Source organism: Martes martes (genome assembly GCF_963455335.1).
Source record: "Martes martes genome assembly, chromosome: 12".
In the NCBI taxonomy this organism is placed as follows: Eukaryota; Metazoa; Chordata; class Mammalia; order Carnivora; family Mustelidae; genus Martes; species Martes martes.
Genome location: NC_137900.1, coordinates 53,195,545 through 53,339,723, shown reverse-complemented (window position 1 = coordinate 53,339,723; position 144,179 = coordinate 53,195,545). Strand labels below are relative to the sequence as shown.

General features: G+C 38.0%; 2 protein-coding genes across 6 annotated transcripts in view; both read left to right on the top strand.

Annotated features, from left to right (window-relative positions):
- Positions 1-20,496, top strand: part of PLAA (phospholipase A2 activating protein) — a 24,466-nt gene extending 3,970 nt beyond the window's left edge. The window contains exons 5-12 of one of the 4 annotated variants that reach the window (XM_080819740.1): positions 751-920; positions 4,433-4,590; positions 5,235-5,454; positions 8,064-8,135; positions 11,721-11,789; positions 15,054-15,155; positions 16,533-16,697; positions 17,961-20,496. In XM_080819740.1, the coding sequence (XP_080675866.1) occupies positions 751-920; positions 4,433-4,590; positions 5,235-5,454; positions 8,064-8,135; positions 11,721-11,789; positions 15,054-15,155; positions 16,533-16,697; positions 17,961-18,526 (1,522 nt within the window). In that variant the 3' untranslated portion in view covers positions 18,527-20,496. Of the gene's footprint in view, positions 1-750; positions 921-4,432; positions 4,591-5,234; positions 5,455-8,063; positions 8,136-11,720; positions 11,790-15,053; positions 15,156-16,514; positions 16,698-17,960 lie in introns of all 4 variants that reach the window. The other 3 variants (XM_080819739.1, XM_080819742.1, XM_080819741.1) reach the window with 3 other exon arrangements.
- A 10,048-nt stretch (positions 20,497-30,544) lies between these two features.
- CAAP1 (caspase activity and apoptosis inhibitor 1) lies at positions 30,545-115,062 on the top strand. 2 transcript variants are annotated; one of them, XR_013967701.1, is made up of 8 exons: positions 30,545-30,960; positions 35,658-35,858; positions 36,828-36,912; positions 38,601-38,676; positions 57,333-57,406; positions 90,235-90,307; positions 114,042-114,158; positions 114,980-115,062. XR_013967701.1 is itself a non-coding variant. In XM_080819446.1 (6 exons), exons 1-6 carry the CDS (start codon positions 30,655-30,657, stop codon positions 76,111-76,113), a joined length of 1,089 nt encoding a protein of 362 aa, XP_080675572.1. In that variant the 5' UTR covers positions 30,545-30,654; the 3' UTR covers positions 76,114-78,299. The 2 variants fall into 2 exon arrangements, 1 of the variants encoding a protein (XP_080675572.1); XM_080819446.1 differs by lacking the exons at positions 90,235-90,307; positions 114,042-114,158; positions 114,980-115,062 and adding an exon at positions 75,767-78,299.
- Positions 115,063-144,179: the final 29,117 nt, after the last annotated feature.

The following is a 144,179-nucleotide window of genomic DNA, read 5'->3' as shown; positions in this document are numbered from 1 at the left end:
CCTAATAAAGGAGGTGATTTACTTTTTGTCTGGGTCAAGTGTAGATTTGTTGGTTTCTTTATTTTCCGCCCTAAGCATATTTAAAGTTGAAGTAAACAAACTGAAAGGGTGAAGTTCCTGTTGGTGGAAGGTTAAGTAAGAAACCAAGTTCTCTCTAGAATTGGGCAGGATTAGTGCAGTTGAAAGTAGCTAACTTGCCTTTCCTACCCAAAACTAGAGGTTGGGGTTGCCATCTAGTCCAATGCAAGACTGGTTTTTTTCTTCCTTGGGATTACATTGCTAGTTAATCAGAATAAAGACAGACTCCATGTTTCCTGAATGGACAGATAATGAGCATCTGCTATTTTTAAGCTTTATGTTGTATATTTGAGTCCTTTGTAAAGTAAACCGACCTACTGCCCTTCTTTATACTCTCCTATGTAATAATGACTTGAAGTCTATGTTATGCCTCTAGATTTTTATGATGGTAAATACTTACTTGGAATTCAAAATTGTGTCAAATATATATTTCTCTGTCCTTTGCCAGTGACTTTTCCCTTAAATTATCTTTTTCCTACCCTAAACATGGCTTTAGAAAGCAACAGAGGATAGTGTATAAAATCAGCATAGTGCTCTCCTCAGCCATAAATACATAGTAACGTTTCTCATATTCACAAATACAGATTATTTTTGCTTTGAAACATTCAGGTGTGATAGTGTTCATGCACTATAGCATAAGTGACTTCAAATCGGTTTGTTTTTTCTTTATAGTGATGGTATTATTAGAGTGTTTACAGAATCAGAGGATCGGACAGCAAGTGCTGAGGAAATCAAGGCTTTTGAAAAAGAACTCTCTCAGGCAACCATTGATTCCAAAACTGGTGATTTAGGGGACATTAATGCTGAGCAGCTTCCTGGGAGGGAACATCTGAATGAACCTGGTAAATATTTCAGTGTATATATGTTTGCCATTTGGAATAATTAGAATGAGAAGGAAAAAGAGGTTGATTTGCTGGTAATTAAGTGTTATTCCCATTGCCAGACAGGGATTTTTTTAGAATTTGTACTGTTATACTTAACCACTGTGAGAAACCATGTTCTTGCCTCTGTCTCACAGTTTTAAAGACTTTGAGCTAAACTACTCATAAACAGGAGTCTTGTTTTTGTTTTAAATAAATCTCCTAATACTTAGCTGATATACAGTAGGTACTCAAAAGTCACTCATTTAATACCTTTTGGTTGATTGGATTCTCTGAGAGAGGTTGTATAGACTAAAAATAAAAATGAGTTCAAATAAAGCCATGTTTGCTTAACAAGTTGGGGGCAATTTGAGCTTAAATCAGAGCATAGTGGTTATTTCAAATGAAATCTAGATATATGCCTGATCATGATAGCAGTTCTCAGAACTTCATCCTCGGACCCTTAGGAATTCTGAGACTCTTTCAGGATGTCCACAAAGTCAAACTAATTTTATAACACTAAGGTATTATTTGACTTTTCTACTGTGTTAACTTTTGCACTTAAGGTTCAAAAGCAATGGTGGATTTAAAAAAAAAAAGCCATTTGCCCATAATAATGTTCTTAAAGAAGCATTAAAAATTAATTTTACTACAACCCATTAGTCATGTCTTTGTTAATATTCTAGTTGACAAAATGAAAAGTACAGATAAAGTACAGATAAAGTACTCTAAAGTACCATGGTGTTTCAAGGATAAGTATTTGTGCATTTCTTTGAGTTGCAGACTGAACTTTTTCATAGAATGCCATATTTATTTCAAAGAACAACTAACCAAGCTTAAGTTTGGGGCATTTTTTTTTTTTTAAAAGAACAAAGTGATCACGTCACTTTAAGGAAAATACTGACAGTATTTATTGCTAAAGATACAATTTAAAACTCTCAAGTGAAAATTGAAATTTTGGAAAAAGTATCTGATACCAGGAGTTGTTAAGATAGACCAGTGGATTTTAGTGTTTGGTAGAGCATAAAAAAATGCATTGATATGGTTTCAGATTCTAATGTATAACCTTTAAAGACCTACTACTTGTAGAATATTCACATTTTTCTGAAAAGGCTTTTAAACTAGTCATTTCTCTTTCAATTACATTATCTGCATGAGGTTGGATTTTCTTTTTTTACTTCAACAAAATGACAGATTACAACAGATTGAATGGAAAGGCAGGTATGATAATCCAGCTGTCTACTATTAAGACAGTAAAAAGGTTTATAAATATATAAAACCATGCCAGTCTTCTCAGTAAACTTCTAAAACTATTCTTATTTTTCATTAAAATATTAAAATACTATTTATTCAATATGTAATATATCTACTGTTTTCCATTAAGTAAACATATTTTACTTTTTATTTTTAATTTCAAATCCAGTAAGCCAGTTGATATAACCCACATTAATAAAAGTTCTTTGGGCTTCTGAGTAACTTTTATGACTATAAAGAGATCTTGAAATCCAGAGTTTGAGAACTGACCCATTATGCTGTCATGTTTTTAATATTCTTACAATTCTTCACAAAGTGTAGTCTCTTTGTCATTACACACACACACACACACACACACACACACACACAGAGTAAATATTTACTAAATACCGTAATGTGTTCCAGGCATTGTTCTAAACTCTGGGAAGTAGGAATAAAAATCTCTGTTCTCATAAATTTATGTTCTGCAAGAGACAGATAATTAAAAAGTAAATAAGTAATGATAGAAGTATGTCAGATAGGGATAAGTACCCTGGGAAACAAAGCAGGAGTTGGGGTGTTTCATAATTTTGAATACAATGCTCAGGAAATATATATTATTTAGGATAACATTAGTTGCTGTAACAGATAAACTCTTAAACTCTCAGAGACTTAATACAAGAGAAGTTTCTTTGTTGCACAGTAAAAGCTCAGTTGATGGCAAGGTATGCTGAGCATGTTTGTGGAGCAGTTTTGCTCCTTGTGGCCATTCAGGGACCCAGGCTGATAGAAACCACTATCTTCAACATGTAGCTCCCAAGGTCCTCTTGTGTAGAGACTTCCAGCCATCAGACAAAATAAAAGGGGAGGGTAGAGGATGATGGAGTAGGCCTAGAACTGACTCACATCTCACCCACTCAGATTCCCCTGACTGCTTCTCATGTGTGGCATCTAGGAAGTATACCTTGCTAAAGCTACAGTTCTACTATGGAATACAAATGTGAATCTCTGGAGGACAAATGGCTGTCTCTGCCACTGAATGTTTTGCTGAGAATGTGACATTCAAGTCCTTAAGGAGGCAAGGGAGCAAATCTTGCCAGCACTGTGTGAAGAGTGTCATGGGCAGAATTAAAAGCCAGCGTAAAGACTCCATGGCTGAAGTGGGGAGATAGGTGGAGGGGAGGAGTAGTGGAAGGTGAAGTCAGAGAGGATGATATATTTGGCCTTGTACCTCATTCCAAGGACTTAGGCCTTAACTGAGAGAGATGGGAAGCCATTGAAGGGCCTCCAGCAGAAGAGTGACAGAAGTGCTTTCAACTTTTGAAAAAATTTTTGTAGTTGCTGGGTTGAATATAGACTTCAGGGAGCCCCAGGGCAAGAGTAAGAGGCCATTAAAGCAGTCCAAGTGAGAAATGCTGGTGGCTTGTACCATTGGGTAGCAATGCAGATGGTGAGAAGAGAGAGTTTTCTAGATCTTTTTTTTTTTTTTAATTTTTAAAAATTTTTTTAAAGATTTTATTGACAGAGAGAGATAGTGAGAGAGGAAACACAAACAGGGGTAGTGGGAGAGGGAGAAGCAGGCTCTTCTTCTCTGAGCCACCCAGGTGCTCCTAGATCTTTTTTTTTTTTTTTTTTTTATTTTAAATTTTATTTATTTATTTATTTGACAGAGATCACAAGTAGGCAGAGAGACAGGCGGGGGGGGGGGGGTTGTGGGCAGGTTCCTTGCTGAATAGAGAGCCCAATGTGGGGCTCAATCCCAGGACCCTGGGATCATGACCTGAGCCGAAGGCAGAGGCTTTAACCCACTGAGCCACCCAGGCGCCCCTTCCTAGATCTTTTTTAAAGATAGAACTAACAGAATTTGCTGAAAGATTGGCCGTGGAGTTCAGAGAAAGAGGAATCAGACTCTTTTGTACTTTTTGGCCTGAACAACTAGAAGAATGGAGAGTCATTTACTAAAGTCAGAGTGTTGTCAGAAGATACTCAGTAATAAAACTTGTTTTATTTTAGTAGGCTTCTTTCTAGTAGAGACATACTTTTTAACCTTCCTCTGTTTAAACAGGTTCCTTTTAACCATTATTTTCTTTTGGGCTGCTTTCCAGTAGAGTAACATTTTAAAATCTTTTAATAAAAATTTCATTAAATCAAATACATATTCTGTTTTATGTATAAATTTTTAAGTTAAAATTTTTTTATCTAAATGGCTTTGAATTTTACTCTGCTATTCTACCTTTGATTCTTAAATGTTTTATTTTAAGGTACTAGAGAAGGACAGACTCGTCTAATCAGAGATGGGGAGAAAGTTGAAGCCTATCAGTGGAGTGTTAGTGAAGGGAGGTGGCTAAAAATCGGTGATGTTGTTGGCTCATCTGGTGCTAATCAGCAAACATCTGGAAAAGTCTTATATGAAGGGAAAGTATGTCAAATTCTACTTTCTAATAACCATTATCTTAAAGCGTTAGACAAACATCTTCTGTTCCCTTTTCCCCATGCTGATAAAATTTTCTTTGGTGTTTGAGATTTAAAAATTCATTTCTATGGAGAAGATTTCCTATTTTCCCTGCCTTGAAATTGACTTTTTAAAAAGCTCTTTCCATGTAGGGAAGCTGCATTTGATAGATTAGTCAGTGTTTGTCTTTGGGTGCTTACCATGCATAAACTGTTCCCTGCCATTTTGAATTAGGAGCTTTTGTGCCTTCTTTCACCTAATGCTTTGTGCCTCACTATATTTAACTTGACAAGATATGAAGGACCCTGCGGGGCAGTGCTTTTAATGCCAGCATGTTTTGTGCCTGGAGCATGGTAACAGCTAATACTTTTGGCCTTCAAATCAACCAGTTAGAAACCCTCCTTTGGCCTTAGAGTTAATGTGTATTTGTAATACGTCCCCTGCCCCACCCCTACTGAAATGCTAATCTTGTAGCCCATTGCACTCTGGTGAAAGTATAAGTGTTATAATAGTTATTTTTAAAAGGATATATAATGTCTGTGATATATATGTCATTTAAGTGAACAGATATGTTAGTAATCATTTATCTCCTTTTTGTATTCCTATTGAAGGAATTTGATTATGTTTTCTCAATTGATGTCAATGAAGGTGGACCATCATATAAACTTCCATATAACATCAGTGATGATCCCTGGTTAACTGCATACAACTTCTTACAGAAGAATGATTTGAATCCCATGTTTTTGGATCAAGTGGCTAAATTTATTATTGATAACACAAAAGGTCAAATGTTAGGACTTGGGAATACCAGTTTTTCAGATCCTTTTACAGGTAAGTTAGGAAAGTCTTCTGTACATTCATCAACATTGGTTGATTTTTTTTTTTTTCTTTTCGCTTTTGATGTGTTTAAACATCCATTATGATTACCTGTTTAAATAAAAACCGAGATCCAAGATCTGTAGCAGGTTTTTACTTTAAATTCATATTTTTAAACCTCAAATTATATAGTAATTCTATATTTATAGAAACAATTGTATGTTGTATGTTGTTCCTTTTTTTTTTTTAAGATTTTATTTATATATTTGACACAGAGAGAGATCACAAGTAGGCAGAGAGGCAGGCAGAGAAAGAGGGGGAAGCAGGCTCCCTGCTGAGCAGGGAGCTCAATGTGGGGCTCAATCCCAGGGCCCTGAGTTCATGACCTGAGCCGAAGGCAGAGGCTTTATTTAACCCACTGAGCCACCCAGGCACCCCATGTTGTTCCTTTTCAAGATTTTGTTTATTCATTCATTTTAGAGACAGAGACCATGCAGATGAGGTGGAGGTGGGTGGTGGAGGGGCAAAGAGAGATGAAGAGAATCTCTTTTTTTTTCTTTTTGAGAGGAAAAGAATCTCAAGCAGACTCCATGCTGAGCATGGAGCCAGACATGGGGCTCAGTCTCATAACCCTGAGAGCATGACCCGAGCTGAAATCAAGAGTTGAACGTGTAACTGACTCAACCACCCAGGTGCCACTTTTCCCTTTCAAAAATACAGACACACTGTAAACTAAATAAAACTATGAAAATTTATTTTAGTCATATGAAATGAAAAGAAACTCAGAAGTTCCTTTATATAGCTACTCCTTTTAAAAATACATGTTTTGGTGAATTTTAGTAAGTAAATTCTTTTCACATGAGGCTATATTGGTTAGTTGGTCATAAATCTAGGATTGAACTATGGGAAGTTTTAGTTTTCATGTGATTTGTGTTCCACATAATGACTTTTAAGTCAATTTATAACATAGTGTACAGTGTCTAAAATGTTATAAATGGGGACTTGAGGGGAGGCAGGGAAGGGCAAAAAAAACAAATGTTGTAAATGGCATTAGGCTCTTATACCAGTCTGTAGATTATAATCCTAGTAGTATTAGTCTGAGTCTTTTTTCCCAGGAATTGGATTATAATACTCCTTTTTCTAAGGAAAAAGGACCCTGAGTTTTCGGTCCTGGAAACTGAGGCTATGGTACAGGAGGAAATAAAATGCTTCCTTTTTTCTTAGGTACAGGGCCAGCTCTCAATAAAATTCTGAAATTAGTACTTTATTGTTAGTATTTTCCTCTTGTCATTTCTCATGTGCTAGTGCTCCTTGTTTTACAAGGCTTCCATATCCCTTCCTGTCTTCTTCCCTCACGGATACTTCACATCCTAAGTTATCTCTTCTTTCTCTATTTCAAAATTCCATTGCCCATTCACCTAATAAAGGTAATGTCACCTGCATGTTGACTTAAACAGAATTATCAGACTGACTCACTACTGAATATAAATGATGTAACCCCTCCTAATAGTTGCATTTGACAAAAAAAAAAAAAAACAACAAACTGTTCATGGGGCGCCTGGGTGGCTCAGTGGGTGTAAAACCTCTGCCTTCGGCTCAGGTCATGATCTCAGGGTCCTGGGATTGAGCCCCACATTGGGAATCTCTGCTCCCTGCTCCCGCTGCCCCCTCCCTGCCCCCCCCACCGCCGCCACCTGCCTTACTGCCTACTTGTGATCTCTGTCTGACAAATAAATAAAATCTTAAAAAAAAACAAAAAACAAAACTGTGTTTATTATCTGGGTATTCTATTAGTGGAATTTCAGGCCACAGCACAAAAGAGTGAACACATGATTATAGTCTTGTGTCAGCTATTTTGTGGAGTGGAAGACAGAAACTAGAGCAGCTGGCTCCGTCTAGAAATCTTAACTCTGGCTTTCTTTGCTCTTCCGAATCTCTAACTTTACAAGCGTCCTTTTATATATATCTTTTACATATATCCTATTGTAGACACTTCTGATTATTTCCCCAGAGGTACTAACAAAACATAGTCACACACACCGCACATTTGTGTAAGTATAAACGGAAATCTCTTTCCTTTGTGGCACTCATCGCCTTCGTGTAATTCTCTTCTCCAGTGGGTTGTAAGCTTCGATGGATACAAGCAATCTTGTTCCCTGCTGGATCCCCAGCACTATTTGACACATGAGTTAATGAACTCAGGGGTTCTCTAAAAGATTAACATTTGATGCCTGTGGTTTTGATAGCAACAGCAACAGCAGGAATTCTAGTGAATTTGTATTGGAACAGGAACTGATTATATGTGTATATTATCTAGGTCAGAGACCACCTGTGACTTCTCCTTTTAAATTTGAATTTTTAGTTATTTAAATATTTAAAGGCAGTGGCTAACATCTAATAAAATAGTAAAGTTGAGAAACCAAACTTGGAGAATCACTGAAATTTTAGTTTCTTAGTAGTCTTTCCTACTATAAGAACTGCTGACTAATTTCTGTTATTATATCATGTGACAGCTTTGCTCTTCTGTTTTTCCTCCAAGCTTAGTCTTCTAATGTAAGCATTGTGCTGTTTATGAAATTCAAAATTTTGGCATACTTCAGCTTTTCCTTTGTTTGCATGCATAGGTGGTGGTCGGTATGTTCCGGGGTCTTCATCAGGATCTTCTAACACACTGCCTGCAGCAGATCCTTTTACAGGTGGGATGCAGTTTTGATAAATGTATCTTTCTTCATTTAATGTATAGCATTTTGCATTATATGGATTTACATTTTGGAGACATCATCTAATAATAATTCCCTTATCTATATTCCAATTTTGATGGATCTCCTTTTCTTTAACTTCTAATTTTTGCTTTTTCCTGGAGTATTTTGTAGTTTTTCTCATGACTTTTAAATAGCGTATTATTAGAACTCATCGTTTTCTCCAGTGGTCCTTCTTGCAAGGAGAGCAAGAGTCATGAAGGGCATAGTTTTTAGAGTCAGATAGACCTTGGTTCAAAATCTGGCTCTACCACTTACTTGCTATGAGAAGTTGGCAAGTTGCTTAACCTGTCTGAGCCTATTTTTTTTATCTGTGAAATTAGATAATAGGGGAACCCACCAACCAAGACACAGCATGAGTGGTATTACTGGCGAAGTTCTACTGATCACAAGCAAAGAAGGAGCCACGTGAGTCCCTGATACTGGATGAAGCCGTGCAGTCAAGAAGTCTGTTCAGGCATATTGTGCCTTAGCATGGAAAGACACAGTCCACCCAGGATTATTTCTTCTAGTCTATGTTATTAATGGCCTTCATGAAGCCCTGGAAGTGTTGGTGTTATCACTTCACAATGACTTTATTTACCAAGGTATGCATGCCACGGCATCAACACTACTGGGAAAAAATTGCCAAGCTGGGACTTGAATGCAGCTGAAGAAGTCTCTGTTTTCAGAGGTCTCTGTTTTCAGAGTAGCTTTTGTCATATTTTATGATGCTGTTGTTGGATCATCAGCCAGAGTTCCTCGACAACATACCCAGTTTGGGAAGAGATTCTTGGCACTTAGAGTATCCACTGGCCTTACCAACATAGATTCCTCTCTAAACCATAAATTGGACCAACACACAACCTTTGGTCACTATCATGAAGTTGTGAATCGCTCTCAGTGAGCTTCTTCTCTCCTGTGAATGAATTGGTGGCCCGGATGCCCTTAGCTGCACCCTGTGCATTGGTAACCAGTATGCTATAATCACCGTCTATCAAGATCAAGCTAAATGTTGTGATGGCACAATGGCTATTAAGGAAACCCTTGATGACATAATGCAATTCAAAAAGGTATTAAGGATCTGAAGAGTAGATAAGGTGATGACTTAATCAAGACATAGTGACGCCCTGAAACATAGAACAACGTAGTTCTCAGACCTCATTAGCAGCTTTTTCTTGGAACAGAAAGAAGCTTCAAGCAATAGCAACCAAATCAAGAGAACTCCTGAGCCATCATCACTGGACCATGTCTCACTATTGCACAATGTCAGTAACTCAGAAGATTCAGTGATTATGGAGCTATGCAAGATAGCATACTAAACATCCAAGAGAATTGAGTTACTAGGATAACTGAACCACACTATTATAAAAAATAGATAATAGTACCTACCATATTGAGATATTATGAAAATTAAATGGTACAGTACATGTGAAGTTTTTAGCAAAATGCCCGGACTATAATTAAGCCTTCAGTATTTTTAGTATATATTCCCCCAATTTTACCAGTAGCACTGGGACAAAGAGTTTTTCTCATTCAGCTTACAGTTTAAGGTCAGTCTTTTTTTTTTTTTTTTAAGATTTTATTTATTTATTTGACAGAGAGAGAGATCACAAGTAGGCAGAGAGAGAGATCACAAGTAGGCGGGGGTGGGGGGTTGGGTGGGAAGCAGGCTCCCTGGTGAGCAGAGAGCCTGATGCGGAGCTCGATCCCAGGACCCTGAGACCATGACCTGAGCCAAAGACAGAGGCTTAACCCACTGAGCCACCAAGGCACCCCAAGGTCAATCTTAATTCTCTTTTCTCTTCCTTATTTATGTGCTTCTCAAACTTCCAATGTTAGTTAGAATCACCTGGGATGCTTGTTTAACTCATCATAAAGTCCTTCCCACAGAGATAATTCTGATACACTAGGTTGGTGAGGAGGTAAAAATTACTCATGCCCTGATCTCTCACCCATGGATGCTGATTAAATGTTCTTTGTTGTTTGGTTTGCCGTTAGTAATTTTAAAAACACCTTATACGTTTTTATGTGAAGCCAATTCAGAGAACCAATAGGCTGTTATGGGTGGGCTCTAGGAATCTGCATATTGAACAGGTGACTCTCACATGGATGAAGAACCACATTTAGAAAAGTGTAGGATCATACTTTGCCTCATAATTAATGCCTTGGACAAGTTCTTCAGCTTTCTTCTAAAATACTGCTAATAATAATGGTATCTAATTGATATTTAAATGAGTATATAAATATAAGATGCTTAGCATGAGGGGCACCTGGGTGGTACAGTCAGTTAAATAACCAGTTCTTGGTTTCAGCTCAGGTGGAGCTCTCAAGGTCATGAGATCAAGCCCTGCCTCGGGCTCCATTTTGCTTGGTTTTCTCTCTCCCTCTGCCCTTCCCCCTGCATGCGCCCGCGCTCACACACTCTCTTTTTCTCTCTCCTACAAATAATAAATCTTTTTTAAAAAGATGCTTAGCATGCTACCTAGTATGTTAGTAAAAACAAAAAAGCCTCTTACTCCGTGTTCTTCATTATTTTAATCTATTTACATCTGCAGTTTTGGGGTTTTTTTTTTCTTTTGTATTGTTTGCTTTCTATATGTGTTACACCAGTTATACTAACTCCTAGATATTAAATTCAGAGGAGCTGGAAAAGTAGTTCATCTTCTTCCCACGAGGGCTGATCCAGGACTCTGAACATCTCCTAATCCTGCTGATTCTTTCTCTACACTGTTTTTTCATGTTCCTTTCTTTCCATTTTCAATGAGAATCCACAAGTAGGATCCCAGATATGAGACAGTGCTATTATCATAGCATCCCTAAATCTTATCTAGTCTCTTTTTTGCTTATGTATTAGCTAATCCTATTTCAGTAGAATAATGTTCACATTTATTTTCTTATTGTTTTTAATTTTTTAAGGTTTTCTTTTTAAGTAATCTCTGTACCCAGTGTGGGACTTGAACTTAAAATTCTAAGATCAAGGGGCACCTGGGTGGCTCAGTGGGTTGAAGCCTCTGCCTTCAGCTCGGGTCATGATCCGGGGTCCTGGGATCGAGCCCCGCATCAGGCTCTCTGCTCAGCAGGGAGCCTGCTTCCTCCTCTGTCTCTGCCTGCTCCTTTGCCTACAGGTGATCTCTGTCTGTCAAATAAATAAATAAAATCTTTAAAAAAAAAAAAAAAACCTCTAAGATCAAGACTCTAATGCCAGCCAGGCACCCCATGTTTACATTTCATTATGGAAACCTTTTAATTTCTTCTGTCCAATCCACTGATGCTTTTTCAATTCATTACTGTCTATAATTACAATGTATAAGGCACCTAATGTTTATTTTGTAATTTGAGAATTACTTTTAAGACTAACATTTATCACCAACTATATGCCAGGTACTATTCTAAACAAATTCGTAGCCCATATATTATGTGTATAAAATGCCATTCTGAACTGTGACTCACATTGAAAATAAGTTACTCTTTGTAGAGAGGAACCTTTTGAACTTTAATTTGCAGTTACCTTTGCTTACTAGATGTGTCACTGCATTTCAGGTGGTGGTCGTTATGTGCCAGGGTCTGCCAATATGGGAACTACCATGGCTGGAGTTGATCCATTTACAGGTACACACTTGTCTACTTTTCATTTCTTTTTCTTCTTCTTCTTCTTCTTCTTCTTCTTTTTTCCTTTTTAGATTTTTAAAATTTACTGGAACTTTTATTTAATGAAAGATTGAGAAATCTGGTATCTTTTTCTTGCTAGAGAACTTTTCATATAGTAGATCAAGACCAAATTTCTTGAGTTGGCTTTTAGAGTATTCTCAGAATTGTGTCATACTGCACATTAGACTCATGTAGGAAGCTTAAAAAACCTCATCTCCAGAGATGCTCACTGAGTCTATTGCTGCCCTGGTTTGGGGCCTTGGCAAGTATAGTTTTCATAATCTTCCAGTGTGATTCTAATGTGTAGCCAGGATTAAAATCTGCTTTTCTGTCATAGGTCTGGTCTTCTCACCACCCTTACAAAACCTGAGGGTGGTTTTTTTTTTTTTTTTGCGTCTCTCCTTTGTTCATTCTTAATGTATTGAGAATGTTATTCAGGGGCGCCTGGGTGCCACAGTTGGTTAAGCATCTGTGTTAGGCTCAGGTCATGATCCCGGGGTCCTGGGATTGAGTCCTACATCAGGCTTCCTGCTCAGCCGGGAGCCTGCTTCTCCCTCAGCCTGCCACTCTCCCTGCTTGTGCTTCCTCTCTCTCTTTCTCTCTGTCAAAATAAATAAATATTTAAAAGAAAGAGAATGTTATTTACTGTGCTCCATGTTGTTCTGCTTAAGAGGACCCAGAAAAAAATTTGCTGTTGTGATTTAGGCCTGTGCTATCTGGCCTTCTCCTGAGCAATTAACTTTTCTTTTTTATTCTTAATATCTTGCCACATCTTACTTGACACATCTTACTTGTTCATCATGGTTAAATATAGGCAGACATGCTTCCCTCTTTTTGACTGTTAATAAAATGCAGGACTAAATTTGTGGTTCACTTCTTGAAAGTTTGACACCTATCTTGTCTTGTGTTTTCCCTACTTTTTATTTTCTACAAGAGACTAATATATGTGGAGCATATATGTTCTTGACCATAATAAAATACATACTTGCAAACCAGCCCTCTAAGAACCAACTTGGCATGTGATGATTTTTGTAAGCTCTTTTTTCATTGCCAAACTAACACTGAGTGGCGGTATTGAAGTATAACATAATGATTAAGATTGAGGACTCTGGAGTGAGAATGCTTAGATTCAAATCTCTGTTCCACTAATTTTTACCTATTTTGTCTTGAGCCAGTTATTCTGTTCCTGTGCCTCTGTTTTTCCCATTTGTAAAGTTGAAGTAATATCTACCTCATGGAGTTGTTAAGAGTTTACTAAAATTACAAAATGTATATAAAGCACTTTATGCAGAATAAATGCTTAGTAATTGTTAGCTATACTTGTTGTATTAGAAAAGAGTCTGAAGTTAACCGTGCTTGCTGGCATTTTTCAGAAGTTAGAGTTTTTAACAGTTGGGTACATATGCTGGACTTTATATACCTTCGTCCACCTTATTGTCATCTCTTACTTAGACAGATGGAAGTAATATCCTCCAGATTGCTCTCTACATGAGCCGTACTGCAGCCAGCGATCATTTTACAGTCAAACTTCGTTTATACTCTCCTTGATTAAAATCCTTTAATGGTTTCCCATTGAATATTTTTTCTTGGCTTCCTCTCTGCCTTTTTTCTACCCAGGCATACTGGCCTGTGTCAGGTTCTTGACTATCCCATGCTATTTTCTCAGGAGTTTGGTAGATGCTGTGCTATTTTAGAATACTTGAGCCCTTTGCTTTGTTATTTAGACCACAAATTATTGTTTGGCTTTTTCCTCCGTTTTCTTTTTTTAATTTAATTTTGGAATATAGTATTTATTAAATTTATTAAATTCACATATGCCCTTTGCTGGATCACGTACGCTATCATCATGAGCTGTCATTGCACCCTGTACTTTTCCTTCTTGTTTTATCTAATGGTTTGGATGGTATTTGATTTGCATTCTCCTTACCACAACGAGATTCTAATGACTAGGACTTCAGGCAATGTCTTTTAGCTCGTCTTTGATCACACCAATAAATATTTTATGCTTTTTAAGCAATTAAAATTAATTTTGTTTATTTCTCATAACTTAATCTTTACCTATCTTATTCCTGTTTCTAATATATTCAGAAAATTTAAATGTTTTATACATATTTTTGCAAAATATCTTAATTTTTGCATTGGGACAAAAATAAGATTTGGAATGCAGATAAAATAAAAATTAGGTTTAAATTATGCTTTAATTGACTTTAGTCACTATGTATTGTACTAAATTTTCATCCTGTGCCAGTTGTTTGTCAGACACTGCATTTTGGCCACTATAATAGGAACTTAGGAAGTAAAAATGCATAAAAGACTAGGACACTTTCCCTTTAGGAACCTACATCTTAGGGAGATTTATTAAAATGATCATATGGTCTTAGTCTTTCTGTGACTGACTGACTTCACATAGCATGATATGTTCTCTAACTCCATCCGTGCCATTGGAAATGGCAAGATTTCATTCTTTTATTTATGGCTGACTAATATTCCTTTGTGTATATATATACATATATATATATACCACATGTTCCATATGATTTCACTCCTAATGTGGAATTTAAGAAATTCCACAAATGAGCGAAGGGGAAAAAGAGAGTCAAACCAAGAAACAGACTCTTAACCATAGAGAACCAACTGATGGTTACCAGAGTGGAGGTGGGTGTGGGTATGGGATAAACAGGTGATGGGGATTAAGGAATGTACTTGTGATGAGCACCAGATGATGTATGGAAGTGATGGATCACTGTATTGTACACCTGAAAACAATATTACACTTTATGTTAACTAACTGGAATTTGAATAAAAATAAATAAATGATGGAGAAAATGACAATACTTACTATATCATTTGGAATAAGCAGTAAAACACATGAGAGGAAAGAGATCAATATGCCTTAAGATGGGAATGGAAGGTTTCATAATTGTGTATTCTTTGATCTTTTAAAACTGTTACTTAGATTAAATCTTAGAAGTATGAGGGATGTAGAGAATATGAAATGGAAAGGCTTTTGTCTTACATTTAAGCTCCCAGTACAAAAACTTAAATTTATTATATCCACAAATATAATCCATTTATAAAATCTTACGATTTTCTTTTTCTGTGGTTGTTTTATTGAATGCACTGAGTAGTTACATATCTCAATAATTGTGAAAACAAAGTCTTACAATTAGAAGAATCTCAGTTTTGTCTAGTCCTTACGATTTTAATCTTCTGTTCTGTAAATAGGGAATAGTGCCTACCGGTCAGCTGCATCTAGAACAGTGAATATTTATTTCCCTAAAAAAGAGGCTGTCACTTTTGACCAGGCAAACCCTACACAAATATTAGGTAAGTGCATTTTAATTAAATAGTTTTCTCACATATCCATAGACTCTTTGCAGTGCACTCAAGACTGTTTCTCCTCCTCACATGAGCTAGGAACTGGGTGCTTACATGATAGAGACTTCTGTTGTGGGATTACAAAACTGCGTCGACTGCAAATACACAGTCTGATAATGGACCCTTAATACTTGCAAGAAGCCTTATACAAATATAAGGTAAATGCTTTATGATGATTTTAATGAAAAAAAAACTGAAAGGAAAAAATATAAATCCCATTCCCTGAGATCTTAATGTTTTCAGGAAAAAAAAATAATGAAGACAAATGAGTAAAGCGTTTAAACAATAAAAATTTTCTCTTAAAAAAATTAGTTGCCCTTAGAAATAATAATAAAAGGCTGTTCAAATTGTCCATTAAAATGAAACTGCTTAGTTGACTTTAAATGCTTTTTCTCTTAACTTGTTTCTCTCAAAACAAAATGGCAGGTGTTTTTTGGACTGAGAATACTAGCTCTGTTTACCACTACTACTTCATGAGAATTGAGATAAGATAACATATACATCTCAATATAAAATAGGGGGTTTTTGGTCAGAATGAACCTTTATACTGTCTTTATAAAAATCATTCATAAGGGGTGCCTGGGTGGCTCAGTCCATTAAGCTTCTGACTCTTGATTTTGGCTTAGGCTGTGATCTCGGGGTTAGAAGATTGAGCCTCATGTTGGGCTCCACACACAGCAAGGAGTTTTCTTGAGGTTCTCTCTCTCCCCGGCCCCTGGTCTCTCACACTCACTCTAAAATAAATAAATAAATCCTTTAAAAAATTGTTTCATGGAATGTGAATATGGTAACAGAAGACAGTATTTCCATCAAATATGTTTTTAAAGTAATGTGATGTCAAAAGCACATATGGAACTAAGTGAATAAATTAAATATTATAAATAGACATTTAACTCTTCAGTTAATTCATTAACAGTCATAGACGTTGACATAAATTGGCTAAAAGCCATTATAAATTTTTTCTTTGAAAAAATAGAGGATTGACTTGACTTAGACTTGGGTATAATGACATGATGTTGCTTTGAAAACCAAAAAATTACAAATTCAATCTACTTTAAAACTTACTTAAAGCAGAAAGATTCATAAGATCCTAGAAAATAAAGGTAAAATAAAAATCATCACAGTAACCTTTCTTTTATTTACTGGGCTCAACGAATAACACTCATAGGCCTTATCCTTATTTTATGGTATTTGATAATTGCCCTGAAAAGTCTTACCTTCCCCATGGTATATGGTGGAATACTCTTACTGAAAATTTTGACATTTTTATATTACATTTGGTTAATTATAGTTAGAGAATTTTAAAAGTTTGGGTTTGGGTTCTAGGTAAACTGAAGGAACTTAATGGAACTGCACCTGAAGAGAAAAAGTTAACTGAGGATGACTTGATACTTCTTGAAAAGATACTGTCTCTCATATGTAATAGTTCTTCAGAAAAACCCACAGCCCAGCAACTTCAGATTTTGTGGAAAGCTATTAACTGGCCTGAAGGTATGGAAACAGTCTTTAAAATGTAATTAAAAAGCAGTAAGTATATCTTTTCATTTCTGTCAGTATTACTGGTGTTTCCAGATTGAGTAAAAGTAACCCTGGGTAGTTGTAATTCATAGTCTTGATTTGGTCTCATGCCTTATGAGAATCTGAATGGAACGTAATGAACCCCATCCATGTACCATTTCATCCATTTCAGAGCATTTGTGGATCCCCTGCAAACCACCCAAGAACGTTTTGTAACCTATTAACCCAGGCTATGAATGTCTGCTATAATTATTTTTTTGACTCACTTAATTCTTTTTAAATTCCAAAAGTGTCCTCTCCCTTATTACTTTTTCATGCTATTGATTAGAGAAGAAAAATCATATGTCCTGCTTAATATCCCATATTGTGAATTTGGCAGATCACTTAATGTGTTCCACTGTCTCTATAGTTCCTGCTAGACATAAGTAGATTCTGGTTCAATAGATTTTGTTTAGGTGAATATCCTTTATAAATGATGCTGCATACTACCTTTACATCACAGGGCACATAATTTCTGGATTCCTTACTTTTAGTATGCTAAGATTATAGAGTGCATTCATTCAGATGGTGTCTACCCAATCCTTGGAATGTAAAGCCCTCCACCAACCTCTAAACATCCTATTAGCATTTGTCCACTGGAATTCTATTTAAAAAAAACTTCCCCTCTAGGGACACCTGGGTGGCTCAGTTGGTTAAGTATCTGACTCTTAATTTCAGCTCAGGTCATGATCTCGGGGTTGTGAGATCTAGCCCTGAGCTGGGTTCTGCACTAGCCTCTAATTGGACTCTGCAATAGGTGTAGAGCCTGCTTAAGATTTTTCCTTCTCCCTCCCTGCACCTCCCAACTAACTTCCAGTCATGTGTGCACTTTCTTTCTCCAAAAAAAAAAAAAAAGCTTCCCCTCTTCAACTCTTTGGTCTTTTTAAAAGCAAGGTCCCCATCCCATTCATTCCACAAGGATTTAGTGAATACTCAGTATGTTATCAGGCTAGATAATAACCCATTTAAATTATCTTTAAAGCATGTATGATCTTGTAGCAATAAATCCAGTCTCTATAAATAAGAAAAATTAATTAACAAAAGTTTAGGAATACATGTATTTTGTAAAGCAGGCACATGGTTTTTAACATTTTCTGAAATGGTCGTGTTTAATGAAATAAGATTCTTAAAACTGAGTAACAGTCATAGGAATTTTTTGGGTTTTTATAAACATTAATGAATTTTTCTTTTTAACAGATATTGTCTTTCCTGCACTTGACATTCTTCGGTTATCAATTAAACATCCCAGTGTGAATGAGAACTTCTGCAATGAAAAGGAAGGGGCTCAGTTCAGCAGTCATCTTATCAGTCTTCTGAACCCTAAAGGAAAGCCAGCAAACCAGCTGCTTGCTCTGAGGACTTTTTGCAACTGTTTTGTTGGCCAGGCAGGACAAAAGCTCATGATGTCCCAGAGGGAATCACTTATGTCTCATGCAATAGAACTGAAATCAGGGAGCAATAAGAACATTCACATTGCTCTGGCTACATTGACCCTGAACTATTCTGTTTGTTTTCATAAAGACCATAACATTGAAGGGAAAGCTCAATGCTTGTCAGTAATTAGCACAGTCTTGGAAGTTGTACAAGACCTAGAAGCCACTTTTAGACTCCTTGTGGCTCTTGGGACACTTATCAGTGATGATTTAAATGCTGTACAGTTAGCCAAGTCTTTAGGTGTTGATTCTCAAATAAAAAAATATGCCTCAGTATCAGAACCAGCTAAAGTAAGTGAATGCTGTAGACTTATCCTAAATTTACTGTAACAGTGGAGATGTGGCTGAGATTTTAAATTGATTAGTGTTTTTTCTCACATTTTACATGACTGATTACAGATGGTTAAAAAAAAAAAAAGGCTGTGGATTAAGTAAAATTTCAGATCTTGTAAAGTGGGGGGTAAGAGGAGACAAAGAAGAAATAAAATTTTTGCACTGATGAACTGTGAGATTTTCCTGTGTGATGTGGGTAAGTTTTCGGGAGTTTATAAACAAATTAAGAATGAGCTAAAATCAGCAAGAACACAACTGCTACAGTGGCATAATGGCCATACCTTTGCCACATAAGAACTTTTATTTATATAATCTGCTTTTACTACTTATATACCCCAAAATGTTGCTTGTCCGTGGTTGACTTTTATTTAACTACTGCTGTACTCATTTTTATTGCTGATTCTTTTAACAGCATCTATGTATTTCAAGGTCTTATTTTGATAAGTACTTTGGAATTTTCAAAAATTAAGTTTTGTTATAAATTATTCCATATATTGAAAATATATAAAATAATTTCTGCATTTAAGTTACTTGTAAATAGAAATTATATTTGTTTGATGGTTCATTTGTAGATGAAGGAAAAGCAACTGACTAAGCTGTATTAGGTTGTATATCAATTCAGACAGATGAGACCCCAAGTTAACTCCAGGTTTATGATCCAGTTTCTTTCACCTCTCCCTATTTGAGGCAACTTCATTATTCATTCTAGTTTTGATACTAGTTTATTTTTGTTCATTTCCATTGGTCTCAAAGGGAATTTGGAATGTGTTGAATTTTATCAAGCAACCGTGCAAGCAATAAAATGTTACCGGCAAGTCCAGATCCTATCATGTAAAACTAGTATTTTTGAGCTCCTAACATGGTCTGGGCACGGGGCTAACCACTTTGATATTTAATTTCCAAAACCCCTTAGATGAAGGGTGATGGTGTCTCTGTTTTCAGGAGTAAATATAATGGGAGGAATCATGATGGGAGAAAAAAAAGTGCATACCATACTACTAGAGAGAGGCATCACAAATTTATCTCTGAACATCCCAGCAATTAACACAAAGGAGGAACCAGCACTTTAATTATGTAATTTAATGTGTTTACGAGAACTTGAGTTTCTTAAGAGAAGCATAACTATTCCTATTTTTTAAAGTGGGAAATATCTTTTCACAAAGAGGACTTTGCATAAAATAGTGAGCAGCGTTCTCAACATTTATAGTATACAGAACCATCAGTTTACTGGCTTAATGACAAATTGCAAAGAACAGTTCTTCCCTAATAAGAGAGGAAAGATTTTTGACCATTGTATTGATTCAAGGAAAAACTTGGACTATCAAAAAAGAATGGGTTAAATAGAGGGAATGTGTATTTTGCTGAGTATTAAATTGCAACTTTGTGATGTGTACTCAGATTTTTAAAATTCTGTTGGCTGGCTCCATTAGGAACCTTTGCTTTACTTTTTGTTGAATTGGGATTTAGATGGTTAAGTCAAAATTAAATGGAAAAGTTAAGAGTTTAACCCAGGTCAGCCTGGTTCCATTGCAATATACTGCTTTCTTGTGAACATGTCCAGTCTAGAATGCAGTTTTAAGTACAGACAATTTATCTACATATTTTGAAATACTAGGTAGAACCTTTGAATGATGGGAGGACATTAAGAACATGAGTTCATTCTTCAAACTGTGAGGCGTGGCAAATTGTAAACACTGTTTGCTTCTTATAGTGTACAAGTCTTTACAACAACTTTATAATATCAGTATTTCATGTTTATTAAAAAATTATAAAATACAATTTATCTAAAGAAAAAAGATAATCCCACTTGAGAAATAAGTGTTATATGATGGTTTTGTGATATTTTAAAGCCTTTTTAGTTAAACTTTTTTCCATAGTTCCCTTAATATTTTTTGTGAATATAAAAACATATATTCATCAAATAAAACACACATCAAATAAAAATTGCCTGTAATCCCACCACCCAGAGAGAACCATTCTTAATGTCTTGTGGCATATTAGTAGGTATGTAAACATGCTTTTTTTCTTAAGAGACTGTGTGATACACATTGTTCAATAACCTGATTTCTAAACTTGACATACAGTATGCATACCTCCACCTTAATAAATACAGTACATTATATGGATATATCCATTTCCTATTATCCAATATTGTTTTCAATTTTCAGCTATCAAGCAGACTCAAACAAATATCCTAAGTGTCTTACTAGTTCCTTAGGCTACATTTTACACATGGAATTGGTGGGCCAAATTAATGCATATTCTTTAGACTTGATACATGCTGTCAAGTCCCCTACAGTGGTAAAAGTATTGGAGTTAATGTCCATATTGCATTTGAAAGACAGTTGCCTGCAAAAGACATACTATTGTCTTGATTTCAGAACTATTATCCTCCATCCGGCATCACATTTTTTAAATGAGCATGCTTCTGTTGTGATCCCCCCACTCCCTTGCTCTGATTCTGCTATTGCCAGCCCATGGGAGTTGCAGTTTATGACTAAATAGCAATGCAGTGATATTTTAACCTACCTCATGTTCCTTTTAAATGATGGAAGAAGCATAGCAAAAAACAGATTTTTCACAAATTCTGGGGATGAGACTGGGACATAGCTTCCTTAGCAGTTATCACTGTGTATCTATGGTTATTTTGTTAAGAAATGATAAAATGTATAGAGGATCATTTGTGATGTATCCTACTTCCTAAAGGTCTTGAGATATAAATTACTTGAGATTAAAAAATGTTATTCTGTTTTTTAAGAAGTAATTTAAAAAAATAATTCATGGGGCGCCTGGGTGGCTCAGTGGGTTAAACCTCTGCCTTCAGTTCAGGTCATGATCTCAGGGTCCTGGGATTGAGCCCCGCATCGGGCTCTCCGCTCAGCGGGGAGCCTGCTTCCCCCTCTCTCTCTGCCTGCCTCTCTGCCTACTTATGATCTCTGTCAAATAACTAAATTAAAAAAAAATAATTCATAATCTAATTTCTAGTATATTTTTCTGAGAAAATTATACACAGGGTGTTAGTTTATTTGGGCTGCTACAATGAAAATACCATAGATTGGATGGTTTAAAAACGAACATTTATTCCTCACCATTCTGGAGGCCAGAAAATCCAAAGTGAAGGTGCTGGCACATTCACTGTTTGATGAGGGCTCTTACATGGCAGAAGGAGGAAGCTCTCTGGGGTCTCCCCAGAGAGGATTCTACCCTTATGACTGAATTATCTCCCAAAGGCCCCATCACGTTGGGGGTTACGTTTCAAAGTACTGAATTGGGGGGGGGGGTGACACATTCAGTCTATAGTACACAGTGTAGTTGTGATTAAAGATAGAATTTGAAGATTTTTTCATTTAACATCATTCCATGTGGTTTTCTTCAGTTTTTTAATGAAAATGTTCATACGTACAGAACAGTTCAAAGAGTACAGTGAATGCTCATCGACTTGCCAACTAAGTTCTACAGTTGTTAACATTCTGCCATATTGGCTTTATCTCTACTATTGAAATTGCAGATATCACACTTATCAACTAAATAGTTCAATGTGTATCTTCTAAGACATTTGAAAGAATATTCATATAACTATCACTGTATTTAAGAGAATCAGTAATTTCATAATATCTAATATCTAGTCTATCTCAAATTTCCTTATTGTCTCATAATACCTTTTATCACTTTTTAAAAAGGATCTAATATGAATAATCAGATTTATGTATTGTATTTGTTTGGTTATATGTCTCTTTGGTCTCAACCTAGAACAGTTTCTCCATTTTTATTTTCAATATCATTGACTTTGAAGTGTCTAGGCATTCCAGAATGCAAGGTACCCCAATTTTATATTTGTAAAACATTTCTGTAACTTTTCTGTATTAATTACCTATGGCTGCTTAATAAATTACCCCAAAAGTAAAGTGGCTTAGAACAACACACATATACTATCTGAAATAGTCTGGGAGTGAAGAGTCCTGCCCCAGCTCAGCAGGATCCTCTGTTTCTTTGTTTCACATGAGGCTACTATGAATGGTATCAGCCAGGGCTGAGGGCTGGCTCATTTGAGGGCTTGACTGGGGAAGGATGCATTTTCGAGCTCACTTACATGGTTAGTGTTCAGTTCTTTTCCAGTTGTTAGATTAAGGACTTAAAATCCTAGTTGGCTAATGGCTGGAGGCTGCCCTCAGTTTTTTTGTTTGTTTTGTTTTGTTTTGTTTTAAGAATACTTTCCAGGGGCACCTGCGTGGCTCAGTCTGCCTTTGGCTCAGGTCATGATCCCAGGGTCCTGGGATCAGGCCCTGCATTGGGCTCTCCGCTCAGCGAGCCTGCATTGGGCTCTCCGCTCAGTGAGGAGCCTGCTTCTCCCTTTGCCCCTCGCCCCCCACCCCTGCTTGTATTATTTCTCTGAAACACAAAATATTTTTTAAAAAATTCAAAAAGTGTTTTCCCTCATTTATTATTTTATTTTTATTATTTATTTTTTAGAGTCGGGAGGGACAGAAAGAGGGAAAGAGAAAATCTTAAGCAGGCTCCATGCCCAGTGTGGAGCCCTACGTGAGGCTTGATCTCACGACCCTGGGATCATGACTGGAGCCTAAAGCAAGAGTCAGACACTTAACTAACTGAGCCACCCAGGCTCCCCTGCCCTCAGTTTTTTGTTTTATCAGCTTTTCATCATGGCAAGTAGTTTCATCAAAGCCAGCAAGGGAGAGTCTGCTAGCAGAATCAAAGTCAGAATTTTTATAGTCTAACCACAAACATGCCACCCCCTCAACATCAAGGTGTTCTATTGATTGGAAGCAAGTTACTCAAGGAGGGTAGATTACACAGGCTGTGAATATCAGGAAATGATCACTGGGAGCCGCCTTAGAATCTGCCTGCCATACCTATTTCCTATAAACTAAAAGCTAAATCCAAAGATTTGGTTAGATTAAGATTAAAATATTGTCGCAAGAATACTTAATAGGTATGTGTACTTTTTTTTTTACTTGATTGTATCTTATTTGTGCTTCCTTAAAGTTTATGTTCCACTTACAATAATTAAAGGAGGTTAGGAAGACAGAACGGTGTAATTGGCCTACTGACCATCTTCACAGAGACAGGTGAATATTTTTTAAAAAGTTTTTTCATTCTATGTTTTATTTTTCTAAGTGATAATCAGGTTTTGGTTGTTTAATGTTTGCATTTAGGGTGCTTGTTTTCTGGAGGTACTAAGATCCAAGTCAGATGTGGAGGATTTTGACTTGGAGGGCAACAAGTAAACCACTTTGATGCTTCTCATGGAGGAAAAGAGTCTTTAGAATACAGTGAGTAATGAAAGCTTTAAAGAGGAGAATGCCAACTAATGTCCTTCTGTAAAGTTGGTGGGCTGATACTGGTCCTAGGCCTAATATGAGGTTCTGGGACTTAAAACTTGAATCTTGGGACTCCTGAGCACACTGTAATAAATCAGAAAAGTAAAACATCCAAATGGCAATGATAACTTCAGTCAGATATAAAGGCATATGATATAGCAATGCTTACACAATTGTTTGTAACTGAATTTAAACCAAACCAGTTAAGTAACATTGCAAAAAACAAACATTTAAGTAAATTATAGCATGCATTAAAGAATTACTTTATGCTAGTTTCAGGTTTATCCTCATCCCTATGGGGTAAGTACTATTAGTAATTTTATAAGTTGAAGAAACTGAAAGAGGTCAAGTAACAAATCACTAGTAACAAAACAATGGAGAATAGTATTTAATAAATGATGTTGGCAAAGCTGGTTATCAACATGAAAAATAGCAATTTGCGGTAGGCACTTCACTTCATTATAACAGCAACTATGGCTAGTAGTGGCATGTATGCTTCATACATAGAACAGAAGGTTGCCTGAAATAAGCTCTCAAACAAATTTCATTCTTGTGTCTCCAAAGGAACCAAAAAATTCAATAAATGTTTACATATTTGTACATCATTTAAAATTTTCAATAGTAAGAGAACCCGTGAAAGAGTACTTGCTTTGAGGTTAAAAAGGCATACATCTCAATGGCATTTCCACCACTTGTTATTGAATTAAGTCAAGATGCTTGATCTCAGCTCAGTTTAATCAAAGGTACATTAGGATTTTATAAAGTGGAAGATTAAAATATGTGAAATGTCTGCCACATAATGAGTACTTACCAAGCATTGCTTTCACAGATAATACAAGGCTACCATCTTCTTTAACAATAAAAAGTCACTGCTTTATACAAAGGACATTTAGAAGAGAAAAAAGGTATTTCATTTTATTGCTACTGGGGAAAAAATGCCCATGGGTGGGGGCATCAATATCCTGATGCTATTTTGCAAAATTGGTTGTTTGGAACTTTGAACACAAATATCCTTACACTTCATTTAAACTTTCTATAATGCCACAGAACCTCACTATGAAATATTAAGGTGTTTCTGTTGGAATTTAAGAATTATATCTGCCCATACTACTGCCCATGACACTGAATAGTGACTCGGGCAACATGAAGCTAGTTTTGAAGACCCTTCTCATGGCTGGCAGAGAAATACAAAAAAGGAAAAGTGCATATCAGTTAACTATAGCCACCATAATACTGTTCAACAACTAACAACAAGAACAATGCCATTAATTTACCTAAGAAGTTACAAGTTTAGGGGTTGCTGATCCTGATTGGGCTCATTCATGTCTGTAGGTTGGAGGAGGACTCTGCTCTAGGCTTGGCTTGACTGTTTGCTTTAGCTGGGCAGCTGAGCTCTATTTGTCTCTCATCTCTCTCCTGGGACCAGTTTGCCAACCTGATTATATCATTTTCCTGGTAATGGTGGAAGCACAAGAGTAAACCATCACAATTACAAGTTTGTTTGTTTTTTGTTGTTCTGTTTATTTTTTAAGTAGGATCCAAGCCCAAAGTGGGGCTTGAACTCATGACCCTGAGATCAAGAGCTGTATGCTCTACAGCCAGGTACCTGTTTTTGTTTTTTAAAGATTTTATTTATTTTTTTGAGACAGAGAGAGAGAGCAAACACAAGCAGGGAGGAGGGTCAGAGGGAGAAGCAGACTCTCCACCAAGCAAGGAGCCTGATGTGGGGGTTGATCCCAGAACCCTGAGATCATAACCTGAGCTGAAGGCAGATGCTTAACCAACTGAGCCAACCAGGAGCCCCTGTTTTTGTTTTTTTGGGGGGGTTATTTTTGTTTTTGTTTTTGACACTGTGCTTGCTACACATCTGCTAACATCCCGTTGGCCAAATTAAGTCATATGGTCAACTCCAAAAGCAGAGAATTATGTGTCTTGCCTCAAGTGGAAGGACACTGCCAAATTACATGGCAAAGAGCATGAATACAGGGAGAGGTGAAGAAATGGGGCCGTTAATGCAATTTACCAGAGGTGATTTGAAAAGAAGCTCTGCATGAATCCTGAACTTCTCAGTTCGGAATTTAACACTGCATCTCTAGCACGTGCCAGGCACTGTATTAGGTGGTGACACTACAAGGATATATAACACACAGCCTCTTTTCATGAGAACTAACAGTATATTGGAGAAGATACTGAACAAATACCTGCAGTCAAGAGTTCTGGATGCTCTGTAGGTAAGACAATGTCTTACAAAGGAAAAAGCATTTCATTTTAACAAGATTAAGAAAGGAAATAATTTGGGAAGGTCTTAAATAAGTGATACCTAAGTATGGAGGTACCTCAAAAAGTTGAAAATAGAGCTACCCTATGACCCAGCAATTACACTACTGGTTATTTATCCCAAAGATACAATTGTGATCTGAAGGGGCACATGCACCCAATGTTTATAGCAGCAATGTCCACAACAGCCAAACTATGGAAAGAGCCAAGTTGTCCGTCAACAGATGAATAGATGAAGAAGATGTGGTATGTGTGTGTGTGTATATATATATATGTGTGTGTGTGTGTGTGTGTGTGTGTATACATATACATATATATATATACTTTGTATATATATATACACACACATATATACATATATATACACACAATGGAATACTATGCACCCATCAAAAGAAATGAAATCTTGCCATTTGCAACAGCATGGATAGAACTCAAGTATATTATGCTACAATCAGAGATATACTCAATAAGTCAATCAGAGAAAGACTATTATATGATCTCACTGATATGTGGAATTTGAGAAACAAGGAAGAGGATCATAGGGGAAGAGAGGAAAAAATGAAATAAGAGGAAACCACAGAGAGACAAACCACAAGAGACTCTTAATCTCAGGAAACAAACTGAGGGTTGCTGGAGGGGAGGAGGGTGAGAGGGATGTGGTGGCTGGGTGAAGGACACTGGGGAGGGTATGTGTTGTGGTGGGCACTGCGTATTGTGTAAGACTGATGAATCACAGGCCTGTACCCTGAAACAAAAAATACATTATATGAAAAAAAAAGAAGTGATAGTTAAAAAGAATTTTATTATTTTTTTAAAAAAATTTTTAGATTATTTATTTATTTGACAGAGAAAGAGAGATCACAAGTAGGCAGAGAGGCAGACAGAGAGAAAGGGGGAAGCAGGCTCCCCGCTAAGCATAGAGCCTGATGCGGGGCTCGATCCCAGGACCCTGGGATCATGACCTGAGCCGACGGCTGAGGCTTAACCCACTGAGCCACCCAGGCGCCCCTAAAAAGAATTTTAGATTTAACAAGATGAGTGCAGGTAGGATTGTTGAATAGGCCCAGAAGGCAAGATATGGGGCTACAGAGAAAAATGCTGTTCAGATCCTACCAGGTCTTACATGTTGTATTCATCAGGAATCTAGTTGCACATGACAGAAACCAGATCAACTTAATGAAAAAGGAGAGAATTGTTGGTTCATTGATATGAAAATGATAGTATTAGGACTTTGTGTCTTGTTTCAGTAAGTATCTTTTGTTGACCTTCACAAGAGAGAGTATATGACAACTAGAGGTAATTTCCTTAGGTTCATTTAAGTGGAAGGCTGAATTGCTCACCTAGTGTCTCTTTATAAATTCCAAAGACGTACTGATTGGCCCTAGCGTTAGTACATACATATTCCAGGCTGATCTTTGTGATCAATGTTGAGTGAGTTGCTGAAGAGCAGTTACAAAAAGGGCATGTAAATTCCAATCTCCGTCCACCCTCCCATGTATTTGTTCCAGGACAGAAAAGCAGTCCTGCATTCATTTGCTGAGCTTTAAATATGTAAGTGTTCAATGCTGGGTCTCTTCAGCTCTATAATATTATGTTGAACATATGAAACTGTCAACATTCAATCAGTTTTGACCTCCAAAAAAGGTAATTTCACATGGTTTAACCTAAATAGACAATGGCATCTCTCTGAATTTAAGCCAACCCCTCTCGTGATACCTCTATGACATGTTCACACCATGAGTCAAAGTCCTGTCCCTGTTCTTTGCATGGCAGAGCTCCATGTAGAACTATCTAGTTTCTGTTAGAAAGCTATTTGCAACTATAGCTCCAAAGCCCATGTGGCTGGCAGTGTTACAGCAGCAACTGAGTCCCTGTAGCTAAATCTCTCTGCCATGTGATGAAGGAACACTGAACTATTCCCAGAAAAGCTCCTACTGACCTCCTTTAATTAAGGAATTTCTGGCCATTAATTTCACTGGGTACTTTTACTCTCATAATTTACTGAGTTCATATAATCCTGCATAAGTCTGGTTCTCCATCTGAAACTATGTTTCACTCACTCATTTATGCAACAAATTTTTTATTAAGAACCAACTATGAGAAATATTTTATTAAGGGCACTTGGGTAGTAGGAATAGAGAAGTAAACAACACAAAGTCATTCCTTTCATGGTGCTTATATTCAAGTGAAAGGACACAAACAGATGTGTGTGCAGTGGTGTTAAGAGCAGCACTGAAGAAAAATAAAGCAGAGTAAGGAGAATGCTGAATGCCAGAGTGAGGATGGAAGCACTATCTATTGTGGGGTTTTTTGTGGTGGTTTTTTGTTTGTCTGTTTGTTTGCTTCTCCCTACTAGAATATAAGCTAATGAAGGCGTGGGTTTTGTCTATTTTGTACTCATCATCAGTGGTCAAACAATGCCTTTGTATTCTAGAACAAAATATGGAAGAGTGGACAAAGACTGGGATTCATCTGCCAAATGGGTAAATTCTTCAGCTTTCTAGTTGGCAGTTCTTGGCTTCTGTTCCAGCCAAAGAAGTATCAGAACTATTGGTCAGGTTGCTATAGAATGAGGTAGAAACCAAGAAGCTTCTCAACTGATTTTATAAGAGAAAAATTTGCACCCAGTAATTAATATGCAACTAGTTTTATCCAGGCTAATACATACCATCTTAGGTTTATATCAGTCATCACAAGCTGCCATAACAAAATGCCACAGACTGGGTGGCTTAAGCTGCAGAAATGTATTTTCTCACAGTTCTTGAGACTAGGAGTCCCAAGATCAAGGTGCAGTCAACGTTGATCTCTGATGAGTTCTCTCTTTCTAGTTTGTAGACAGCTGGTTCGGTTCCTTTTTCACACTAACCTTTCCTCTGTGTGCTCGAGCGGAGGGAGGGTGGGGCTGGAGGAAAGGAGGGAAGGGTGGAAGGAGGCCAGGGACAGGGGGAAAGAGATCTTTAGGATCTCTTCAAGGACACCAGTTTTACCTAATTAGGGCCCCAACCCTCGTGACTTCATTTAACTTTAATTATGTTCTTAAAGGCCCTATCTCCAAGTATAGACATATTTGGCATTAGGACTTTAATATATAAATGGGGGGGCACAATTCACCCCATAATAAGGTTACAAACATTATATGTTATTAATTTTATGTGCTTATTCTGTCTATGAACATAATACTTTCAATCCTTTCAGGTGTGATACTTAATGAGGCCAATACAAAACATCCAAGAGCATAATATGCTCAGTCTAAGCATTTACCTTAGAAGGCAATACTAAGGGTGGAGCCAGGGGGTAGAAACAGAGGTTTTCACAGGGCTGTAATGACCCATGCATCTGGTTTGTTTTACACATTTATTAAATAGTTGTTGAACAGCTGAGATATGTAGGAAATGTGGAGATTGATGGATCATTACATTATACAGCTGAAACTAATATGACACTGTACATTAATTATACTTGAATTAAAATAAAGTTAAAACAAGTTAAAACTCTATTATACACTAGAAAAAAATTTTAAGGTTTCAGTGTACGGGTGACATTTTATATTAGCTTCATCTTTCTTCAAAGAAATCTGGTTAACTAGGACAAGAAAAATAATGTGCAGTGCACCTGGATGACTCAGTCAGTTAAGCATCTGCTCCTGCCTCAGGCCATGATCCCAGGGTCCTGATATGAGCCCCTGTGTCGGGGAGCTTCTCCCTCTCACTCTGCCCCTGCTCTTGTGCTCGCTCACTCACTTTCTCAAAGAAATAAATGAAATCTTAGGCAAAAAGAAAAAGAGCTCATAAATTTGTTTCGGAGGGACAAAATGCCATAAGGAAAATAATTTTTTTAAAGCTGTTTATAGCTCCATTATTGTGAAATGTAACAGATTGGTAACAGCCTAATGCCAGCATTCAAGTATTAAATTGAGAAAGAATATGGTGAAATACTAGACCCAAATGCCTTTAGAAGTGAAATGGAAACATGCGTAAAAACTAGTGTTAATGGGGAAAAACAAGGAAGCACAAAACTCTACTTCTGTGTCATTCCCTAAAATACACTTCAAAAAATGTGCCGCGGTGATGATGTTAATGAGAGTCTCCCCCAGTTCTTCTTATTGTTACATTTTAGTGTCACGAATAAACACTGGAAGACAAAACAAAAACTACACCATATCTTACTGTTTATGTGTATTGGACAAAATCTGAAAAGAGGTATCAATAAGCCAAAGTGCTACGGTAAAGCTCCACCTTCCGTCCTTTGCAGAAAGACACAGAAACCCTAACGCTCAAGACAACCTGTTAGCTCTCCAACAAATTCAAGCCAACCTCCACTCCTCGTTGGGAAGAGCAGTTGCCGCCAGGCACGCCCTCCAGGAACCCCTCCTGGCCTCTGCGACGAGGCCGGAAGTGACGCACAAGCTGCGACGCCAGTGCTCGCCGCCCGTAGTCGCCGCCACTGCGGGGTTTAGGTAGCTTCAGAGACGGCGGGCTTTCGCCCAATGGTTGCAGCAGGGGGATCATGACGGGGAAGAAGTCTTCCCGGGAGAAGCGGCGCAAACGAAGCGGTCAGGACGCGGCCGCGGCGCTCCCGGCGCCGGACTTGGTGCCCGCCCTAGCCAGTAGCGGCAGTGGAAGCACCAGCGGCTGTGGGAGTACCAGCGGCTGCGGGAGCGTCACCTGCTGTGGGAACACCAGCTTCAGTGGAAGTGTCACTGGCGGTGGGAGTGGAGGCAGCTGCTGGGGCGGGAGCAGCGTGGAGCGCAGCGAGCGCCGGAAGCGGAGGAGCACTGACTCATCCTCCAGCGTCTCCGGGTCCCTGCAGCAGGTGCGTGCGCGCCCTTCTCGGGGCTCTCGGAGCAGCTGCGTTCTCAGAGGAAGACGGGCGGGGAGAGGAATTTGGTGACGGGTGGGCTCTTAACTGTAGCTCACTTAGCGCTACGATCCCAGGGTTCCACCCCTCCTTGAGGTTCATGTCCCTAAGCACCGGTGAACCGCGCACTCCCATGCCTTTAACTTAAACTTTTTGGGTTTGCTGATCATCTAGCTCATCTAGTTTTTGGCCCCTTCCACTCCAGTAGCAGTCGACCTGAAAAGTATGGGTCGGGAGCTAGCCTTCAGTGCCCTTGAGAGCCGCCGTTTACTTCTTTCTTTATCTTCACCCCTTAGTAGATTATGATTAACTCCGCCTTACAGGATGAGAAAATTGAGGTTCAGAGAAATTAATGAAGTTTACCCACAGTCAGTTTGTTAGTAACACCTACATTTTGAAACCAATATCTGATATAAAAGCCATGTTTTTTACACTCCGTCGATCTACCAAAATACCACCGCTTAAAAAAAAGCTGTTTGCTTATATTATAAAAAGAAAGCGTGAATACATAAAAGTTATACAACACAGAAATAAAAGAGAAAGCATGAGAGTCTCTGTTTAAGCCTCCCCTTTATTTGCTAGGCAGCCTCTTCATTAACTCTTGTTAAGTTTGTGTATTTAAGGTCTTACATATAAGCTTTATTTTGATATTACCCCCATTGAATTAGATAATTGTCTTATTTTTTAGTGACTGCAGTATATTCCATTTTATCTTTATTGGTGAATATTTAGATTTTTAGTTTTCTTGCTGTTACAGAGATAATGTGAAAAATGAACCCTTGTACGTATATATTGGCAACAAATACTTTAGGATAGAATTTTAGAAGTGAAATTGCTGGGTCAAAGTTTATGCATTTAAAAAGATTTGGTAGGTACCACCGAATACTTTCCAAAACAGATTTTACTGATGTATAGTCTAAACATTACAAAAGAATACCAGTTTCTGCAAATACTCACTATGTCCATTTTTGAAAAATTTGTCGGCTTAATGGGTGAAATTAATATTTCATTTGTTTTGATTTATATATTCCTGATTAATAGTGAGATTGAACATTTTACTGTTTTTATTTGCTATTTGATTCCTCCACATGTAAGTTGCAAAAATATATTCTCTGGCCATTTTTCTTTTTGGTTATTTGAGCTTTTTACTAGTAAGTTCTGAATCTATTTAAGGTCTGGGTTCTTACCCTCTGTGTAAGGTATATTGCAAATGTTACTGTAACTTTGTCTATGGTGTACTAAAGTTTTAAATTTCTCTGTGGTCAAGATTAATAATATTATCCTTTGCTTTCTGGATTTTGTTTGATTAGAAAGATCTTTCCATACTCCCAACCTATTCTAAAACTACTTGTTGTTTTCTTCTAATATTTTTAAAGATTACACCTTTAAATTGGGAGCTATGGAAGCACAGAAAACCATTTATTATTTTTTTTAGAAAACCATTTATTTTTATGTATTTTCTTGTATTTAGCCACACTATTAATTAGTAGTTTAAAATTGGCTCAGAAATTTGTACAAATGGGATTTTGTCTCTTTTTTTCAGTGCGAATACTTCTTGTTTTTTGTACTTTTACATTAATGAAGACTTTTAGTGTAGTGTTGAAAAGAGGCAGTGATAGGCATTTTTTTCTCATTTGTTTTTTTAATTCGGAACACTTCTCATGTTCCATTCTGAAGTACATTTGTCAAAGATCGTGAAAGATTCTTTTGATCAAGTTAAGGACATTTTCTTCAATTCCTAGTTCACTGAGGGTTGTAGAGTTTTATCGGATACTTTTATGGCATTCTGTTGAGATGATCACATAATTTTCCTCCTTTAATCTGAAAATGTAATTTTTAATAACTTTGTAAATTAACTCATGTTGAACTGTTTTGCAGTCTTGGGATAGACCCTGTTTGGTTTATTGGTTTGGTTACTGTACTCAGCTGGAATTCAGTATTCTTACTTTGTGTCTATGTTCCTAAATTAAATCAACTTACAGTTTTTATTTTTGTAGTTATTCTGTCTGGTTTTGGTATCAAGATTATGGATTGATTTGGAAAGTTTTGCATTTTGGGGATGTGTTCCAGAATAGTTTTCATCTTTTTCCTAAAGATTTATTAGAACTGGAGTATTGGAGTTTATCGCTCAGTGGGTCTGGTAGGGTTTTTAAATTTTTTTTTAAAGATTTTTTATTTATTTATTTGACACAGAGAGAGATCACAAGTAAGCAGAGCAGCAGGCAGAGAGAGAGGGGGAAGCAGGCTCCCTGCCGAGCAGAGAGCCCTACGCGGGGCTCGATCCCAGGACCCTGAGATCATGACCTGAGCCGAAGGCAGAGGCTTAACCCACTGAGCCACCCAGGCGCCCCGGGTTTTTAAATTTTTTAAAATTAATTAATAATATTAGTATTTCCATGCAGAACTAAACCCTAGTTCTAATTTGTGAAGAAAAAAAAGACATCATTGTATTAGACATATAGATAACAACTCAAAATTCTTTTTTTTAAAAAGATATAATTTACTTGTTTGACAGAGAGAGAGAGATCACAAATAGGCAGAGAGGCAGGCAGAGAGGAGGAAAGCAGGCTCCCCGCTGAGCAGAGAGCCTGATGTGGGGCTCGATCCCAGGACCCTAAGATCATGACCTGAGCCGAAGGCAGGGGCTTAACCCACTGAGCCACCCGGCTCCCCAACATCTCAGAATTCTGAGAGTGCCATTACATCTGGTGTATATTGTGTTTCCTCTTATTATTGTTGCTGTTTTTGGTAACAGCTTTGTAGAGTTGTAATTCATATACCATACAATTCACTTGTTTCAAATATACAGTTCACTGGTTTTGAGCATATTAATGGAGTTGTTCAGCAATCACTATAGTTAGTTTTATTTCCATCACCCCCAAAAGAAACCCAGTGTGTACCTTTCAGTTATCATCTGCAGTACTCACTCCTTTGGCAGTCACTACTTCCTGTCTGTATAGATTTATGGATTCCCCTGCTCAGGACATTTTATATGAATAGAATAATATTTCAATGTATGGCTATACCATAATTGGTTTTTCCATTTGTCACTTGATGGACATTTGGATTGTTGCCATCTTTTATCTATTATGAATAACACTATGAATATTTGTGTACAGGTTTTTGTGCAGGTGTGTGGTTACATTTCTCTTGGATGCATATCTAGGAATGGAATTCCTGGGTCATATAACTTTTTAAGGAACTGTCAAACTTTTTTCAAAGCAGCGGTACCGCTTTCTATTCCTACTATATTCTATTCCTACTAGTGGTGTGTGAGATGTCCAGTTTCTCTGTATTCTCACTACTTACTTTGTGAACCATTAAAATGAGATCTAACCTTTACTTTTTCAGCCTAATTGTCGTAGTATTCTTTAAAATTGGTGTGTTTTTAAGCCACTTTTTTTTTTAAGATTTTATTTATTTATTTGTCAGAGAGAGTGAGCACAGGCAGACAGAGAGGCAGGCAGAGGCAGAGGGAGAAGCAGGCTCCCTGCTGAGCAAGGAGCCCGATGTGGGACTCGATCCCAGGACGCTGGGATCATGACCTGAGCCGAAGGCAGCCGCTTAACCAACTGAGCTACCCAGGTGTCCCTTAAGCCACTTTTAAAACACTTCTATTAGAAAATATAATAAAGAAACCTACTTGAACTATATAGTCAGGGAAGATTTTCTTGAAGAGATGACTTTTGAATTGATATCTGAATTTGTTAATTTTAGGAGTATAGCGTTAGGGGATGTGGGGAGGAAAGGCCGTCTTAGGCAGAGTGATATGTACAAAAGCCCTGCCTGAATGAGGTGAAGGAAGAACAGGTTATATTTGAGTAATTCAAAGAAGGTTGTTGTGTTTGTAGCACAAACAATGAACATTGGCTCAGATAGGCTTTATTACCCTAAGATCAGTGCAGAGTCATCGAGAAGTTATAAATAAAGAGGATGGGTATATGTATATTTTATAGAATCTATTCTAGGAACAGTATGCGAAACAGATTGGAGAGACCTCAGATTAGATGCAAGACATCCAGTTAAGTAGCTGTTGAGGTAATCCAGGCAAAAGATGATGGCACCTTGGACCAGGATTATAGCAGTAGATTTAGAGAGACTGGATATATTTGGGAGATAGGAGGTCAAATTGACAGAAATGTCTTAAATGACTTGGCTACTTTGAATATGATTAAATTACATAGCAGTTTTAACAATGTGTGTAGTTCCTGGTAAGCAGTAATATTTCATAATTGTGGTTTTCAGCATTTTTGCTGCCATCCTATTTCTTTTTATGAATTTCAGAAGCAAACAATGCATGCATAAAGTTTTGGGTTGAGTGACATGCTAGAGGAATACCCTGATTGTTCAGCAGTCTAAAATTGTAGGCAGTCACTCAATACTGAGTATATTTCCTTTTTTTTTTTTTAATATTTAGTATATTTTCACTTGCATGTCCTGAGATAATCTCTTCACTTTGTATCAGTTGATCGGATTAATTGTAGTAGGGACAGTAAGATCAAAAAATACTGAACAATTAAATATACTTTACTGGCTTTATTTATGCAAACAAAGAATTTGGAAATGTTTAATGTAGTAGTTACTAAATGTAAATGTATGACATCATATACACACTCCTTTATTTAATGGTTCTTTGTCTCTTTTAATTTTAGGATACCAAATACCTTTTGCCAACTTTGGAAAAAGAATTATTCTTGGCAGAGCACAGTGACCTTGAAGAAGGTGGACTGGACTTGACTGTGTCATTAAAGCCAGTTAGTTTCTATATATCAGACAAAAAAGAAATGCTTCAGCAGTGTTTCTGTATCATAGGCGAGAAAAAGTTACAGAAGATGCTTCCTGATGTGTTAAAGGTACTTCATTACATATATTATTGGATTATACACATATATAGAAATATACAAACACCTTTTTTTAAAAAAATGATTATTTATTTATTTATTTATTTGACAGACAGAGATCACAAGCAGGCAGAGAGGCAGGCAGAGAGAGGGGGGGAAGAAGGCTCCCTGCTGAGCAGAGAGCCCAATGTGGGGCTCGATCCCAGGACCCTGGGATCATGACCTGAGCTGAAGGCAGAGGCTTTAACCCACTGAGCCACCCAGGCGCCCTACAAACATCTTTTTTATAGTAATCATTTTACTTCATGTGAATCATAATTGGATGTTTTCAACTCAAGCTACTTCAAAATATGAAAAAATGGGATCTTGGAGAAGTATAAAAGCCCTTGTGTATTTAAGTTTGCCAAGAAAAAATGGAGCAGTAGACTGTGTTTAAGTAAGGAACTTATTAGCCTTTTAGCAATAATTCTATTAAATGCAGGACATTTTAATAACAAAATTAGAGATATAATGACTCTGGTGTCTTAAGAAATAATATTCTGCTATGTAACAATACACAATATTGGTTGGTAGAAGCTTACATTTCACTAAATTCACAAATGTTTTCTTTAATTATTTATGGTATTCTAATGGAAATAGGGTATGGAAGATCTAAGATGTATAAAGCCAGCACTTGAGTATTTAAATCTTTAGAGGAATTACCTAACAAATAGGCTGCTGTTAAGAATATCTGGACACCTCACTTCTCTTTAGTTGTTTCATAATAAATATGATACTTTATTCTCATCAAATATCTATAAATTACAACAATTACATGTTATTGACAGTTTTTCAGATACTATCTCATGGAAAGATTTATGTGGCTTTTAATTTGTCTTATTTTAAGAGTTTGCTAACCAGACTTTTTTTAGGATTGCTGTTTTCTAGTTTACTTTGGCACTATATTACATAAGTGTAATTTTTTAATGTCATTTTCTTTAGAACTGTTCATTAGAAGAAATTAAAAAACTCTGCCAAGAACAGTTAGAGCTCCTATCTGAAAAAAAAATCTTGAAGATTCTCGAGGGTAAGAATACGTATTTCTAAACTCTGGTAACTTATTATTTAACATATATCTAGCATAAGTCCTAAGTTACTCTTTCTTTTCTTGATTATTAGTTTAATTTCATTACTGGTAGTCATTGAGTAATTTTACTTCTCTTCGTGCTTTGAAATAAAGCTTACTTAGCTGAATAACATTTCAAGAATAGACTTTTTGATGTGTATTTCGTTTTCTCAAACTAAATATAATCAAAGGTAAGAGCATTAAGTTTGTATACAATAAAAATGAAATAAAAATTTTTACCCAAATGCTGTAAAAAAGCATTAATTATTGAGATGGCTTTTCTAAAAATAATTTTCTTTCTTTTTTTTTCTAAGATTTATTTATTTATTTATTTATTTGACAGACAAAGATTACCAGTAGGCAGAGAGAGAGAGAGATAGGAGGAAGCAGGCTCCCTGCTGAGCAGAGAGCCCAATGCAGGGGCTCGATCCCAGGACCCTGGGATCATGACCTGAGCCGAAGGCAGAGGCTTTAACCCACTGAGCCACCCAGGCACCCCTCTGAAAATAATTTTCTATTTTCTGCTTTACATTAATATTGCTTGTAATTGCCCATTGCATACTGCTTTTGCTCTAATAAGTCCTGGCTGCGGAGTTGGAAGAATTTTTGCAATTTGCCTACATTAATCTCTGCCTAAAGTATAACTCTTCTTAGTGATGCTACTACCTGTAGAATTTTAGATTTTCTTTTTTTAAGTTATGTTTTTTTATTCATTTGATAAGAGACGAAAGCATGAGCAGGGGGAGAGGTGGAGGGAGAGGGAGATGCATACTCCCTGCTGAGCCAGGAGCCTGATGTGGGACTTGATCCCAGGACCCGGAGATCATGACCTAAGCCAAAGGCAGATGCTTAACTGTCTGAGCCACTGAGGCACCCCAGATTTTAGATTTTCAGACTTTTTTTTTTCTTTTGGAACTGTACAAGGATTATAGCATTAGCATTACAAGAGAAGAAGCAAAAAAAATGGAGACTTTAGATTTCCAGAGATATCTTTTTTAAATGCAAAATGTTTTAATGTGCACACTTGGCTGGTTCACTTGGTAGAGCATGACTCTTGATCTCAGGGCTGTGAATTTGAGCCCCACATGGGTGTAGAAATTACTTAAAATCTTTTTAAAAAAATAAAATGGTTTAATGGAATTTATAACTTTGCTAATAATTGTACACATTTGGTTGTAGCCCGTAAGTACATATACACACACATGTTTTTGTGTGTGTGTGTGTATGTATATATTTCTGACATAGCTAACGGGAAGGCAGTGAGAAATACCTAATAAGGCATTGAAAGAACCAATTTTTTTTTTTTAAGATTTTATTTATTTCACAGAGAGAGACACAGCAAATGAGGGAACACAAGCAGGGGGAGTGGGAGAGGGAGAAACATGCTCCCCACTGAGTAGGGAGCCCGATGTGGGGCTTGATCCCAGGACCCTGGAGCCATGACCTGAGCTGAAGGCAGACACTTAAGGCCTGAGCCGCCCAGGCACCCTGAAAGAACTCATTTTAAATATAAGCAGTTAAAAATGTCATCTTTCAACAACTATTAAGTTCTTGAATCTGCATCACTTTTATAGATGGCAATTTGTGTAGTTATTAAATTGTTCTGACATTTTATAAGCCTGCTTTCAATAGTTTATTTTATTTATAAGGTGACAATGGTATGGACTCTGATATGGAAGAGGAAGCAGATGATGGCGCTAAGATGGGATCTGATTTAGTCAGTCAGTAAGTTAAAAACTTTCATTTCCATTTCAGAATTTCTTTGTTGTTCCTTCCATGATTTCTTACCCCAAGAATGTGATTGTTTTTCTGTGTTGTATTTATATAAAATGATTTAACAGAATTTGTTTACTTGTAATGATTGGTCCTTTTGGAATATATGAGAATACAGTTAATTGCTTTCAGGATTAAGGTGATTTTCTTAAACTACTACTCATACATGCATGACAACAGTGATGCCAGCCTGAAGCAGAATCACATCTCCTATTTGGAATTTGAATTTACTACTAGTGATACTCATTATTTATTAAGTACTTACTCTGCCAGGTATTATGTTAGTGGTTTAGAACACTTGAAATTCTTCTAGTATCTGTTAATGTCAGGTTGATAATTGTCTCATTTCACAAATGAGATAGTAAGGTGGTTCATTTTATATAGGTACATAAAATTTGACTATTGTGATGATAAAAAAATGCCCAGAGTTTTGGGATGCTAATGTAAATCTTTTTATTTTGGAAAGTTTTAAATTTACATAAAAATTGAAAGAATCATAGAATGAAATAAGCAACATTAAGCTTTTGCTATTTTTGCTTTCTCTCTTTGTATTTATCATTTTTCTCCCAGAGCTGTTTGCATTAGCTTTCTGGGGTTGCCATAGCAAAATACCATAGACTGGTTGACTTATTTAAAGAACAGAAATTGATTTTCTCATGGTTCTGGAGGCTGGAAGTTCAATATCAAGGTACTGGCAAGTTTGGTTTCCTCTGAGGCCTCTCTTCTTGACTTGCAGATGGCTACCTTGTTGCTGCTGCTTTTTTTAAGTTTTATTTTTTTGAGGGGGTAGGGGCCAGGGGGGATGAGGGCAGAGCTAGAGGATCCTCAGGCAGACTCCCCACTGAGCAGAGAGCCCAACATGAAGGATGTGGGGCTCAATCCGCGGACCTGAGATCATGACCTGAACTGAAACTAAGAGTTGGACCCTTAACCAACTGAGCCACCCAGGTGCCCCTTGTTGCTGCCTACTTGGCTGCCCTTATGTGTGTGTGCCCCTGATGTCTCTCCCTGTAATCTAATCTCTATTTATAAGGATACCAGTCAGATGCCAAAGTCTACCATAATGGCCTCATTTTAACTTAATTACCTCTTTAAAGGTCCTATCTCCAAAATAGTGGTATTCTGAGATACTGTGGTTGGGCTTCAGCCTATGAATTTTTAAGGGAGGAGACATAGTTTAGCCCATAAATCATTTAAAAATGCAGAGGTCATAACATTTAATGCCTAAACAGTTCAGTATGCACTTCCTAAAAATGACAGTCTACTGCATCGTGGTAGTACAACATCACTTTTAAGAAAATAAACAGTAGTTCAATAATGTCACCTAATATATTGCCCATACAAAATTTTCCCAATTACTAAAAAAAAAAAAAAAAATTTAGAGTGTGTTTATTTTAATTAACAAACTGATTCTGATCCAGGATTCAATTAGAGTTCATGTGTTTCAGTTGATTGTTAGCATCACAAAGCTGTGTTTAATTTTTTTTTTTTTTAAAGATTTTATTTATTTATTTGTCAGAGAGAGTGAGCACAGGCAGACAGAGAGGCAGGCAGAGGCAGAGGGAGAAGCAGGCTCCCCGCTGAGCAAGGAGCCCGATGCGGGACTCGATCCCAGGACCCTGTGTTTAAAGGGAAGATTTTGCTATAAGAAATAATAAACTTATTGACTAGCCCAGAAACTTAGTGCACATTTTAAAGGAATTTAAAAAATAACAAGGAAACCAGAAGAAAGTTAGAAAAATGAAACAATGAATGTAAACATTAAAACTAAAGAAAGAGAAATGAAGAAGTCCATAAACTTGGTCTGTGTAAAGTCTACATCATAGAGAAAGTCCTTTTGGATCTGATTAAGGAGGTAAGTGGAGAACAATTAGAATTGAGATTAGGAAGAAAGGAGGTATTATCACAAAATCATGGACTGGTGTGAATCCACATGCAGCATTGTATAAACAAACTTGAAACTAACAAATGGATGTTTTTTGTTGTTGTTGTTGTTTTTTCAAAATACAAATAAACCAAATTGACTTTCTGCAAAAGTAGAAAACTTGGAGATTAATGTAGAAGAAATTGGAAAGGTGGATAGAGATCTGCTGCTGAAAGAAAGAACAAGACAGGGTGGATTCACAGCTGAATTGTTACTTAATGTGAGTCAATGCATGTAATGTGTTTACAGCTAATAAAATATTCATTAATACCAGCTGTTGTTACTTTCAAACACATTACACCTTTGTTATTTAAATTATTCTGGGCTGTAGGAAAAGATGAAAAGGTCTTCAATTTACTTTATGACTTATACATAGCTTTAATACCCCAAATCTCATAAACAGTGACAAAAAAGCATATGGGAGATTATAGACATTCTCACTTGTGAATGTAGATGTGAAAATTATAAGTACATATTAGCATGTAGAATCCAGCAATGTATCATGTGAGTAGTTACGCCACTGACCAAGTAGAATTTATTCCAGGAATTTACAGGAAATTTAATTAGAAAGTCTATTAGCGTAATTCATATCGGCAAATTAAAGAAGAAAAAATATATTCTCAGATAAGTAGATACTAAAAAGGCCTTTGTTAATATTCAGCAGTCATTTCTAATATAAGCTATAGGTAAAAGAGGTACCGGAGGGGCACCTTAAATCTCAGTCCTTAAGCGGCTGCCTTCCCCTCAGGTCATGGTATGTGCCTCCTTCCCCCTCCCCCCACGCCCTGGGGTTGAACCCCACTTGGGCTCCCTTCTAGGTGGGAAACGTGCTTCTCCCTCTCACATTCCCCCTGCTTGTGTTCCCTCTCTCTTTGTGTCTCTCTCTGTCAAATAAATAAGTAAAATCTTAAAAAAGAGAAAAAGGTACTGGAGAAAACTACTCAGATAAGGTGAGGACATTTGACCAAACTTAACTACCCACTTAGTGAATTAAAATGAGGGACTAGATAGGAAGCGTATTATGGCCATTTATTTTAAACATTTTCATAGAGGTGCTAACAAATATAGTTAGACCGAAAGAAAGATGGGTGATGGAGAGGAATTAACTTTGATATGATAAACTTTGGAAAAGAAGAAGTAAACGTGTTTCTCTTTCCAGTTTATAAGATTGTAGACCTAGGATAGCTGAGAGATTCTAGGTTTTTTTTTTTTAAAAAAAGACTAGAATTTGATAAGATGGAGCAGTAAGCATAAGAAAACCAACAACTATTCTCTCTTATAGCAGAAAGATCTATAAAGGGAGTGTATTAGGGTTTTCCAGAGAGACGGAAGCAGTAGGATATTGTAGATATATAAAAGAGATTTGTTATAGGAATTGGGTCATGTGCTTATGGATGACAAGAAGTCCCATGATCTGTTGATCTTTTGTCTGTAAGCTAGAGAGCCAGGAAAGCCAGTGGCAAAACACGGTCTACTCTGAAGGCCAGCGAATGTGGTGTAAGTCCTAGTCTAACTCCAAAAGGTCAGAAACCGGGAGTGCCCCTGTTCCAGGGCAGATGGATTTCTGAGCTCAAGTGGACAGAGTTAATTTGCCCTTTTGCCTTCTTTCTTTTTTTAAGATTTTTTTTTTTTTTAACTTGAGAGTGAGAGCGAGCACAGGGAGTAACCAGAACGGGAGGGACAAACAGGCTCTGCACTGAGCACAGAGCCTGATGTGGGGCTAGATCCCAGGACCCTGAGATCAAGACCTAGCCAAAACCAAGAATTGGCCCCTTAATCGAATGAGGTACCCAGGTACCCTGCCCTTCTGCCTTTTTTATTCCAGCCCTCAAGGGATTAGCTGTAGCCCCACACAGGGCTTAATGCTTTACCTGGTTCAATTCAAATGCTAGTATCTTGTGGAAACATCCTCACTGACACAGAGAAGTATGCTTTACCAGCATTCTTCAGCCCAGTGACTGGGAACTAAAAAAAATTCTGTTAATACTAGTTATAAAAATATGATAGGTTTTCAAATACCTTTAACAGGAAGCTTACGAAGAAAACCATAACATTTTACTAAAAAACAAAAAAATCATCAGAGGGGCGCCTGGGTGGCTCAGCAGGTTAAAGCCTCTGCCTTCCGCTCAGGTCATGATCCCAGGGTCCTGGGATCCAGCCCCGCGTTGGGCTCTCTGCTTAGCAGGGAGCCTACTTCCCTCTCTCTCTGCCTGCCTCTCTGCCTACTTGTGATCTCTCTCTGTCAAATAAATAAATAAAATTCTCGAAAAAAAAAATCATCTGAAAAAAATAGAAAGCATACTTTAATTGTGTAATCTATTGTGGTAGTTGGTGAAGTTCTTAAATAAGACTAAAAACCCAGAAACCATTAAAAAAAAAGGATATATTTGTATGAAAATTTTTTTAAAATTTTGGGTATTATTTCTCTTAGTCAGTAACCAAACAAAAGATCTGTAAGAAATACTTGCAAGCAAGGTATAATAAGCCTAATATTAGTGAAGGTTGAATTCAAGGCAAAAAGATTTATGCAAGACAGTTAAAGGCAATTTATAATACTGTGACATCCACAAAGGTGATCTAACAGGAATATATGCCTTACATGTGCCGTATATTTGTTTATTTCCTCTGTATCGCTTTTATAAGGCAAAAACTGTGGGAATCATGATGTGAAATAACAAATGTGTGAGTAGTAGGAACTTAATTTTTTTTTAAGGTTTTATTTATTCATTTAACAGAGAGGGAGAGTACAAACAGGGAGAGCAGCAGGCAGAGTGGGAGGGAGAAGCAAGCTCTCTGCTGAGCCAGGAGCCAGATGTGGGACTCGATCTCAGGACCCTAGGGTCATGACCTGAGCCAAAGGCAGCCGCTTAACAAACTGAGCCATCCAGGCATCCCGTAGGAACTTAATTTTATCTCTCTCATCTATCTCATGATAAATTATCTAGATGAAAGGTAAGTAAAGATATTGAAGACCTAAATGAATTGATTGGGGTAGACCATATTCTGTATTCTGAAAACAGAACTTACCTCCTGTGGAATATCCACAAGAATAGTAAGTTTGGTCATAAAATGTTTAATAAAGTTCTTAAAGAACTGTTGTCCTGATTTTAGAGCAGTAAAGTAAAATGAACAAAAAGCCTATGGAACCTCACTGTCTACGTATTCTAAAACTCAACAGCTTTGAGGTTAAAGAGGAATTATAAACTGTCTAAAAACTAACATAAAAAAATGAACCAGCTCTATGGGATACAGCTAATGTAATACTCAGAGGAAAATTTTAGCCTTAAGTATATATTACTGTTCTGTAAATGATTAAAATAAGTGAACTGAGTATTCAGTTCAAGAAGTTAGAAAAAAAGAGCAATAAAATAAACCTAAAAACAAATGCACACAAGAGGCGCCTGGGTGGCTCATTTGGTTAAGCTACTGTCTTTGGCTCAGGTCATGATCCCGGGATTCTGGGATCATCAGCGGGGAGTCTGCTTCTCTCTCTGCCTCTTCCTGCCATTCTGCTTGCTTGTGCTCTCTCTCTTCCTTTCTCTGATAAATAAATAACTAAATAAATAAATAAAATTTTTTAAAAAATGCATATAAATAATGGCATACTTAAATATAAAAATCTTTACATGGTTTCTTTCTAAAATAGGACCAAGCAAAAATACCTTCTCTCATCACTCCTATTTAGCAAGGTAGTGGAAGTATCAACAGGTTTAACAAAGCATGGAAAAGAAATAAAAGTCACACAGATTAGAAGGAAAAAGTAAAACTCCCTATTTGCAGAAGACTTTGTTAAGGGGCTGCCATAACAAAATACCACAGACTAGATTATAGACAACAGAAATTTAACTACCAAAAATAACAAGAAAGCAGAAGCATTAGTTATAAGAAGTTTTTGACAGTGTGCTACTTTTAAAACTTGAAATTAATGAGTTTTAACATAACAAATTTTATAGGAATGAGATTAGGAACTATAAAGATAAAACATTCATAGTTTCTAAATACCTTCATTTTCAAAAGGGTGACAGATGGGATTGTCACTTTGGTTCACCTTAGGTAAGCAAATGAACAAATTTATATTATGTTACAGATAGCCTAAAACCTCAGCATCTATGATTTTGCAGTGTTTTAAAACTGTTAGGTATTGTGACAAGATTTGCCAGTGTTACAGATGATGACAATTGCTTAACAAGGACAACAGTTTTAAGTAAATAAGTCAGTATAGAGGCCTGGAATTAGAGTGTTGTCTCCATTTGGAAATGTGCTGGAAATGAAGTATTATAGCTAAAATAGCACTAAACATGAGACTAGGTATTAGCTCAGTCTATAATGTAAGATGATTATGCTCTAAGGAATATGTTTGTAATAATATTTAAATCTTGAATAGTGCGATAAAATAATCCGAATTGGGGCTTTATTATAAAGAATAAAAATACAAATACTTCAGGGAAATCTTAGCAGTATTTTAGAATTCCTCTAATAAATATCTTCATGAATTTTAAGTTAATGTGCTTTTAGTGAGTGATATTGAGGGAAAATTTGGTGGAAATGAAACTGTTTCCCTATAGATAATAAGCATTGTTGAGATAATATTACAGTTCTAGAAGGTAAATTTAAAAATCCACATTCTCGGGCGCCTGGGTGGCTCAGTGGGTTAAAAGCCTCTGTCTTCAGCTCCGGTCATGATCTCAGGGTCCTGGGATGGAGTCCCGCGTCAGGCTCTCTGCTCAGCAGGGAGCCTACTTCCTCCTCTCTCTCTGCCTGCTTCTCTGCCTGCTTGTGATCTCTGTCAAATAAATAAATAAAATCTTAAAAAAAAAAAAACCACATTCTCAAAATAAGGTATACTGCAAAGTAGTTTCTATATGAGTGTTATGGAAATACTGTTTGTGGTCATTGCTTCTTTCTTAGCAGATAATAGGCATGTTCTAAAGTAGCTCTTACTGGATTCCAGTTTTAGATGATAACTTTTTTTTTTTTAAATGAGAGATTCCTAAATACACTTGAGAGATTTTAGGTAAAGATATAAATGGAACCATTTTATATTCACTAGAATATTTAATTAGTGAATAAAATTTACAGGAAATTATTCTTGCAAAGTGAATAATTCTTTGGCAGGAATTCTTTTTAAATTTCCATTTAATCATCTGTTTTATGAATTTCAAATGTGAATATTTTTGTTCATGATGGAATACCTAGGTATTAAATACAGGTAGTTGAAAACAGAAGTTGGCGTCATCTACTACTAGTTACTACTTACAATGTACTGGTTACTATTTACAGTGTACTAGGTTTTAATACATTGTAATAATTATATTTTTTAAATAGTCTACAAGCTCTTCCATCCTTCAGAATAGGAGTAGCTTCCTGTTTACTGCTGTTTATAGTCACATTAGGGGTTAGGCGCTTTAGTAAAGATAGAATGAAAGAAGAGCATATTGCTTAGCTGTAGGTGGGCAGATGACTACTTTGCATTCAGATGTTTATTCTTGAAAATACTGAACTATTTCTCTGGCTTTATCAGTTGTCTTAACTAAGAACAACAGCTAGAACTGTACTGTATGACCATTCTTCTGTTGCTGAACCTTGGCAGTGATACATGATAGAATTTTGATGCTGTATGTTAATTTAATAAAAAACCAGAGATCAGCAGCTGTGTTAGTTTCCCTAATTTTTAAATTGTATCTATTGTCATTTTTCTGTCGGTCAATTTACTGCCTCATCCTGTTGCTCAAAGACTGGTTTCGATGTTAGCAGGTATTTTTCCTTTTTTCTGCTATTATCACTGTTTTTAAAAATTAAGTTTTTCTTAATCACTTAACTGATTCTCATTATATTAATTGCCCTTTCTAGCTCATTTGAAAAATAAAATCACGGGGCTCCTGAGTGGCTCAGGCAGTTGAGTGTTGGACTCTGAATTTGGCTCAGGTCATAATTTCGGGGTCATGGGATTGACCCCCTACTTCAGGTTCCATGCCTAACACTGAGTCTGTTTATTCCTCTCCCTCCCCCACTTGCTCTGTCTCTCTCTGTCAAATAAATGAATAAATAAAAATAAATAAATCTTTAAAAAAAAAGAAAAAAATTCACTGATGTTTACAGTGTGCTAAACTGATATTAATGAGTGTTCTCTAATACACATGTGAACTTGTCCCACCATTTGAAGTGTTTGCTTACCAAGAGTTTTTGTAGTTGCGTACTACTATATAAACAGATGAAATATAAATATGAAAAGAGTAGTTGATTAAGTTGATTGTTTTGAAAAACTCAGTGGTATTATTAAAAAGTTGTCATTTAGCTGTGGGGTAACAATAAAAGTTTGCGGAACATTGTATAAAGGGTAATTTTTTTTTTTTGCACTGAGATGTTTGCATTTTAAATGAGCCAAAAGTAGAAATGGTTTATGTGAGTAGGATGAAATTGAACTGTTTTCCATGGATTCATAATAAATGTAGGGCTGTGGCATCGAATCCAAAGATTGGTGAAGGAAGGTCCCATTTCTGTTTTATGTTAACCTAAAATGCTTAAATTATATATAACTTTTAAAGGTGTTTTCCTATGTTAATAAAAATTTTAATAAAAACTTAATGTCAGGTAAAGACATTACTTCTGTGTTAGGTAAAAGGGATTTCACTGTATTATGTTAGGTAAAAAGGAATTTCACTTTTACTTTTATTATGAAAAATGACAAGGGTATAGAAAATTAGAATAGTGTAATGACACTCACTATTGGCTGGATCTTAACAATTATAGCAATTTTCATTTTTGCTTCATCTTTTTTCTTAGAGTATTATAAATTTAATTATAGATCTCTTAATTCTGAATATTTGTTTGAATTTCCAGAAAATAAGGACATTTTCCCACATAACCATGTATCTAGTGTCTGTTATTTAAGAGCTTATTTATTTGAACAGTAAATGCATGCACATAGTACAAAAATTTTTAACTTTTTTTTTTTTAAGATTTTATTTATTTATTTGACAGACAGAGATCACAAGTAGGCAGAGAAGCAGGCGGAGAGAGAGGAGAAAGCAGGCTCCCCGCTGAGCAGAGAGCCTGATGGGGGGTTGATCCCAGGACTCTGGGATCACGACCCAAGCCAAAGGCAGAGGCTTTAACCCACTGAGCCACCCAGGCACCCCAAAATTGTAATGTATTTATTGAAAATAAATCTTTCTCCTGTTCCTCATTCTTCCTTCCTATAGGCAACCACAGTAAACCATTTTCTTGTGTATCCTCCCAGAGATAATCCATAGTTTACAAATACATGTGTATGTATATTTTTTTCTTTTCACACATTAAAGCAGCATACTGTGCAAACTATTCCATACCTTTTCCACTTAATTTTTTCCATATAATAGTATGTCTTGTCTTGATTTTATTCTACCTAGTACATAAAAGGCTTCCTGTGTATACCTGTATACTATTCCATTATTGGATGTAGTAAAGCATTAAGTCTGTTGATGGACATTTAAATTGTTTACTCTTTTGTTACAACAAATGATATAAATATTTCTGTATATAATCTTGTTCCTCTGTGATTATGTGTAGCATAATACCTACAAGTTAATTGTTCAGTCAGATATTCGTGCATTTGAAATTTTAGAAGATTTTGCTGTAATTGACTTAGAGTTTAAACTGATTTATACCTCTAAATGTGGAGTACATGTGTTCATACACTTCACTCAGTATAGTGTTATCTAACGTTTTGATCTTTGTTCATCCAGTAGATAATATCTTATTGGAATTTTAATTTGTATTCTCTTATTATGAGTGAAATTAATCATCTTTTTATATGTTATAGAGTTAGTGGAGTTTTTTATGAGCTCTGGCATTTATTTACCCTTCGTGTGTATGTAGTTGGAGGACTTTGGTCTTTTTTTGGGGGGGGTTATTTATTGATTTATTTAAAAAATTTTTTTAGATTTATTTGACAGAGAGCACACAAGCAGGCAGAGCGGCAGGCAGAGGGAGAGGGAGAAGCAGGCTCCCCACCGAGCAGGGAACCTAATGTGGGACTTGATCCCAGGACCCTGGGATCATGACCTGAGCCAAAGTCAGATGCTTAACTGAGGCCACCCAGGCATCCCAACTTTGGTCTTTTTAATCCATTGTTGGTGATATGGGTTGCAGTTATTTTTTGCTGTTGCTCTTCTTTTTATACTCTAAGGCTTTTACCTTGTATTGTATGCATAAATGTTTCATGTTAATGTAGTCTAATTTGACAATCTTCTATGTTTTTTGGGTTTTATATTTAGAAAAGTCCTTCTCTTTTCTGAAGTTAGAAAGTGTTCCTCATATTTTCTTTAAGTACTTTATGGATTTTTTAAATGAAATTTATTTTGAAATTTTTAAATTATTTTAAAATTTATTTTGGTCTAAGTTTTAAGGTAGAGCTTTAACATCCCCTTTTAATTTTCATTTTGCCATATTCTTCTTTACAACTATCAAGAATTTACTTAGAATGTTATTTTTACAATTCTTAATTACACTGCTATTATTCAGTAAATTTCTTCTGTATGTTTGTTTCTTTTTATTCCCCTCCTTGTTTTCTGTTACAAACTTGTGTGAACCTGTACTTCCATTAACTTTTTTTAAAGTTAATAGCCAAATGCATGGGCATGGTTTGTTTATTCATTCATTCATTCATTCATTTAAATACTTTATTTATTTATTTGACAGAGAGACACAGCGAGAGAGGGAACACAGGCGGGGGGAGTGGGAGAGGGAGAAGCAGGCTTCCCACTGAACAGGGAACCCAGTGCAGGGACCCTGGGATCATGACTTGAGCCGAAGGCAGACGCTTAACAACTGAGCCACCCAGGCACCCCCATGGGCATGGTTTAAAAACACAAATAGTACTCTGTCCATCTTTCAGTGCTCCTATCATCATTATGAACGTTCACATGAACGTTCACATGAACGTTGTGGCACATGCTTTCAAGAGCATTAACAATGTCAATTAAGAAAAAGAAAAAAACACCAAAAAACCCCATAATGCTTGAAAGAGAAGCAAACGCCAAGTTCTTTCTAGGCCATTCTCCAAAGTCATTGTTTGGTTTCTAACTGCGATGATGAAGTGTGGTTACATTGCGAATTTGAAATCATTGATGATTACAGAGCTGGAAAAATTGTTATGAACTTCATGAGCAGGTTAAACAAGTATGGAGTGATCGGTCCCAGGTTTGATATACACTCAAAAGAGCTAGAAAAATGGCAGAATAATCTGCTCCTGTCCCATCAGCTTGGTTTCACTATACTGAAAACCTCACCTGGCATCATGGACCGTGAAGAGGCAAGATGAAGATGCAGGAGGGAAAATTCTGGGATTCTGTTTCTACGGATGTCATACATATGTGCAGATAAAATGCCTCAGTGAGGAAAAAATTCAAACAGTACTAGTTGTACAGAATGGTACAAAAAGGTATAGAGTTCAAAATGTTTCCTTCCTCTTTTTTCATTCCCATTCCTTTCAGGCCCTTTCTTGAGGATTATGGATCTTTCATTGTTACTTATGTCTGTCTTTTCATTGAAATTTTCAACATTTAAAATAATTCTGTCTGGATATTTTAGTAGCTTATTTTCGTTTACCCAATAAGGAAGAAGAATTTTCCTTTGGGGCCTTGAGGTCAAATTGTGAGTCAAAACTGACTTTATCCTTTGAGGTATATATGGCCATATGAATCTGTATATTGCCATGGCTACATGTTTTTTGTTTGTTTTGTTTTGTTTTTTTTTTTTTGGTAGCAGCAAAGCAGAGTTTATAGAGCGATAGTACAGAGCTCTTGAACAGGGAGGGGACCAGAGAGGGTTGCCTGGCTACATGTAATTTTTAGGTATTACTACTCGGAGAAGTATTTCTGTAGGTAATAGAAAGTCCGAATAAATGTAAAAAGTGAAGGTTCTAGAATTAAACTGCATTTCAAATTTAATTTAAATTTAATGCCTGCCAGCATAACTCCACAGTTTGCTGGCTTTCTGATGTTTGGCAAGTTATTTAAATCCTCCTGGGCCTCAGTGTCCTCAGCTGGAGAATTGGGGTAATACCTGTACATACCATACCCTATAGGATCGTGATGATGATCGAGAAGAGGATCGTAAAGTGTTTAGAATAGTACCTGTAACATAGTAAGCATCGAAAAAAAAAAAAAGCCACTGTATTCGCTTTGGGATTTTTACTCTGAATCTGTAATAATAACTATTGCTAAAATTCCATTTTATGCTGATGAGTATTGAGGATTTTCCCCACATGTTTTTTATGAAAGCCTGAAGAAAATTGCTGAGGGATACTGGATATGTAGATTTATTTGCTCTTTGGAAAAGCCCTTTGAGAAAAATTAAGCTTGTTTTGCCTCATTTCTTAGTGTTTGAAGGTTACAGTTCACTACCACATGATTTAATTTTTTTGAGTCTGCTCTAAGACTTTTGTGGTGTTTCAGTTAAAAAAAAATAAGGTATCGGGGCGCCTGGGTGGCTCAGTGGGTTAAAGCCGCTACCTTCGGCTCAGGTCATGATCCCAGCGTCCTGGGATCGAGCCCCGCATCGGGCTCTCTGCTCAGCAGGGAGCCTGCTTCCTCCCTTCTCTCTCTGCCTGCCTCTCTGCCTACTTGTGATCTGTCTGTCAAATAAATAAATAAAAATCTTAAAAAAAATTAAAAAAATAAGGTATCATTTAGATAATTATAGTTCACCTTTTTTGCTATATAGTTCTATAAAATTAGACAAATGGGTGGTTTTTTAATCTATTGCCACGCTCATGATACAGAATAGTTCCATCACACTAAAAATCTCCTCCATGGCTCCTTGTAGTCCAATCCTCCCATCCCCAATCTCTGGCAACCACTAATCTGTTTCTGTCCCTATTTTCTAGAGTGTCATATAGATGGAATAATACAGTATATAGCCTTTTTTTTTTTTTAAAGATTTTATTTATTTGACAGACAGAGATCACAAGTAGGCAGAGAGGCAGGCAGAGAGAGGAGGAAGCAGGCTCCCCGCTGAGCAGAGAGCCTGATGCAGGGCTCAATCCCAGGACCCCAGGATCGTGATCTGAGCCAAAGGCTGAAGCTTTAACCCACTGAGCCACCCAGGCGCCCCAGTCTATAGCCTTTTGAGTCTGCTTCTTTAACTTAGCATAATGCATTTGAGATTCATTTGTATTGCCCTGTATATCAATAATTCTTCCTTTTGATTGCTAAGTAGTTAGTATTCCATTGTGTGGACATACTATAGTTTATTTATTCACTCCCCACTTGAGGTAATTTTGTAAGTAAAATGATGACCCTTCAAAGGTGTTTACACTCTGATCTTCAGAACCTGAGAGTGTGTTACTTTATTTGACAAAAGGCACTTTGCAGATTTGTTTAAGGTTAAGGTTTTGAGATGGGGAAGATTATCCTGGATTACCCAGGTTATTCCTCTTTAATTCTATGAGTTCCTAAAAGTTGAAGAGGAAGACAGAAGAGGTCAGAGAGACCCAACATGAGACTTGACTAGAATCTGGGGATGATCTTCAGCTTATAGCCAGCAAGGAGTCAGGGACTTTGGTTCAACAACCTCAGTGAACGGAATTCTGCCAGCAGTCCAAATGAACATGAAATGAATTCTCCCCTAGCGCCTCTAGAAAGGAATGCAGCCTGTGGACACTTTGATTCGGTCTGATGAGACCCATACTGGAGCCATATCAGAACTACAAAACTGTAATATGATACATTTATGTTATTTTAAGCTATCAGGCTTGTGGTAATTTGTTATGGCAGCAATAGAAAACTAATAAAGGGGCATTTCATCTATTTACAATTTATGATGATTTCAAATAATGCCACTATGAATGTTTGCATACAAGTTTTTGATAGGAACACAATGAGTTTTCATTGTCCTTAGTCAAGTACTAAGAGCGGGGGTTGCTAAAGGGCATGTCTGCGTCCTTGCTGGTACTGTACATGAGAATTCCATATGTCTGTTGTTCTGATTTTGGCCATTTTAATATATGTGTAGTGATACGGCATTGTAGTTCCAAATTTGAATTTCCTTAATAATAAATGACGTTGACCATGTCTGTTACTATGTTTATTTGCATCTATATGTCTTCCTTGATCAAGTGACTTAATTTTTGAACCAGTTTTTTAAACTGGGTTCTTGTTTTTTTATTATTGTGATTTGAGAGTTCTTTGTATACTCTGAATACAAGTCCTTTATCACATATGTGGCTTGCAGATATTTTCTCCCGGTCTCACTAGCCTTTTATTCTCTCAACATTTCCTTAGAAGAGTAGATGTTTTTTATTTGGGGGAAATCCAGTTGATCAGTTATTTTTATTTATAGACCATGCTTTTGGGGGAGATCTTTGCTTATTAACTAGTCACAAAGGATTTTTTCTTGCATCTTCTAGAGGTTTTATAGGTTTACATTTTTTAGATCTGTTACCATTTTGAGTTAGTTTTTGTATATGGTGCAAGGTATGGGTTGGAAACTGTATCCATATTGATATCCAGCTGTACCGGCACCATTTGTTCAGTTCCAATGAATTGTCTTTGCACTTTTGTTGAAACTCATTTGATCATGTTTACATGAGTTCATTTCTGGATTCTCTTCTGTTCCATCAGTCTATAACTTTATCCTTTCTCCAACATCATAGTATCTTGATGACTGTAGCTTTATAGCAAACTGATAATGTGTGTCCTTCTTTTTCAGTATTGTTTTGGCTACTCTAGTTTCTTTGTTTCTAGTTTTTAATAGTAGAAAGAAAGAAAGCTCATAGAATCATAGGCTGGCTTCTTTTAGCCTCTGTTTTTATTCCCAGGAGAGTGAGGAGAATCAAGAGTTTTGTTATGCCAGTTTGCCTGATTGTCAGCTTACTTTTGCCAAAAATGAGAAGATGCTGGCATCTTCTTTATCCTTCCATTGAGGTATCTTCTGTGTATTTTTTATTTGTACAAGAAATTGACTTTTTTTTCTCTTTAGAAATATATTTTAAACTTTTAGTAATTCGGATGTGTAATTGTTCTTAAGTTCCATAGATCTCCCCAGTGTATTATTCTGACTTAAACAACAAATCCATTGAATTCTGGAAAACAAACAGACCAACAAACAAAAAATCCATTGAGTGTTGAGTTTTAGAAGTTCTTTGTACATTTTGGATACTCTTGTCCCGTACTGTAGGTTGCCTTTTAGTGTTGTTGTTTCCTTTGTTGTCAGAAGCTTTTTTGTTTTGATGTAATCCCAATAGTTTATTTTTTTGTTTTGTTTTAAGAAAGGATCAAGAGTGAAATTATGTTTGGGTTAAAAAAAAGGAAGTCGGGGCACCTGGGTGGCTCAGTTGATTGAACGACTGCCTTAGGCTCAGGTCATGATTCCAGAGTCCTGGGATCGAGCCCCACATCGGGCACTTGGCTCCGCAGGGAGTCTGCTTCTCCTTCTGACCTTCTTCCCTCTCATGCTCTCTCTCACTCTTTCTCTCTCTCAAATAAATAAATAAATAAAATCTTAAAAAAAAAAGCAAGTCAGACTGTTATGGTTTGAGGACTTAAATCCCAGAGATCGGTATACAGCTCTCTTATAATTCAAAGCCAAGATCATAAATTAAGCTACTTTAATGAGAAGTACTGTGGATAGGAGAAGGGAATTAGAGAAATAAAAACGGGCTATTTTTTCCCTCCTTAATGAAAGAAATACAAAAGTCATTGCAAGATTTGTAACCCAAACAAGATTTAGCAGTGTGTTCTCTCCCTCTCCTACTTTTCTCTCGTGCTTTCTCTTTCTCCAGTTGTTACCAAATTCTTTGTCATAAAAGATTTATTTATTAGAGAGAGGGTGTCATACACTCAAGCAGGGGAGGGGCAGAGGGAGAGAGAGCATCTCATGCAGACTCCCAGCTGAGCATGGAGCCCAAAGCACGGCTGGTCTCACAACCCTGAGATTATGACCTGAGCTGAAATCAAGAGTCAGAAGCCTAACCAAGTGAGCAACCCAGGCATTCCTACAGTTGTTATAAAATTCTTAGATAAAGTATTTGATAGAAATATTTAAATGCCATTTAAATATAAATTAGAATTTCTTTAGTTTTTTCAACTCCGTCACCTAGTATGTCTTATCTGGGAGTAGACTTTTTTTATTTTAATGAAACTAGAAATAAAAAGACATGTACTCATAGTTTTCTTACACTTTAAGACATTTCTCTTTTTGTGTACATCTTCTCTTTCATGCTCTTTGGTGGAAATCTTTCAGTTGTATTAGAGAGCTCTGTATGTATATGATAATTTTAGTTGCAAAGCTTACATCTTGGAAAAATTAGCTCGTATAGATTTTAAAATTCCAAGCTATTTTTCTGGAATATTTTTTTCTGACTTCAGATACTAATGATGGAAAAGCATCTAGCATTTCATTTTTGAGCCACAAGGTGGTGTACTTGTACCGCATCTATTGTCTGAAATTCTGGTGACTTTCTTCAATAGCATGTTCAAACCAAACGTTACAGAAGTTCGCTTTGGGCACTAAAAGAAATTCTTTATGGCAGCAGGTAATCTTTATAGCGATGTCCAGTTTTATTTGAAGGGAAACCAAGGAGCTTTCACAGAAAAAAGGAAATAATGCATACTGTAACGCAAAAATTTTTACTTGGCAATAACTTCACGAATTATTAAAATGTTTTAAGAATAAGAACATTACAAGAAACATCCATATGCCTTTTACTTAGATTGACCTATTATTAACATTTAATCCCATTTGCACACCCTTGCTTTACCTCTCTTTATATAGGTGTCTATTTTAAGACATTGAGGCTATAAGTTATATACATTATGACACTTTACCCCGAAATAGTACCTCGTGCTTTTTTTTTTTTAAAGGATAGTGATATGCTATATTTATAACAACAATACAGGGTCAACTTCAGTAAACTTAACATTGGTATGATACTTTTATCCAGTTTACTGTCAGTATTTCAGTTTGTCATCTGACTCAGTAATGTCCTTTATAATGTTTTCCCCCTCCAGTTCAGCAGTGTCATGTCAAGTATAACATTTAATTGTCAGGGCTCTTTAGCCTTCTTTAACCTGGACCATTTTCACAACTTTTTTTTTTTTTTTTTTTTTTTTTTGTCTTTTATAACATTGACATTTAACTCCTCACCGTCTTTTAATAGAACATTACTTTTTTCCATTTTGGGTTTAACTGATTTTTTTTCCCATGATATAGGTCATACATTCTCAGCTGTAATATTGCATAGGTGATGTTGTATCCTTAGGGTATCGCATATGCCCAACCCCCACCCCCATCCCTGCTCTTTAAAGTTTATTTAAGTGATCTCTCCACCCAACATGGGCCTTGAACTCATGACCCTGAGATTAAGAGTCACAGGCTCTGTAGACTGAGCCATCCAGGTGCCCCACCAATGGCCCTTTTAATGGTGATGTTACATTATGTTTTTGTTCAGGTCGTTTAGATATATGTGTTTAGAAGAAAAATTAAGTGCCCATTCAAGGATGTGTAAGAGCAAACAAACATTTTCTTTAAAGGAAGATACTTAGAAGTAGGTAAAATCTAATTTGACTGAAAGGCTTGAGGTAGCACATTTTAACTATACTCCTTGCAAAGCTCTTAATGTACTATATTGGCATTTTATCTGTCCCTGGATTGCCAAAGAATATTTCTTGATACCTTCCTTGGGATCTGCCAGTTATTCTGGTGAAAGAATAAAATCTGAGTAGGTGATATTAGAAAGAAGTATAAAACAGGTATCTCAATTTTAATTTTTTATGTGTCCTAACTAATATCAGATTGAAATAGTTTTGTAGTCTCTATTTGGGTTTATGCTTGTATTAGTAAAACTTTAACATAAAATGAACAGGTGAGTGCCAAATATGTTGATGAGAAAGAATATTGTAAAGTCAAAAGAAATGATCACAAGTCTTTATCCTTTGGTTATTTGAAGGATTTGTTATTAAGTGGATAGAAGTAATTTTGTGAGTAGGAAAATTCCTGCAATATTTCTCATATGTTAGTTTTAGGGTGTGTATAGAAATTTTTCAGAAGGTAATACTTATAAATAGTCATTTTGAATATTTGCAACTAATTAATTTCTTTTGTTGAGAAGTATTTGTAACATTAATATTTAGGTGGTATAATGCCCTCTAAGAAAGAACATTAGTTTACTGCTCTGTTGGAGAACATGGTGAATCAAAACTTTTTTATGATCTTATACTTTAAACCATTTACTTTGATTATATATATATTACATATAAAATATGTATTTCACACATACCATAGACATCAAAGCATTTGAGGTATGAATTTAGATAAATATAAAATAATTTGAATGCCAAAGTGCCCATTAAATATAACTGTGGAAGTTGAAAAATTGGATTCCTCTGTAAGTTGTGATTTCTCCCACAGCTATCCTGAAGGATATTGGAAAGGAGAAAAAGTTATTTCCGTATTCCTTCCAGTTTTGCTTCTTGCTTTTTACGAAGATGTATACTGCTTAAATTGGTAGTGATTTATTAGCTACTGTTTTTGACACTTGTATACGTGTTTCTGAGTTTTCTTAGTGCACTAAATGTTGTCCTGGGGGCTCAGACAAGTCATTGTGTCTTCCCAAGTGTGTGACTTAATTCTGGGAACCTGAGCAGTAAGTATTATTTGATCAAATACAGTTTTAAAAATTGTTTTATTTATTTTTATTCCTCAGACAAGACATCTGTGTAGATTCTACTTCAGCTGTGAGAGAGAACAAGCAACCTGAAGGTTTAGAATTAAAACAAGGTATGAATCAAATAGTTAATTTTTTATATTGTTTACATGAAGATTATAAGGATTTTACCACTAATAAATTTTCCGTATTCCAGCTGGCCCCCATTTTGCAGATAAGGGAACAGAATAATTTATTTGGTCCAAGATTAAAAGAATAAAGATCATAGTCTTTATTCCATGACTTCTTTAGCCACTGGAGTAGTTCTGTTAGTGATACTTGGTTGCAGTGCCACCAGAAAGCTGTTATCTTGAGTAGTTTTAATTTAGTGATCTCTACTATATATCATCAGCTGTAGGATATTAGAGATACATTAACTGGATAGCTTTGGGTTATATGTGGGGAAAAAACTTAATGGGGTGACTTTTTTTGTCTTTTCTGCAGAGGGACTTTGTTATTACTCCCTTCTTTATTTATTTTCTATAAATCATTAGTTTCTGACATTACCAGCCAGAACTGAAGTGGTGATTTGTAATTTATTTAAGCCAAATAGATCCGTAGGGTTGATCTTTCACATGTCTTTTTTGTTTCTTTCTCATTCTTGAAGGGAAAATTGAAAGTAAAATAAACTTTTATTAGTTACTCAAAGACCACCTCACATTTTTCCTCTGTCCTGATAAAATTACTTCATAGCAGTGAGAATCTGCTATAATCAAAATGATTGTTTTATTTATTATGTAAGCAACTAATCTTTGATTGGCTTAGAATAGTTTCTCTAAAACTTGAGTCAGAAGAACTTATTTGGTAGAGAGAAGTAGGTCATCAGTTTATTTAGGCAGAATTCCTTTTTTTACTTGTGGTCTGTTATTAATGCTTAATTGACAAAGTGATAACTAATTTTGTGATTCACTCCATGTGTATGTAGAGAGAACAAAATCAAGATTTTTCTGTACTTCCAATTTATGTACTCTGGGGTTTTACAAATATTTCTGATGGTTTCAAGACTTCCACTGTTTTTCAGAAGGCCTGTTGTGTTAGCCTCTTAAATAGACAAAAAAGATTTACAACTTTATATTCTGACTGCTACTGAGCACCCAGCAAAGACATAAAGTCAGATTCATAGTTTCATTTACATTTACTTGTCACATATAAATAAATGCTAAGCACACATCATCTTCATGGAACTCCTACACCTCCTGAGTAATTGGACAATTCTGCTATTCTATCTGACTGTTTCCATTCTTTGCATCTATTGAGGAGGCATTGTGGAGGGTATGCTATTAGATCATCTGTGGAGAGAAGAATGTCATGTAATTGACATGGTTGATTCCAGTTCCTGGGGAAAAAGAATGGAGACCTCATTGTACAAATTAGCCAGTGCTGTGTTTAAGGGAAGATGTTTTTCTGCTCTCATGTTCGGGTACTTGGAGCTCTTTAGAACTCGCTTCCCGGTGTCAAAAGCCTATTTTGGTGTGATTTTAAATGGTAACTTCAGTCATTTAAAAACCAGCCATGGAGGCAAAGAGGGAGAGAAAAAGAACTCAGATACCAGATACCACAAAGCTCGAGTCTTTATGCTCGGGAGCCAGTATACAACACTCTTAGGTTCTTATGTAGGCAATCAGAAACATCAAGAACACACTGTCATCAGTACGTGACAGCAGGTAGAGGTGAAGAAACATAAAATTAGAGCACAGCAGTACCATTATGCAGTACAGTTCATGTGCATGTTTTGAATGGTTAAATTAAGTTGCACTCTTTTTTTTAAGAAAAGGGGGAATAATAGGTAAAATCTTCTAGAAAAATGTCTACAAAATAGTTAAAATATAAAATGTTTTCTTGCATTATGGAATGAACGTAAGTTATCTAAAATATTCAATTATGTGGAACATCTTCTAGGTAAATATTAGTACAGCTAAAATCTGAATCAGAGAGTAAGTAACTTGGTTGGAGTTCTCCAAGAAGCTGAGGTATACCAAGAAATAGATATCCTAGTGGTCTCAATAGAGATTAGTGCCTTTTTAAAAATGAACTAATGTTGTCTATTTTTAATATGCAAAACTTGCAAAATTGATTTAATATTGTCTCTGACTTCTCTTGCAAAGCTAGCTGTTCTTGCCTACTTCAGTGAGCTCCATAAAAACAGAATATAATGCTCCTTGTGAATGTATTGTCGTTTTGTTTAATGGCTTGACCATTTAAGAAAATTCATGGAAGCTTATTTAGAATTAAAGTAACCCTTTGTTCAATAGACCAAAATATAAAGCAACAGTGAATTTTTTCTTTGCTCTTTCTGAATAAAGTTAGTCTTATTATGTGATCTATTCATAATATGTGATACTGACATGTTATTTAAATTACATGTTCAATTTTTTCAGTTTCTCAGCTTCTAAAATACTCAAATATTGAGAAATATTAACTGTGAATTAGTTAATTGAAATTTGCATTTTTTGCCTAGTTCTCATTTCATCCATCTTTTTGATAGGAAATATCATTTATGAAACAAGCTGTGCTGAAGATGAGTATCAGATCGTAGGCTAACTTCTACCACACTTTAATGATGGACTAATAGGTGAAGATCTTCCTTCGCTATGCAAACATTATTTAAATGTAAATACAATCTGTTGGTTGATTGATTGGTAAAATAGGAAGTCTTCTTTTGGGATTAGTTTCCTAGCTCATTTTTAGCCAGAGAGCAGCTGTATAAGAAACATCAGTTATAGTTTTGCTCTTTATCTTCAGCACAGCTGTGTTTGTGTACATGAGCACATATACCTGTACAAGCTTGAGATCTTTGATTAGTTTCCTGGAGGGTCTCAGGGCTTGTATTTTTGAAAAGGTTTAGCTAGGTTTTTAAAATAATAATTATTTTATTTTATTTAAGATTTCTTTATTTAAGAGAGAAAGAGCTCAAGAGAGTGTGAGCAGGGGGGCGTGGAGAGAGGGGCAGAAGGAGAGGAGGAGAGAGAATTTCAGGCAGACTCTATTCTGAGCCCAGAGCCTGATGCAGGGCTGGATCCCCCAACCCTGAGATCACAGCCCAAGCCGAAATCAAGTCTGTGGCTCAACCAACTGAACCACGCAGGTGCCCCTAAAATAATAAATATTTATGTAAATTTCCTAAATTGGTCATTTGTGCTATAGTTTTAAAAAATGAAAACTGTTGTTTGTTAGAGGTATTTAATTTGTAGAAAATATTTTTAAAATATCAGATCTCTGCTAACATTAATGAGTTCTCTTTGTGTATATATCTGTAAATAAATTTGCTTAAGATGCTCAGTAATATTTAAATAATGGTCTATATTTAAATTACTGCTCTAAGGTTTACAACCAGGTCTGTGTATAATTTTGCAAATTATTCTCCTTTGTAACTTAAGAATTTAGCTCTTAGTTTTGCATTTCTTCTTGGAAGTGGTTATGAGAAATTTTTTTTCAACTGTATATGAGAAGTAGCTAAGTCAAATTTGGATACTTAATTTGAAGAGGAGGTGAGGTTTTTAGCACTCACTTTAAATTATTTGAAAAGCTGTCAAGTGAAAGAGTGATTAGGCTTGTTCTATATTGCCTCAGAATAAAAATAGGGCCAGTAGATAGAGTTATCATTAGAATGATTTTGGTTCAATTTATTTATCTCAAATAATCATAAATACCAGAAAATGAATGGACTTCCTTCCTTATTGCTGAAGGGTGTTTGAACGCAGGTTACATAAACCACCACTTGGTGGCTCTGTTGTAGAGCAAATTGAAGCAGTGTTTGGCTCTTTGGCCTTGATCTTGAAGTTCCTTTCTAGCTGTCAGATTTCGTAAAGACCAGTGCCTAGTGCAGTGTCTGTATTTTCTCTTTCTTTATCTTTTTTATTCTATTAGAAAATTATTCTTCCTTTCTATTAGAGAAGGACATGCAAACATACATAAAATAAACACCAAATTTTGCTGTGGTTAGGTTCAAATTCTGCCACTGTTGTGTTTTTAAAAAAGTAATGTAGTTGCCTTATGTAGTTACATCTTGACCTTCCAGTTCATGAATAGTGTAGGATGAACAGCTTTAACAATCCACTTGTTAACAAGAGCTTCAAAAAGTTGAAAGGTAGACTTTTATAGGGGAAAATGTTTATCAGTGGTTAACCTGTATGATGGAAGTTTATTTTCTGTGGGCTTTTTTTTTTTTTTTTTGGCCTTTCAGACTGGTGGTCGCTGAGGTATAATAATACACACTTCCAGAGAATGCAGGAAAAAGAATACCAATATATCTGAAGAAAATAAATATATATAAACTTATGTATTTGTCTCTCCATTTTAAAATTTCTGATTCCATATATCATTGTATTAGTACACGCTAACTTATTGTAATATTATATATTATAAGTACAAATACATACTGGAGCAGGTACTTGAAAACATTTTCACTGATATGTTTATGTAAGTAATGAAATTGAGAAGCTACTTTTAGACTATTATAAAAATCAGTGATGGTTACAGCTTATTCACTTATTACTTCTAAAAATTAATTGTGATGGAAGAGATTTTTGCCAATATTTAGCAAAGGTATTAAATATAAAACTATATGAGACCGTTGGAATACTTACGGTGCAGGATAAATGGGAAACCTCAACCAATCTGTGCTCTTATTGCTGTTATTGTTACTGTTGTTCTAAGGTAATACTGCACTGTGAGAAGCACAGGTGAGTAAGTGGAGGGACTTGAATAAGATAGAATGAGGAAATGAATTGGCAGTTAAAAAGGAGTTGAGTTTTGCTGAAAAGAACTTCCTAGCCACAGCTGAAGGAATACATACAAGTTTTAAAAAGTTAAAAAGATAATGAGAAAAATGCCCTCATAGACTTCTGTTGCTTTGTGAAAGAAGAGAGAATGAGTATCATCAGTTAATTAAGCAACGTTTGCAGGAGTTTTATGTGTACATATTGCTGTAGAAGTCTCTGGATTGGCAAGTGAACTCTGTGCTTCCTCATTCTTTGAAAACCTAAATCGCAGGCACGAGTGTGAGAGAGCTGTGGGGAAACTGATAAAATTGTTTCAGGGTGTTTGGAGTTGGAAACAGAGAAGCAGATGTACAGCTGATTTGTTCTCAAAGTTCGGCTCTAATTTCTTTTTTTCTAGCCCTTGATTATCTCCTTGAGTGGCTCTAACAAACAAGTATTCACAGAATGCAGCTTCTTAACATGAGCTAACTTCCTTAAAGGATTCTTAGAAATTCATTCTGGGGAAATGACGTCCAGTTCAGCAGTCGGTGAAGTAAAAAGAGATTTGTGGTATAACCATCAGTGAGACTAAAGAATTTACATTTCTCTTCTCATTCCTTTGAGCTTTTTCACAAGTTATTACCAGCAATGACTCCAAACAGGATCCTCCCGCCTTTTCGTTTGTCTCTTTGTGTGTGTAGTAGTTGAACAAAAGGGTGAAAATTATGTTTTGTGTGGCAGATTAGCCCATACTGTTTCTTTTTTCTTTTTGAAGACTCCTCTGTTACATTTAATTGTGCAACTTTTCTGGATTAAAAAATAAACTGGCAAAGTTTTTGGATGCATAATGCTTTGTGTGTGTTTTGTCAAGAATGACATTATGAAGAATTTGATTTAGTATATGAGGAAAATGTTGGTTTCCATTTTTCTTTAAATTATACCCATTCTATCTTGTGATGTGTTTTATAGGATCCTAGACATAGTCTTAGGACAGCTGCTTTGGAGGTTAATGTAGTCCAAACCTTCGATAAATGTTTGGATCCCCTTTGGATTCACTGTGCTTTTCAGTAATTATGTTCTTGTCCAATTGATTAGCAGAAGTATCTCCTTATATAGAAGTACTCCTACAAAAGGAAAGATAGTAAACATTATGCTTGAAATCAGATTTTGTTACCAGTTTTTGAATTTTTTGCACATCCTATATCATAGTTTATTATTTATTTAGAAGTTTTGGTTGCAACATCGTATGTAGTATACAGTCTTTTGGATTGATTTCTTTCCCTTTGCAGTATGCATTTGAGGTTCTCCCATGTCTTTTTTGTGGCTTGATAGCTCATTTCTTTTTATTGCTGAATAATCTTCCATTGTATAGATTTACTGCAGTTTGCTTATCCATTCACCTATTAAAGGACATCTTCGTTCCTTCCAGATTTTAGCGCTCATGAATAAAGCTGCTGTAATCATTTTTATGCAGGTTTTTGTATGGATATAAGCTTTCAACTCTGGGTAAACACCCAGTTCGGTTTTGTAAGAAACTGCCAAGCTGTCCTTGAAAAAGCTGTACCATTTTACATCCTGCCATCAGTGAATGAGAATTTCTGTTGTTCCATATCCTGGCTAGCAGTTGGTGCTATCAGTGACTTGAATTTTGACTATTCTAATAGATGTGTGAATGGCATCGTATTGTTTTACTTTGCAGTACCCTGATGACCTATAATGCTGGGCATCTTCTCAGGGGCTTCTTTGCCATCTATGTATCTTCTTTGGTGACTTGTCTCTTCAGATCTTTTGCCCATTTCTTACTTGGGTTGTTTGTTTTCTAATTTTTGAGTTTTAAGTGTTCTGTTTATATTTTGGATACCAGTCCTTTAACCAGGTGTGTTTTGTGAATATTTTCTCCCAGTTTTTGTCTTCTCTTTTCCTTCTCTTAATAAATTTTTCATTTAGGGGCGCCTAGGTGGCTCAGTGGGTTAGCCTCTGCCTTCGGCTCAGGTCATGTTGTCAGGGTCCTGGGATCAAGCCCAGTATCAGGCTCTCTGCTCAGCGGGGAGCCTGCTTCCTCCTCCTCTCTCTCTGATGGCCTCTCTGCCTACTTGTGATCTCTCTCTGTCAAATAAATAAATAAAATCTTTTTGTTTGTTTGTTTGTTTTTTTAAATTTATTTATTTGTTAGAGAGCGCGAGTGAGCACAGGCAGACAGAGTGGTAGGCAGAGGCAGAGGCAGAGGGAGAAGCAGGCTCCCTGCTAAGCAAGGAGCCAGATGTGGGACTCGATCCCAGAACGCTGGGATCATGACCTGAGCCGAAGGCAGCCGCTCAACCAACTGAGCCCCCAAGGCGTCCCAAATAAAATCTTTTAAAAAAATAATTTTTCATTTAATACATACTTTTTAGCTATGTGTCTCCTATATATTTTATTTATTCAGGTGGGCTTAAAGGACCTACAAGAAGAAGATAAATTCCGTGTGAACCACCATTTTCATCCGTGATGCTTCAGTGGTCATTCTGATTCTGTTAAGATCTGGGAGGCACTATAGAATATTTCAATGTATAGATTTTTGTTTTCTTTTTTGAAATATACCTGGATTTGGATTTTGGTTCTACCACTTCAGTTGTGTGAACTATGGGGCAAGTTGCTTAAATTCTGTTCCTCAGTTTCATCATTTGTAAAATGGGAATAATAAATATGAGTGCCACTTAAGAAATTAAAGTCTTATTCAGTGGAAAAAAAAAAAACAAATATGAGTGCCTATTCCAGTATGTTGGCATAAGGATTAAATGAGTTAACCATATGTAAAGTGCTTTAGAGAAGAGAACAGTACATGGTAGATGCACAGTAAATATCAGCTCTTGTTATAATTACTTCTGCCGTGATTATTGTTGCCATTAGAATTTTCTGTTTCATCCCCTCAGTATCATTCTTGCTGTCTCTGATTGGTAAAAGGATCTCTATATTGAATCATAGGTGGCTGTTATGTAACTTCTGCTCATTTGTCCTTGTGTGTCCTTTGGATTATGGAAAATGAATTTAATATTTTTCTAAATGATGTTTGTTCAGATTTTGAAGTTGATCCCTTCTTCCAACAAGTGAATTGTAGTTTTGTGCTAGGCACCAGAAAGGTAAATAAAATATGGTCTGGCTTGGAAAAAACTTCTCTAGTAAAGGAAAATAGATGTGTAAATTAATTTTTCCTACCTACTTGTGTCTGGCCTTAAATTATAGTCCCTTTCTCTCCTCTTAAAATGGGGGAAATCTTTGTGTTGCTGAGACAGCCCCTCTATTTGTATAGTGAACACATTGGCTTTTGGTGCCTGCAGGTGTTTTTTTCTTTGTCCCTAATTTTTGCACCCCCACCCCCAACCCCACTGAACTATTGCCAACAGCTGTTTCACTGGTATTGCCGAATTCCTCCTTCCCTGACACTTTCTTCTCAGTCTCCTTTGTGTCATACTCTCCTCTACCTGATTTCTAAAGGGTAAGTGCCCCACCCACCACCTTTCTTTGGGATTTTTATCTTTAAAATTTTTTTTTAATTTTTAAATGATTGTTGTTTATTTGAGACAGAGAGTAAGCATGAGTTGGGAAAGGGTAGAGGGACAAGCAGACTTCCCACCGAGTGTGGAGCCTGATGTGGGGCTCCATTCCAGGACCCTGAGATCATGACCAGAGCCAAAGGCAGATGCTTAACCAACTGAGCCACCCAGGTGTCCCTGGACTTTCTTTTCTGCATCTTATGTAATTCTAAGACTGGCAACTACAAATTTATTTTAACCAGTTCAGAGCTGCTTTCCAACCCTTTATATCTAGCTTACTTATTAGATGTTCAGTAAGCATCTTAAAGTTACTGTGTTCCAGAGTAAATTCTAGATTGTTCCCTGATACCTTGGCAACAAAGAAGGAAACAATAACACTCCCCCTACAACCTTTGCTGCTCCTATAGTCTTCTCCATATCAGTAAATAGCAGTTGCATTCTTCTGAGTGTCCAGGCCAGGAATCTGGGAATCATTCTTGACTGCTGTCTTTCATCTCTGTCAACAAATTGTCGGCTCTACTTTTACAATATTCAGAATCCAACCACTTCTCACTTCTTCTTAGCCATAGTATTCTGATACCGAGTCTCACAACATGCTGATCCCTCTATTTCTACCTATGTCCCCCTGTAGTCTCTTCCGTACAGCAGTCTGAATGACCGTAAAAATTAAAATGAAAAATGGTCATGTCACTATTCTCATCAAAGCCTTCCCATAGCTTCCCATCTCAAAACAGAATATGAAGTCCTTCCTTCCTGTGGCTAGTACAAGCCATAAGTGATATGTTCTGTCACTTTCCCCCTTGGTCTTCTCCTCCTTCCTTCTCACTTCCTCTGGCACTACAAACACTGTTTCCAGGGACTTGACTTTTGCTATTCTCTCTGCCTGTGTGCTCCCCCCGCCGCAAGATAACCATGAGTCTTACGTGTATCATTTAGATCCTGATCAGATGTTACCTTCTCTGTCTAAACTAATTAAAACTACTTTTTTTCACAGCTCATTAACCTCTTAAGAAACCTAGAATTTTACTGAGCATCGATGTCAGTACTGCATCTCAGCACTGTCCTGTAATTTTATAGAAGTTACCTTTTTGTGAACATAGAACTATGATGCTCTGTCATGTGTCTAGTTCACAGCATATCTTAAAATATAAATGTGAATCTGTCATGTGCGACTATAAATTTTAGTGCCTGTCATGCAGTTTGTTCAGATCTGAAAATTAAACTCACATCAGTGATGGACTCTTACTTAAGTCAGCTACTTGTTCTTTAAGATCAAATGTCTCTAAATTAATGAAGCCTTCCCTAACCTACTTGTGCTCACCTCACCTCTTCTCTCTTACTAAATATCACCTAGTTCCTACCACTGTTGCCTGTTTAATTACTTACCTGATCCATTGTAAAGACTGGCAAGAGGTCCCTGTTCTTTTTCTCGTAGAATGGTTATGGTTTCAGAAGCAATAATTCTGGATACTATCCTTTTACATATTCTCACGTGTGTGTTTTATGCTGTTAGGCTCACATACTTCTGTACTGAGTTTATTTCTAGCACCTGTCTTTCCATTCTGTCCCTTACACTTGGAATTTCTTCTTCTGTCAACATCACCTAATAGATTCTAAGACCTACTTCATATCCCACGCCTATGAAGATCTCCTTGACTTTTCCCTATTGCCTTTTATACTCTGAAATTCTGGCATACTTTATATTTGCACAGTTTAGTACTTTATCATGTCCATATTTTAAGCAAACATAAGTACTATAAAGGCAAAAATCTATGCCTTCATCATGCTGCATATATTTAGTTTATCCTACCTGTAGCATTTTGTAAGGCCTATCTCTTCTGTGACCTTTACAGCACTATTGTGGTGTAGATAATGGATACTAAGTGAATATTTATTGATTCTTGGATAATCTCTGAATTTTTCATTCACAGAAGTTAGGTTTACAGGCTATTTGGATGCTCAGTTATCCAGAAAGTCAGTGTCTGGTTGGTAGACTACTAGACAGTTCTTCTTTATTAAATTGTTCGCATTTTCTTTTTTATGTCAGTAACAGATAGTGTCATGATTAATTTTTGAATATGGTGGTTAACACCATACACTTAAATTTAAATCAGTAGTTTAAAACACTGCATGAAGGAATAGCCAAGTTCTGTCAGTTTTGCTAAGAGGAAGGTTAAAGTCCTCTATAAAAATTACTTTTATATATTTTTAAAAAGCAGCTCTTTCTTTTTCAGAAAATAAAGTTTTGGTTTCTTGAAAAGGCTAGAACTCACTAAAACTTACAAGTTGAGTTTCTACAGTTAGAATACTATAGATTTGTATTCCTTATAACTTAAAATTTAGTAAAACCAAAGTTTTTTGTTGTCTCAGAAAAGAAATTCCTGGAGGCATAGCATTGCTGTCCAGTGAGCTATGGACTTTGTTACTAATGAGATTCTAGCAGGTTGATAACCCTGGAAGCCTTAGAGAGTTGAAATTGTAGAAGGAAGGACCTAGGACCTAGAGTGAAATGTGCTGTTCTAAATGGCATAACCACGAATGTGATCAACTTAAAATGAGATGAGAAAAACTAAAAGTGAAAACAAAGCAAAATAGTATAACTCTTTTGGTAACCAGCTCTATTTCTAATAGGAGTATTGGATTTTGGATTTTCTTGTGTTCTCTTCTAGGAGATATATATATATATATATATATTTTTTAGATAATGTGAAAAATGTTATTTTAGGTTTCTGAATAGCAATCAACTCTTTAAAAAACGTTTTATTTTGGAAACTTTAAAACAAAAATAAGAAAAAAATAGGAGCATTAACTTCCATGTACTCCCTTCCATCTTCAGTTATTTACCTATGACTAATTTTTTATCCATACCACTACCTGCTTCATATTGCTAGATTGCTTTAAAGCAAATTTTGAACATCTTTTCAGTTCATCTGTAAATATTTCAGTATGTTAGAATCTCAAAAATTAGAGATTTCTTTTTAAGGATGATCATAATGCCTTAAAAAGCTAACATTGCTTAATATCAGTTATTCAGAAACTGTTCAGATATAACATATTACTCATTGGTTAGTATTGCGATATTAAGATTGATGGATTGGTACACCTAATGGTTTTGTCACCCTACCACCTAATGGTTTTAGTAGCTATTACTGTTGACCGATTATTTCATTAAGGGTTACAGAACAGTGGTATTTTTTTTAATTTTTATTTTTATTTATTTATTTTTTAAAGATTTTATTTATTTATTTGACAGAGATCACAAGTAGGCAGAGAGGCAGGCAGAGAGAGAGGGAGGAGGAAGCAGGCTCCCTGCTGAGCAGAGAGCCCGATGGCAGGGCTCGATCCCAGGACCCCGAGATCATGACCTGAGCTGAAGGCAGAGGCTTTAACCCACTGAGCCACCGAGGCGCCCCGAACAGTGGTATTTTTAATCCTTAGATATCCAGTGTTCAAATTTCTCTGGTTGTCTTTATATATGTTATATATATATAATTTTTTTTTTAATGGAGAGAGGGGGATGGGTAGGGGGCTGAGGCATAGGGGGAGAGTATCCCAAGCAGGCTCGACGCCCACCATGTAGCCTGACTTGGGTCTCAATCGATCTTAGGACCCTGAGATCATGACCTGAGCTGATAATCAAGAGTTGGATGCTTAACTAACTGAGCAATCCAGGCACCCCTGTCTTAGAATATTTTTTAAACTATATTTGTATGAATGGAGATCCAGATTAAGTTCCCTACGTTACAATTGGTTAATACTAAGTTTCTTTTTCATCTGTATGCTTGTCCTTCCCATCCCACCTTCCTTTACCTCCCTCTCTTTGCAGTTTATTTCTTGAAGAAACTGGGTTGTCAGATTTTCTCAGTTTAAATTTTGCTGATTGCATCTCATTGTTTTATTTAATATTTTTCTGTAAATTGGTAGTTAGGTATAGAGGCTTAATCAGGTTCATGTTCAATTTTTTTACAATATTTTAGAACCAATGTTGTGTCCTTGAGGCACATAATACACCATTACTTCTCTTTTTTGTGCTCATGTTCCTAGCCATTGTGATATCTTGTCCACAGTGGCTGATAGGAATTCTCTTTATTTCTTGAGGCTGGCGTTGTTAGTAATCTAGTTTTTTTCCTCTGGGAATTTTTAGTAATTTTTTTTACCCCAGAGTTCTGATTTTTTATAGGATGTGTCTCAGGTATGATACACTGCAGTTGGCAAGCCTTTTCAATGTGAAGATCTTCACCTCAGATCACTTTTTCCTCATATTTCTTTATTTTCCCTCTCCACTGTCTCTTGTTGTTGTTGTTGTTTTCTGACTTACTCTATCACTTTATTCAATTTGATATGGTAACATATCAAATCACATTGATCAGTCTTTGTGAAAGCATCCTGCTACTGTCTTTTTATCCTGGCTTTATTTTTCTTTATAATACCTGATAAGTAATTATAGTCCCCCATGACTTAAATATAATGCAGGGACTTTTTTTATTCACTGCTGTTTCCTTAATGTTTAAAACAGTGTCTTCTACATGGTAGGTTTTCAATAATTGCTGAGTTAATTATATTAGGTTGTTGGACTCGGGCAATTCATCTTGATCTCTTAAATTTTATAGCATATTTTAAATATATTTTTATTTCTTCTCTACATTTAGAGTGTTTCTTTTCTTCCACTATCTTCCAGCAACCACTGAATGTTTGCTGTTGATAACTGTATTTTTAAATTATAATGTTCCTTGTTCTCTGGTCTTCTTTCACTATACCATGTATTTATGTAATAATTGCAGGGTCCCCTTTGTTCTCTCTCAGGATACTAAGTAGACTTCTCCACCCTTCCTTCTCCCCCATTAGATTATCTTCTGATCCCTAAATTTTCTTTATTCTTCCTTTGTTCATCTTGGTTCCTTATTTATTGTAGCTGGGTTTTTCTGGAAGCTAGTTTGGGTTACATCAGTAGCTCCTTAGATATATTTCTCTAGGAGAGCCTTTTGATTTAAATGGATGAGGTGGGCCTCCTAGTAGAGTGCTTGGGTCTGTGGCAGAGGGGAAGGGTAAATAGGAAGGGTTTAGTTGACTCAATTATTCTGAATGGATTTAATTTAATTATCTTGCTGTATGTTTCATAGCCAGCTCTTCCTTGCTTCCAAAACTCTCTAAGAAAGAATTCTACTTATTGTTGTGTCTTTGGCTGTGGTTTGGCTTTGGTTTTATTTTTCTACCAATTTCATCCTGCTTGCTTACATTTTGTAAAAATCTGGAAAAATGTCTTTTTAGATGATACCCTTTTTTGCTTTCATTTTTTCTTTTTAAACTTTGTACCAGGCTATTTTCTTGGAAATGGTTGAAGAAATACGTATGTTCTTAGAGCAAAATTGGAAAACTCATTTTCTTCCTCTTCCTCTACAACTTTAACTTCCCACTCTGGAAGTAACCACAATTAATAATTTACTTATATTATTTTTAACATAAATATGATTATCACTCATTAGCTTACTCTGTTGACTTGATCATGTCTTGATCATTTTTCCACCTTACGAATTTATTAAACTTTGTCCAGATGTATAAAATTCCTCTTTTTACTAATGAGTTAAAAGCAATATTGTTTTAACCTCTAGTTCTTGATTAGAAATTAAGTTTAACGTTTTTAAAATATTTTATTTATTTATGTCAGAGAGAGAGAGCACAAGCAGGGGGAGCGGCAGGCAGAGCAGGCAGAGGGAGAAACAGGCTTCCTGCTGAGCAAGGAGCCCAATGGGGCACTGGATCCCGGGACCCTGAGGTCATGACCTGAGCCAAAGGCATATGCTTAACTGACTGAGCCACCCAGGTGTCCCGAGTTGAGCATTTTTTAATGTATTTTTTGATGCTTTATATTTCATATTTTGTGAAATGCTTGACTTGTTTCTACCCTTTGCCCATGTTTTTAGTTATTTCTTAATGATACCTAGACATTGTATGTATTCTTATATTTGCCATGAAAATACGTATTTCATTAATATTTGCTTGTAGAGTACCTCTGTCTTGTTTTATTTATGGTATTTTATTTTTTTTCCTCAGGAATCTTACTATTTATTTAGCTAAATTTGTTGATTTTTTTTTTCCCTTATGGATTCTCCATTTTATGTTTTACTTAGGTAGGACTGATACTAGTTTTATCTTCAGTTGCTTTACAGTTTTTATGCTGTTATTGTATTTTTAAGTATCTGTCCTCTGTCACTTCGTGGTTCGTGGTAGGGAAGGGAATTAGATATGTGTGCTTAATTTGCCATCTTCAGCATGAATTCAGACAGATATTTAATTATTCCATGTTCTAGGGTTTGTCTCCTGGTTTAATTTAATAAATCACTATCAAGGAGTTTCACAAGCATGCAGTCATTCATAACATTAGATATGCTTCCATTTTATGCATTAAAACTATTCTAAATTGAATTAGTAGCAAGTAAAATATAGGCTCTCTTGAGGCTTAAATATGCTAGCATAACTTAAAAATTCTTTTGAAACTTTATCCCTCAAAATCTTTATGATTAGTAATCCTTGTATGTTTGTGTACTTCCAGTTGGGTTTTTAAAACTTTTATTTTAACAAAAAGCAAACCTAAGACAACACACACACACACACACACACACACATATTTAAAGTTTTTATTTTAACAAAAAGCAAACTTGGGATGTGTGTGCCCACTCATGCGTGCATGCAAAATGGCGGTGTGAAGGACAGAACATGGTATTTTAAGGATTTTGAATGAAACATTTGGGGCAAAGTTACTTTTTCAGAAAGAGTGTACAAGTGTCACCCCTTCCATTTTGAGGGTTGTACTCGGTAAGAAAAAACTTTATAATTTTCTAATACTAAGGATGAGGTGAATTATCTTCAGAAGCATAGTCGTGTGTTTGCAAATGATGCTTTAAAAAACAAGTCAGTAAGATGATGAAAATTAAGGAATAGTGAAAAGACTTGAAGTTTGATCCTTGGTCTTCAGATAATTTGTCATGTTACATTGTACGAGTCACTTGACTTCTTTTCACAGGTGTGAAATGAAGTGCTTATGCTAAGTTATTTCAGATACACATTGGATAAAGCTTTGGCCCATGGTGCAAGTGTGGTGGCCAGATGGAATCTGTGAATACATTCACCAATACTGTGTTATAGAGAACTCAGTCACGTAGACTTTGGATAATTTTTTTTTAAGATTTTATTTTTAAGTAATTTCTACATCCAGCATGGGGCTTGAATTTGTAACTCTGAAATCAAGAGCTGTGTGCTCTACTGACTGAGCCAGACAAGCACCCCAACCTTCAGTAATTTTAAATGTAAACGGAGAATGCCAAAATTATGTAGCACTATTTCTTCACTCATAGGATATGTATAGCTGTTTAAAATAAAAGAAATAAAGCAAAGCCCACATTCTGCCCACTAAAAAGTTGGAAACAAACCCAAAGAATATATAGATTAAAAAAAAAATTCTTGTCAAGATTTACCTCTTGGGGTGCCTGGGTGGCTCAGTGGGTTAAAGCCTCTGCCTTTGACTCAGGTCATGATCTGGGGGTCCTGGGATTGAGCCCCGCATCAGGCTCTCTGCTCAGCGGGGAGCCTGCTTCCCCCTCTCTCCTGCCTGCCTCTCTGCCTACTGTGATCTCTCTCTCTTTCAAATACATTAAAAAAAAAAAAAAAAGATTTACCTCTTGACAAGTGCTATAAACATTTTGATCCTGAATCTCTGGTGCTGGTAACTTTATAAATAAGGATTTTACTATTACAGGCTCAGGGCAGAAGAGCTTTTTAGCTGTGTGGTTGCTTCTTAAGCTTATAGGCTTAAAAAATTATCTAAATTAGGTCAGAATACATGTAGCTCAGTGGTTCTTAGCTGTTTGAAGTGTTTAGAAAAACACAAAAATAAGAGGAACATAATGTACATTCCATTAAAAAATATTTATACACATACCTATATATTCCTCTATTCTTTTGGTAGAAAGTATAGGCTGATGGTATATGACAGTGATATTTAGCTAGAAGATTTGCCATGTATGTCTTAAGGATATACTAGTGTAGGTTCTCCACTTATTTAATAAAAATTTCTCTAAGATTTGCTGTTACTTATTTACACACATATATATTCAAAGCAAATTAATTTCATAATAGTATAGCTACGTCAAAAGTTGTGATTTAGCATATAAGGGATTCCATAGTTGTATCATTACATACTGAACCCTGGACCCAAGATAATAAATGAGCTTCAGTTATATTGCCTGGACGTTGTAAATGTAGTCCCTTTTTCTAGAAAATCTGGTATCAAAAAGGCCGGGGTGCCTGGCTGACTCAGTCGGTAAAGTATATGACTCTTCATCTCAGGGTTGTTTGAACCCCATGTTGGGTATAGAGATTGCTTAAAATAAAATATTAAATAAAAAAAGATTATTGAGTGAAAAAAATTAAGTAGAGCATGCTTTACTGACATGTTACTTATCTTTCGTTGGCTACAGCTATCATCAGTAGAAAATTCTTTTAGCTTATTATCCAAGTGATGAATGTATTAAATGAAAGATAAGTGGTAACCATATCTTGGGAGAAAAGGAAAATAAAGTATTGCCATTTTATAAACTTTTTTATAGACTTAACTTACTATAACACTAGACCTTGTACTTTAGAGATATCCTAGGACAATTTGCCCTGACTTTTACAGGAGAGAAATTCTGGGAAGGTAAAAGATTTGCCCCAAATCACATACTTAATAGCAGAGTAAGGTTTAGAACTCAGGTATCCCAACTTTGAGGCTCCTCAGTTCCCACCCATCATTAATTATAATTCTTCTGCTCTTAATTCATTATCAGGCAGTGACTTCTAGTTCAGAAAACAAATCAGTTTTTCAAAAATTTGTTTTAAAGTCTTTTAAACAGACTGCAGATTTTCACTCAGAATCAGTAGTACAGATTTAGAATTTTAAAGAAGGCTAAGCATGCATTTTGAGACTATGAACAACTTAGCGCTTCATTTCTTAATTTGTTTTTGTCTCAAATTGCAGTACTTAGGTAAAGCATTATTTCTTTACACAAAAGGCTATATTCTTTGTTTTTGTAGCTGTTTGGAGATATGTGTTGCTTTGATACATAAAATATTCTTTTGCATCAAATAATTAAAATTGCAACCTTTTTTTATAAGTTCTATTTGTAGGCCCAAATATAATTTATTGATTCATTTTTCCACACTAATTTTGGAATAGGGAGTAGTTTTTTAATTATTAGGTTGTAGGAGGGAGGATCAGTCAGGGTCAGTAAATTGTTATTACAAAACTAGTGGAGTAGAATTGTTTATGGCCTTCCCTATACATTAAATTATCAGAATTTTCCATCTGTCAGTAAGTTTTTTCTTGTATAAGACTAACAAAGCTAACATTTGGGGAGTCATGGCTTTAAAAAAACATATTAGGAATTTAAAAGAAAAATAAATTAGAGGTAGAAACGAACACCCAAAGTATAGATGACACCTAGACTTACGTAATGTCTAAAGCCAAGGTAGTTGAGGGTTATAATCTGTGTCTATATTCAAGGCTTTAGTATCAGTTATAGAAGTTTTATAACAAAATGCATTTTTAATAATTGTAGTTTACTAACTTTATTAATTAAAATCCTCTTGATGAAAACTTACTTTATCTTAGCAAATGGACTTAGGCATTCTCCTTTAATTTATTGATTTAGAACAAAGTGTTTGAAAAAACATGAAAAGATTTAGGATAATTGCAATGCACATGGTGTCCAGCTTGCCAATGATATTTTTCCTTTTTTGTAGTTTATAAAGCAAAGTATTTTAAGCTCCTCCTAGGATGGAATTTTACTTTTTCATTAATAAGCAATGTTTTACTGAGTTTCCAACATCAGCTTTCATTTTGTAATATAGAAACTTCCTGTGGTATAAAGTGTTGGGACATTTTAATTAGGAAAAGAGATCATGGAACTCCATGAGATGGTATAAATTTTCCAGTGCTTCCATGTTCTACTAAATCAGAATGAAAAATACATTAAAATTATCTTAAGTTATATCTACTTTCAAAGTTGAGTCAAGAGAAAAGGGGATGGGATAGAGATTATGGAATGTGTTTGGGACTCCATGGTGGGAGGTGGGATCAAAGAAGCCTTTTAATCATAAATAGAAAGGAAATTTTGACGAGGGCATTTAGGTTACATGGTTCTTTCCCCTTTTTTGTTTGTTACAGGCAAAGGGGAAGATAGTGATGTACTCAGTATAAATGCAGATGCTTATGACAGCGACATAGAAGGCCCATGCAACGAAGAAGCTGCTGCTCCTGAGGTCCCAGAAAATACAGTCCAAAGTGAAGCTGGTCAGATAGATGACCTGGAGAAAGACATTGAGAAAAGTGTGAATGAGATTCTGGGACTAGCAGAGTCTAGCCCAAAGGAACCCAAAGCAGCCACCCTGACTGTTCCTCCACCAGAAGATGTTCAGCCTTCTGCACAGCAGCTGGAGCTGCTAGAACTTGAGATGAGGGCAAGAGCTATTAAAGCCCTAATGAAAGCTGGTGATATAAAAAAGCCAGCCTAGTTATTTAACTTGAGTCTGAGTTCTAGGTGTGTTTGAGCAAAGACACATCGTATAATTTTGTATATGACATTTATTTTGAGTCTTATGTGATATTTCTCATGTAATCCTTATTAGATAAACTCATCTTAGGCCTGACATACCTGTGGTGTTTTTGGTTGTTGTTACTTTTATGTATGTGTTACAGCTTTATGAATTCATGGCAAATATCATTGGATAACCTGGATACTTTGTTAGATGAGCATTTAGCTGTGTCTGCAAATTAATATCTGAAAACCCATTAGCAAAGAGTCGCTGTATTTTTTCCTTCATTTTTAAGTGTTTTGGCATCAAACCTAAACTCTTAAGAAAGATTGATCAAGCATGTTGCTCTTAAGGCTACCTGTATTTTGTGATAGAATATTAAATTATTGCTTCTAGATTTGTTAACAATTTAAGAAATTTAGTCATGCTTATATGCACTTTTAAAATAAGTCTGTCTTGAAGACACCTTCTGTGGGTGTGAATTTACTGGTAAAGATGGAGTAACATTTATTGTTGTAAGGCTTAGAGGTCTGATATGGCTGAGAAAAATGTTTTTTATAAAAGAAAAAAAAGGACTTAAGGTCATTTTTAAAAATGTAGAAGTAATTGCCCAACTTTAATTACAGCAGACAAACCATTCTAACAGGTATTTGATATTATTGGACACTTTGTTCAAGTTTTTTTCTTCAGTACAAAGGGAACATATTTTCTTTTACATTCCAAGCTATTAGGAAAAGAATATTTTATTGTACAGGCTTTTATCTCATGTTTTTGCTTGAAGATTTGATGTGCTATAATTCCATGAATTAAAAATAATAAAGACTATCATTCTGGATCTGAAGACTTTTGATACGTTTCCAAAAGCAAAATTAATTTCAGAAAGCTTTGATAATCAATGTTATAATTAATCTAATTTTGTATTGTTTTTGTAAATAAATTAACATCCTACACAATAACAGATTTTTTTTGCCCCATGACTAATTGTAGTTGTTTGATACCAAAATAAATTTAGGTAAAGACTCTTAAAATAATTTTTTTTCTAAAATATAAATCTAAAACCACTGTTTTTATACTTGCTAACAAATATACTATATTTGTAAACCATGCTCTACTAATATTGTATGAGGATTTTCCTCATACATAAAACTTGCTGGGATTGAGTTTTATTAGCTGGCTTAATTATATGTAAATTTTAGAGAGTTTCTTGTGGAAATAGAGAGTGCTTATGAAACCTTAGAACTGCAGAGTTACAGATTTTATTTTTTTGTTGTTTCTGAACATGCCTTTAAATAATCCTGTTTTCACCCCCGCCCCCGGGATCTTTCTAATGTAGCACAGGCCAATATCATCATCATTTGAAGTATTTCTCTTAGGCTGGTAAATGCGCATATGTCTGAATAGTGAGTTCTGCTTCAAGATGAAGAAGCATTGGTTATGGCAAAAGAATTTTTTTATTCCAACTGAAAGTTAAAATAGCAAAGTAGTACGTAACAAACTCTATTGCTGCTTACTAGTTATAAAATGTAGTAGATCACATTTGTGTGATTAAACATACAGCAGCAGACAAGGGTCTGAGTGCTTTGTAGCTGCCTGGTTACCACCATCAGGAAGCATTGTGTGTATGCTCTGTTCACTGTGCAGAATGGTCTAGAGGATGTTTTACTAGAGTGGTACCTGTGAGGTAGAATGAGCTGAATGAAGGAAGCCACTTAGCTTCCTACCTTGGAAAATCAGCTCTTCTTTCTACTCCTTTTTTTTCTTAATGTTGAAAGACACAAGAGCTTTTTGAAAAATGAATTACTTTGGAGAATAGGAATATGTTTGTTTTAGGAAAGCGTAAATAATGGGAGAATACCATATATTGATCTAATGTTGCCATTTAAATTGTTAGCTCACAGGTATTTATTAAATACCTCTGAGGTGTTAGTTTTGTTCAGAGTCTCAAACTCAGGGATGTTACAGTATAGATTTTAGCACAGAATAGACTGAGTAGGGGCTCCTGGGTGGCTCAGTCATTAAGTGTCTGCCATAGGCTCAGGTCATGATCCCAGTGTCCTAGGATCAAGCCCCACATTGGGCTCCCTGTTTAGCGGGAAGCCTGTTTCTCCCTCTCCACTCCTCCTGCTGTGTTCCTCTCTCACTGTCTCTCTCTGTCAAATACATAAAATCTCAAAAAAAAAAAATAGACTGACTTATAAAGATAGAGGTGCTACTGCTTTTTATGTTCCTCCCTTTTGCCAAAGTAAGGAGAATTTTTATGTAATGTGTAATTAGTAAATTAAAAGATCAAAAAAGGTTTTGGTAGCCTTATTTTTTTATTCAAATTGAAGTAATCCTGGTATTTGATGAGGAACTTAACCCAAACTTGACTCATAGGTGGTAACTGATAATAACAGGTCCTCTGCATTAGGCCTTGGGCCACTTTTTGATGTTCCTTCTAATTCACACACTCAGTTTTATCTTAAAAACCTATTCCACCAGGTAGCCAGTGTAACATACTAATTATGAAAAATCTGAACACCCAAATCCTTTTGATGAACGCCATCAATTCCTTTAAACTATCAGGCAGTATATTTTTTCCTTATAAATTTTGTTGCCAAAACCTACTTTTAGCAAATTATTAGATTCTAGGGCATGATTAGCTGAGTAAAGTTTTCTGAATCATTTGAACAGTAATACAAATTGCAAGAAAATAAACATTTCAATGCTATTTTCAAGGTAGATAAAGAAGGAGTGAACCTACAATTCGGGCCAAATAAAGTTGGCAGCCTAAAAATTTCAAAAATTCTCAGTTCTATTCCATCATGAAAAGTAGGAAAAGAATTTAGTTACAGACATTCTTTCTTTATTATACCTGTTTAATCCATAACTAAAACACCAATATGCTTTAACTTAAAACTATTAGTTTTTTTATATTTTTCTTTTTTTTGTTTGTGGTAGGGGACAGGTTACTTGCATGTTTTAATGTTAGTCTTTCCCTATCAAATGCCTTTTTTGAACATTTCCAGTCAATGAAATAAGGCATAATGGCATATGTAGTTTTTCTATGTAATGTCCTTGTTGGATTTGCAGTTGCCTCTCTACATTTTCTTACAAGTAGATTCCCTTTCTAAAATTAAAAAAATGGTAATGAATATTATCAATAGGAATGCAAATACATTTGCTTGATAATTAATCATTATCTAAAAATGCATTGTGATCAAATGAAAAGCCTAGGAGTTAAAGAGCAGAGGGTTCTGATTCTGCAGGAAGCAGCTGTGTAACCCTGGAAAGTAACTGTAAAATGAGGGAAATAAATTGTTAGCCAATATGTAAGATTTGATTCTGCTGTAATACTCTCTGATTTCAGTACAGAATACTGTACAATTTGGTGAGCTTATTTCTTGCCTCTTCCCTTCCCCTTTCCCCCGATTCAAAAATGAAGCAGTCTATTTTTTTTTAAAGATTTTATTTATTTATTTAATTATTTGAGAGAATGAGAGAGCACAAGAGTTGGGGGGAGGGGCACAGGGAGAGAAATAAAAACTCCCTACTGAGAAGGGAGCCCAATGTGGGACTTGATCCCAAGACCATGGGATCATGACCTGAGCCAAAAGCAGACGCTTAACCAACTGAACCACCTAGGCGCCCTTGAAGCATTCTGTTTAATCTTTTTTTTGTACTACAGTGTGGTTGGATATGAACAACAGTTCAAGTTTTTTTTTTTTTTTTTTTACTTTTTTCCTTTTGCCTGTTAGAGTCTATTGTCAGGATCTTTTTGGTAAGTATACTGTCTAGAATTACTCACATTGGCCCATAAATGTCAGTTATCTTTAATTTACTATTTTATTTAATTTCAAGATAATAAGTAGATAATTTTAAGTTAGTAAAGGTTTCCCCCCCCCCCCCAAGGCTTATAATGAAAAACAGAACTCTCCTTCTCTATTCTTTTTTTTTTTTTTTTTGTAAGATTTTATTTACTTATTTGACAGAGATCACAAGTAGGCAGAGAGGCAGGCAGAGAGAGAAGGGAGGGGAAGCAGGCCCCGATGCAGGGCTCGATCCCAGGATCCCGAGATCATGACCTGAGCCGAAGGCAGAGGCTTTAACCCACTGAGCCACCCAGGTGCACCATCTCCTTCTCTATATTCTTTTTATACCAGCTCTTGCTACTAAGAGATAACCACTTTCAAATCTTTTAGTGATTTTTCAATTATCTCTGTATTTCTAAGTAACATGATGGTTATGCTCTTTCTTGATAATTCAGTTTTAGGTTTTATTGATCTGTTTTGGAATATGAAGATGAAGACCTACTCCTTCTACCTGTTCCCTAAACACATACCTTCCTCCTCTGTCCTCTCAATGGATAACATTCAATATTTACACTATTTTGACTATGTAAATACTGTTCATAACTGGCTTGTGTGGTATCTATAATTACATTTTCTTTTTTTGTCCAATTATGTTTTAAGTTTTGGGGAATTAATAATATAATTATCTTATTATTTCATTTGCTCAGTGTTCTGTGTAGCACACATTAACTTACACCCTAACTGTCCTCCAGGTTTAGAAATCTCTTCTCAATAGGTTCAAATACATTTTATAATCCAACTTTTTTTTTTCTCTCGACATTCCTCTTGGAACTCTCTTGTTCTGTGCTAATCTGGACTGGTTGTTCTTCATCTCTCTCATATGGGATATCCCAATTTCCTGAATCTTCTGTCTTCATCTTTTAGTTTATTCCCTCATTTTGGTGGTGTATCTTTTCTGGCAGTTTCCTATGAAAGAATGCAGGAACAGTAAATTGTTTTGATTTACCAGCATGGCTGGGTTATGTCTTTACACTGAATTGAAAGATTATGTGAGTGTTGATGTCTAGGCTGAAATCATTGTCAGGAATTTTAGAGGATACTCCTGTGCCTTCCAGCCTCCACTGAGGCTATTGAGAAGTCATTTGTCATTTTGATTCTTGATATTTATGTGTATCTTTTGTTTTTTTTTTCCTCTTCAGAAGCTGTTAAGATGTTTATTCCCAATATTCTGAAATTGATGATGTTTCAGAGAATGGGTCTTTTTCATCCATTGAGTTAATCACCAGTGAATGTTTTTTAATGGGAAAATTCAATGTCATTCAGGTCTGGAAAATTTTTAAATATTACTTCTTAGATAAGTTCTTTCCCTCTCCCCCCCCCCCAATCTCTATTTTTGGAACTCCTTTTATTAGGATACTGGTACCTAGCCTGATTATTACATTTTTTTAATCTCATGTTTTCTGTTTTTCATCCTTTTCTCCTACTTTCTTGTATATTTTCTCAGTATTCTCTTCCAGTTCTTCCACTGATTTTTTAAAAAATTTCCAGCATATTTTTAATATCTCAAAGCTCTTTTTATTTTTTATCCTCTGAATATTCCCATTTATTATTATTTTTTAAAATATTCCCTTTTAAAGGTAGCATTATGCTTTTGTGTCTGTAGGGCTTTCGCTTCACCCTGGCATCCAGGTGACCTTGCTCGCATTGTGGTAGGCCACGCAGACAGAGACGGAACCTCCGACAGCCTACATCTTCGTGCAACCACCTGCAGTCTTCCTAGGAACATGGACAGACAGGCAGCCTTCTGAAGAGTCTCACAAGAACATTTTATTTACCTTTCTCTCTTGAGGAAGGCTCCCTGTCTTGCAGAAAGATGTCTTGAGTCAGTTTTCCCATCTGCCTCCCTGGTTTCTTTGAAACTTGAGACTTTTTATCATGCCCCACTTGAGGGCACAGATGCAGCTATAAAATGGCTTAGCCGCAGCATGGCATTAGCTCCTCAGCAGTAGGGTTGTCCCATCAGTCCCCTTCCATCCAGTCCCTTTTACTTTGGTGTCTCCCTGAACAAGGGCCACAACTTGGCACATTTGGCTTTTGTTTTCTCACTGTTTATGTAAATAATAACCTGCCTGAATCTAAAAAGAGCTCATTGTTTTTATTAACCAGCTAAATTTGCCAGGCCTTGCTTGGCCCTTGGCTTGGCCTTTGGTGGATGTAACATTTTACCTCTCTGCAGATTTTAATTTTAGTGGTTGTTTTCAAGTTTTCTTCTGCTTTTTGTCTTCTGTTTTCTTCAAGTTAATGTTTTTCTTCCTTTGTTCTCTAATGTTTTCTCAGATTTCCTTAAATCTTTAGTAATATTTGCCTGCTTTCATGTGTAAGAGTAAGATACTAAAAAGCTGATTGGAAGTTCTGTTTATGGATGAGGTGCTTTAATAGGTGCAATTCACTTTTCTCTTGGGTTGGCTAAGGATATCACAGTTCACTCCCAAGACTTTTTACTTAATCTCCCAGTTTTGATAGGCAACCCTGCTGTTAACCATTTGGTATGCCTGAGTTTATTATTGCATGCTTCAACTTTGCACAGGTCTTCTGTGAAGTTGGTAAATGAATGGTTTTCTTTTGTGAGGAAACCAACTTCCTTTTTTTTTTTTTTAATATTTTCTTATTTTAGAGACAGAGAAGGCCTGTGGGTGTGGGAGGGGCAGAGGAAGAGAATCTTCAAGTAGACTCGTCCTGAGCATAGAGCTTGATGCAGTTCTTAGTCTCTTGACCCATGAGATCATGGCCTGAGCGGAAACTAAGAGTCAGATGCCAAACTGACTGAGCCACCTGGATGCCCCGAGGAGACCAGCTTTCATGTTTCATTTGCTGTTCTCTGTCTACGGAGCTTTACTTGGGTTTGTGTTAAGAATCAGGTGGCTTCTTAGTTTATCTGTCTATAGGCCCATAGTTTGCAACCTTCGCCAGCTAACTCCATCCCACTCGTGTATTTGTATTCCAGCTTCCCAAATTTTCTTGACCCATCTCTGTCAATGTTACTGTCCATCTGAATAGGTTAGTGCTTTTAATCTCTTGTCATTTTTGTGGACTTTCATAAAGGGGCAGTGACAAATGTGTTGAGTATGCTTTGTTTAAGCAGATACTGCTTGGTTTTTTAATGTTTTTACTTTTGTCAATTGTAAATATACTTTCTCTAAATTCCATGTTTAGATTAATGTAGAATCTTAATTGATTCTAAGTGGAAAGGTGTAAGAAAGAGAATATACAAGGATGACAGCTGCTTAGGATCAGTGATAACCTGGGGCTGGCAAGGACACTAAAGGTGACCATATTCACTTCTTCCTTTCACTCCAGTCATTTTTACTAGAATATGTGTTGGTGTTATTCACTGTTCGTGTTCTCAGACATGCAATGTACTCTTCCATTATATAATTTCACATCCTTTTCTTTTTTTCTTTTTCTTTTATTTTTTTAAAAAGATTCATTTATTTGAGAGGGTGGGGAGGGAGGGGCACAGGGACAGGGAGAGAATCTCGAGCAGACTCCTTGCTGAGCGTGGAGCCTGATACAGGGCTCGATCTAACAACCCTGAGATCATGACCTGAGCCAAAAGGACACTTAGCAGACTGAACTACCGAGGCGCCCCCCCCCCCTTTTCTTTTTAATTTCAAGAACATTTACTTGAATTATTGTTTTGTTTGTTCTTTTGCCTTGCTTTGGTTTTCTTCTGAATTTCCTATTATTTGCACTGGGTCTTGTTTGTCTTCAGTATATGTGACTTTTTTGTGAATTGTTTTTATCTTCCTTTTGAGTTAAAATTCTTTCCCTTTTCACCTATTTAAGGTATCATCTGTTGTGTTTATCCACTCCTGTGCTCCTTCTAGTTTTAGTTTTCATGTCCAAATTTTTTTTTTTTTAATTTCTAATTCTTCCCTGAATTCTGTCACCTCATATCTGATTCATGGTTATCCTATTACGGCTTTTATCATTTTTTAAATGACTGACATTTTAAATGCAAGTTAATAGTTTTGATATGTTCTGTGTGTCTGTCTTTCTGGTGGAGTTTTATTGTCTATAGGTGTCTTATTCTGCTCCTTATTCTCTTTTAATTTATAACAGTATTGCACAGGCTTTTCCCTTGATATTTTTGTTTCCCATTTTTAAAATGTGAAGCTCATTTTTAGGAACTTTGTTTAGGAGGAGCCTGGTTCAGATGAGCTTTTCTATTGTCATGGCCCTTTGACTGTTTCTTGTTGCCTAGTATTCAAATTATAGTGGCTTGCTTTCTGAGATTTCCTGGCTCTGTTCTCCTCCTTCACTTTTACCTGGACTTCTCTTTCCATCCTGTTATTTTTCTCTGTCTTGCTCAGTGTGATACCATAGCCAGTTGATTGATTCTCCTTGGTGTGGAACTCTGTCCCGGAAGGGAGCCCTGGCTGATCAGTTTTAGGAGTTCTTAAGGATGAGACTTTCCCAGCTTCTTTAGACCTTCTTATACTTTGCATTCACCTGATATTTTCACCTTCTAGTTTCAGTAGTTGTCTCAAGTTGATTTGCCATAATTTCTACTTTTTGGGTTTTTCCTATTACCAGGTTTATTAGATTCCCAAATGGCTTCCCTTCTCTTTCTCCCACAGAAGTGCTGATACTATGGTTTTATGACTTGTTTTGGTTTGTTCTTACCTGCTTATATTTTGGTGTTGTGAGGATATCTATGCTTTTGTTTTAAATGTTGTCCATGGTTTTTGGTTTTCTTTCTGTTGGTCAGCCTGGTATTATGTAGGGACTTGAAGAGATTTATGAACTCTGTATTTCATATTAAGGAGAATTAATTTATATGTAAAATAGCTTACTGAATTATTTATAAAGTATTCTTAAAATTATTTGGTGAATTTTGACAAGTCTTTTTTTTTAAAATATAAAGTGATATGAGAGTTTTTATTTAAATTCCAGTTAGTTAACATACAGTGTTATATTAATTTCAGGTGTACAATGTAGTACATAAAAACTTTTAAAAAATGAGTTAGGTTTGACAAGTCTTTCTTAAGTTTTTAAAGTTATTCCAAAACCAGAGCCTGTTTATCTTATTGGGTAGAAGCAGTTGTTAGCGTGAAGGAAAAACAAGTTAATATTGCTCCTTAATAGCAAAGGAATTTGGCTTTATTAGGTATATTTTCAAAATTGATGGCTATTATCAGTTGAAAGTTCTTTTTTAATCTGTTAGGATTAAAAGTCATTTATATAAAAATAAAAAGATGACATGGTAGAGTTAAAGAACCAATATTTCAATGTTTTAAAATTTGGGGAATAGAAGAATTAAATGCACTCTGCCACTTTTAAAAGATAAGTTGTTTCTTCCTTTGAACAATTTATATTTATTCATTACTCTTCTGTTTTAATATATTCTCGGCCTGGAACATATTTTTTCAAAGTCCAAAAGAGAACTGCAAGTTTTGACAACTGATTTTTTTTTCCCTCCAAATACCTTTGATGTAAGATTTTTAATAAGATTCCATCTTTAAATGTGGTATTTAAAATCACCGAATTAATGGAAATTTGGTATTATTATTTTTATTATTATTATTTTTAAAGATTTTATTTATTTATTTGACAGACAGAGATCACAAGTAGGCAGAGGCAGGCAGAGAGAGAGGAGGAAGCAGGCTCCCTGTTGAGCAGAGAGCCTGATGCGGGACTCGATTCCAGGACCCTGGGATCATGACCTGAGCCAAAAGCAGAGGCTTTAACCCACTGAGCCACCCAGGTTCCCAGAAATTTGGTATTATTGCCCATGATGTTTATCAGTCTGTCGTAACAGCAACACAAACAAACAAAAAGCCCTCTGCCCAAGATGAGATTCAGAAGGGATGAGTACTCACTCTCATATAAAGTTTTTCTGTCTGTCCCTTAGTGAAAATGATAGTTTGATGTAGTTGAGAGCTATAAAACAGTTTTGGTATTGAACACCTGTGTGATAAATAGCTTATTTATTGTGGGATTTTTTTTTCTATTAGTAAATATGGAAGAGGAGAGTATAATATTAAGAACACTAAGATACCAAATTAAAATCTGATTATGCAACCCTTTGGCTTATTCGTGATTATTTCAACCTTCATGTTTATTTCTAGGGCAAATCTGCAGTTTGTAAAAAGAGAAAGAAGTGTGTTATGTTTGTTTACCTTACTTATAGCCAAACTTAAATGTTAAAACGCCACATTTTTTTTTCTCAAGTTTCATGTTTTATAGGTCTTTCTTGCCATTAACATTAAAACATGTGAACAGCATACTTTTGCATTCTGAAGCCTGCAAAAAGGTTTTTGCTGCACACTAGTTACTCAAACTGCTGCTGTAGTCACAGGAGAAGAGACCGAGATGATCACTATATATACAGCACATTTTTGAGACTATGGAGGACAAGTAATTATCCCTGATTTTTTTTTAAAGTATATTCCTACCATCAGCTATTCTCTCATTTTAAAAAAATATTTATTTATTTGAGAGAGAGGCCCGAGGAAGAGGGAGAGACAGAGTTCTCAAGCAGATTCCCTGCTGAGTGCCAGAGCTCATTGTGGGGCTTGATCTCATGACCCTGAGATCATGACCTCGGCCAAAATCAAGAGTTGGTTGCTCAACCACTTGAGCCACACAGGCACCCTAGTGTTTTCTTTTAAATATACCCTAAGATAACTTTTTCTACCCAGTCTATAGACTCATTAGTCGGAACCTAATGTACAGCAAAAATCAGTCTTATATAACTTAATGTTTTCCATGCTGAGTAAGTGAAAGCAATTCCACTTGTAGAACATGTTTATATCAACATAAGACAGCTGTAAGAACTTCGTTTTCACATTTCTCATTCTATATTAAGTAATGTTAGTTGATTTTAAAAAAGTCTGCCAGCCTTTAGTGAAAGGTAGGCATTTCATTGATAGTTATTTTTTTAATACCTAAATGAGCCTTTATTAGGTGCATTAATTTGGAATTCAGGAACCTTTGGATTGTAGGTCTTCCTCAGAGTATTTAAACATCATGAGTTTTCAATCTCAAGCACATTTTATTATGAAATTTACAAAATTCTGTGCCTTTAGTAGCTAGTTGGTAACAGAAAATAGAGTTTTGGTTGGTAGAAAAATGGAGTTGACAAGCTTATGGAGAAGAGGTGGAGGGGTACAGTTTACCCACATTAGCTTGGTTGATGTGCCTGCCGTCAACCAGCACTACCCGACCAACCTTCTTATTTAATCTTTTTTTTGTCCTTTTTTCCCCCTTTGCTCTTCTGCCTCACTATTAACCCCTTCCTTTGCTCTTCTGCCATTTTCCTATCCTGTACTTTCTTCCTTAATCATTATTTGAGACAAAAGCTTTTATTCTTTGTTGTCTTCTCAACCTATACACTTTAAAGATGCATGTAAAAAAAACTTTGCTTAACAATCTGTGTTTCAGTTTTAAAGTACATATTTGAGAATTTTATAATCGTAGAAAACCAGAGAAACAGAATTTCCAAGTGGATGGGATAGTAAAGCTCTACTTTAAAATACCGAGAAATTGAGGGGCACCTGGATGGCTCAGTTGGTTAAGAGCCCAACTATAGGTTTCGGCTCAGGTCATGATTTCAGAGTCCTGGGATTGAGCCGCATATGGGTCTCCACACTTAGTGAGAAGTCTGCTTAAGGATTCTCTGTCCCTCTACCCAGCTCCTCCCCCCCAACTCGTGTGTGGATGCACTCTCTCTCTAAAGTAAATGAGTATTTTTTAAAAAATACTAAGAAATTGAATGTTTATTAAAGGATTGTAAAAAAAAATTTTTTTTCGTAGTGTTTTTCTGTCACAAAAAAAGATTAAAGTTTTTGGTCATGCCACTTCCTCCATTTCCCACAATAATTTCAATGCATATGTCACTAAAATGTTAATTCTCTTCCTCTTACCTTTCTCTCAGAACTTCAGCTTAAATAACATAAAAAAATATACCTAAACACTGGGGGTGCCTGGCTGGCTCAGGTGGTAGAGCATGCGACTCTTCATCTTGGGGTTGTAAGTTGGAGTCCCACATTGGGTTAGAGATTACTTAAAATATAAAATCTTTTTTAAAAAGTACATGAACACTAGGAGATTTTGAGTTCAGAGGCTTTTTTTTTTTTAAATTTTGTTTCCTAATTTATTTCTCATTTTCAGGTTTATTCCATTTATAGATTTATTGCAAATAACTTACACAAAAGAGAAGATTATATAGCAGACTCTACTATCTAGATGTAATCTATAATATTCTGGTTTCTCTTGAGATCGCATGAATCTTTCTAGATGTAATCTTTTAGCCATTTTGCTTTTTTCTCCAATATTTAAAATTGTTTGTTGATCAAATTAGCAATAAACACACATACACACACTACATGAGATACTCTATGTTGAAAGAGTATAAGGAGTTAAAAGATAAAAGGTACACAATTTGGAGGAAAATCATTTGCACGAATATGAAAGCCATAGGTTTGATATCCTTCAGATATCAAGATCTAAGACATAAAATCAAGAAATCACAAAGTGTCGGTATCCTAGAATTGTGTATTATCTATGGTTGCTGATTCGTCAAGCTCAGAGAAGGCAGAGGTGAGTGCTGGGAGGTGTGTGGAGGAAGCATATACTGAGGGGGGAAAGGTAGCACCCAATGAAAGAAGTAAGAGCTGAGGGAATATGGTCTTTGGAGACCATTTAGTGCAGAGGCAGATGGTATCCCACTCCGTTTTTTGTGTAAGTATCACATTATAAAACGGTAATTTATGTTTCTGATGAATCTGAGTTTGCAAGACAGAGGCTTCCTATGCAACTGTGTGCAAATAAGGTTTGTTGTAAAGATGTGTAAGAAAATGTTTTGGTTTAAGAACACTAGATAGGCAACTTCTTTTCTTGATTTACTGGTTAAATGAGGTGTCATCCTCAGGCAACTATTTGGAAACACCCTATAATATCCACATACATTTGCTTTGAGTCCTGTCTGCCGTCAGACTTTTTAAGAGTGAGGAAAATATGTAATTTCTGTTCACTGAGCAACAGAATAAAGAAAACGTACTCGTGTACTTTGTGGTGGATGGCCAGTTAATGTCATTTGAAGCATAAGATATGTTTATCACTGAAAGCTGAAATTAGCCCCAGAACTAGTGGGCTGTGTTTGACACTTTAAAGATATAAACTCAATGAGAACATAATTAGGGATAACGGGCTTTTATGCCTGACAGGGGTAGGCGGCACATTTACTTAACATACATTGCCTAATGTTACTTTCTTGACAGAGTCTCCAAATACCGTTTTTTTCCCCATGGCAACTTGTGCTCTTATATGTCTGGTGCTTAATATGAATAAATTTTTTTCTTATGGTTGATTGCAGTTAAATGATGAGACTCCTGTGGTATGCTCAAAGTGATATATACTTTGTATGTAACAGGTTTGAGTATTATATTTTATTGAAACAGTTCAATTATACCACAGTCAAAGAAAAAAAAATCGAATTTTTTATTAGCCAGGAGTCTGTCTCAGGCTTCCTCACAATTCAGTGCAGTGTTGTGATGAACACTTTCTCTGATGCCTTGTTTTAAATTTTTGTATTTGTAATATCCTGAAAGGAGAGCTTCCAGATTATATTTTCATATCAAGTCCCTGTAAACTTTTAAATTTAACTAGCCAAAGAGATGAATAATCTTTGTTGCAGAATGTTTAATAAACAAAGCCTAAGTAAAATAATAGAAACACAATAAACTTAAAATGTTCTTTTAATGTTTTAAATCTGTGTCATTTCTTTCCTTTTTGTTTTAAAAGGTGGGGGTTAGAAAGAAAAGAGAACTTCAGATTTTATATTTAATTGAACTAACAGCATGTGCTGACAAGTAATAAATAACAGCCGTTCGAAGTGACTAAATAAATTGGTTTCCACAAGCAATGATTCATCTTCTGTCTTTCATTGCCATCGGGCTAAGAGACAGCTTCTTTTTGTCAGCTTATAGGAAAAATATTTGGTAGTATAACAATCCTGTTTCTATTCCTGCAATAGAAGGTCATGGTTTTGTATAGTAGTTGCATTTTAAAGTATTTAAAGACAATAACTAAATTTACATTTGGTTGTTCATTTACCTAAAACTTTGTGAAGCTGTAATTGCTCAGTCTTTGTGGTGTTTTACAATATTTTGGTAGATTCGCTTCCCTCTTAATTTTTTCTTTGACTCCTGGGTTATTTGGAAATGTGTTACTTAGTTTGCTAATATTAGATTTTCTAAAGATCTTTCTATTATTGATCTTTAACTTAATTCTGTTGTGTTCATAGGACATGTTTTGTGTGGCTTGAATCCTTTGATACTTACTGAGATTTATTATGGCTGAATATATGGTCTATGTTGGTAAGTATTCCTTGCACAGTTAAAATGCATATCCTGCTTATGGTATGGTGGGGTGTTATATAAACGTCAGTTAGGTCAAGTTGGCTAATACTGTTGTTCAAGCCTTCTACAATCTTTTTTCCCCCAGGTTTTTATTTAAATTCCAGTTAGTTAACATACAGTGTAATATTAGTTGCAAGTGTAGAACTTAGTGAGTCACACTTACATATAACACCCAATGCTAAACCTATATTCATACTCATTTTTCACCTGTATCTTCTTTACTTACTGAGAGAGGGGCCATGAGTTTTGTAGTGCTACATAACAAATTAGCATAAATTGGGCTTAAGGCAGCACGCATTTATTACCTCACAGTTTCTGGTGAGGCAGGAATCTGGGGGTAACTTAGCTGGATTCTTTGTTCAGGGTCTCAGGAGACAGCCATCAAAGTGTCGGCTGCAGATGCTCTGTCATCTGGGGCTGGGGGACCTATTCCAGACTCATGTGGTTGTTGACAAAATTCACTTCCTTGTAGCTGGTTTTTTTGTTTTTGTTTTTGTTTTTTTTTTTAAGTCCAATAAGACAGAGGCCTCTGACTTCATCTCTAATCTGTAGACTCTGCTTTAAAGGTTCCCTCTGATTAGGTCAGACCCACCCAGAATAATCTCTCCTCTAATAAAATCAAACCTTAATTACATCTCTAAAATCTCGGCACTGTTGCTGTATAATATAACCCAATCATGGAGTGAAATTCCATTTTATTTACAAGTCTTTGTCAGGGGTTATCCAGGGCATGTGTAGCGGGGGGTGCAAATCTTGGGGATGCACTTAGAATTCTGTCCACCACAGAGGGATATTAAAATCTCCAATAGGGGGGCGCCTGGGTGGCTCAGTGGGTTAAAGCCTCTGCCTTCGGCTCGGGTCATGATCCCAGGGTCCTGGGATCAAGCCCCACATTGGGCTCTCTGCTCCGCAGGGAGCCTGCTTCCTCCTCCTCCTCTCTCTCTCTCTCTCTTTCTCTGCCTGCTTGTGATCTCTGTCTATCAAATAAATAAAAATCGTAAAAAAAAAAAAAAAATCTCCAACAGGACTGTGGATTAGTCTGTTTCTCCTTGTAATTCTAAAGTTTTTGCTTTAAATATTTTAAATATTAAATATTTTAAATATTTAAATATTTTAAATATTTTTAAAATATTTTAATTCTCAGTATTAGGTAGATAAATGTTTGAGATTATTATATCCTCTTTAAAAATTCATCTCTTTACCATTATGAAGTAACATTATTGTCCCTGGTAATTGCTCTTTGCTTTGAAACCTATTTTTTCTGGTAGTAGTATAACCACTTCTCTCTTTTGATTAGTGTTAGTATAGTGTATCTTTTCCAACCTTTTGATCTATTAGTGTCTTTATATTCAAATTTTGTTTCTTGGAGGCAGCATATGGTTGGGTCTTTTTCCAATATTGCAGTTTCTACTTTTTAATTGGGTTATTTTGGCTATTTGATTTTTAAAAATTTGTTTACAGTTTATTTTTTAAGCATAATATTAGTACATACCATTTGTAACACTCTCTTACCTTTTAGGTATCTTCCACAATATTTCTGTCATTTATTTTGACAGCTTTGTTGGTAGATAATTCACACACTGTAAATCTTGCCCTTTTAATTTTTTTTTTTTTTAAGTGAGACAGTGTTTGAGTGGGGGTTGGAGGGGTAACCTCAAGCAGACTCCACCTATGTGGAGCCTGATGTAGGGCTCGAACCCATGACCCTGAGATCAACCTGAGCTGAAATCAAGAGTCAGATGCTCAACCACCCAGGTGCCCCAAAGCTCGCCCTTTTAAAGTATACAGTTCAGAGGTTTTTAGATTATACATCCACTGGCACTGTCTTAATTCCAGAACATTGTCATCACTTCAGAAGGAAACTTCATACCCATTAACAATACTCCCCATGCCCACCTTTCCCTCTGACAACCACTAATATACTTCCCATCTGGGGATTTGCTTATTCTAGACATTTCATATAAATGGAATCATACAATAGGTAACTTTCTGTATCTGGCTTCTTCGCTTTCCAGGTTCAGCCATGTTGTAGCATAGGTCAGCACTTGATTTCTTTTTACAGCCAAATAATTTTCTTCTGTATGGATACAGCACATTTTGTTCATCTGTTCTTCAGGTGGTTGACTGTTGGGTGGTTTCTGCTTTGGGCTGTTGTGAATAATGCTGCTGTGAACATCTATGTACAAGTTTTTGTGTGGACATATGTTTTCATTTCTCTTGTATATATACCTAGAAGTGGAATTACTGGGTCATATGGGAACTTTAACTTTTTGAGGAACTTGCAGACTTTTCTCCAAATGACTGCACCATTTGGCATTCCTACCAGCGATGTATGAGGATTCCGGTTTCCTTGCCAACACTGGGTATTGTTTGCTTTTTCTCTTCCACTGTTTTAGAGATGTTGCTTCAGTGTGTTCTGATTTGCTTGTTTTCCACTGAGATATCTCCTGCCATCATTGTTCCTCTGTATATTCTTTCTCTGCTTTTGGGGTTTTCTTTATTACTAGTTTTGAACTAGTATGTGGCTTAATGTAGTTTTCTTCGTGGTTTGTTTTTTTGTTTGTTTTTGGGGGGGGGTGGGTGCATGGGGTTCATGGTATTAGATTTGTGAGTTTATAATTTTTATCAAACTTAGAAAATTGGGAGCCATCATTTGTTCAAATATTTTTTTTAAAGATTTTATTTATTCATTTGACAGAGAGAGAGAGATCACAAGTAGGCAGAGCAGCAGGCAGAGAGAGAAAGAGGGGGAAGCAGGCTCCCTGCCAAGCAGAGAGCCCAATGTGGGGCTCGATCCCAGTACCCTGAGATCATGACCTGAGCTGAAGGCAAGGGCTGAACCCACTGAGCCACTCAGGCGCCCTGTTCAAATATTTTTTTTATCATTCTTTTTCCTTTGGGGATTCCAGTTACACACAACAGCATACTTCAGGTTTTTACCCAAGCTCACCAAGCCTCTATTCACTTTTTTTTTTTATTCCTCTTTTTTTCTTTCAAGTTCACTGTTCTTTTATTCTCCACTATCTAACCTGCTGTTAATCCCACCTGATACATTTCTCATATTATTTCAGTTTAAGAAGTTTGATTTGCATCTTTTTTATGCCTTCCATGTCTTTGCTTAACATTTTAAACATATAGAAAATAGTTATAGTAACTTGTTAAAGTCCTGAGTAAGTCTCACTTGGTGAGTTTTTTCCCCTGATGATGGATTTGTATTTTCCAGCTTCTTTATAGGGCTGGCAGTTTTCAATCGAATGCCAGACACATTGTGAATTGTACTTTGTTGGGGCTGAACTTTTTTATTTGTATAAATAGTCTTGAACCTTTTTTTACTGAGACACAGTCAAAGTTACTTGCAACCAGTTTGACCCTTTCCATTTTGGCTTTTAAGATTTGTTAGATCACAATGGAAGAAGCTTGTTCTAGGCCTGATTAGTTCCCACAACTGATTAAACACTTCGGTGTGCTTAATGACCTGAAAATCATGATGTTTTCCATTCTAGTTGTTGTGAAGAGGCACTATTGCTAGCCTTGTGTGGGTGCTAGGCACTGTCACCTCCTGTCCTTACGGAGATTCTTTCCCGGCCCTGGTAGTTGGCTTACACACCTGCCTTGTTCACTCCTCGGCTGAAGAGTCAAGGGGTGCTCAGCAGCTCCCCAGAGTTCTCTCTTTTGCTTTCCCATCTCTGGTTTAGAGCGTACATAAGTGTTTGTCCTCAGTGCAGACTTCTCTCTGGCTGGTTGATTCTGAGTTCTGTTCTTTACGGTTTTTCTCTAACCTTCATAAATTTGGGTCAAAACATACTCTGTTCAGGAGATCCTAAGCCTACCTTTCCCCTCCGCTGACTCCTCATGTCATCTCTTCCTGCCTACAGAGGAAAGAACTCTCTTTCTGTTTTTCTTACATGATGTAGTGTCTGATCCTGGAGGCATCCTCATCTCTATGTTTTGAAGAAGTAGAGAAGGGAAATGTTAGTTTGTTTACCCACGTTCTGTTCTGGGAGAGGATACTGCCTGTACGAGAGCTTGGTTAGTGGAACTGGCAACTGCCAGTCGTTCATGTCATCCTTGTTCCACTCAACAGTGTCAGCTGTGATTTCCATTGTCATCTTTCCCTAGTAACTGTTTCCTCAAAAGGTGGTGATGGATGCTGCTAGTAAATTTTTAAAAATCTCTTTAAGACCTTCTTTATGTACAGTGTAATACTGTATTTTCATCTGGTTTTCTTAATATTGTCGGTAATGAATTTTAAAAAGAGTTGAAATGATGGTAACTTTAGGCCCTTATTAAAGTGGCAAGGAAGAATTATTGGGCAATAAATGTACAATTCTATGAATCATTGCTTTCTGGTTGTAAAATAATGTTTATTTGTATGATGTTTAAATAATACAAAGGCAGATGGTTAATAACTCCTATATGAAGCCATAAAAGTAAAATAAGTTTGTTTAAAAAATTTTTTTGGGGGGGGGCGCCTGGGTGGCTCAGATGGTTATGCATCTTTGCCTTTGGCTCAAGTCATGATCCCAGGGTCCTGGGATCGAGTCCTGCATTGGGATCCCTGCTCAGTGGGGAGCCTGCTTCTCCCTCTCCCGCTCCCCCTTCTTATGCTTTCTCTCTCTGTCAAATAAACAAAATCTTTTAAATATATATGTATATAATTTTTTAAATCAAATGGCATGTGGGTAATTAATCTGTTGCTATCATTCGTTGGAAACAAACTTAAAATGGTATAAAATATTTAGAAATTTCTCAGTGGTGGAACCTAGTTTCCTGTTTTGCTTCTCATTGATACCTCTTTGTTCTTGTTGGAAATGCTGAAGTGTTGGAATTCCTGTTTTCTGTAGAAGGTTGTCCTCCCTTTTATCCAGGAATAGGTTTTGTGGCAAATCATTGAGTCAGCAATTACTTGGAGTCTAACTGAAAGAGATAAAGTTCCTAAGAATTTATTATATATGTGTCTTGCCACTGAGTGAGCAAGAAAAATACATACCCATCAGTGCTGACTGGTTGGTAATTTCTGAAACACGATGCCACAGCTCCTCATAAATAACAGAGTAACAGAATCACAGAGAATTTGGCAGAGATCAATCTCTAGATGGATGAGTTGGTCTATAAGCAAATAGCTACTCAACTTCTTTTGACTTTTAAGAATGTTCTATGCACTTTCTGATCCAGACTCTTAAATTTCACTTGAGTCCCTAGAGATCAAGTAATTTTTATAGAAACCAACATAGACTAACGAGTCAGCAACTGTTCCTTGATGTATGGAGGTACATTTTTATTTCAGTGGGAGAACCCCATATGCTGCTTTTAGGAACTCTACTCCTTAACTTCATATTATGGACATCTGTCGTGACTGGTCAGTGAGTTGATATGACTCTGATGTCCTGGGATGAGAAAGTAGAGATTTCATCCGCAATCATCAAAAGCCTGCCAGTAAAATATTTGTGCTGCCTAGTTGTTTTATTTTTGGCATATTTGTGAGACTGAGTGATGTGCTGTATTTGCCATCTTTGCAAATGTCAATTAACTTTTTTTAAAAAGACTTTATTTGAGAAAAAAAAAAGAACATGTGAGCATGAGTGGGTTGGGGAGAGAGAGAAGCAAAGTCCCCACTGAGCAGGGAGTCCTGCCCTCCCCGGCATGGCTTGGTCCCAGGACTCTGAGATCATGACCTAAGTTGAAGGCAGACGCTTAACGAACTGAGCCACACAGGTGCCCCTCAAATGTCAATTAACTTTTATAGAAGCACAATCTTGGTAGCCAAAAACACTTGCAGCCCTTGCTACATTTCTCTAGTATCTGTGCCCAGGGACTATAAACTTGTAGCTGTCTGATAGATATGTTGCTTAGTAACCCCTGCTTCCCTGTTTTGAACCTGCCAACATTCCTGACTCTATAAATGAACAAGGAGATGATCTAAAAACAAGTGAATATGATTTGAACGTTCAAGTGAGGTATGAACCGAAGCTGTCCTTTATCCATTTGCAGACAAGGAAAGACGTGGCAGGAGATGTCTGGAAATGTCCCCTGAGGTGCCATCAGCTATCATCTCAGGTGTTTGGGTAGCTGTGGGCAGACAGGGTGCTTAGAAATCCAAAAGCCATTTAAAAAATTATGTCACATTTTAAATAGTCTTTGCACAGTGTTTAGTTCATTGTACTGCTTCTTATAGCCCTTTTACATTAAAACAAACACACAAAATTATTCTTTAAAATTTATTTTTATTTACTTATTTATTTTTATTAGCATATAATGCATTATTAGCCCCAGGGGTACAGGTCTGTGATCGCCAGGTTTACACACTTCACAGCACTCACCATAGCACATACCTTCCCCAGTGTCCATAACCCAACCACCCTCTCCCTGTCCCCCTCCCCCCAGCAACCCTCAGTTTATTTTGTGAAATTAAGAGTCTCTTATCAAACTGAGGTATTTTTAAAAGGGTTTTTATTCCAGTAGGTCACTTCACAGGGACAAAACTGTTGTATGGGGAGTATTACAGATTTGAGGGTACATGATCTTAGAAATAAGCTAGGTGCCTTCCAGGCAACCTGCTGCCTCTTTCAAAGTGTCCTTTCTGCTGGCCCCAAAGAGGGAAGAAACTCATGTATGCAAAGGTTTTAGGGACTTTGTGTGTTGCTCATATAAGCAGTGACATTTTAGGAGACAACCAAAGGAAATGACAGTGCTAGCTATAAAATGAAGGTTAGCTACTGTGTGTGAAGCAGTGTGCAAGAACTTGATATACATTGTCTTCCCTCACGATAGCAACCTTATGAGAAGTGATCGTTATCCCCATTGCCCACAGTCACACAGGAAAATGGTGGATCGAGGTTCATCTGCAATGTCAAAGCCAAGCTCTTGCCTTTGGGTTCTGATTTTCTATTATGAATGGCTGATACTGGAATTTTGGACATCCCAAGAGGATATAATTTTAGAGTAGGAACTCTTTTCAGCTTACTCGAATTATGGAGTGACAGTTCATTCTGGAACCAGAGACTCTTTCATACACTACAAATGTTTTCCTGGCTTTGAGACCATGGATGGATTCCAACGTATAATACAGCAATGAGCCAATGGTAGAAAATAAACAAACTAAATACCTTGATAGTAATAGGAGGTTTTGTCTGATCATTGGAAAAACACTCTGGAAAGTGTGGCACCATGGGTCATTGACAATTTTGCCCATTTGTACCTGAATGTCCTTGTGTCTCTCTGTGGATACCAAGGGAGCAGCATCTCCCTGCTTGAGTAGCTGCAGAGAGGGGTAAGAGCATCTTTAATCATTGATAGAGGCAAAGTTTTCTAGCTCTTCTGGTCCAGTAGCATAGAGGTCACTAGTCATACACTGTCCATGAGAGTTCCAAGTGCGTATTCTCACTTAAATGGGAAATAAAGCGAGGGCAGGGAATGGATGGCTGCGTGTAGGTCTCTTTTTAGTCACTTGTCAATTTTTATGTGGGATAGCATGTGTCTCACATGTCATCTCCAAATAATGGTAAGGCCTGCTATGAGCACCATGTGAAAGTGGATTCTGAGACCCAAACCTGGAGAGCCATGATCTATTAATGATTCTGCCAAAGGTGCAAGAAGGAGTAGTGAGTCGTGAGTTTGCCGCCTCTTGTTAGGTCATTGAAATATGTCCCAGAAAGACCCTCAGATACCAGGTAGTTTTCTCAAAATACTGATTCTGAGAAATGAGAAAGCAAATACTAATAACCAAATACTAATTCTGCTCTGACTGCTTGGGTTCTAATCCTGGGTTTTCCATGTTTGTAACATTTGGCCTCAAATTTTTCTGTGCCTCTGTTGCCTCAGCTGTAAAGTGGGGTTGGTAATAGTATTTACTTCAGTGAGCTGTTAGTTTAAATAAGCTAATTCATGTAAAGTTCTTAGAACAGTGCTTGGCATATTATAAATGTTCAATAAACATAAGTTATGACAAAAAGACAGTTTTGAGTGTGTATTATGTATAGGCACCTTCCGGGTTTTATGCAACCCCTCTGGCCTAACCCTCTGCCCAACTTAGGATAATATTTATTGGAAGTGCTTCTTGATTTTCACCTGGTATCACTCTTTCTGCTAAAGACCAAGTGAGTCAGAACCCTCTCAAAACCAACCAATCCTGTTTTGGTATAATATGAAAATGTTATAACTGGAAGGGCTGTAGAGCTTATGGAATCAGCTTCCTTGTTTTCTACAGTTGAGGAGTCTGAAGCTCAGGAAGGTTGAAGAAACATCCATTTATTTATTTATTTATTTATTTTTTTTTTTACTTAAGCGTTTCTCCTATTTGTTAATGAAAAAATCATGTAGGCTGTGGTTAGCATATTAGGACTTGTGTTTTGTTTTTTTTAAATGTATCATAGTAAGTAATTATGTGCCCAGCATTGTCTTCATAGAAGGAGGTATCTAGAATAAAACGAAAATTGGGCACTAGAAGGGAGTCAGCTGTGGGAAGATTTGATCTTGTAGGCTGCAAATAGAGTGTGTATGGCCAAGAGGCATGGGCCTCATCTGAAAAGGATATGCAACGGGATGTCTCAGGACCCTGCCACAAAGAGGGGAGCACTGAGCTCTAGAAAACTCAGGATGTTATACATCCCCGTTGTCAAATCACATAGCGAAGGACAAGGATTATTTATTCTGAACACCTGATTCCTAATCCCAACGGCTCCTAACAAAAGACCCTGACAATAATGTACAATAACAGGGAACATGGGAATCTTAATAAAAATGTGTGTCTGTGTGAAGCTATATTGTCTATAAGGTCCAGCCCTTCCAAACCTAAAGGCAGCACGAGAGAACTAAAGCCCAGTCACTACAGTGGTCCAGGATGGCGGTAGCAACTGTTGACCTTGACCAAAAATTCCTTATTTAGGCAGCTAGGCAGGTGACAGTATGCCTACAATGTGTTTTAACAGTCAGGTAGTAAAGACTATTATTTTTTTGTGAAAGGAAAGAACAGTATTCGGTTTGGGACATTCACTTAGAGAACTCTGAGGATCCGAAGTCCTGAAGTAGAGCCATCTAGGTGTAGAAACTATCTGGGAACAAAGCTCTAGAGCTCTCTCTGTCCCTGTCTCCATCTCTGTCCATCTGTCTCTGTCTCACTTTCTCTCTGTCAGAAGATTTTGCTGGAACTTTCCCCCTTATCCTCTGTGAAAAGATTTGTGCTAGTGTGATAGCTTGGTAGATCCGTCTGGCTTCAAATCTTGGTTCCTCTCCTGTTAGCTCTAATGGATTGGGACAGAGTCACTGAATGTTGCCTGGTCTTGATTTTCCAGACTGTAAAGTGGAGTTTATAATACCCACTTGAGGAGTTGTTATGCAGTTTAAATGGGATAGCATGAACAGTACGTGGTAGGTAGAAGAAGCAGAGGAAAAGATACTTCCCTTGCCATCTTTCTGGAATATCTGTTTGAAGTAGATGAAAGAAATGAACAGGATCATGGGTTGTCAAACCTAGGTTTGCTCTGAAATCCCATGATGACCTTTTTTTTTTTTTTTTAAGATTTTATTTATTTATTTGACAGAGAGAGAAATCACAAGTAGGCAGAGCAGCAGGCAAAGAGAGAGGAGGAAGCAAGCTCCCCGCTGAGCAGAGAGCCTGATGCGGGGCTCGATCCCAGGACCCTGAGATCATGACCTGAGCCGAAGGCAGAGGCTTAACCCACTGAGCCACCCAGGCGCCCCATCCATGAGGACCTTTTTGACAACTACTGAACTTCTGAATCAGAATCTCTGAAGTGTAGGCAAGAAACCTGTATTTTTTAGGAAACTCTCAAGTAATTCTGATGCCCAACTAAGTTTTAGATTGATGAACTACGTGAACTCTAGTTCTTTTGTGTTGCTCGTTCCATTGCTCACCACTGTTTATCGCTTCCCAACTGGTGGACGTTGGACCTGTTTCTAGTTTGGGCTATAGGGGAGAAGTGGCTATGAACATCACAAGTCTTGTAGATATGTTTTCTTTTATACTGCATAAATACTTGTGTGTGGGACTACTGGCTACCAGGTACAAGAAACCTCCAGACCTTGCCCCAGTGTGGTTGTGTCATTTTACCCTGCCATCAACCACGTTGTACCAGGTCTGTCACCTCGCCCTTGACTGGTGGAGTCAGTCTCTTTATAGCTATTCTGGGGTGGTGGGGGGAGGGTGGACGTAGTGGCATCTCCTTGTGATTTTAATTTGCATTTCCTTGATGACAAATGACATTGAGTATTTTTTTATGTGCTTCTTGGCCATTCTCGTGTATATACTTTTTGACTCTTTAAATCTTTTGCCCATTTTTAATTCATGTGTTTGTCTTTCTGTTGTTAAATTGTCACAGTTCTTTGTAGATCCTGAAAAACAGTCCTTTGTCAAATATAGGTTTTGCCGGTGCTTCCTTCAAATCTGTAGCTTGCCTGTTTATTTTCTTAATGGTGTCTTTTGATGAGTAGCAGTTTTTCATTTTTTTGGATGAAGCCTAATTGTTTTTATGGTTATTGCTTTCTATGACCTAAGAAATCTTGGCTATCTTTTTTTAAGTCATGAACACATTCTCCCATACATTCTCTTTAGAAAGCCTTAGGGTTTTACGTTTTATATTTGGCATATTTATTTTGTCTTTTCACAAGTTTTCAAGATTAGATCTTCTAAAAAAAATAATACCCCATTAAGGTTACTTTTATACATAAACAAATAAATGAAGCTGAATCATGTTATGAGAAACGTATTACAGTGGCTTTCCTGAAAAAAATATGTGCCAATGTGGAATAATTGAAAAGATCAGACCATCTTCCACATTCATGTTTTTTTTTTTTTAAATGTGATTTTATTTTTAAGTAATCTTTACACCCAGTGCGGGACTTGAACCACAACCCCGAGATCAAGAGTCCCATGGTCTACCAACTGAGCCAGCCAGGCAGGCACCCCTTCGTGTTTTGTTTTCAAACACATAATTTAAGAAGAGGAAGAATGGATTCTCTGATTCTACAGCAACCTTGAATTAAAGAGGTGTTCTCAACATATATTTGTTGAGTTAAAAGAAAATTGACCACAGTATGCATTTGTATGTAATGGGGAATGGTGCAGAGAGAGGAATAGTTCTACACCTCACATATGGAATCCGAGAAGAAGGGGAGAAAGAAATCCTGTCTTCCTTGATTGCACGGGAAGGAGAACGTTACTCTGCAGGTTCCCATTTGTCTCCATACTTGTTTTCTTCTAACCCCACCCATTCTGATCTGAGTCAGAGGAGGACCCTGGCCACATAGCTTCAGGCAGAGAATCACGTGTGTTCCTTTACAGGGCCTGGCTCCCCGCTGTTGTGTTGGAAGAGGAATCCGACACACTCCTCAGTGCCTGGGCCATCTGATAGTCTATGCAATATGGATCAGTGGCTTATTTCAACTCTCACATAATTTGCTCCAGAAATGGATTTTCTGAACCTTTCCACTTAAATAACTGTGGATTAACTTTCAGGGAGGCCAACATAGTGGAAACTAAGCAGAGCATACAACCCCAGACCACTGGACAGGTACACATTGTCACAGTTCTGCCTTAATTCACCGCACATTACTTCCTTTGAAATTTGCGGCTGGAGTCTACACTCTTCACCTTTCAATGTCTGGAAGTACATAAATCATCTGGCCATTTGTTCACCTTGTTTCAGCTGCACATCTGCCTAGGGTAAGAATATGTTCGCCAAAGCACAGTGTACTTTTCTAAAAGATTAGACTGGTTCTCCTAACCTGGTAAGCCATAGAATGTTAGTGATCGTGTTTTTATGCAATCCTAGGAGCGATAACATTACATGTTACCGTGCCTCCCCCCAAAGTTTTTTTTTTTTTTATGAACTTAGAAAAGTTTTTAATATAAAGGTTATATTCACAACAAATGCTAGTTTGAAAGAACCAAATAGGATTTTGAAGATTACCCTTCTTTAACAATGCCTTAAATTTTTATCTCCTTATCCATTCCTTATTGCTTTCTTTCTCAAGACATTATGGTTTATTGTGTCTCCACTAGGTACCTTGCATGTGATTTACACAGTGAATGGCCCTGCTTTCGGAGCAAGTTAATGATATAATATCCCCATTTATATTCAGAGCAGTCAACACTTTCTAGCTCTCAGAATAATACAAGCACCTGCATTTAATATACATGGAAGAATGGGAAGGCAAATAGCAGATAAGGCACAATCAGGTAAGTGTAATCAGATAAAATATCACAATATTATAGTAGATCAGCATCTGGTAATGACTTGAATTTTGAAAGACTGACAAACAGCATGGCCTCAAGCAGCCAGGCATACCTCATTCAGAGCAACTCTTCCCAGAACTGATTGCTCCTCTCATGTGTTTTCTGGCAGATTAAGCAGGTAGGGTTTCTTATTTTAACTCTTCTGAAACTGCTTTGTGCCACTGGAAAAACACTGGCAATCTTCCTTTTGAGCCCAGATCAGAAACAAAAACAAGTGACGTGTCCAAAAGTAAAGCCGTGCGTGCCCCAGCAGTTATCTCAAATTGATCCAAATCAATTTTATTAAAAATAAAAATAAAGCCCACAGTGATAGGCTGAGCTTTCATTTCCATCTCTGTACTTGGCTGCATGGCATTGACATTTTATTCTTTTTTTTTTTTTAAGCAGGGGAAAGCAGTTTATTAGAGACTGATTTGTCTCTGGGAAATTACTGATTTGGGGCTGCTGGCAGCTGGTAAACCTAGCTGTGTTATCTCAGGCTTGTGTGAGCCCTCATGTAACACAACCACATGGAGTCGAATAGAAAGCTTCAGATTTGCAAGTCAGAATGGAACAAACCTGATTTATAGAGTGGGATTTAGCAGTTTTCCTCTCCTTTTAAGTTATTCCTTGTGGGAGACCAGTGATCTCTTCAATGAACTCCCTTGAGCTTAGCAGATACACTGTAGAAGTGTGGAGTGCAAAGTCCAAGGCATGGGGAGGGCCCAGGTACCAAGGGCGGTGTCGCAAACAAATCTCAGCCCACACTCTGCTCTGACCTTGACTCTTCAGTGGCAGGGCTCCAGCTCCCTCCCAGAGGGATCCCCAAGTGCCTTTGCTCTTACGTGCTGTGGTTGGAGTAGGATATCATGTGTAGAAAATGGAATCAGTTGCTCTGTCTTCTGAGAAGAGCTGTACTCACTCTCTTGTTCCCCAGTTCTGAGGCTTTTGTTTGCTTTTCTACAGTGGCAGCCCCAGGCACTGGTCAAAAGGTATGTGTTTAAATGAAAATGTCATAAATATGAGCATGAAAGAGGAAATAATTGTCCATTGCATTTAGAGCAACTCTATTTTTATGGAAATGACTCTGCCCAAAATATCTCTGTCTCTTCAGCGGGTGTAGTGAGCTCAAATTGTGATAACAAAATACCGTAGTCTGGGTGACTTAAAGAACAGAAACTGACTTTCTCGCCGTTTTGGAGGCTGGAAGTCTAAGACCAGGGTGCCAGTGTGGTTGGGTTCTGGTGAGACTTGTCTCCCTGGTTTGTAGACGGTGGCCGTCTCAGTGTGTGCACATATGTATGATCTCTTCTTTAGAGAGAGAGAAAGCAAGCTTTCTGGTTCTTCTTATAATGACACTAATCCCACGAGGCTCCCCCCATGACCTCATTTAAACATGTATACCTCCCAAAGGCCCCATCTCCAAACACCATCACACTGTGGGTTAGGGCTTCACCATATGAACGGGGTGGGGAGGGGGGGATACAATTAATCCCTAGCATCACCCAGCAGTGTTACTGTGGCAGTGTGAGTAAGGCTGAGACAAAGAGGGCCACTGTCTGGCCAAAAAGGTTGACGTGAAGGTATTAGTCGTTCAGTCCACGATGGAGCAGAGGTCCATTCTCATCCCTTTTTTCCATACAGGCCCACACCCTGCCACACCCACGTTAGACTAGAAGAGAGAGCCATCATAGGACAAAGTGCTGTGGCAGGGATTAAGGAGAAAAGTCACAACTTTCAGGCTGTTCATGGTGTCAACATTCTCTTGTCTTTTCTGCGGTACCTGCCATCTTCACAGGGACAATCACTGATTTCAGAATGGTGAGTTAGCCCACAGGGGAGCTTCATTCACAGGAAGTTTTCCGTTATATTCTAAATACCAAAGAGAGAACTGATTTTCAGAAGATTTCTAATGACCGGAGTGAAAGTAAGGAGTTTGTGGGGCATCATGGGTTAATTACAACCGCCTCTTTTTAGAGCATCCCGTTTTTTGTGATGTTTTCTTTTACGGAATTATTCATTATGGAATGCATTTGGGAGGTAGGCTGGGATTTACATTTTTCAATGGAAAAACTGTAAGCCTCTTCAAGATCATTAGACGAGATCTGGATTATCAATTGAAGCATGAACTGCACAATACTGAAAATTGAAAACACCTCCCCCAGAGGTTGGTTGGTTGGTTTGAGTTGTTTTTTTGTTTTTGTTTTGTTTTGTTTTGCATTTTAGTTGTGGCCTGAGAGGAGGGAGCAAAGCAGCCTATTGTTTTAACTTGTCATGAGTCTGGGCCATGAAAAGCCACGCGAGTCATGTTATAAAGAGATGCATCACTATTTGATTTGTGATACAGAGAGCCTGAGGGAAAGCACAATTGGGGCTATTTCGGCTTCTAAATTGAAAACATTTCTGCTTCTGCTGGAAGCCTCATTAAGAGGTGTTTAATAAATAGTAACGGTGATCATGCAACCAGCCAAATTATTTTCTGGTTCCATCTGCATTCCTCACGCTTTCATCAGTCCTCTTCCTGGAGGGTGAAGATACCATGGTAAGTAAGTAAGTAGTAACACAGTTATCTGAAGGAGGACGTGAGCATTGATTCATCTCGAGCTTTGAGGTATAGATTTTTCTGTAGGTAATGGGATATGATGCATAAGATGGGGGTTTATACATTTTGCCACCAACATCCCATTTGGGGGGCAGGTAACATACTGATTTCTTAGAAATGATAGTGGGAATAGATTAAGGAGAATAAAAAGACGTGTGTGTGTGATGGCATCCACCAGTCAAGTGGGATAAGAATCTTTACCTGAAGGGAGCTCCCGGATGACTCAGATGGTTAAGCGTCTGCCTTTGTCTGCCGTCCACTCAGGTGGTGATCTCCAGGTCTCGGGATAGAGTCACGTGTTGGGCTCTCAGCTCAGCAGGGAGTCTGCTTTTCCCTCTCTCCCTCTTGTTCTTGCTCTCTCTCGTCTCTCTCTTGCCTCTCTCCCTGCTTGTTCTTGCTCTCTCTCGCTGTCTCTCTCTCAAATAAATGAATAAAATCTTTAAAAAGAACTGTTACCTGAAGGCAGGATTTTCGATTCCTTTTTAAGGACTGTGTGATTTGTTCCTTTCCTCTGTACATAATTTGCGTTGAAGGTTTTGGGTGACAATAAAAAGATACTTCTTAGTTAACCTTTGCAATTATATTTGAGTCCCATGCTCTAAGCGAAGTCTGAGTCTGCCTTTGTTAAATACAGACCCCAGATCTAAATCTTCAAGCTTCCGGAATGAGAAAAGATTAGATCTTCATGCCTGTTAGTTGTTAGAAAGTCATTTAACTTTTTGCTACAGCTTTCTCATTTCAAAAGCAGGAACATATTATTTTCTGCCAGATTTAATAATCTACTCATTTCTTAGTTGAATTCTTTAGGTATTTGTCAGAAGATTTTGCCATTATGTGATGGGGCACAACAATTGTTTAATAGATTATTGCTATAAAGACATTATAAAGATACATATATGAATACTTCTAAGAAACAAGCGTGCATAGTTGGAGATGACAAATTGTTAAATATCAGAAATGATTAGTGGAGAAAAACCGTCTGAAAAAAGAGTAACTTAGCTGAGTAATGAGTGCCATGATTAACATATTCTGCAAATCTATCAATACTAGGGCTCAGCATGTCCTTGTTACTCTCTAAAATTAATAATGACAGATACCAAGACTCTATTAATATTTTAATACTCTAATAGGCACAGGCAAGCATGCAGCAGAGAAGAATGTCAATTAGTGGTCAGGGGTGCCGGGCCATCTTGAGAGAGTCTGCCCAGTGGGAGAGTGAGGTCCTTCTACGGCTTTCTTCTTCCTGGGTTCGTTCTCATACCAGCACCCAGGTTCTGAAAAGGTACTAATTTTGAACAGAGGGATGTGCTAGCACGAGGCAAAACCCCACAAGAGTGTTTAGCATTCTTTATGCCCATAGCATAGTTTAAGGAATACTGATGTTTGTATCAGTATGTATCCTTCAGTGCTCTGTCATCTGAAAACTAGTGGGAACTTTTACAAAGAATATATATCCTGGGAGTTTGAAGAAATAGGTTTGTCTCTGATTCTGATGCTGGCAGTCTCCTTGCTCGAATCATCTCCAAGTTCATCTGCAGTAGAAATGGTATAATGTGTACAGACTACTGTGAGATACTTGGAAGAATAAATCTGAGTGGAAGAAGGAAAGAAAAGGAAACAGTGAAATAACATGCGTAAAGGACTTGTGGTGGTGCCTCGCACACCACCTTGAAGAGGTCCACAAGCAGTGCTCACTTTCCGCTTTTTGCTTCTGAGGGGCCCCTTTCTACAGCATGACCTTCCTGTGTGGCTCACAACATAATTTCCAGCACTCATAAAAGTTGCCTCAGAGTTGACTTCAGATTTGGAGATGTAATGATAGTAATGATAGTTCCCTCTTGTAATAATATGTCCTTGTAATTTGACACCCATAGGGGCTGTTCTGTAGAGAAGGAGGGTCTGCTTCTTGAAGTCTGTCCTTCAGCGCCTCATCTTTGGCTGGTTTTGAAGGATCGTTTGTTAGAGGCTATACAGGACCAGAGACCACATCACAAAGACTGGGTATTTTTCAGTTGAACTGTCTTTTTTTTTCCTAATTCAAGATTTTATTTATTTATTTGTCAGAGACAGAGAGAGCACACCAGCATGGGGAATGGCAGGCAGAGGGAGACGCAGACTCCCTGCTGAGCAAGAAGCTTGATGGGGGACTCGATCCCAGGACCCTGGGATCACAACCTGAGCCGAAGGCAGACGCTTATCTGACTGAGCCACCCAGGTGTCCCAAGGCTGCAGACATTTATGGTTAATACGGCTTTTGCACAAAGAATGAAGACAGGGCATTTTGCCATGAGGCCCTACATGGCCAGCTGCAGGTAAGGGCTGTTTAGAGTGGTGCTAAGGCTTGTCTGTGCAATGAGGCAGAGGCGGGCAAGGGGTCGGGGAATAAGGTCACCCTATAGAAGAATGGGAGAGCCATGTCATACAGTGTTCTGCCCTGCAGCTCCAGGGCAAAACTTACAGGTCTACAGGAAGGGGAAGAAGAGCATGGCTAGAGGAAACTAAGAAAAAGAACCTAGAGGACCCCAAATCTGAAGAAGGTACAAGAAATGTTTAGGTGCCTTTATATGGGGCTAGAGAGATGAGCCTCCTTGGCAGTGACAGACCATCCCTAATGGCAATTTTTATGATGGAAGACAGGGATCGAATTGTAAGGAAATATTTTTTAAAAGAGAGAAGAAATGTAGGTCTTGTCTCTGAGCTCTAACTATAATCATGTGATTAAAAATGAATCATTGCCCCCCCAAAAAGGTGGGGGGGAATGATCGCCAGCTGAAGTGTAAGAAAACTCCAGGAACAGAACTAATCCTGGTCTTGGACAGATTCTGGCAGCTGTGACCAAACCCGTACTTGAGGGTGTTAGTCCTGGGGCGAGCATACCCATTCCTGGCAAAACACTGCTTTTTCTTTCCTTTTATTTTTGGAATCATGCCTCTTTTCTTCTGGCTTTTACTTTCTCGCTGTAGAAATCAGTTGTGGTATTTAGATTAGAAATTTCAGGACACATGAGTGGCTCAGTTGGTTAAGCATCTGCCTTCCGCTTAGGTCATGATCCTTGGGTCCTGGGGTCGAGTCCCATATCAGGCTTCTTGCTCAGTGGGGAGTCTGTTTCTCCCTCTGCCTACTGCTCCTCCTGCTTATGCTCTGTCTCTCTCTCTGGCAAATAAATAAATAAAATATTTTTAAAAAACAAAAAACATCTGCAGCCGCTTCACCATCACCACGCCTCATTTTTTTCTCTTTTCCAGAACCCCACCTCCGACACACACACACCTTAATGTGACAGTAATAAATAGTTCTGCTTACAGAAGGTTTAGTGCATGCCGGGTGATTGTGATAGATATTTACTTACACCACTGATCCTTGTAGCATCCACAAAAGTAGATATTTTATATTAATTTTAGATAGGAGGAAACCAATTCTCAGATTGTTTAAATAACCCCCAGATTGTGCAACTCCAGAGCAGGTGCTGTTTCTGCTACACTATGTTGCATTTCAGCCTGTGGAGGCCCAGGTCAGTTTTTGTTGTTTTGTTCATTTCAGCTCTTCACTTTTAGAAACAATGTTGTCTCACCAAAAAGAAAAACATTCCACTGCCCTTTATAATACATCAACTTGCTGTTTTATTTTTTTTTACATATGCTTCTGCTCTGTTTATTTTCATACCTATTCTGAAGAGTTAAGATCATAATAAGGATGTAATCCTTATTCTAAAAATAAGTCCATAAGCACCTTCTTTGTTGCTCTCTTCTGTATTGTCATCTTAATGGCTGCATAATTTTTGTCAAATGGGTTTATCATCTTTTTAAAAGTTTTTTTTCCTATTGCAGAACTTTGAGGTTATTTCCATTTTGCACTGAGATAAATTATGTTATAATAATGATATTTATGTACTTTTTAAGATTAATGGTAATACACTGGCTTTTAAAGCCTTTTTTATTGTGGAAATTGTGACATATTCACAAGAGACTAGAAGGAACCTGCACCCCCCTATCACTCCTTTCAATAAAAACCAACATTTTGCTCATGTTGTCTCAGCGACTCCACCACTTTTTTCCTGAGAACATGAAAGAAAATTTCCAAGTATCTTGCATCATCCAAGTCATTGTATCAGCACAGACTTGTAACTGATTCAGTGTCCTCTAACAGTCTATGTTTAAATATCCCTGATTATCACCAGAGTGACTTTTCACATTTGCTTTGTGCAAGTTAGGATCCGAGTACAGTCTACAGGGCACATGGGTGGCTCAGATGGTTAAGCGTCTGCTTTCGGCTCAGGTCATGATCCCAGAGTCCTGGGATCAAGTCCCACATCGGGCTCCCTGCTCAGCAGGGGGCCTGCTTCTCCCTCTTCCTCTGCTGTTCTCCCTGCTTGTGCTGTCTCGCTCTGTCAAATAAATAAAAATCTTAAAATACAATCTACACGTTGCAGTTGGTTGTTAAATGTCATTAAAGTTTCGTTCATTCTAAACAGACACACACACAAACACACACGCACACACATTTTTTAATGCCATCAATTTGTTGGCTGAACCATGTGAGAATTTCTGTAGACTGTCCAGCATTTCTAAGGTTGGTGGTTTCTTCAAGGTAGCCTCAACTACTATGTTTATCTACTATATTTATTTTAGCTGATAGTTGGATGTGAGAGCTTAAGAAGTTTGAGGTCAAACTCAGCATACTTCTTAGAACATTTTACCAGATTATAAGGTTCTTTTCTTTCTTGTTCTGCCAAAAAGCGTCTTTTGTGGGCAGTTCATTCATATACAAGCCCATTCATGTCAGGCGCATGTAACTGGATTGCTGCCAATCCCGGCCTCTTCTGCCCCACGTACTGGACCCAGTGTTAACATTAACTGATGTCCTGATAGCCCGTCAACCATAGTAGAGATCTAGGAATTGCCTGAAATACTTTTGAAAGCAGTTAGTGGCCCAAGAGAAACCTGGATTTGAAAGAGAAGCAATTGAGAATTGAGGAAGGAAGCCTCAACTGTAGACAACGAATGTTCTGGTTCACAGGTTAAATTCAAGTAGATCAGGCTTAACTGTCATATTGATGCCTTTACATGTCAGAGAAGGGCTGAGACCTACCTCTGTTTTTAGGCTTCTATACTCATTGAACTTAGGGTAGTTTGAGGTTCCTCCTTCTTAGAGTGTTAATGTGAAAGGCCTTCATCATAAACCCCTAAGTTCCATCTGCTTCCTGAGTCTGGTTCTATTGTCCTGAATCCCTGGGCACTATGAGGGAGCCCTGCCTAGAGCAGGGGACTAGGACACTTTCCTTTCTCCCGAGAACACATTCTCCTTGTATTTTAGACACAGTGTTTTGAGGGCCTCTTCAGGGCCACATGTAATGCCCAAAGTCCCACCAAACAGAACAAAGAGATGTCCAAGATGTGAGATTCCCAGAATTGCCCAGGAATTGGGAGAGGCAGAGCGAGTCTCCTGTCTTTCTGGTCCCAGGAAATTGTAAGGCATGTGTGGTTTTCCCATTAGGTCATTAGGCAAAGTGGGATCTTCCACATCCTGGTTGCTGACTGTTCATTCCAACCCACTACATCTGCACACTCTGTAGGTAAAGCTTTAGCGTTCCTGTGCAGGAAAACGTAACGTCCCACAGCAACCCTCTCTGCCATCCTGCAACTAAAAATGCAGGACCAAGGTGCTGTTACATTTTTCAAATGTATGCCAAAGGCAGTTATGTAGCTGTGTTCATGGGAACATGGGTGGAAACAGCTCATGACGATAGCTTCAGTGAGACGAGAGCTGTGAAGTGCTTTATTTAAGGGGGTGGCTTCTCTTTGGGGACTGAAGTCAGTGATCTGAATGTTTTTCTTTTATCTGTTTGGACAGGCTAGGGAATGGAGACTTTGAATTTTGACTTTGAGCTGTAGGAATAGAGAGACTTTCTTCATTCTTTCAGCTTCTGGTTGCTCATTTGTTTTGTTCATTGCCATGGTACGGGATAGCCGCCCTCACTAGCAGGTCAGTCCCAGAAACCGAGGCTCTGAAAATGGGGGAGGAGCTCCACATTAGGTCATCTAATCGTATAAGGCATTGTTTAAAGTTGTTTTCCGCAACTTGGTCTTTGCCCAGTTTAAGTGTTAACCATTTTTTCCCATTTACTTTTCTTAGGGAGTGGCGTGGCTGTGTAGTAGGTATTACTGAGAATCCTCATGACTCTTCCGTTTTTTGCCGCTAGTCTCCACATATGCCTCTTTCGGCACAGTAAACGATTCTCTTTTTCAATTCACCTTTAAAATACTCACGGCTTTAAAAATGGACACTCACGTAACCTGCAGTCTATTTGCAGCATCTGTTCTTTGTATGATTCTTACTACTCTGATAGTCCTGTAATGTGTGTGCAAATACTGTGAGTACGAGGAATGTGTGCGCGATGGAGTATTGGTGAATTGCCATCAAGGAGAGGAGAAGACAGTGTCCTACCTCTTTTGGTTTTAAACAGATGACACAAGGAATAGAAGTGAAATTGAAAGGAGGATATTGCTTTAATCTCAAGTTTATACCAATAACTAAAGTAAGGATCTCTTTAAATGTTAATGTTTAGTATTTCTCCGGGGTAGCTAGGCTAGAGAGCATGGTGTTTTCTTAAACTAGCCAGTAATTTGCCAGTTAAGCCCACTTGGAAGTTACGAGGCTCTGTACTCAGTAGAAGGCAACAGTGTCTTGGCTGGTAGAGTCGATCATAGTGGACTTCACAGCTAAAACAGGACCTAAGAGAGCACACTGTACCTTGTACGTGATAAACTAAAGCTGCTGAGTTTTTCTAGATCCCGCAGCTGTTAGTTGCTGAGCCTAGTTAAGTTTTTCCCCCAATCCCTATGCTTTAAGTTTAGACGATACTAAGTAGAAATGTGCTTTCTTTTACTTTTTTAAAAAAAACTTCCTATCATGGATTATTTCTCATTTTATAATAAGTGTTGGTTTTATATTCAGTGTTCTTGTCACTTAATAGTGTTATTTAGCAGGTGCCTGGGTGGCTCAGTGAGTTAAGCCTCTGCCTTCGGGTCAGGTCATGATCCAGGGTCCTGGAATCGAGCCCCCGTTGGGCTCTCTGCTCAGCGAGGAGTCTGCTTCCCCCACCCCTCTCTCTCTGCCTGCCTCTCTGCCTACTTGTGATCTCTGTCTGTCAAATAAATAAATAAAATCTTAAAAAAAATGCTATTTGGCAAATACTAAAAGAATCAACAGGCCCACCAAAATGATGCCAGACTCTGTCTCTTTGCTGGTCATTTTGAAATTGTAAAAACAGTGAGTAACTCCATTATGTTTCTTTGCCTGAGTTTTCATCAAAATATATATGTTCGGGGCACCTGGGTGGCACAGTGGGTTAAAGCCTCTGCCTTCAGCTCAGGTCATGATCTCAGGGTCCTGGGATCGAGCCCCACATCGGGCTCTCTGCTCAGCGGGGAGCCTGCTTCCTCCTCTCTCTCTCTGCCTGCTTCTCTGCCTACTGGTGATCTCTGTCTGTCAAATAAATAAATAAATAAATAAATAAATATATATGTGTTCACTAATGCAGGAAGGACAAAAATCATTCAAGTAGTAAGTGAAGAATGTTGGTAATTATTTCCCAGGTCAATGACAAAAATTTGCCCCTCATCCTCCCTGATGGAAAGTATACGTTCATTGGCACCAAAAATGGATAATCGCTTTCTGCCTTGGGATCTGGTATAGACGTAACTCTTTGCTAGAAAAGGAAAGTATCCCTCTCCTTCCTTTCCTTTGTGCTTATCCAGATTTTGTCTTTTCCTTTCAGTGCCTTCCATTTATTTAATTCTTTTGCTTGTTGTTATTGTTAAAAACCCCTTTATTGAGGGATGATTGACATACAAAAACTGTACTTATTTAACGTACGTAACTTGAGGAGTTTGGAGATAAGTATACACCCGTGATACCATCACCACTCTCTGTGCCATAAACCTGTCCATCACCTTTCCAAAAGGTTTCTGCCGCCCTCTTTACTTACTTTTCTCATTTATGTAATTCTTATCTTCTGGCGCTCTACTTTTGAAAAGACCTTTCTGTAATCCATGAATACCTTTCACTCTTTGTTTGATAATGTTAACTTGCTGTATCCTAATCATATCCTGTGAATGTATACGATTGGTAACTCAGGGAAATCAGAAGGTTCAACCCAGGAGTGGTCAGTCTGTATTCATTTCCTCCCATTGCATAAACAGTTCTGGCTTTTAAACAAAGGAGGAAATTTCTGTGTATATGGATGCAGCTAAAATAAAAAAGCTGGACTATCAGACATGAATCAAATGTGCTATACAGACTAATCCATTATTCGAATATATCTGGGACTGCATGAATTAATCTTAATCATGTTTATTCTTTTAAAAACATCAACAGTTAAACATTGCATATCTCATTATTAAAAATGGTTTTGGAGCTGAGATGTAATCTCCTAAATTAAGGAATAAAAATAAGAGCAAGATGATCCAGCTAACCATTTTTCTTCTTCAAACTTGAAATAAATGGAGATCAAGAAAGTTAGACATCTTTAAATAAATCAGAGGTCTTATGACATTTCTAGTATTTTATTAACAAAGTTTTGATTTGATTTATCTCTTTAAAATAACTAGCAAGGTATTCTCTAAGTGCTGAGACATAAATTACAAACACGAAACCTTGATTTATGGTAATGGTGGATAATATGTGGGACATGGCAAGTTGTCATGGATTTTACAACATTCCTCGAGTTGGGGGATGGAATCGTAGAAAAGTACTGGAATAAAGTGCTGCCTTAGGCCCCGTTCATTGATATATAGATGATGGCTGTCTTCTGAGAAATGATATAATCCTGATGATGTGAACTTGAACTTCTCTTCCAGGCACCTCCAGATTTTAGCAAAATCTGCTCAACATTTCTGAGTCCCTGTGATGGATCAGAGGCATTCAGATCTCTGCAAAGATGTCAGAGGAGGAAAAACAAAGAAGTCTCTGTGTTGGTAAATATGGGGTCTCTGCGATCTCTTGCAGAATGTTAATATTTTCATATTTCTCAAAGTACCTTCATCTCCCCCACCTCCTAGACCCTCAGTGACACCACTGCCCAGAACTTTCAATTCTGTGTCAGTCTGAAGCAAGCCCTCTGTAATGTTTACCTGGGCCGCTGAGCATTACCAGGGAGAAACTGCCCAGTTCTGCAGATCGGCCCCACGTCACGCTTCCATTTGCCAGCCTCAAGAACTGTCATTGGCCTCGTGCACCATCTCCTGTTCTTTGCCTGGCTGACCTCTCCCCGGCCTTTAGGTCTCAGCATAAACTTAAAGCCTCAGAGAAACCCTCCCCGATCTCCCTATCTGATTACACTCTCCCCGGCCTGGTTTCCTATTCATTTCTTTTGTGATGCTTTGCAGTTTATAAATTTTTGTTTAGTCTCTGCCTGACTTACTGTTTGTCTCCACAACTAATTTCTTATACCCGGGGACAGCATCTGTGTTATTAATACCCATAATATAGCTCTTCCCGCCACACAGTAGGCACTCAGGGAGACTTTTTGTGTGAATGAATGAATTGTAAGATTGGGTTTGGAGACAAAACAGTCTGTAGCAACAAAAGGAAGTTTAGAAAGCATTGCCGTCTGTGAATATGGCCTTGGCACAAGAGATACCTTGCAGATGTCAGGCTGCACACTGCAATTACATATGTCACATAAACATCGTGTGTGTGGTGAGATAGTGAACAGATTCTTGCACTCTGAATTTGGAGCACATGGCTGTTGCTGAGCCTTTCTAAACAGTGGTTCTCAACCTCCTTTTGTCTGCAGGTGTGCACAGGCTGATGCCCTGCTGACGTGTTCCACGTGACTACAGCCAGCGTCGCGTGTGCTCCCACAGCCCTGGCTCTTCCCACACTTCTGTCTCTCCCACTCAGGAAACCATTTGCGGATGCAAGGGAGTGAGTGGGTGTGGATGTGAGGCCATTAGAAGGATTCCCTTGAATCTGTTCTCCTTTATATTCAAAAGCAAAAGATAAAACAGTTGTAAATTTGGGGTTTAAAAAAATTAGTCATGAGTTACTTGCTACTTATCTCACACCTGATCAAGACACATCAGTGTGGCATGACCTGTGATTTTTGATTGGTGGGGTTTTTTTTTAAAGGTTTTATTTATCTATATGAGAGAGAGAGAGAGTGAGCACAAGCCGGGGAGAGAGGAATAGGGAGAGGGAGAAGCAGACTCCCCGCTGAGCAGGGAGCCCAACACGGGGCTCGATCCCAGGACCCCGAGATCATGGCCTGACCTAAAGGTGGAGGCCCAACTCACTGAGCCACCCAGGCGCCCCTGGGATAAATTTCTAAAATACCAATTCAGGGGCACCTGGGTGGCTCAGTCAATTAAGTGTCGGCCTTCTGCTCAGGTCATGATCTCAGAGTCCGGGGATCGAGCCCCACATCGGGCTCTTTGCTCAGCGGGGAGCCTGCTTCCCGCCCCCTCTCTCTGCCTGCCTCTCTGCCTACTTGTGATCTCTCTCTGTCAAATAAATAAATAAAATCTTTTTAAAAAAAATTTATCCCAAACCACTGAGGAGAATTTTGTTGCTCATGTAACCTTTGGGGAAGAAGAGAGTGCATGAGTTGAGACTGCAAAGAACCAAACCCTACAGGAGAGGAACTCATGGAAATAGTAATTGGATTAAAGTGTGCACTGTGACTTGTAAGGTATTGTCTCTGATGCACTCCCTCAATGACTAATGTAAAATAATTATTTCAGTTGAACCGTATGAATGTAGATATGAGATATCTTTAGCTAAAAATACCATTTCATATGATTCAAACTAACTTGTTTATTAATATTTTCTCTTGTTTTTCGAAAATGCGCTTGGAACTATCAGCACGTGTGAAAATGAGAAAAAACAGCATTAACAGTGGATTTCTTGGTCTCCCTTTTAGTGTCTTTTCTTAGTACAAGTAAACTAATCAATGAACCTGTTGACTGTTGGTTACGCCATCCCTAGCCCAGCACTGGTCTAAGTGTGATCTGAGGGATACAGAGGAGCCGGGGATAGCACCGGCCATAAAAAGTTACAATCCAGATGGAAGAACAAGATACATCAGGAAAACAAAACATTTTATACATACTAAATTATGCCGTCCTAACAAATAAAGAAGAATGGCTTGTCTGGCACTGTTGTTCCTCTTGTCTTACCATAGATATATTTTCAAAAGCTTCTTATTTTGAAAAATAATTTTATATTAATTAAAGAATTACAATGATAGTACAGAAATATACTCAGCTTCTTACATAACTATGATACAATTATCGAAGTAAAATATTGCCACGGGCACGTTATTGTTCACGAAGGTACAGACCTCACTCAGATTTCACAGGTTTTCCTACTGATACGCTTTTTCTGTTCCAGGATCCAATCTGATGACAATACCACATTACCTTTAGCATATATGTATTTTAATAATGATACTATATAAAAGAAAGAAGAAAAGCATTTTAGGGCACCTAGGTGGCTCAGTGGGTTAAGCCTCTTCCTTCAGCTCAGGTCATGATCTCAGGGTCCTGGAATCGAGCCCCACATGGGGCTCTCTGCTCAGCCGGGAGCCTGCTTCCTCCTCTCTCTCTCTGCCTGCCTCTCTGCCTTCTTGTGATCTCTGTCTGTCAAATAAATAAATAAGATCTTAAAAAAAAAATAAGAAGCATTTTACCTGTACTTGGATATCACTGCTGTTAATATTTTGGTGTATCCCTTGACGACAACACACACATCACACATGTCAGGATCAAACTGCATACCTGTCTTTGTACTCTGTTTTTTAAAATTTAACAAATTATAAATACTACCCTGTGTTATTAGTGTCTGAAAATATGTTTAACATGTGTATAATTTTTACCATATAGATATGATAACAAAAGCTATGTTCACACTCCTGGATTGTTGAATGCTTGTGTCCATTTTCTCCCTTCCAGATGTCACTGTGATGATTTTCAGTGCACGTGAGCTCTGGGCGGCTTTCATATTTCTGTAGGTTATTGACAAGGAAGAAAATATAAGGTGAAGATCTATGGATTTTCCCCTTTTATTATCTTTTTATTGAGACATCTTTTATTATAGTTTTAAATTCAAGAGCAGCACATTTAAACTATACTGAAATCTCTCAAATTGAAAATGAAACTCTTCTTCTACTCTGGTAGGCTTACTTCCCTGAGGAAAAGAAAGTATCATGAGGTCTCTGGTTTTAGTTTGAACCTGTGCTCCTGAAATTATGACGGGTGTTTCCAGCAATGGTGTAAAAATGCAGCTTCAAACCTGAGCTTTTTTAAAGTGTGCAACATTCCCATGAGATCTCAGGAAGAATATCTAGCCCCATTATCTTTTGATTTGTGGCCAAGGGTGCCATTCCTTGGACATTTCCTGTTGTGTGTGGATGACCGTTTTTATTTTCAGGATTTGGCTGCTTGTTCATTACTGGGGAGTCAGTTTCATGACTAGGTAGCAGAGAGCAGCACTGGGAAAAAAGGATCTCCTGGTTGTTCCTGCCTCTTCGAGTAGATCATTCATCTCTCCTGAAGACACTGGGCCCGCAGAGGAAGGGCCTGGAGCTCCCATCCGTTGGCTCTGTTGTTGGCCATGAGAGGATCAGGGAAGCGTCTTGGGTCCTTGACTCCTAAAGTCATTATCCTATGGTTGGACACTGGGTACACTGGGCACACTGTCGATGTTGGAGCTGACCACAAGCAGGGAACAGAGCATGGGTAATGAATGTGGCAGAGTATGGCCTCTGAAATGAGACAGGCCTGGGCTCGAATTGGTCGGATCCAGAGCCCACTAAGGATTCTTTGCCTTTAAGTAACTGAGCCCCTCTGCACCTGAGCTTCCCAACTGGAAAGATGAGGTTGTTAGACAGGCTGTTACGTAGTTTGAAGAAGATGTGAAAATGTTTGGTTCTATTTACCTAACACGTCTGTGCCATCAAATAAAAGTTTGTTAAATGAAGGGATGGATGAATGACTCATGGAGCCAGTTCAACCCCCTATTTTTAAAATGGCCATTTGTGATAAAAAATGTAAGAAATATCAATGCCATGAGTTAAATTTCAATTTCATTTCTTCCCCAGGGTTGCAGAAAATAGAAACCAACTCTAGCTAGCCAGCATGAAAGGAATTTATTGATGGGACACTCAGGTCCTGAAATCTAAGAGTTAAATTAGCCAGTCTTTGGATGGGCCAGATCTAGGCAATTCTGGGGACCTTAGAAAAAGAAAATCAGGGGCGCCTGGGTGGCTCAGTGGGTTGAGCCTCTGCCTTCGGGTCAGGTCATGATCCAGGGTCCTGGGATCGAGCCCCCGTTGGGCTCTCTGCTCAGCAGGGAGCCTGCCTCCCTTCCTCTCTCTCTCTGCCTGCCTCTCTGCCTACTTGTGGTCTCTGTCTGTCAAATAAATGAATAAAATCTTAAAAAAAAAAATCATGGACCCCTTCTCTAAAGCACTGACATCCGTATTTCTCATTTTTTAGTGATCTGCAGTGTCAGATGGACCAGCTCTGGCCAGGAAGGTAGGGCTGGGTGGTATACACATGGTTGCTGGAGGCCCCTCCCTGGTATCAGGGACAACAAGGCCAGGGGAATATTGGGAGCTAAGAAATTTTTAAGGCTTTCATGAGGTGTAATTGTCATATAATAAACTGCACATATATAGAATGTACAAATTGATACATTTTGATGTATACATAAGTTATATACAATTATATTTATGTTATATATATATTAATCTGGAATGCTGTAATTGTGATGGAAATAATGAATATGTCCATCATCCCAGAAAGTTTCTTTTTTTAAAAATGTGTTCTTTTCTTTTTTTAAAAAAGATTTTATTTATTTATTTGACAGAAATCACAAGTAGGCGGGGGGGGGGGTGGTGGGAAGCAGTCTCCCCACTGAGCAGAGAGCCTGATGTGGGGCTCCATCCCAGGACCCTGAGATCATGACCTGAGCCAAAGGCAGAGGCTTTAACCCACTGAGCCACCCAGGTGCCCCTAAAAATGTTTTCTTCATTATTTATTTGAGAGAGAGACAGGGAGAGATAGTGAGAGAGAGCATGAGCAGGGAGGAGAGGGAGAAGCAGGCTCCCTGTCAAGTAGGGAGCCCAACGTGGGGCTCGATCCCAGGACCCTGGGATCATGACCTGAGCTGAAGGCAGACACTTAACTGACTGAGCCACCCAGGCACCCCATCCCGGAAATTTTTTTTTTGGTGCTCCTTTGTATTTCTTCCCTCCTATCTCTCCGTGCCCTCCACCTTTTCCCAGGCAATGACAGATCTGTCTCTTTCACTCTAGATTAATTTGCATTTTCTAGAATTGTGAATAAATGGGATCTTGTAATATATACTATTTCTTGTCTGCCTTTTTCACTTGGCATAATTATTTTGAGATTTATTTGTGTTGGAGCATGTATCAGTACTTCACTCCTTTTTATGAACGTGTAATATTCCGTGGTATGGATATACCACAGTTTGTTTATCCTTTCACTTCTTCATGGACTTTTAGGTTGCTTCTGGTTCAGAGCTATTACCAATAAACCTGGACAAGCAGTTTTCCAAAGTGATTGTAACATTTTTCATTCCCACCAGTGATGTCTGAGAGTTCCAATTGTTCTATATCCTCATCTCCCTTTGGTATGTATCCAGGAATTTATTTTTAAAACTTAATACTAAGAAGACCAACAACCTGATTTTTAAAAAATGAGTAAAATATTTCAATAGATAATTTTCCAAAGAAAATACACAGTGGCAAATAAGCACATGAAAAGATATTCAACATTAGTAGTCATTAGAGCAATGAAAATTAAAAGTGCAATGGTATGCTTATTCAAATAGCTAACATTAAAAGGGAGCTAATATTTTTACTTTATTATGATGCCCATCTTATAGGTAAGAAAACTGAGGCTCTCAGAATTAAGTGAATTGACCAAGGTTGACCAGCTATAAAGTGGTTAGAAGTTGAATTTGAACCTGAGTCTGCTAAACCGTGCTTAATCTTTTTTTTTTTTAAGTTTTTTATTTATTTACTTGAGGCAGAGACAGAGCAAGCACAAACAGGGAGAGGGCCAGAGGGAGAGGAATAAGCAGGCTCCCTGCTGAGCTTGGAGCCGAAAGCGGGGGTTGATCCCAGAACCCTGAGATCAAGACCTGAGCTGAAGTCAGATACCCACCCCTGCTTAATCGTGATGTGATACCAGCAATAGTCCTTTAATGTAGGCTTCGCAAGCAAGATTGAAAACAGGGAAACTCACTTATTACTCAGGAATACATCCCTTTCCTCTCCTGAGGATTCAGGCTATCACCATCCACAGTGGACATTGTGCATCTTCAAGTTTTGGTGTTTGTTTCGCCTAAAACATCAATTTTTTTTTCCAATGTCCAGTTTTGTCTAGAAGCCTCTGACAAAAGTATTCAAAGTGTAGAAGGCCCACCAAAGCTTCACTGGTCCAACAAAGACAGAGGTCTATTTAACCATGATTGCTACATAATGAGGGTTTTTTTTTGGTTCAGACAGATCTTCATTTGAATCGCAGATCTACTGTTTCTTAACTGTGTGTGATCTTGGACAAATTACAACACTTTGAGTTTGATATCTTTGTCCGTCAACTGGCCATGATGCTGACCTTACAGAGTTTTAAGGATTAGGGGATCAATGCGTATACAGAGTTTACCATAATGCCCTACACTTAATAGAGTCCCAAAACACTGTTACCACAGCACAATACTAATACAGAACCACCCTCACACTAGGTGTGTTCGGCTTCTCACTCGTGATGAACCCTAAATAAAACTCATCTCTAGCTGACGTCTTGTGTTTCTCTGGGGACTCGCTCCTTCCGTTAGGAAATGCTAACCCACCGACAGATGATGGCATTTCATTCTACGGGAATGGCTAAGCCAGTGAAACATGTTATAAATTTCTCCTTTAGGTAGAAGTATTCTCTGAAGGGAGTATCTGCGGTTGCCATTGGGCCCATCAACGGAGTTCCCGCATGGCGTTTTTGGAGTTCAACGATCAGATATGCGGGCGTACAGATATGCGCATGGTGTAAAGAGATCAGAGTCCAGGTAATCAAGAGCTCCTCCGAAGCCGGTTCCTCACGCTGAGGGGACTGAAGGACTTGCTGCAGTGTCACGTGGCTTACACACCTTATCAGGCCTTGCACTCCGCAGACTTCCTTCTCCCTTCCCTGCTCTCCCGCCCCCAGCTCTCTTCCCAGGCCCCTGGAAGTGCTCCTTCAGCCACCGAGGGTCTGTTTTCCTTCATCCTCTTACTCTGTTTCTGAAATACAGTCAGTGTTTTCAGCCGGTACTTGGGGACTAGAGCGAGCTTCCTCTGAGCACTTGGATGTAAGATTATGAGGAGAGACAAGCCAGCTCCGCTACTGAATGCCTCCAGCAACTTCCTCGCAGGTGGTCCAGTAATGAGCTGGCCCAGCACAGAGAGCCGGAGGTTCTGCTGCTTGGCACCGATGCTCAGGATGCAACCGTCGCAGAGGACGGTGGCTGAGGATGGAATGTTTTCACGCTGGCGAGGCTGGGCTTCGTGTTCACAGCACCTGGGCCAGGTGATCTCTGTCGCCGTCCAGCTGTTAGTGAACAACGAGGTGGCAGAGCACTGGGGGTGGGGTTGGGATGGGGGTCTTCCTCCTAGAACACAAATTGTCTCCAGCAGTGCCCGTTGAAGCAGGACACGCATAGCTGAACTCTTGGGATGGCCAGAGACGAGGGGACTGCCTCCAGCATGGTCCTTGAGCCCACATGTTGACATTTAGATCATTATGTCTTATTGTGGTGTTTGACCCGATCTCTTGTGCAAATAGAAAAATACTACTTGTTTTTTCATAATTTGACTTTTAAAAAAAACAAAACACATAGCACTTTAGAGTGGAGATACCTAAATTCAGCCCCAAAGATTGTAAGTTACAGATGCTCATAATTGATCTGATGGATCCATTTATTCCTTTTTTAAAAAAATTATGGTATAATATACATAAAATTCACATCTTTCCTGTTTTTAAACGTATGGTTCAGTAGCATTCAGGACTTCATACTGCCATGCAAGCACCACCATCCATCTCCAGAATTATTTTGTTCGTCTTGCAAAACCAAGACTCTACGCTCACTTAAGAATAACTCCCGTTCCCTCTCCTCAGCCTCTGGCAACCACCATTCTACTCTTTGTGTCTATAAATGTGGCTACTCTAGAAATCTCGTGTCTGTGGAATTGTACAGTATTTGCCTCTTTGTTCCAATCATCCTACGTTGGAATCCTAAGTTAGAAGATGTTCTGGAATCCTCAGTGAGGAAATTCATGTGGAGGGCTGCCTGGCTGGCTCAGTCAGTGGATTGGATCGTGTGACTCTTGATCTCAGGGTCATGAGTTTGAACCCCACACTGGGTGTAGAGATTACTTAAAAAATAAAGTCTTTAATTGAAAAAAAGGGAAATCCATGTAGAAAATTGGGTGAATCCTACTGGTTACCTTGATGCCATTAAGCACTTTGTATCTGTTTTTCTTTATTCTGATTCCATGTCACAAACCAAACCACTGATTATGGTATGGCTTCCTACAGTAGATACAATTAGTTGCACCCCCAAGCATCCATCCCATCCCGTATATATTGATTAGCATTGTGTTGCGGTTTGAATGGTATTATTGTCCTGTAACTCCAGAAAGCAACCATCAACCAATTCTCATTAACCCATACTCTTTGTCACAGCAATTGACTCAGGGATGGACACTGACCTAGGCCTACACCAATCCATGATGATTCATGGATAGGTATTTACCTAAGTTGGCCCAATCAAAGTGAAGTCTAGGACCTTTGTTTGATAGTTGGAGAGAGAAGCCATCCTTCTTTTACTGAAGTTGAATTTTTAAAAGTGTGCATACATCTTATTGTTGCAAGCAGCCATTTGGTAGCCACGAGGAGAAGTAATCCTAAGAGGGTGCCAATATGATGAAAAATAGGGTGAATAAGTGGAAAGAAATTTAATCCTTCATGATAGCCTTAAACTGCTGGATTAGGCCTTACCTGGAACACTCCCTACCACAGTCCTTTTGAGTTCTTGGGTCAATAATTTCTCTATTGTCTAACCAAATTTAAGTTGGGTTTTCTGTTACTTGGGTTTTTTCCTTTTTTTTCTTTTTTTGGGGGGCAAGGAGAACATACAAGAGGGGAGGGGTGCAGAGAGAGGGAGAGAGAGAATCCTAGGCAGGCTCTACACCTAGCGCAGAGCCCAGTGCAGGGCTCAAAACTCACGACCCTGAGATCAGGACCTGAGTGAAACCGAGAGTCGGATGCTCAACCAACTGAACCACCCAGGCACCCATTATTACTTGTTTTTAGGTACATTTTAATCGATTGTTCATAAAGATCTCTGGACAGAGTCAGAAAACAATGATTGAATGGATCTTACACATTCCCTTTGATACTAATTTCTCATTATGAAAAAATAAATTGGCATTTCAGTTTGACATATTATTTTCTTTAGCTTGTTTCAGGTAAGACATGGATTCCTTCTCAGGATCCTGACAAGTTTTAATTTCTGTCTTTATCCTGTGAGGGACCAGAGTAATACTGTCAAGGTAAGGAATGTTATACTAAGTAGGTGTCGAGAAGACCTTAGAGACCATGCATGGTCTACCTCAAAAGCTCTCCTTGAACTTGAGCTTCCGTTTCATCTCTTTGAATTTCTGTAGCCATTGGAAATTCTTCTGAATATCAGTGATTTCTCTAAACTAGCAGCCAATGCTAGCTGCACTGTTGGCTACCTGGTCTCTGACGCTTGGCCTCCCAATCCTGGGAGCCTTTCACCTTAGGTCCTATTGCATTTTCTGGTTAGCAAAGGATAGCCAAATCTTCTTTCTACAAAAGTGAGGACCATTTGCATGTGACCATGATGGACGTGCACAGTGCCTAGTGTATAGTGCATTGACTCTGAATCTGAGGGGTGCCTCTACTTCTGTCATTGGCAACCCTGAGAAGGATAGAACATACCAAGTTCAATAAAGGTCCAGACGTTTTCCACATCCTGTTAGATACTCTTCCCAGCTATCTAGAGGTACTACATGAGAATTTTTTCTATGGGAAATTGTGTCTTTTCAGTGTTCCCCTCCTTCCTACGTCCCTTAAAGAGATCTGTGCATTATTTCTTCTTTTGCTGGTCCTGGGTAAAAATGTATTACACACAGAATAGAAACAACATACTAACAGGGTCGTTTCCATGTGGTGTGCTCATGAAGCATTTCTTTCTAAAGGGATTCAAGATTAAAAAAAAAAAAGATACTAAGAAAAGACTGCAATTATTCCAAAAACCCGAGTGTTTATTGCTTTTAATTTTATGCTAGAAGTTGAGGACTCCTTGAATGAAGAGGAAGTTGTGAATGAAATTCTGTCCAGCCTTCCTTTGGAAATGTCCATGGACACATACCCCATCAGTTGTGGCTAAACGCAGAGCCATTCACCCTGTCGGTATCAAGACAAGATGCACTTGGAATTCTAGTCCACAAACATTTAAATACGGTCACTCTAAACCTAGTGTGGCCCTGACTTGTATTTTCTCATTTCCAGTGACGGGACCATTTTTTAACGGAGCATGCTGAGTGAACTGGTTGAATGGAGTGCCGTGAAGGTCTTTAATAAATTATAGGTGGATTTATGAGTTCTGCTCAGGGCCAAGGTAGGTCGGCTAGTTGAAATGAAATAGTACATATTCATCCAGAAGGTCGAGTGGGTCCTCAGAATTAGGGAAAGAAGATTCATGAATGGATGCTGTGTTTTTCACCTTATGGCCTTCCTATTCTACATGGACAATTGTCTCTAGTCACATGAATGGGACACATTGTCTAGTTGGTTGCTTAGGACAATTTCTTCAGAGTAACCCAACTTTACCTTCTCTAAAATCATAGGAGAGAGCAAACTCTCAAAACTAGCACCACAGTTAAAACAGGAAAGCATCAAAGCAATCCAAGATAGATGGGCCTCATTTGTATTCTGACCACCTCTAAGTCACAAACACTCGTCTGACTGGTGTTTCCCAGCATGGATTACATTGTCTCCCTCCTGTGCTATCATTAGGAGAAAGAGATGACTGTAGATGACAGGTGAGAGCTTCTGCTGAGCTCGGCCACTTGTAGGGATACTGTTGGCTTTGTCAGTCCATTGTGACTTTCCATTTTCCAATTATAAGTACTATGAACTGTGAACTTCCAAGAAAAATGTGGAGATGAGAAGGAGTGAGGTTCTAATTTAGACAACAGTATTTCCCTAAACCGGGGCCAAAGTGTTGGCAGAAGCTGTGATGTTTGGAGATTATTGCTGAAATAACTGGGATTCTTGAAGGAATGTTCCAGAATCCTGAAGATTACCTATGTTGAATATCCATATTGAAAGGGAGAGAGCTGTTCTATCTCCTGCTGAATGCAGTTACATGGACCTAATTCCTCCTTGAGCAATAATGATGTACATCATGCCTTCCCTTTCCTTGATAAGAGTTTCTCTTCAGCTCTTTCTTTGGGATGCTTGGTAATTAACATGGGTGTTTGCTGTCCACCATCATTGAACTTGTGTGGTCATTTTATGCTGCTCAGGCCAGTGATCTAGTTAGTGACATCATTGGGCTAATGGCTAATGTTTCTGAAGCAAAACAAGGAGAATTTTATCTAAAAGAAAATTTTCTTCCCTATTTTCCTCTTTCAGAAGATCATTGGGGTGGCTAGAATTTATGTTTGCTGCACTAGAAGAGCTCCTGGTAGATAGTGCAAAGGACAAGGAAAAAATAAAGAAGGAAAGATAATGAGCAAAATAAAAGATAATGAGCAAATGCCTCTTTGTTGGCAAAAATCATAGTTGCTTTTTTTCTGCCTCCGAAGTTTTCTATAACATTCCCATTGACCTAGAAGCTCGAGTGCTTTCTGGTGGGTTCCTGTGAAGGTCCTACTCAGTGGAGAAAGACCAACAAAAGAGTAGTTCCTGATACAGGGGATGGGATTGCCTCTCTTTGCTCTAGTACCAAGTTGTAAAATGAGTCTAGACATTTGTCAGGGGGTGTCTTAACACTGGAAGCAGTTGCGTGCAAGAAAGAAATGGAATTAGTGATCGAGGTGTGGTGATACCGTTAGGATCTTGATACACGTTGCCAGCTAGCGCCCAAGAGAGCTTGTACCAGTTTACCTACAGGCTAGCTGTGTTGGAGCATGCTCACCATTAGTACTGTCGCCTTTCCCATCTTGACAAATGTGATAGACTGAAAAAGACATCGAGCCAGACTCAAAAGGCAGCTTACTGTATGGTTCTATTTCTGTGACATCCCAGAGAAGGGAAAACTATCGGGGAAAAAAGGTGGATCAGGGTTTGGGTGTGAGAAGGATTGACAGGAGAGAGATCTGAGGGAATTTCTTGGGGGTGAGGGAAGTGTTCCATATCTCGATTTTGCTGGTGCTTTCATGACTGTGTATATTTGTCAAAGCTCACTGAACTATACACTTGAAAAGGGTGAATTTTACTGTACATAAATTATACTTCAATAAACCTGACTTTTAAAAAATGACATTGCCTTGTGGTTTTAAGTCACAGTTCTTTTGCTTTGCGGTGAAAGTGAACAGCTTTATATTTATTTGCTGTTTATATTCCTTTTTTGGAGAATTGTCTTTTCATCCCATTGCAGAATTGTTTAGGGAGACTGAGTCTTTTTTCTGTTAATTGGGGTGATCTTTTAAAATTGTGTGTCAAACTTGTTAAAAATAATTCTTTAAATTTCTTTTTTCAGTTTATTTGTGACTAGTTTACATCTTTATTTGATCTAGCCAAATTTATTGACTTTTACTCTAATGATTGCTTTACCTTTTTAGAAGAACTTCCCTATAGAAACCTTTGGAACGCGGAAATGTTTCAGTACATGCTACTTCATTTTCACTTAGGAATTCGCCAGGTGGGCTGTGGGTAGCCTTTTCAAATTAAAAGAAGGAAACAACCCCTCTGCGCATCAGGGTAGTTGTCGACCTCCCTAAAAGATCTCACTGGGCTCATGGCTCATCCTCTCTTCCTCTTCCTTGGGTCTCCACTGGGCTGAGAGCTGAGCCACACTTGGCTCACCAACTCAGTCTCCCCCCACAATCAGCTGCAGCAACAGTGCCTTAGGTCCAGGGCCCCTCGAAGTGATTGATAGCAACAGAAATCAACAAAGACCTCAATCAGTTGAAAACCTCATTTAACATTTCCCTTTGCTCTCCAGTTTTTGGAAGTTCTGTTTTGTCCTGATTTGCTCCATAATGAGATTTGGGGGGTGTGTGAATATGACCTCATTTGTACATTATGTAGTTATTTATTTAAATATTTTATTTATTTATTGTAGGGAGAGAGAGAGAGAGATAGCAAGCAAGGGGAGGAGCAGAGGGAAAGGGAGAGAAAATCTCCAGCAGGCTAAGCATGGAGCTCAGACCTGGACACGGGGCTTGATTCCAAGACCCTGAGATCAGGACCTGAGCTGAAACCAAGAGTCAGATGCTTAACCAGCTACATGACCCAGGTGGCCCTCAGTAATGATTTACTGAATGCTGACCATGGGCCTGGAGCGTGGCCATGTGCTAGACATACCGTGGTGGGTGACGTAGACTAAGTTTTTGTCCTCAGAGCACTTGCAGGTTGGTTATGCCAATAGTCAATGAATAAGTATCAAATTGTGACACAAGATAATTGGAAATTATGATAAATGCTGTGACAGGAGCAAAGAGGATGTTGTCCCCTCTTGAAGTGGGGATGCAGGGAGTGGCAGGGTTCCCCCTTCTCTCCGAGGGTTTTTTTAGTATTCGTGTATGTATGTATGTATGTATGTATGTAATGTATGTATGTATTTAACATATAATGTATTATTTGCCCCAGGGATACAGGTCTGTGAATCAGGCTTATACATTTCAGAGCACTCACCATAGCACATACCCTCCCCAATGTCCATAACCCAGTCACCCTATCCTTACCCCCCCACCTCCCAGCAACCCTCAGTTTGTTTTGTGAGATTGAATCTCTTATGGTTTGTCTCGCTCCCTGGTCCCATTTTGTTTCATTTTTTCCTTCCCTAGCCCCCATGATCCCCCACCCTGCCTCTCAAATTCCTCATGTCGGAGAGATCATATGATAATTGTCTTTCTCTGACTGACTTATTTTGCTCAGCATAATACCCTCTAGTTCCATCCACATTGTTGCAAATGGCAAGATTTCGTTTCCTTTAATGGCTGCCTAGTATTCCATTTTGTGTGTGTGTGTGTGTGTGTGTGTGTGTGTGTCTCACATCTTATTTATGCATTCATCTCTTTTTTTTAAAAATTTTTTATTTCTTTTCAGCGTAACAGTACTCATTGTTTTTGCACCACACCCAGTGCTCCATGCAATCCGTGCCCTCCCTAATACCCACCACCTGGTGCCCCAACCTCCCACCCCCCCGCCCCTTCAAAACCCTCAGGTTGTTTTTCAGAGTCCACAGTCTCTCATGGTTCACCTCCCCTTCCAATTTCCCTCAAATCCCTTCTCCACTCCATCTCCCCATGTCCTCCATGTTATTTGTTATATGCATTCATCTCTTGATGGACATCTAGGTTCTTTCCATAGTTCGGCTATTATGGACGTTGCTGCTATAAACACTTGGGTGCATGTGCCCCTTCGGATCATTACATTTGTATCTAGGGCAAATACCCAGTAGTGTGATTGCTGGGTGATAGGGTAGCTCTATTTTCAACTTTCTGAGGAACCTCCATACTGTTTTCCAGAATGGCTGCACCAGCTTGCACTCCCACCAACAGTGTAGGAGGGTTCCCCTTTCTCCGCATCCTCACCAACACCTGTTGTTTCCCAACTTGTTAATTTTAGCCATTCTGACTGGTGTGAGGTGGTATCTTGTGTGGTTTTGATTTCTATTTCCCTGATGCTGAGTGATGTGGAGCACTTTTTCATGTGTCTGTTGGCCATCTGCATGTCTTTGCAGAAATGTCTGTTCATGTCCTCTGCCCATTTCTTGATTGGATTCCTTGTTCTTTGGGTGTTGAGTTTGATAAGTTCTTTATAGATTTCGGATACTAGCCCTTTATCTGATATGTCATTTGCAAATATCTTCTCCCATTCTGTCAGTTGTCTTTTGGTTTTGTTGACTGTTTCTTTTGCTGTGCAAAAGCTTTGATCTTGATAAAGAACCAATAATTCATTTTTGCACTTGCTTCCCTTGGCTTTGGTGACGTTTCTAGGAAGAAGTTGCTGCGGCTGAGCTCGAAGAGGTTGCTGCCTGTGTTTTCAAGAATTTTGATGGATTCCTGTCTCACATTGAGGTCTTTCATCTGTTTTGAGTCTATTTTTGTGTGTGGTATGAGGTTTTGGTCCAGTTTCATTCTTCTGCATGTGGCTGTCCAATTTTCCCAACACCATTTGTTGAAGAGACTGTCTTTTCTCCATTGGATATTCTTTCCCGCTTTGTCAAAGATTAGTTGACCATAGAGTTGAGGGCCTATTTCTGGGCTCTCTATTCTGTTCCATTGATCTCTGTGTCTGTTTTTGTGCCAGTACTATACTGTCTTGATGATGACAGCTTTGTAATAGAGCTTGAAGTCTGGGATTGTGATGTCACCAACTTTGGTTTTCTTTTTCCGCATTCCTCTGGCTACTCGGGGTCTTCTCTGGTTCCATATAAATTTTAGGATTATTTGTTCCATTTCTTTGAAAAAAAAATGGATGGGATTTTGACAGAGATTGAATTAAATGTGTAGATTGCTTTAGGTAGCATAGACATTTTCACAATATTTGTTCTTCCAATCCATGAGCATGGAACATTTTTCCATTTCTTTGTGTCTTCCTCAATTTCTTTCATGAGTACTTTATAGTTTTCTGAGTACAGATTCTTTGCCTGTTTGGTTAGGTTTATTCCTAGGTATCTTACAGTTTTGGGTTTAACTGTAAATGGGATCGACTCCTTAATTTCTCTTTTTTCTGTCTTGCTGTTGGTTTATAGAAATGCAACTGATTTCTGTGCATTGACTTTATATCCTGACACTTTACTGAATTCCTGTAAGTTCTAGCAGTTTTGGAGTGGATTTTCTTGGATTTTCCACATAAAGTATCATATCATCTGCAAAGAGTGAGAGTTTGACTTCTTCTTTGCCAACTTGGATGCCTTTAATTTCTTTTTGTTGTCTGATTTCTGAGGCTAGGACTTCTAGTACTATGTTGAATAGCTGTAGTGATAGTGGACATCCCTGCTGTGTTCCTGACCTTAGGGGGAAAGCTCTCAGTTTTCCCCATTGAGAGTGATATTTGCTGTGGGTTTTTCATAGATGGCTTTGATGATATTGAGGTATGTACCCTCTATCCCCTCACTTTGAAGAGTTTTGATCAAGAAAGGATGCTATACTTTGTCAAATGCTTTTTAGGCATCTATTGAGAGTATCATATGGTTCTTGTTCTTTCTTATATTAATGTATTGTATCACATTGATAGATTTGCAGATATTGCAACCTTGCAACCCAGGAATAAATCCCACTTGGTTGTGGTGAATAATCCTTTTGATGTACTGTTGGATCCTATTGGCTAGTATTTTGGTGAGAATTTTCACATTTGTGTTCATCAAGGATATTGGTCTGTGATTCTCCTTTTTGATGGGGTCTTTGTCTGGTTTTGGGACCAAGGTAATGCTGGCCTCATAAAAAGAGTTTGGAAGTTTTCCTTCCATTTCTATTTTTTGGAATTCTTCTTAAAATTCTTCTTAAAATGTTTGGTAGAATTCTTCTTAAAATGTTTGGTAGAATTCCCCTGGGAAGCCATCTGGCCCTGGACTCTTGTTTGTTGGGAGATTTTTGACCACTGCTTCAATCTCCTTACTGATTATGGGTCTGTTCAGGTTTCCTATTTCTTCCTGGTTCAGTTTTGGTAGTTTATACATGTCTAGGAATGCATCCATTTCTTCCAGATTGTCAAATTTGCTGGCATATAGTTGCTCATAATATGTTCTGATATTGTTTGTATTTCTTTGGTATTGGTTGTGATCTCTTCTCTTTCATTCATGATTTTATTTTTTGGGTCCTTTCTCTTTTCTCTTCGATAAGTCTGGTCAGGGGTTTATCAACCTTATGAATTCTTTCAAAGAACCAGCTCCTAGTTTCATTGATTTGTTCTACTGTTCTTTTGGTTTCTATTTCATTGATTTCTGATCTGCTCTTTATTATTTCTCGTCTTCTGCTCAGTTTAGGCTTTATTTGCTGTTCTTTCTCCAGTTTCTTTAGGTGTAGGGTTAGGTTATATACTTGAGACCTTTCTTGTTTCTTGGGAAAGGCTTGTATGGCTATATACATTCCTCTCAGTACTACCTTTGCTGTGTCCCAAAGATTTTGAACAGTTGTGTTTTCATTTTCACTTGTTTCCATGAATTTTTAAATTTCTTCTTTAATTTCCTGGTTGACCCATTCTTTCTTTACTTGGATGCTCTTTTAGCCTCCATGTATTTGAGTTCTTTCCAACTTTCCTCTTGTGATTGAGTTCTAGTTTCAGAGCATTGTGGTCTGAAAATATGCAGGGAGTGATCCCAATCTTTTGGTACTGGTTGAGACCTGATTTGTGACCCAGGATGTGATCTATTCTGGAGAATGTTCCATGTGCACTAGAGAATATGTATTCTGTTGCTTTGGGATGGAATGTTCTGAATGTATCTGTGATATTCATCTGGTTCAGTGTATCATTTAAAGCCTTTATTTCCTTGTTGATCTGTCCATTTCAATGAGGTGGGTATTAAAATCCGTTACTATTATTGTCTTATTGTTTATGTGTTTCTTTGATTTTATTTTTAATTGGTTTATATAATTGGCTGCTCCCATGTTAGGGGCATAGATATTTACAATTGTTAGATCTTCTTGTTGGAAAGACCCTTTAAGTATGATATACTGTCCTTCCTCATCTCTTATTATAGTCTTTGGCTTAAAATTGAATTTATCTGATATAAAGATTGCCACCCCAGCTTCCTTTTGATGTCCATTAGCATGGTAAATTGTTTTCCACCCCCTCACTTTAAATCTGGAGGTGTCTTTGGGTCTAAAATGAGTTTCTTGTAGATAGCATATGGATGGGTTTTGTTGTTTTATCCATTCTGATACCCTGTGTCTTTTGATTGGGGCATTTAGCCCATTTACATTCAGGGTAACTATTGAAAGATATGAATTTAGTGCCATTGTATTGCCTGTAAGGTGACTGTTACTGTATATTGTCTCTGGTCTTTTCTGGTCTGTTACTTTTAGGCTCTGTCTTTGCTTAGAGGACCCCTTTCAATATCTCCTATGGGACTGGCTTGGTGTTTGCAAATTCTTTTAATTTTTGTTTGTCCTGGAAGCTTTTTATCTCTCATTCTATTTTCAATGACAACCTAGCTGGATATAGTTTTCTTGGCTGCATATTTTTCTTGTTTAGTGCTCTGAATATATCATGCCAGTCCTTTCTGGTCTGCCGGGTCTCTGTGGATAGGTATGCTGTCAATCTAATATTTCTACCATTGTGTGTTACAGACCTCTTGTCCCAAGCTGCTTTCAGGATTTTTTCTTTGTTGCTAAGACTTTTCTAAGTTTTATTATTAGATGACTAGGTGTGGACCCATTTTTATTGATTTTGAGGGGGATTCTCTATGCCTCCTGGATTTTGATGCTTGTTCCCTTTGCCATATTAGGGAAATTCTCTACTATAATTCACTCCAATATACCTTCTGCCCCTCTCTCTCTTTCTTCTTCCTCTGGGATCCCAATTATTCTAATATTGTTTCATCTTATGGTTTCACTTATCTCTCGAATTCTCCCCTTGTGGTATAGTTAGTTGTTTGTCTCTCTTTTGCTCAGCTTTTTATTCTCCATCATTTGGTCTTCTATATCACTAATTCTCTCTTCTGCCTCATTTATCCTAGCAGTAAGAGCCTCCATTTTTTATTGCACCTCGTTAATAGCTCTTTTGATTTCAACTTGGTTAGATTCTAGTTCTTTTATTTCTCCAGAAAGGGATTTTGTATCTTCAGAAAGGGATGCTCTAATATCTTTCATGCTTTTTTTGAGCCCAGCTAGCACCTTGAGAATCGTCATTCTGAACTCTAGATCTGACATATTACCAATGTCCGTATTGATTAGGTCCTTAGGCATTGGTACTGCCTCTTGTTCTTTTTTTTGTGGTGAGTTTTTCCACCTTGTCATTTTATCCAGATAAGAATATACAAACAAGAGAACAAAATACTAAAAGGTTCGCAAATACCCCAGAAAAATATACTCTAACCAAATCAGAAGAGACCTGAGACCAGGGAAGGGGGAGAAGTAAGCGGGGGGGGGGGTGTGTGAACTAATATATATATATATATATATATATATGTGTATATATATGTGTATATATATATATATATGAGACTGATGAATAGAATAGAGCAACCTACTTGATTTTGGGTGTATTTTGGTCTCTTAGGCGAAAATACCTCCCAAAATTTTAAAGAAAGAAAAACTTATATATATACAAAAATAAGGGTAAACATGATGAAGGGATGGAATATAACTATAAAGATGAAAATTTAAAAAGATTCTAAAAAAGGAATTGATAAGAAGTTGTTTGGAAAAAGACAAAAATAAAAAGAAGAGAATGTGATCAGGCCGGAGACTAGAACAAAGCCATGTGCTAGATTTAGGGTATATTTTGATCTATTAGAAGAAATTGTATCTGAAAAATTTAAAGAAAAAAACTTATACGTATACAAAAAATAAAGTTAAATACAATGAAGGGATAAAATATGACTATAACAATGAAAATTTTAAAAGATTTTTTAAAAAATGTATCGATAAGATAAAATGGTTAAAAGACATTAAAATAGGAAAGAGGAAAGGTTAAAAAAGATAGAATAAGAAAAAAATAAGATTAAAAGAATTTAACTTTGCAAGACTAAAGGATCCTAGGGAAAAAGCCATGAATTCTACGTTTTGCTTTTCCCTAGCTCTGGAGTTCTGCAGTTCTCATTGATCAGTAAACTTGGTCTTGGCTGGATGTTCTTGCTGATCTTCTGGGGGAGGGGCCTTTTGCCTGAGGTGGAATTGCACCACCCTTGCGGGGGGCCAGGTTAAGTACTTTGCACACATTCATTCTCGGAGCTTTTGTTCCCTGAATGCTTTCCATACTGCTTTGGAGGACAAGAATGAAGATGGCGGCCTCCAAGTTTCTGGTCCAGAGGAAACAAGAGCTCAGGACCCCACTCCTCAGTGCACCCTCAGAGAAAAACAGTCAATCCCTCCTGTCTCCCTGGTTTCTGGGCGCACTCTGAGCTAACCTGGCCTGTGACCAAGTGTGTCTATCTCTGGCTTACGGCCCTGTTTCGAGTCTCCAAACCCAGCTGATTCCTGCAGCACATTCCTACGCCTCTTCTCCAGAGGAGGAAGGAGGGGGTCTCTCTGGATCTGCCATTTGTGGGGTCACGGTTCAAAAAGCAATGGCCCCACTGTGCCTTAGATCATGGTTTAAGGTAACCCCAAGCTGAGAGCCCCTCCTCAGCTCCATCTCCGTAGTCAGCTTCCCCACTCTGATACCTGGTAGTTCTGCCACACTCAGACACCGCTGATCCTTCTGTGACCCCGCCCATCCTGAGACCACACTGTCCCTGCGAGGGCTCCACCCCCGCTTAGCCTCTGGAGTGATGTCCCTCAGTGGAGCAGACTTCTAAAAGTTCCCATTTTGTGCTCTGCAGCTCCACTGCTTGCCAGGAGCCAGCCCCTCCCCCTGCGGTCTATAGTCCTTTCTTCAGATTCACTTCTTTGCATTTCCTACCTTCCTTGCACGTCCTACCTTCCAGAAAGTGGTCGATTTTCTATTCCTAGAATTGCTGTTCTTCTTCTCTTCTATCTCCTGTTGCGTTTGTAGGTGTTCAGAATGGTTTGATAACTATCTAGCTGAATTCCTGGGACCTGATGTTATTTCAGTCTCCTACTTCTTTGCCATCTTGCTTCCTCCCCCCGATCTGGGAAGTTTTATTTGGCCCCAAGCTTCCTATGGATTTTTGCTTCTAGAAGGACTTCTGCAGAGGAAAAATGTTTGCAAAACCAGTGCCCTGTGGAACTGTAAACACATGTGAGAAACTGAGTGAGCTTGGGCTAGGTCATGTGTCTCCATCGTGTGAAATCTAGTGGTGTGACCTGTCCTGGGATGCTGCTGTGAGAATTAGCAAAACTAGATGTCTAAGAGGCAGAAAGGATGCAGGCTGAAGACTCTGGAGGCAGACAACTGGGGTTCAAATCCTTGTTCCTCCCTGGAATAGCTGTGTCCCAGGGAAGTCCTTTATCCTCTCTGTGCCTCAGTTTTCTCATGTAGTGGATGGGGGTGGTAATAGTGTCTACCCCTTAGGGTTGACCTGGGAATTAAATGAGAGAGAAAATATATGGCTTTTGCAGTAGTGCTTGGTGTGTGCAAAGTATTCAGTCAAAGCTAGCTTCTGCCCTTGCCACCATCTTGTCACTGCGTTCAGGTCCTAACACAGGGATGAACAAATCTCTCATGTATTATAACCATGCAGTTAGATTGCTCTGAAACAGCCAAGCCCTGGGACTGTGAACAATAGACACATGGAATAAAGAGAAACGTGAGCAGCACATTTCTGTGGCTATCGACTCAGGGATCTCATCTCAGTTCCAACCTCATTTCCCTTTCCCTGCTTTACTGGGGAAATGACCTTGAAGGAGGACCAACTGCACTGTGAGTGGATAGACCAGCTTTGGCTCCCGCCCAGCTCCACCACCCAGGCACAGAGGAGAGCTCTGATATCTCTTGAATGATTTAGCTTTATTGGCTATTGTCTCTCTCTCCAAATTGCCTTCAGGATGAATGTCGTGGCCAGAACCTATAGAGGACACCAGCTTCCCAAGGAGTTCATGGACTGCAGATAGTCTCTCCATTTATGAAACAGCCTTCAGATTGACCATTAGTGGAGGCTGTATTTTGCACCTCACGAAGAGGAAATTACAGTGCATTAGAAGTTCTGCACTGTGACTTAGGCAGTGCATTAGATGCGGGATATAGTCTGGGGTGCTTTCCTACTGGGCATAATACCCAATTTATTTTCATTTACATTACTTTCTCTACATCACTGACTGCATGAGGCATGAAACTGTTAAATGCAAGCAATTCCCAATTGCTTGGCACAAATAGAAATGTTTAATGAATAATAATAAAAAAGGAGCCTATGGATGAAACCAGTATACAAAAATTGTGAGAGCGTGTTAATCAATTTTTCTCATTGTGCAGAGCTCAATAAACCTTCTTTTTCTCCTTCTCCCTCCCTCTCTCCTTTCTTCTCTCTTCCCCTCCCTGCTTCCTTTTTCTTCCTTTCTAAGTTTTTTTTTTTTTTTAAAGATTTTATTTATTTATTTGACAGAGAGAGATCACAAGTAGGCAGAGAGGCAGGCAGAGAGAGAGGAAGGGAAGCAGGTTCCCCACCGAGCAGAGAGCCCAACGCGGGGCTCGATCCCAGGACCCTGAGATCATGACCTGAGCCGAAGGCAGCGGCTTAACCCACTGAGCCACCCAGGCGCCCCTCTAAGTTTTTTTTTAAGACTTTATTTTATTTTATTTATTTGAGAGAGAGAGCATGAGAGGGAGAGAACAAGCAGTGTGGAAGGGTAGAGAGAGAAGCAGGCTCCTCGCTGAGCAGGGAGCCCAATGTCGAACTTGATCCCAGGGTCCTAAGATCCTGACCTGAGCCAAATGAAGGCAGACACTTAACTGAGCCACCTAAGCAGCTCTTTCTAAGTTCTTTTTGAATACACAATGCAAATACGTTGAAGTGGAACAAAATAGAGGAGTCCAGTATTGTTAACACAACATAAAATGCACAAATCTGAAAGGCTTTATCTGGAGGATTTTAAGAAAAGAAAGAAGGAAGAAAGGGAGGAAGGAAAGAAGGGAGGCACCTAGGCAGCTCAGTCAGTTAAGCATCTGACTCTTGCTTTTGGCTCAGATCATGATCTTAGGCTTGTGAGATCGAGCCCTGAGTCAGCCCTGAGTCAGGCTTTGCGCTCAGCAGGGAGTCTGCTTCAGATTCTCTTTCTCCCTCTCCCTCGGCCCCTCCCTGCCCTCTCTAAAGAAAAAGAAAGACTCTAGAGGCACCTGGGTGGCTCAGTCAGTTAAGCATCTGCCTTTGGCTCAAGTTGTGATCCCAGGGTCCTGGGATCAAGCCCTGGGGTTTTCCAGCTCCCTGCTCGGCGGGGAGTCTGCTGCTCCTTCTCCCTCTGCCTGCCACTCTCCTTGCTTGTGTTCTCTCAATCTCTGTCAAGTAAATAAATAAAATCCTTAAAAAAGGAAAGAAAGAAAAAAGACTATTTCCTTTCAGCTCCATGGATGGGGCAGTTTGGCTGCTGATACGGAAGGGGATTTTGATTTATGCATCTCATCTCAGTAACAGTTACATGTAACTAATGTTTTCCCATCCTCGTTGGCTTGTTAGGAGAGTCAGCATAGGGAAAAGGAAGACTGGCTCTTGCAGGGGAGGTTCATCAGCACAGTACCCCAAAGCTTTTGGTTCCCTTGTGGGTTCCCTTGAGCAGGAGTGGATTTTTTAAAGCCTCCATCAAAATTGATGGATCTTCTCCCCCATAGGTTTACTCCCACTTTGTAACTTCACGGCAGGCTGGGGTAGAAGAGGTGTGTTGTTAACGAGATCTCAGTTGGAATCCAGACTCTCTTTCATGAGCAGTATGACTGGGCAAAATGACTCTAACCTGTCTGGTCCTCAGATTCCTTATTTACAAAATAAGCAACAGATATCTGTCTCTCACGGTTATTTCTCCCATTCTGATAATAGAAGCTCAAGTACATACAAATATACATAGAAAAGAAACCGGAAGGAAAAAGAAGAGAGTGTCAACAGTGGCTATTTACTTTTCCTCTTTGTTCTGCATTTTTCAACTTTCTATATATATAAAGGTTTTTTTTTTTTTTAAGATTTTATTTATTTATTTGACAGAGAGAGAGAGATCACAAGGCAGAGAGGCAGGCAGAGAGAGGGGGGAAGCAGGCTCCCCGCTGAGCAGAGAGCCGGATGTGGGGCTTGATCCCAGGACCCTGAGATCGTGACCTGAGCCGAAGGCAGAGGCTTAACCCACTGAGCCACCCAGGTGCCCCTCAACTTTCTATATATATAGGCAAGCATTATCTTTCAATAAGAAAATTATAGTTTACAAAAGCACATCTTTTGTTTGAGCAATTGTGGATTATAATAACACCTATTGATTTTCCTTTTCCTTTTTCTTTGTTCCACACAATCTGCCCTTCTCTTTCTCTTGTAAAAGGAATGCAGGGGGCACCTGGGTGGCTCAGTCGTTAAGCGGTCTGCCTTCAGCTCAGGTCATGATCCCAGGCTGGGATCGAGCCCCACATCCAGCTCCCTGCTTAGTGGGAAGCCTGATTCTCTCGCTCCCACTTCCCCTGCTTGTGTTCCCTCTCTGGCTGTGGTTCTGTGTGTCAAATAAGTAAATAAAATCTTTAATAAATAAATAAATAAAAGGAACGCAGATATGGGCTGTATTAGTTTCCAATTGCTGCTGTAACAAGTAACAAGTTTAGTGGCTTAAAACAACACAAAGGTATTCTCTTACAGTTCTGGAGATGAGTAGTCTTGAAATGAGTCTTAAAGAGCTCAACTCAAGGTGTGGGAAGGGCTGGCTCTTTGGAGGATGTGAAGGGAGAATCCATTTCTTTGATTTTTTTCAGCTTTTTTTGTGGCTGCCTGTATGCCTTGCCTTGTGGTTCCTTCTCTATCTTCAAAGCCCAGGATTCCAGTCTGCCTCTGGCATTGCCAACACCATAGAAGGAGGCATGCTTGGATAATCCTCCAGTATCTTCCCATCTCAAGATCCTATTCACACCTGCAAAATCCTTTTTGCCATCTAAGGTAACATATGGACATCTTTAAGGGGGAGGCTATTATTCAGCCTGACACAGGGTTTATTAAGAAGTGAAGGATTAAATAAAAACTGAGCAAGAAAAAAAGCAACAAAGTTTCTGGTAATGTGAAGTAACAAACCAAGTCATTTATGCAGAGTTCTGTTCAATTTGTACAGAGTTTAACCATACTGGACCAAGTGTCCTGGCGGGACATACAAGACATTTGGGTCTGGTGTGAACACAGGAGGTGATATATTCTTAAAACAACAACAATAACAACAACAAAAAACAAATCATGGGACATCTGGGTGGCTCAGTCAGTTAAGACTCTAACTCTTGACTTCAGCTGAGGTCATGATCTCAGTGCTATGGGATCGAGTCCCACATCCATCTCCATGCTCAGCAGGGAGTCTGCTCAAGATTCTCTCTCTCCTTTCCCTCTGCCCCTCCGCCCTGCTCCTGCTCTCTCCTTTCCCCTCTCTCTAAAATAAAAAATAAATCTTAAAAACAACAACAACAAAATCATGACACACAATGGTGAAAAATTATCCAGGGCCTTCTCCCCAAATCTCTAAGGGGCCAGAAACTCAGTCTAAAATTATTATATCTTTGAGGTATACTTTTTTTTTTTTAATTTGAGAGAGAGAGAGAGAGAGTGAGAGAGAGCATGAGAGGGGAGAAGGTCAGAGGGAGAAGCAGACTCCCCATGGAGCTGGGAGCCCAATGCGGGACTTGACCCCAGGACTCTGAGATCACGACCTGAGCCAAAGGCAGTCACTTAACCAACTGAGCCACCCAGGCGCCCTAAAATTATTTCATCTTTGAAATATCAATACTTACTATTGAAAGGCACCAGAAAGACCGATGTCAGGGATTATTTCTTGATTCAAAAGCAGCCTATTTTCTCCAGCTTGGTACGAAGATGTGCAGAGAATGATTTTTTTAAAAAGCAAAAAAGTTCAAATTATTATTTGTTGTTGCAAAAATGCCACAGGTTATTAAACCACCATCAGGAATGGATATAATCAGATCGCATCTATTATTAATGAGGTTCTGCCTTAATGTGATCATTATAGGTATGTGCCTCATACCTAGAAGCCACCATCTAACATAATAACAACCTGAAATAATGAGTTGCCAGCATGATATTTTTCTTTTGCGAAGGGTTATACCTATAGGGTTGCCTTTTCCTTTCCTTAGAACAACAACAATAATAATAAACGGTAACATTTTAGACAGAGACAGGTGTAAGTTTTATTTGTAATATAATGGTTACTGCTTAACATCTTTAAAGTTAAGATTTGTTACACAGCCAACACCAAAATGTTTTGGAAACCCTATTATTACTACTTATAATGATGATCCAAGGGCCAGAAAAACTCATAGAACTTTTATAACATCTAACTGGGTGGGTGCGTGGGTGTGAAAGAGACAGAGACAGAGAAAGAGACCCCTCCCCCACCCTCCGCAAGACACATACCCCCCCTCCCCCACACACAACAGAGTTCCAAGATACGACTATACTTACAGGTCAATTTACTAAGAACTTTAAAAGTATTTTTTTCTCACAGATAAGCCTTTTAACTGCAATCCCCTCCTTTCTCTAAGGCATAGGCTCAGAAAAGATATAAATTAATCCTTTGTGAACAGGGGCAGAGCGAGACCACATCCTGAGTAGTTTAGCTCCCTTTGGAGCAGGTTATTACAAATAGTTGTGCTGAGACTGGCTCACAAAATCCTATTTAATCCTTAATGCAGTCAAATCCTGTGGGGTGCAGGCACCTAGAGACCAGATTAGGCAACCTAAGTGTCAGGAATGAGAGCGAATGCAGAAATAAGGGGATGAGCCCCGAGAATCGAGAATCGGAGTGCCTAACAACAGCAGAATCTGCTGAGAAACCCTCAAGGTGGCCCCGTTGCAACCGCCGTCTCCGCGGTGGTTCTTGCGCAGTGCTCCCACTCTCGCCCCGCACCGCTGGACTCTGCCTCCTCACTCCCTGCTGCTTCTGGCTGCGCGGCATGACTTCTGCTCTTCTGGCCTCCGTTCCGAGGAGCCTCCGGGATGTCTCCAAAGTATTCTTCAAGCTTGAGTTCCCTGCAGCGTGAACCACAGGGACTGCCCAGTTGTGGCAATCTGGAAGCTCTCCTGCCTTCCGGCTCCTTCGGCACCAGGCTTTCCTGCTTCTTTCCCTGTGTGTCCTGCGGGCTCACGTGCCTCCATCTGCCCTGGAAACATGGTCATTCCCCGGGCTCCTTTTCTTGTCCAGGCTTCCAGTCAGATCTGTATTGCTAACCTCTACGTCCCTTATCACTAGCCCTGTCTCTGCTAATGAGATCTGACTTGAATTTTTGCCCATTCATCACATGGCTCCACACCAGTGTTCCCACAGCCTCACAAACCAGACAAGCCCAGTTTGGCTCATTAGCTGCTCTTCTCTCTCCATCTTCTGTCCTCACCTAGTGTGTTCTGACTGGCCCTCCTGGCTAAAGGCCTCACCTTCCTCTGACTCCTTCAGTCTGGAAACACCCTTTTCTTCCTTTGCTAAGTTCCCTAAATCCTAAATTCTGTACTTTTTTGTTGGACGAGGAAACACAGGTCTCCCCTCATTACCAGTTCCTGCTATCATTGCCCAGATGATTATAGCAACCACTAACCCGGTTTCTTTACCCCCAAACCAGCTTTCATTCAGCTGCTAGGAGTAACTTCCGCTGGGGGACGCCCCTTGCTGCGAGTCGTACTCGTTTGTTTAGTAGCTGCTCAGTAAAGTCTACTTCATTACTTCCTTGGCTTCAGTGACTTTATCTGGTAAACCGAAAGGTTTAGACTACATAGCTTTAAAATCTAGGCTTCATCTGATATGGTGTATGCTTCTAAGAAATAAAAGATGGGGTTTTCATCTGCCTTCTGCCTGAACATCTTATCATGATGAATCTGGGCCCATGCCTAAAGAATGATCCCAACATTTGAGAGCCATTTTTCAGTCTGAACTTTTTTCAGTTTGAATCTGCTCATGGGTTTAGCCAATGCCAGAGTATCTCAAGCTCTAAAGTCAGTGATAACTTAGAATTCAAGATGAAGGGGTGCCTGGGTGTCTCAGTTGTTAACTGTCTGCCTTTGGCTCAGTTTGTGATCCTGGGGTTGTGGGATCAAGTCCCCCATGAGGCTCCCTGCTCAGCAGGAAGACTGCTTCTCCCTCTCCCACTCCCCCTGCTTGTGCTCTCTCTTTCTCACTCACTCTCTCTCTCTCTGCCAAATAAGTAAATAAAATCTTTTAAAAAAATACAAAATTTATTCTGCTGAGAAATGGGACATTGGGCTGTTTTCTATAGGGTGGATTGTTTGAATACGTTCTTCTTATCTATAAAATAAGGAGGTTGAATTAGTGAGCTCTTATACTGTTCCCAAAAAGTCAGTGTCTCTTTGGAACCTCATTTATATGCTGACTTGGGTTTTTTTAAGTGACCTATCCTGGGTCACTTGGTGGATCTCAGCTCAGGTCTAGATCAGAGTTGTGAGTTCAAGCCCTCCATGCTGGGTGTGGAGCCTACTTTAAAAAAAAAAGAGTAGAAAGAAGTAAAACGACTTATCTCATAGAATCACCACTGTTGTGTGTGTGATCTTTATGGTTTTCTTTGGGGTGACCATGATGACACAGCTCTCCTCTCTCCGACTGTAAGGTGTGTAACAGTTCAAGGCCCCATCTCCTGGCCTTGAAGATCCATCCCGCATTTCATGAGGCCGTTCCCTGCCCACACCCACCCCACCTGCTCCCAGCCAGTAACTGGGCGTGGCTAAGAAACAAAGCATGCCCACCACTGGGAGATGCCTAGCTCTGCTCAGGAGCACCTGGCTGGAGAACTCCCCCTCAGCCTTACTGAACTTTTCTTAGAACTGCTCTGCATTCCCAAATACTTCCATCCATTCCTCCTTTCTTCCTTAACCTCTTTCACTGAAGGTCAGACCTGTAGAACCAGTCTCACATTTTCTCTCGTAAGCATGATCCATGTCTTGGATACTGCTTCTTAATCAGCTGCTTTGATACACAACCTGTATTTCGTACCATAAGAAATTCATGTGTCTCCATGGAAGAAAATAGGAAATTGGGTCTGGTTTCAATATCACCTGTACAATTGTAACCAGTCCCTCAGACTGTAGTCTCCATAGCAAAGGTAGCCATTCAGCTTTTTCTTAAAAAAGTTTGTCTCCCCTAAGTTACAAAAAACATAAAGCATTTGCAGAAAACACACATATGTAAAAGGAAGAAAATAAAATTATCCATAATGTTGTGTCCGAGTTTTCACGTCCGAGAGACCACCAAGGAGCCAACGCCGATGCAATTGCATGAGGGTTTATTCAGCAAGCTTAAGCTTGGGCCCAAGTATACCCAACGCAGTGGAGTAGGGACTTGGACCCCGAGGTGACAAGCTTAAGCTTGGGCCCAAGTATACCCGATGCAGCAGAGTAGGGACTTGGACCCTGAACCAGACTACAGTCAGAGTTTTTAAAGTCAGAGTAGGGGTGGACTCGGCAGTGGGCGAGGACAAAGGGGGTGTTCAGAAGGGCTATCAGGGTAAAGAAGATTGTCAGAATATTGGAGGCCCAATTATTATCAAGACAAGGGCGTTTTCCCTTTAATAAGGCACTAACATGAAGACAGTTGGGAGTTTCCTGGTGGAATGTCACATTCCTCCTATCAAAGCATCCTTGTTAGTGAGATTTAGCACTGGGACATTTGTAAACTGAGGGAGACTCCTGTCTTGCAGGATTGGGATTTCTACAAGTTAACTATTTGTTCACACATATTACCGAGGGGAGGGGAGCGGGTGGAGAGGGGGTGCGAGGTGCCAGCTTTTGCTTTGTCAAGATGGCTGTACTTATGTCAGGGCTAGACTCGAGGTGAGTACAGCCTTGTTTTTCTTGGCCTCCACACATAATTCTTCCATCCCCCAGATAACCACTGCTTTCAGGTCTTTCCTGCCATATACAAGTAATTCTTACATAACAACAACAAATATAAGTTGATACAAATAATGGCTCAGTGGAGGAGTTGGCAAACTTTT

Excerpts from the sequence above, each read along its gene's own strand:
- CAAP1 (XM_080819446.1), top strand. The coding sequence starts at position 30,655 with ATGACGGGGAAGAAGTCTTCCCGGGAGAAGCGGCGCAAACGAAGCGGT. Across the intron at positions 30,961-35,657 it reads TCTCCGGGTCCCTGCAGCAG|GATACCAAATACCTTTTGCC; the intron begins GTGCGTGCGCGC and ends TTTTAATTTTAG. Across the intron at positions 38,677-57,332 it reads GGATCTGATTTAGTCAGTCA|ACAAGACATCTGTGTAGATT; the intron begins GTAAGTTAAAAA and ends TTTATTCCTCAG.